At 40.1% G+C, this 144,179-nt stretch overlaps 6 protein-coding genes and 1 long non-coding RNA gene across 13 annotated transcripts in view; 4 read left to right on the forward strand and 3 right to left on the reverse strand.

The window, feature by feature from the left end:
* Positions 1-8,506, reverse strand: part of LOC309692259 (desmoglein-2.1-like) — an 18,365-nt gene extending 9,859 nt beyond the window's left edge. The window contains exons 1-9 of one of the 2 annotated variants that reach the window (XM_082510584.1): positions 8,363-8,506; positions 4,857-4,982; positions 4,443-4,601; positions 4,188-4,329; positions 3,639-3,796; positions 1,771-1,905; positions 1,474-1,659; positions 506-951; positions 255-397 (exon numbers count right to left, since the gene is read on the reverse strand). In XM_082510584.1, the coding sequence (XP_082366710.1) occupies positions 255-397; positions 506-951; positions 1,474-1,659; positions 1,771-1,905; positions 3,639-3,796; positions 4,188-4,329; positions 4,443-4,601; positions 4,857-4,982; positions 8,363-8,491 (1,624 nt within the window). In that variant the 5' untranslated portion in view covers positions 8,492-8,506. Of the gene's footprint in view, positions 1-254; positions 398-505; positions 952-1,473; positions 1,660-1,770; positions 1,906-3,638; positions 3,797-4,187; positions 4,330-4,442; positions 4,602-4,856; positions 4,983-7,937; positions 8,176-8,362 lie in introns of those variants that run through there. The other variant, XM_082510585.1, reaches the window with a different exon arrangement.
* Positions 8,507-13,394: 4,888 nt separating this feature from the next.
* On the reverse strand, positions 13,395-28,611 carry LOC309692260 (desmoglein-2.1-like). Of its 4 annotated transcripts, none has more exons than XM_082510588.1 (15): positions 28,460-28,610; positions 25,840-25,968; positions 24,819-24,974; positions 23,038-23,179; positions 22,384-22,547; positions 20,204-20,338; positions 19,476-19,661; positions 18,571-18,718; positions 18,288-18,525; positions 18,063-18,205; positions 17,738-17,959; positions 17,232-17,474; positions 16,540-16,673; positions 16,134-16,397; positions 13,395-15,887 (listed from the first exon to the last, which is right to left on the reverse strand). In XM_082510588.1, exons 1-15 carry the CDS (start codon positions 28,502-28,504, stop codon positions 14,874-14,876), a joined length of 3,363 nt encoding a protein of 1,120 aa, XP_082366714.1. In that variant the 5' UTR covers positions 28,505-28,610; the 3' UTR covers positions 13,395-14,873. The 4 variants fall into 4 exon arrangements, with proteins under 4 accessions (XP_082366714.1, XP_082366715.1, XP_082366713.1 ...); XM_082510589.1 differs by having other exon boundaries at positions 18,288-18,486; positions 18,550-18,718; XM_082510587.1 differs by having other exon boundaries at positions 13,395-15,884; positions 18,288-18,718; positions 28,460-28,611.
* Positions 28,612-41,857: 13,246 nt separating this feature from the next.
* LOC309692727 (ephrin-A2-like) lies at positions 41,858-99,011 on the forward strand. The gene is made up of 4 exons (XM_082511509.1): positions 41,858-42,190; positions 94,004-94,296; positions 96,992-97,057; positions 98,587-99,011. Exons 1-4 carry the CDS (start codon positions 42,030-42,032, stop codon positions 98,709-98,711), a joined length of 645 nt encoding a protein of 214 aa, XP_082367635.1. The 5' UTR covers positions 41,858-42,029; the 3' UTR covers positions 98,712-99,011.
* Positions 99,012-114,421: 15,410 nt separating this feature from the next.
* Positions 114,422-121,383, forward strand: LOC309692878. The gene is made up of 2 exons (XR_014272510.1): positions 114,422-121,081; positions 121,207-121,383. It is a non-coding gene; the product is annotated as an uncharacterized lncRNA (long non-coding RNA).
* Positions 121,384-133,360: 11,977 nt separating this feature from the next.
* Positions 133,361-136,840, forward strand: calua (calumenin a). 2 transcript variants are annotated; one of them, XM_082511140.1, is made up of 7 exons: positions 133,361-133,468; positions 133,718-133,949; positions 134,411-134,604; positions 134,697-134,863; positions 134,937-134,997; positions 135,662-135,861; positions 135,942-136,840. In XM_082511140.1, the coding sequence occupies exons 2-7, from the start codon at positions 133,729-133,731 to the stop codon at positions 136,044-136,046; spliced, it is 948 nt and encodes a 315-aa protein (XP_082367266.1). In that variant the 5' UTR covers positions 133,361-133,468; positions 133,718-133,728; the 3' UTR covers positions 136,047-136,840. The 2 variants fall into 2 exon arrangements, with proteins under 2 accessions (XP_082367266.1, XP_082367267.1); XM_082511141.1 differs by having other exon boundaries at positions 133,378-133,483.
* Positions 136,841-137,100: 260 nt separating this feature from the next.
* opn1sw1 (opsin 1 (cone pigments), short-wave-sensitive 1) lies at positions 137,101-138,519 on the reverse strand (the record flags this gene model as incomplete). Its single annotated transcript, XM_082510031.1, has 5 exons — positions 138,174-138,519; positions 137,929-138,097; positions 137,693-137,858; positions 137,314-137,553; positions 137,101-137,193 (listed from the first exon to the last, which is right to left on the reverse strand). The coding sequence occupies exons 1-5, from the start codon at positions 138,511-138,513 to the stop codon at positions 137,101-137,103; spliced, it is 1,008 nt and encodes a 335-aa protein (XP_082366157.1). The 5' UTR covers positions 138,514-138,519.
* A 4,407-nt stretch (positions 138,520-142,926) lies between these two features.
* tnpo3 (transportin 3) overlaps positions 142,927-144,179 on the forward strand; it is a 10,662-nt gene continuing 9,409 nt past the window's right edge. For both annotated transcript variants that reach the window (XM_082511502.1, XM_082511503.1), the window contains exon 1: positions 142,927-143,213. In XM_082511502.1, coding sequence (XP_082367628.1) covers positions 143,094-143,213 — 120 coding nt within the window. In that variant the 5' untranslated portion in view covers positions 142,927-143,093. The remainder of the gene's footprint in view (positions 143,214-144,179) is intronic.

Genomic DNA, 144,179 nt, shown 5'->3' on the forward strand with positions numbered 1-144,179 from the left:
ATCAATACCCTGACAGTAAATAATAATTTTTTCGTCTACAAAATATCAGGCAATTTGTTTACAATATTATGTTTAGTAAAAACTATCACCGGTTGTGTTACATTTATGTTTTTTAATTTCACAGTAAAGGAAGTTGGCTTGACTAATAAGTGAGAAATTCCCAGGGGTTGCAATTCCAAAGCTACTTTTCAAGGGTACTCCCCTTACGTAAATAATTTTTGAAGTGTCGGCATTTATACAGTAAAGCAGCATACCTTCTGAAACGCAGAGTATCTTGGCAAAATATGTCCCATTGACCAAGTATGGAGATTCCCTGTCAGGCATCTTGTTCAGTTTGATCTCAGCTGTGACTGGGTCAATAGTTAGCCAGTTGTTAGGGTCGAATCCCTTAATATACCTACAGCAGAAATAAGCTATATTGTTATTACGGTGAATGAAAGGTGAAATTGACACTGTAGTTTAGTTTTAGTGGCTTTAATGTGCACTTATTTGTATATGCACTGACCTGACATTTTGAGCGGGTTTCCTAGTGTCTCCATCTATTGCAGGGTAGCTGGCAATAACATCTTTAATGTTGAAGGAGGTGCTTCCCTCTGAGACATGAATGGCTTTAACTTTGGGATCAAACTTTGCCCCTTCAGGCTGGTTCTTCACATTGATTTTGATAGGATAGGTTTTAAAGGGTGTCCCACCAGAAATCCCAGCAGCTCCAGTTGCACCCCCTGCTCCTCCACCACCCCCTCCTCCTCCCCCTGCTCCTCCTCCTCCTCCCCCTGCTCCTCCCCCTGCTCCTCCTCCTCCTCCCCCTGCTCCTCCTCCTCCTCCTCCCCCTGCTCCTCCCCCCCCTCCTCCAATAGTTATTCCAGCACTTGTCCCAGATCCATATGGCTGAGCCTTGTTCCTCACAGATAGTCCAAGTTCAATGTCTTTTACATCTTCATAGTCCACAGCCTACACAGATGACAGACAGAAACAAAGATTATCTGTTACAATTCATCATAATAATGACAGATGTTTGCATTTATTAATGGTCTTCCTGAGTTAAATGAAAACAATTAATCATTAATAATTCACAAACTTACTGCCAATTAGTACATGAGGTTAAAGAAAATGTCAAAGATATACAGAAATTCTATTCATAATTATATGGACAAAATTTTAGGCAGACCCAAGAACAGTCAGATAAGAGATGATGATCTCATGGGCATGCACTACTTAACTAACCGAAAAAATTTAACTATTTCACAATATAAAACATGTATTTGTTTTTCTGGACAGTACAGTTTGCCGGACAATTTGATCAAACGGACACTGGACTATTCCACCAGATTTGGTGTTTAAAATGCATATGCTCTGAGATATCAAGATTTCTATTTGCATTGTTTTTATGCTGTATTAAAGACTAGGATTAATAATAATAATAATAATAATAATAACAACAACAACAACATGTTTCATTTCAAACTGCAGTACCTTATCAAGCATTAGGATTCCCTCGTTGGTGTTGGGATCTGTTTTAATGCTAAAATACCCAGCCTCGTTGCCCTTGACAATATCAAATACAGCTTCCCAGTTGTCAGTGCCTTGCAGGTCCAGGTCCTGTGCTTTGATCCTCATCACCTCCACACCTTCTGTGTTCTCCTCAATGCTACCTTCATACTATAGGTGGAGAATATAAAAAAAAATCATAGGGGTTATTTCAGCAATATGTTGCATATATTTGTAAATAACTACACAGTTGATTTAAAAGAGAGCAAGAAAGAAAACTACCTGCTCTTTTTCCAGAGTTGGTAGGTTGTCATTCACATCACCAACAGCTATAGTAACAGTGGTAGTTCCAGTGTTCCCCTCTGGTTTACCATTTAGGTCCTGACCTTTTACTGTCAGGATATACTGATCACATTTCTGAAATCACAGACCAATAAGTTACTAATTTCTTAGAGAGACTGCATCACACTTTACTGTAGCAATATTTCTGGTTAGCTATCCATTAGGTAGGTAGGCAAAATAGCTAACCAGGAACACTTTCAGTGATCAAAGGGAAAAAAACAAAAACTGTCCACTGATATAAATTTGGTGACTAGTATAGTCCATGAATTTGCCTTTGCCTCATGTTCTCCAGTGCAGGATTAGAGAAGGATCATAGGAGCTCGTACTAAAAAGACTGTTTCTCTAACTCCAAGTCTCTTTGTTCTGGTCACAAAGACCAGAACAAAGTTTCATGACTTTTCCCCCCAGCTTCCACACAGATTGAAGTTTCATTAGTCACTTTGTTCTAAAACTTCCCATTTACAAGTATAAGTCAGTTTAAGTTATTGGTGTTTGTTCTGTTTCCCCTATTGTATGTAAATATTATGGCCAAACCACTATAAAGGTAACCCTGCAGCGTCTTTGTGGTTAGGTCAGTTTGTGCTACGTCCACACTAGCCCGGATAGATTTAAAAATGGCATTTTTGTCTGAAAACGCTCCACATCCACACTAGCGTTTTCAGTCGTATTCACAGAGTTGTGCGTCCACATTGAAACGGCTGAAAGCGCTTATGTTCCAGTATTGCGCATGCGTGAAAAGCAAGAAGATTCGGCCTGCCTCATTTCTGTCTGCCGTTTATTTACTTTCCATCTCTTTGAAACGTCACGGCAAAATGTCGAGGAAAAGCACAGAGTTTTTTTAAATGGACTAACAATGAGGTGGAGTTGTTGCTGCGAGTAACACAAAAGTACAAAGTTGCAAAAGTGAGTGAGAATTAAAGAATTTGAAGAAAAGCTATCTGGAGCATGTACATACTGAGAGCGTTTTGAGTTTTGAGAGCGTTTTGAAAACGCCATCTCAGTGTGGACGGGAGGCCAAAATGTAGAGAAAACGATGCGTTTTCAAACGAAAATGCATTAGTGTGGACGTAGCTTGTGAGTTAAGGTGGATATACTTTGTTTGGTTAGATACGGTTTTTTCCAGTAGAATTTATATTTAGTAGACATCTTTGAAGGGCCCATAAATTATATTTTGAACTTTGTCCTTTTGAACTTTTTTTTAGGGTAAAATAAAAATAACACACACACAGAGACACACACTTTGAAATCCAGAGTTTTCATTAAGCACCAAATATATTACATATCATGTTTTAACTGTTTAAAACGTTTAATGTTTGCAAACTTTCTCATATTTTCTCCGTACTCACGGTCAGGTGTTCTGTAAAAATGCTGTTCTAAGCAGTTTACTGAATATATAGATAACCAAGTTGTTTGTTGAGATTAGGGAAAGCCATATGTATAAAAACAGAATTCCAGAGTGTGGAATTTAACAACAACAACAAAAAACAAATTACCTGAGCTGCAATAAAATGGTTAATAACCAAGATGATAATTATTTTTGGCAAATAATAGAAATATCAGTTGATTAACATCACTGCTCATTACTCTAATAAACATTATGTATTTACTGAACTTTACCGTCTGAAAAAATGTCTTAAACTAGATTTTCATTGGACTTTAAAATTCAGATGCTAGAATAATTACTCTAACATCTGATTGTATTATTAATAATCATATTATGATTATGATTATTATTATCATTAAATATCAAAATTCAAATAAAAAATTAACTACATAGCTCTGAAACTGGTGTGGGGTTTAGTTCATACCTCTCTGTCTAATTTGTTTTTGATGAAGATGGACCCGTCACTGTTCATGTAAAACATGTCATGAGGTGGTGTCTGGTCTATGATGGTATGAAAAACCTGGGAATTGGGATTGTCTGGTTCATCGGCATCCGTTGCCGCGACTTTCATAACAAAAGTCCCTGTAAGCATATCAAGGAATGACATTTTAATTTCTCAAAAAACAAAAACAAACAAACAAAACCTCTCTGTGGCATCTTCAAAAGTTGAGACTACGACGACCTGGATGATGGAGAATCTACACAGACAACATCAAGAGTTCTAGTATCGCCTAATACCTTCAACACAACCCATCTCACAGCTGATGTACATTAAAAAAAACACCCTGTTCCATAATACATTGTTTAGTTTGAGTATAACATTACATTTAAGTAAGTTCAACCTGTAAGCAATGTAACAAAAACAAAAACTTTGTTTTCATTTATTAATTGAATATTAGTCATATGGGAATATGGAGTCATCACATGCCGGATAGTGATTAGTGAGGAATTTTCATAAAAACGAAGCACTAACCTCTCGGTGTAAGCTCATCCACACGCCCAGTATAGACGTCTTCAAACACTGGTGCATTGTCATTCTGATCAGTAACCTTGAATCGTACGTCGATGTTTTCCTCTGCCAGAGTGCCATCATTGTACCTAGCAACACCAGAAAGCTAAAATTGGAAACCTCGTTAGGTTTAATTAAGACGTTACAAATATTTATGTAAACTGTTGATACGGAATGCACTGAAGTCATGATGGAAAATAACCGTTTTGTCTCACTCACATTGTACATACTGATTAACTCTCTGTCAAGTAATTGGGTCACACGAATAAATCCAGTTCTTTCGTGAACTACAAACACATGGAAGGGATCTTGGTTTGCGCCACGGCCTTTCAGGAAGTATTTGAGATTTCCTTTACCATCATCTAAATCTGAATGAATCTGAAAATGAGATGAAAAGCTAAGCATAGCATAATTCACAAATATGTCATAATCATAGGACAATAACAACAACAAAGACAACACAGATTCCTTATAGATTCCTCATATCTTAGTATGTTAATGCTAAAAACCTTAATATATTGTATATCATGATTTTCTAACCCTAATAAAAATTATTTTAATCAATTTAATTAAAATAAAAAATTAAAAGATCATCAAAATAAAAAGGAATAAAAAACTAAATCAATGACTCACCCTGGCAACAGAAGTCTTTTTTGTGTGGTCCACATTTTCCTCCAATTTCACTGGTGGGGGAAGCCAGGCTCTTTTTCTTCTTATTAGACTGTCTCCAGATTTGGCTTTCGTCACAACAGCCTGGACCTGAAATACAACACATACGCTTAAACATGTTTGGAGAAATCACCAGCCATTTAAAGAAAACAAGAACACCCATTTTTAATCCTTGTCAAGCATTTCTTGGAATTACTGTCTGTAATTTAAAACCTAGAGAGATGCTTAAAGATCAGGTTTTTGTTATATATCAGTTTGAAAAACCTTAAAAGCAACAGTCTGCAATTGTTTGTCAATCTTCTTGTCTTTAGCAGGTAAAATATGACTTGGCGAATAATTCACTCACAGCAGGAAAGTTTCAGGTCTTTACTTTCAAAAATTCTTGCTCTGGCTGAGTTGTCACACATACATGCTCGCCGCACACACACACACACACACACACACACACACACACACACACACACACACACACACACACACATATTTACATACGTGTGTGTGTATGCATGCATGTGTGGCGTCTCAGCCAGCCAACAAACTCTGCAGGCTACATTGTGAACTAATCATAAATCAAGATGCTATTAAACTGTGCATGTAAAAACACACACCTTGCAGGGGCTATAAAGCTGCTAGCTTTCCCACACACAAAAGCTGACACATCTCTTGCCACTACTGGAAAGGTTCAGTTGAAGCATGTAAGGTAATAATGAGAAGAAAAGTAAGGAGTGGTTGTATACTTTTACTGCCATCAAATAACTCATTCAGAGCACTTAAAAACAACTCTCTATTCACTTGAAGAAATCTCTCTGAGGTCAGAACCTTATTTCCCACACTTTTATAACTATGAAACCAAATGTATTTATTATAGTGACCTAATGGTTTTTCAGAATGTAAAGTGAAGAATCAACAGTTATAGATAATAATAACATTCAGTTATGAACAACAGAATTTTTCCTGAGAGTTTTTTACTTTTGAGTTTGCGGTCTGAATGCCAATAGCTATTCCATCCGAATCACATCTTGATTCAAGCAACACCAAACAACTTTAGTTCGGTAAAAAGGTAAAATAGTACAAAGGGGGGAAAAAAGCTCAGGCGTGTCCAAGCTGGCCTAGTTAATGCAGAGGCTGAACTAGAGTGTAAGCCAGTGTTGTGCCAAAAAGCGACTGAAAAAAAGTGATTTCAGAGTTTTCTGTGTGTGTTTTGTAGTCTACAATGCTTACTTATACTGTTAAACAGACCTTAGTGAACAGGATTTATGAATGGGTTAGATTCAGGGGTCTCAAACTTAATGAGCTGTAGGCCACTGCTTGCGCAGTCTTCTTATTGGAGGGCTGCTTACGTGTTCAAATAGTAAGAAAAAACCCCCAAGAATACACCCACAAATATGTCTAAAAATGCAGTGGTTTGTTTTTTTAAACTTTAAATATTGTATAACAAGAGAAAACTGCAAACATGAGTGCAAATCTTTTTTTCCCCCTCACTCTTAACTGAAGCCTTTCAGTGAATTACCAAATACACAAACTGATACTCTCTTTCTGCCTAGACACGGTCCAGCACTTCTGCTATGATTTTGTTCGTATTTAACAAAATACAAATGCAGACATAAGAGTACACATTAGGTTTTGACTGTTAGTGAGAATTGTTTTCTTTACAAATAACTGTCACTGAACTAACACACCCGGTCCTTCAAGATGTTTGTACTCTCTGCTCATATTGCCTTCATATAAAATATATACTTTTTGCTTTTTACAGAACTTATTTTAACATTGCACTCAGCAACAAACAAATCCTCCCAAAGAAAAAACACCTAAAGGGCCAAATCGCATTATATTTTTTCACAGCAATATACAGTAGGGGTGACACAGTCGTAAGTGGTCCCTGGGCCGCGAGTTTGAGACCCCTGGGTTAGATATAAAATAGAAGAACTATTCCTTTTTGAAGTATCTTTATGACTGCATCATTTTAACCATATTATAATCAATCCAGTCCTCCTTGGTAACCTATCACATCACAGTTCTGCTCTATTTGTTACAACTTCTGCTAGCCAGCTCTCTCCCGAAAAATACATTTTTAATGTCAATGGCACTTTTTGCCGGGATAAATAACAGGATAAGTAACAGTCACTTTCCAAAAATTGATTAGAGCTTCTGATAGGGATGCTCCCTCTACCTCAAAATTACTTGATATATTTTAGGAGAGATGTGTTTGATCTATTTTTTGACAGATTATAGATCAAGCAAGTCATTTATAACAGTTTAAATGTGAGCAATCATTTTATGGCAAACACCGGGGTCTTGCCAGTGAAGCTGCCCCGACACAATCTGTTTCCCCTTCTGGAGCGCGCCCTGGGCAAGGACAGCGGATCCAGTCGACTCCGCCTCAATTCCAACCAACAGTCGTGGCTGATATTTTACTTTAGTAAAAAAAGTTAAAGACGAATGTCATTACATTGCCGTTCATTTGTTTGGGTCACGACAGAAAATTATACATTTATTGTTGTCACGTTGTGCCGGAGGGGATTATTTCAGCAAACTGAGGACGTTTTGCCTGATAAGCGCATAATCACGTCTGCGGGAAGTCGACTTTTCTAAACTAACGCTCAATATACCAGATTCTCAAACCACATTTGTCAATGATTTGGACAGGGGGAGGAAATTGCGGCAGGTTCAGCTTGATATTATTTATAACACATATTTGATTTTATTTATTACAAATTATCTCCGGGATAACTACCTTGACACGGCATCACGTTTTAGCAGACGATCGCTTTTTAGCACCGGTTTTGCTTCATATTGCCTACTGAAATCACGATGATGCTAATTTTACTATTCCTAATTGTGATTAGATTTAAAAATGCTTGACTATAATTTGTTGTCTTTAATCTATTATACATTTTGATTGATTTATGTTTTAAAAAGATGAAAAACCTAAATAATAAAAGCAACAAAAGAATCACATTATGAATTAAGCTTGTTTCATAGAAAAAAAACTACTTTCCATATGAAAGTCTTTTCTAATCGACACAAAAGTCTTTCTGGACTCACCACAAAAAGTAGCAACACAAACACGGGCCAACAAATCCGAATCATGACTGAAGAAACGTCTCAGGGGAGTCTCCCAGCGGCATGGAGAGTTTCTTACTGTCTGGATAAAAGCTGTCAAACGACTATCAATTTCACTGGCATCTACTTAAGACTTGGAAAAGAAAAACATCACGCCAACGCCAACAACTTTTACTGCGATACAAAAGACACGTGGGCGTTACACACACTCAACAAAGGCAACACCCTGGCTGTTTCGTGCAGGTGTGGCATTCACTGAGCGCATGCGTGTAACCTGCCAAGTGCAAAGTAAGCCACACCCAATTGTTCTTATAAGCTCATAAACATAAAAAACGCATAGTAACACAGGATACCTTACAATTTTAAAGATAATTTAAACATGTGAAATTATTTACTCCTGCACTAACCTCACCAGGCGGATGGATAACACTTCCCTTCCTTTTCTTGTTTGTTTTTGTGTTTTTTGTTGGCTCCCCTCCCGGGCCCCTGTTTCCTCCTTTATGTGCGTGCGTGCGTGCGTGCGTGTGTTCATTCATGCGTGCCAGTTTATGGGCATCATCAGGCCAAAAGGTATTTCCCACGCTGAAGCCAGCCACACCCGTCTTCCATCAACACTCACCAGCTGCCACTGAGTACCCTCGTTAGTGGCAACTATTTAATTGTGTTGATGCTGGATTGTTGAGTGGAAATTATCTTTACGTGTTGTGACTGAGTACACTAAACTAACCTCTACAGTACATCTTGTGTTGTTAGGAACCTAGAGAGGAGTGTGTCATGGTGGGAGTGGAGCGTTTGTAATTATCCAAGGTTGGAGCCATGTCTTTGAAAGTGTTTCACTATTGTTCACATTCTCACTGTAAATAAATGTATTGTCTTGGATCAGAAATTCCTGCATTTGGGCCCCGTTCTTGCCAACTGCATCTCCATGAGAAAATGTTTAGAGTTTTAAGGTGTGTTTCAGACCCAGTGCTCCAATGTTGGAATTTGTTCACCTCCACCATCAACGCTACATGTTGCTGCCTCCTGTCCTCTTCCTCCCTCTCCTCCCCCTGTTCCGTGGTAGCAGCAACTGCAGACACCAGATAAGTTTTCGGTAGAGTTGGAGAAAAGTGGGGGATTTCTCACCCAACGTGCGCTTGTTTTTAGGCAGCAGAATCGCACCTTTTCCTCAGACAGTGCCAAGGTTTCATTCATGGTGGAGCTGCTGATGGGACAAGCGCTAAAATGGGCTCAGGTGGTACTCAAAACTGACGGGGAGGAGCAGGCGATGCAGCTCGGACCAGCTACGCTATCCCATTCCAACCGGGGGAGAAGACTGCTGGCGGGTGAGTGTTTCTGTTGTGGGAAAAGAGGACACTAAATTGATACTTGCCCGTCGCAGCCAAAAGAGTCTGCCTGTCAGTAACTGTGGGGATACTAGGGTTCACCACTCAAGATGTTTCCCTGCCTGGTCTTACCTGCCAAGAAAAATTACTGTATATGACCCACACTCACTCGTGCGCTGTGCTGATCAAAGGCTCTGAGACTCTTGCTCAGAGCCTGTGTCCTTCAATCATGTGGAGGAGGTCAACCTGTTTTTGTTCCATGCCCCTGGTACTCCATTGGTTCTCGGCTGTCCCTGGCTTAGCCATCATAATCTGCAAATCGATTGGGCTAAGAATTGCGTTTCTGGTTGCAGTACCTGGTGTTACAAAACCTGTCTGCGGTCCACTATGCCCAGTATTTCCATTACTGAATCTTTCTCCTCTGCCTCACCGTCCCAATGACTGCAGTATTAACTTATTTCCTGGTGCTCTATTGCCCACCAGTCGGCTGTATAGACTTTCTAAAGCCTGAGAGAGAGGCAATAGAGAGCTACATCACTGACTCACTAGCTGCAGGAATCATTTGGTCATCCAAACGTCCACCTTCATCTCCACAGTCTTGAACTGGTTCAGCTCTATGTAGTTCTGCCTGCACCAGTGCAACATCTGGTCCACCTCCTGTCTGTATGCGGACTGTCATCATTCTGGATCAAACCAATGAGAGTGATATCATCCACCAACTTTCGGAGTTGATGTGTTTCATCTGCGTTCGTCCTGCTGTTGTTCCCTCCAGGTTTCAGGTTTTTCCTAGATCTTTGTCTCTGGTTGCATCTTTTTGTTAGCATTCCTAGTTTAGGTTTTTCTTAGTTTAAGTTATGGCCATTCTCTTCTCTTGTTTGTATGTTGCCTCCTACTGTAAATAAAGCTCTCTCTCAGTAAGTCAGTCTTCAGTGTCTGCTCTTGGGTCCACACTCTCTTCTCTACATAATCTGCCTTGCAGGACGTAACAAAAGTACGAATTTTAGTAATTACACATTAATAAATAAATTCGATGAATAGACCACAAAAAACAAATGTTAATTTCTCACATATGCATTGAGAAATGAACATTTTTCCCAAACCAATTGGATGGAAAGCTTCAACGCTTCATTAGCCTTCATCCGGCTGGAATGTTGGGAGGCTGTTCTGCTCCAGGTTGCCACTATATTGGAGGTACAGAGCGTCAAACATGAAGTGGCAAATTCCAAGTCTTTCTATATTAGGGTGGAACTGAAAGCTTACCAAGTACTTAAAAAACAAAGGAGAGTTTGACAGTCTTTTGTTTGGTATTTTTATCATTGTGAACTAACTTCTATATTTGAATAAAATCATTAGAAGTAGTAAATAGAATATCTTTGTCATGATAATAGAAATATCGATTAAGGTTAGATGATTGATGCATGTATGGTTTGTTCTGGGGAGGGGGCTTAAGCTTTAACCTGTCTTCAACCTGGCAAGGTGGCACTGTAGGATTCAAGTTTTGACTAGTAAGGTTATTATCATTAATGAAAAACAACAAAATAACTAGAACTAAATAAACATTTTTTTTAACTCAAATAAATACAAACAAGGGTTTGTGAAAAAAGGAAAACTAACTGAAACTGTATTGAGCGTTCCCGAAACGAATTAAAATCAACTAAAATAATCGAGAAAACGTGCTTAGTTTTTTTTAGTTCTTTGTTTTTGTGTGCGTCAAACAATAGTCCACGGTTAATGTGAAGTCTAGTTTCTATTTTTTTTTTCTTGTTGTGTTGCATTATGCCAGCAGATGGCAAGTGCATCATCATGTCAGGAAACATTGGGAGAAAGTGCAAGAGTCTAATTTGAGATTACTTTGAATATGACTGTTTTTTTGTTTGTAGAAAACAAAACAAAAAACAAAACACACAGTGCTTTTCTCTTTTTTTTATTTTTTACATTTTATTTTATTTCTTCTTTAATGCAGTGCTTCTAACAGCAACCTGATGGCTACTGGTCAGTTCGTAGGAGCATCACAAACAAGCGGAAGCATTGCGGAATATGTTTATTGAGACTGGGATATCAACATAACTATGTGAGTCAGTTGCTTTCAAAAAGTTCAAAAAGCACTTCACTTGAATCAAAAAATCACAACACTTAATGCTGCAAGAATCAATGGTCTCATAGGGACTAACACTGATATAGCAAAGCAGAAAAAAAACTAATAAAAGAGGCAAGAAAGCAAACCCTTTGTGTAGCTGGCTGAAGCATAAGTGTGATGATTCTGGGTCTTTGACCCAGTGGTTTGTGTTTCAACCAGACCTAAACTAGTATCAGTATTTTGTAAACAAATTGTATGTGGGATGAAAAAAATTCCTGTGTGCAAGTGTGCCTCCTCCATCGCGTCCACCTGCGACGGCTCCCGGGCCTGGCAGATCCCAATGTACTAAATAGAAATGAGGAAGTTAAAGAACTGAGAACAAGGAGGGAGGGAGGGTGGGGCACGTAAACGAGAATGAACAGCTTACAGAACTGGGGGAACCTATATAGATGACAACTGGAGGGAGCGTGTTTGGAGACGTGGTCCCGCTCCTGAAATTCCGATACATAATCTCTAATAAAAAAAGAAATCCCCCACTCGCCCTTGCTAGGTTAATAATGAGAAGGAAGACAAAGATGCCAAGTTTTCACAATTTTATATCAACCTGTTACAATTTCAATTTCACTTTTTTCCGTGGTGCCATGGACTTCAGTCTCTCTGGCTCAGAGTGTCTCTCTGGTCTCTGGTCACTCAGGAGACCCAAACGAACAAGGAGCACCACAGCCAGGCAGCAAACACCTTTACTGCGGGCCACAAAAACAAAATGTTAACATAGTTTGATGAGGTTTAAGTCTGGAGACTGTGCTGGCCACTCTTTGTTTTCAAGCTTACCTTGTTCTTTTTTCCTGAAGTAGTTCTGGCATAGCTTGGACTTATGTTCTGGGTTATTACCTTCCTGTAGGATGAACCCTTGACCAACTTGGTACATGCCAGAGGTATTGCATGGAGCTGGTTCAGGGTGCCTATCACTCTGTACAAGTCACCGACCCTGGATCCAGCAAAACAGGCCCAGACCATCACACTTCCTCCTCCATGTTTTACATTTTGCTCCATCAGTCCATAATAACATCTTCCAGTCCATGGCGGTGTTTCATCGCCCAGGCAAGCCTCTGTGTCTTATTCTGATGTCTTAGTAATGGCTTTCTTGCAGCAACAAGTCTTATCAGACCTGCATCTCTCAGCTAGTGTGGACAGAGTATTCTTACAACTCTTTGACTTCATCACCCACTGGACACCCATGCTTCAAATCATCCTGGGGCTCTTAGCCACCCCTGTTTTCTTCTATTGAAAGTAAGTGCTCTGTGTCATCAGTTCAGCACCATCTCAGCTGGTGTCAGCAACTCTAAGGGTGACACGGGCTGCTCAGACCGAGGAGCGAAATAAACAATGTGCAGACCATCGTTGGACTCCTGAACCCCGTTATTAACCTGATCACAAAGTATGGCTCTCTATCAAGTATGTTCCCTTACACACTGAATCATGCAAACTCTCACCTAACCTTATTAGACCTTTTAAAATAGAGGCTCTGATCAACCCTGACTCTGTGCAGCTGAATCTGTCATGCAAGATGTGCATTCAAAGTGTTTTTCATGTATCTCAGTTAAAACTCACCCTTTCCAGTCTCCTGTGCCGCCATCTCACCTCACCTGACCTGCCCAGCTCATTGGTAGCCCCCCAGTGTACATCGTAAGGAGGACTGTGGACAAGAGAAGATTCCTGGAGTCCACAGGCAGCTGCTCTGGACAAGGCCATGCTCTGGGCCTTTCACCGCCTCCACATTGATAAACATGGTTGGTTTCCAGCATGTTCCCATTAGGAGAAGGGGGTTCTGTCATAGCCCACCAGTCCTCCTGTGTGTTTGTGTGTGTGCACGTGTGCACATTAGTTAACCACACTTTACTTTTACTCCACCTTTTTCCCATGCATACCTGTGGTAATCAACCCACCTGCTTGTCGCCTGGTGATCGGCTGGATCACCACATCCAGCAGAAAGGTGGCATAATTCCCTGTAAAGTATACGCTCTACAACACTGGTCATAATTTAGAATTTTATATGTTTTTATTGGCAAAAATATTCTTCACAATCACATAACACCCCAGGTTTTACATATCAACGCAGCCACAAATCCTTACCAATGTAATAGAAAACCCCAAAGATTTAAAAATAATTCTCTGACTGGGGGGTCAGCCCAGAAATACCTATATCACCAGAAGCAAACCTATTTTATTAAGCCTTGCATGAATGTTTGAAAGCTCTTGTAATCACAGTGTATTGTTGCCTGCATTGACATGATGGTATATATATGACCACACATGATTGTATCTGTCAAAGGTCTATTTGACCTTTGATAGGTCAAGGTCACCAAATTATTCAAGTTCACTGTTAGTAGATATGCCTATGGTATCATAACTTTTCTTGAGTTATAGCATGCACCAGATTTTCAGAAATGAAATCTGCGAGTTTTAACAGATGCAACTTATGGTATCAATTTGAAACTTATAGATGACGTCTTTATCAAATTGTTAAATTCGCAAGATTTTCAGAAAACTTGACCTCTGTCGGCAAGATATGAACTTGTCTGAGACTTTTAGTAGACGCACCTATGGTTTTCTAAATGCCACATCACATCATTCTTGAGTTATTGTGTTCACAAAATTGGGTTGTTCATTCTGCAGTACCCATCAGTCTAGGCTGAGCAATAACAATCAAATTCAATGAGCTAAAAGACTAATGTTTTTATTTTATTAGTGTAAAAACACACAGATTGTATATAGGTATAAAAATAAAACAAGACAATGAGAGCAGTGATGACCTAAAATATAACATGAGAATGTAACAATTGATACCAATTATACCCACACACATAATACAGTGTTAACTTGAGAACAAAGAAGAGCAGGTAAAGTTGATAGTTACATGAGAAGATGATGTCCTGATATTGTAGTGAGCATTTTGTTGTCATGATTTGAGTCCACTTGTCTTCTTAGAGGCAAAGTTCATTCCAATTGGAAAAACACATTCTGATTTATCAGCTTTATGATGTGATGAGTAATGTGAAAGTGATCTCTTCAATGACATAAATGCACCATCCAAAGGAGATTATGGATTACTGAATGGTTTGATTATTCCCACAGGTCTAAGTTTTGCTTGATAGTAGCAACATTTCAAAGTGCAACATCTACTAAAATGTAATAAGGGTATCCTTTAATCTGTGAAATGATTACATTTCATCCAGGAAAAGCTGCACAAGCTGCATATCCCTCCACACACACACACACACACACACACACACACACACACACACACACACACACACACACACACACACACACGCCACCACCCTTCACCACCACCATTTGCTCTTACAGGCTTCCCATGAAAATACTGAAAGCATAAGAGTAATGCACTATTTTGAAACTAAAAAGGGTCGTCTGTTGTCCAGGAATTCATCTGCCATTTAATGATTTTCTCTTGTCACCTTAAAAACCAGTAGGTGGGTCACTACAGTGAATGCTCTACTGATTTGCCTTTAAGGCAGTAGATTGGCTGCTCCTGCTGTAGATGACCTTTTCAGAGCCAAAGACCTCACTCTTCTTTGAAAGACCTCCCTCTTGAACCAGCTGCTCTTTGGTCATAGTTGGCACTCCAACTGTCAGCACTTTCTTAGATCCTGAGACCCCTTCTGACAGTAGAGTACTTCCCTGAACAAGACGACCCTGGCTCCCCTTTAGCACTTTCGTTGACCCTGAAGGGGCCTTGCCTTTGACAACCATCATGGTCTGGGAGCCAGACAAGCTCCCAGCTTGGATCAGGCCATCACTCCAACTATGGGTGTCACCATTCTCCACCAGCACCATTGCAGGGCCCTGGGCTTGTCCACTGGACATTAGTGTCTGCCCTTGAACGAATACTCCTTGGGCAGGTCCAGACTGTGTGTTGTTAACCAGTACCATGCCTTGAAGGTTGGTGGTTGGTGCCTCAGCCAGCAGCACAGTGTTGTGGACCTGTGGCTGGACTACATAATGCATTGGCTGCAACACAGGAGTGGTGGTGTAGTACACAGGCTGCTGCTGCTGCTGCATTAGGAGCATCTGGCCTTGATTTGCTAACCCTGTTTTCATTGTGTTCATCTCTTCCTTCACCTTGGCTGTACTTTCCTTTACAATTTCAGAGTGCTCCGTTGTCTTCCTGACCACACTCTGCTCCACTTTGGAGATGGCAGGCTCCAGTTTGGGTGGAGGGGAGAGCTTTTGTGCACTCATCAAACTTGATACTGAGGTTTGAGTATTGATGTAGGCATTAGGGGTAATGGGTAGCGCTTGTTTGTCATCACAAGAAATTGTCTTGCCACTGCACACCTCTGCGAGAGTCTTAAACTTTGGTCCAAGGTCATCAAGAAACTGAAGGTCATTGTCTGACTCCAAAAGGCTACAGCAGCCTACTGAGCCAGCAGAGGACCCTTGGCCCTCATAATCATACACCAACAAACCATCCTTCACGCCAAGGTTGTCCTCTCCGCTGACTGTCTTCTGTATAAAAAAAAAATCAATCAATAAAAAAATCAATACACTTTAAAAATAACGAAAGACATATTTATTGACGACAGTGACAGCCAATAAAAAGTGAATAATATCCACATAAACATTATTAGTTGCAACATTAACACGTGTGTTCACCTAACATCATTAGTAAAGCTACTACATATCACATTTAGTGTTAAAACTTTCCATTTAATTGGATTTAGTTGTCCATTTAGTTGTCAGCTAATTTCTCACCTGAGAGTAATACTGTGCCAGGAAGTGACGTGGCAGGGCAATGCTATCAAAAAATCCACCTTGCCTTGATTCTCTGGTCTCAAACTCTGAATGGAAATCAGTGAAACCCCTCATTTCTTGTCTGTAGTCAGTTGAAAAACCACCTTGATAGGTGCCAAATTTCATCCCATCAATGTCAGTGAGAGATGCCTCATAACCAAAACCTCCCGCTGGTGCCATTGCTCCATTTTTAACTGTGCCAATAGTCACAAGTAGTGGCCCTTCCTATAAAAGTCATACAATTGTTAGAACAGTGAACAGTTTTTTATTGTGATTAAAAATCACTTTGAAGGAGCTTTCACAAAGACATCATCATCGATGCCGAGATTATTCCCGTTTTCAACACTTAAGGTAGTTGCAGTCTCACCGTGTTTTCTCCCGGCCCTTCGGTGCGGTAGTCAATAAGGTGTGACTTGGTCTCAAAGTCAGGCATGTCACTAAAGAGGTCTGGAAACTTTACAGCAGATCCACATAAGCAGAATAACAGTAGCAGAGGAATGACTGTAAAAAAAAAAAGTTTTATTTAAAGTTAAAGCTACAAATGTGGTGTGAGGTCAAAAGAAGGTGAAACAGTTTTTCAGAATGTGTAAAATCCCTAAAATAGATGTAATTACTGGGATTCCTTTAAGCTTTGGTAAGCTTTGGGGGATTTTAAATTGTTACAAAAGTCTAATCTGTTTAATTTTTGTAGTTATTGGTAGCAAGTGTAGAATAGTTTGGTCTGTAATTACTTTTGGCTATGTATTTCCTATTGGGAGAGACACAGGGTTTATTAGGTAAACCCTGCTAGTACCAGTTTATGCCTCTTTTCCTAACCTGCCTTTATTCTCCATAGATTCCCTATAGATGGTGTTGTGATGTGATTGGCTGATTATATATTTATATAATTAAAAGCTGACCAAGTCTACCTATAAAGTAGTCAGTAAGTGTTTTATTTAAATTTCTAGGTAAGAGAGTTACATTTTGTTATGGTTCGAGTATCAGTATAATTCTTTCATTGTCCTTTTTTATCTTATCAAAATTCTCAAATAAAAAAAAAAAAAATCACATAATGCTTACTCAAGAGCAGTAGTAGGCCCGCTAGTATTAGCCCAATGCCCGCAGGTCCTAATGATGTTGTTTTTCTACCACGACCATTGCTGCCTTGGTTTCCACACACAACTCCATTCTCGCAGGTACAAACTTGGACCGTCATTCTCTGAGGTTCAGGGCAGGCGTGTCCCTGCTGATCCTTCACCACAAATTCCACTTCATAAACACCAGGCCAAAAAGCCTCCTGAGACCGCAAGATAGCTGTAGTGTCTGTCAGAAACCAGAAAAATGTGAAATAAGTATGTATATGCATTACTCATAGATTTAGTCTTAGAGTGTATATGACAGATTGTAATCCACATTTTTATCTCAAAATAAAATTTTAAAATTTGTAAAACAAACAAAGCAAACAACAGCAACAACAACACTTTAGTATATTGACCTTTTTTTGTCTTTTGTCATTGTTTTCTTTATTTAACTACTACATCTAAAAAAAAAAAAACACCCCAAAAAAACTGAAATCATCATCTCACCATTTAGATGCTCCACGTTCCATTTCCCTTTTGTGTTTTCTGGGATAATCTCAAAGTGAAAAGGGGGGCCATTAGGATATGCGTCTTGATCACTGGCATTCACAATTACAGCATTTGCTGTGGTGCACAGAGTCTGGAAATTGCTGGTCAGGGTGGGGCAGTGGTCATTAGAATCTTCCACTTGGATGGCTATCGTACCAGTGGCTGTTTTACCAAGCATGTCTGTGGTGTAAAACCAGAAACAAACATATATAATCCAGTATTTATTTATTTTTTTTTTTGCGTTGATATTTCTCCAGAGAGTTCTTCAACATTCATGCCGTACCATCTGAAATGCAGAGTATTTTGGCAGTATATGTCCCATTGACCAGGTATGGAGATTCCCTGTCAGGCATCTTGTTCAGTTTGATCTCAGCTGTCTCTGGGTCAATCGTTAGCCAGTTGTCAGGGTCTGAGCCTTTGGCATATCTACAGCAGAAATAGACCAGTTATGAGTATCACTATTATTGTGCACAGAAAGAGAAGCTGACACATATGTATGTGGACTGACTTGACTGCCTTAGCTGGTTGTCCAGTATCCCCATCTTTTGCAGGGTAGCTTGCAATAACATTTTTAATGTTAAAGGATTTCCCTTCCTCTGAGACAGGAATAGCTTTGATTTTAGGATCAAATCGTGGCCCCTCCGGCTGGTTCTTCACATTGATTTTGATAGGATAGGTTTTAAATCTTCCACTGCTTCCGCCACTTGCTCCACTGGCACCACTGGCACCACCACCTCCACCACCGCCTCCACCACCGCCTCCACCACCGCCTCCACTTGCTCCACTGGCACCACTGGCACCACTGGCACCAGTGGCACCACCTCCACCACCGCCTCCAAATGCTGCACTTGCTCCACTGCCTCCACTTCCAACTAATGGATTCTTGTTCCTGACGGCTAAGCCTAGTTCAAGGTTCTTTACATCCTCATAATCCACAGCCTGTAAATGACGGATACAAGAACATATCTTTTAGCTCAAAAAATAATTAAAATGATTGATGACACATAAGAAACAATACAGTGTTTTATATGCATCTATAATTGGAGTGTTGCTATTGTTGATGCATTTTTGCTTTTTGTAAAACAAAAGGTATTATGGATTTTATATAAACTAACCTGCAAAATTATGCTCCTGTGCTATGTGTTATGAATGTTCTGAAAAAAATTGTTAAAGTAATGGGCAGTAGTCATATAGCAATGGCCAGTAAACCTCATACAGTGGTAATAGTTTTGTCTTCCAGCCAAGTACTACAGGGTAGTACAACAGGGACTTGACGCAAGCTGAATAAGCAAGTCAATGACAGCTTAAAATATTGGAAGGCAAAATTTAACGACTCCGAGCTTTATCGATAAGAGACACTTATCAAATTTTGGAATACTATGAGTCTAAGTTCACATTGTAGGGTGTAATGCGTTCCAAAGTAACATATTATTGGAATGACATTATATAACTCTGTAACAAAGTAATGAAATGTGAAACCAAAGTAAAAACAAATCTTCATATATGTGAATAGCACTCTTGTGAATGGCAGCATAGTCAACCATAGGAAACAATCATCACCCTGCAGTGATCAAGGTTCTGATCCTTACCTCATTCATAAGAGGGCCATTTGCCACAGAGTTTGACTTTGCATTTGCCAGATAGTAAAAAAGCTGAGTAACAGCACATAATTTCTTCTTAATTAAAAAGGTTGTACCTTGTCAAGCATTAAGATGCCTTCATTGGTGTTGGGGTCTGTTTTAATGCTGAAATACCCAGCCTCATTGCCTTTGACAATTTCAAACACAGCTTCCCAGTTGTCTGTGCCTTTTAGATCCAGGTCCTCTGTTTTGATTCTCATCACCTCCACTTGTTCTGTGTTCTCCTCAATGCTTCCTTCATACTGTAAGTGAAATGCATAACATGAAATTAGAGTTCAGCTGTGTCCGGATGTGTTCACTTTGCCCTAATCTCCTCCTATGTATATACTGTCTGTGCCACTCTGTTCTTGGTCACATCCTCACTCGTGTTGTGTGAGCCTCCTCAGTCTGTTCTGTCAGTCCTATCCTGCACATTATTTGTTTTCTGTGCCATTTGAAATAACTTTTTGATTTCAGCCAACGAAATAGTTATTTCACGCAATGACATGCAATTGGCTATTGTTCACGTGTTATTGTAAGGTGACCTTGAGGGTCTGAAAGGCGCCTATAAATAAAATGTATTATTATTATTATTATTATTATTATAAATCAATTCATAATTCTATGTAATGTTCTTTTTTTCTGGATTTTTGGTTGATATTTTGCCTCTCCCATTAAAATGAAACCACGTTAAAAATGAATACTTTTCTCTCTATGTGGCAAAATCACAAATTCAGCAGGTGGTCAAATAAATATTTCCCCTGCTGTATATGTTAATATAGAGAAATGTAAGGAAGAGAGGTACCTGATCTTTTTCCAGTCTGGGAGGATTGTCATTTACATCAAGGATATTTATGGTAATAGTGGTAGTTCCGGTGTTTCCCTCTGGATGTCCATTTCGATCTTGACCTTTTATCGTCAGAATGTAGTTACTACATGTCTGAAATTAAAAGACATCAAAATAGTCATTAAACAAATACGTTTGTACTAGAGATGGCACGATACCACTTTTTTATGTCCGATACCGATACCGATATCATAAATTTGGATATCTGCCGATACCGATATGAATCCGATATAGTGTTTTTTAATCAACAAAACTGTTTTTTTTTTAAATATCTTGCTGCATTTTGTATAAGTTCATACTCAAGTTTAAAACAACAACTACACTAAAGCTATTCTGTTATACCTGTATGCAAAAAAAAATGTTTCATAGTTCAGCAATACTGATCAATCTAATAAACTCAAACCTACACCATCCTCCCTATTCTGGTATTTTAAAGAGTACTTAGCATAAATATTAAGCAACCTAACTAATAGGGTTCCAACTCCCAGCAACAACAAAAATAAATAAATAAAAAATAGGGAACCACCCCTCACGCTCCACCTCATGATGCTTAATCGACGTAATCAACCTTAATTTGATGCAGTGTGGAAAAAAATGCACAGAAATCAATTATTTTTCAAGAAATATTAAATAGATTCAACATCTTTCTTCAACAGAATTGCAGACTGCACAGATGGTACCTTCCCAAAGGAAAAAGTACTATAGCTTACTAGGGTATATATATTAGACTTAATAGTTACTATATACAGTAATTGACTTCTATTCATTTTACATCAAATTAAAACTTTGGGTGTCAGATAATTATTTATTAAAAGCTCGACATTTTAAATGAGAATAAGAAAGAAAAGTATGTCTTTGTGCCCCCTTTTCCTTGTTAATGCCCTATCGGCCCCCCTGGCTAAACTTTGCTAGATCCGCCCCTGCACAGTTACCAGCGTCAGCTACATAGAAAAAGATCCTGGTGTAGAAAGTAATAATAAATAAATTCTAACAACAGCTGATCAAGCTTAAACGTGCTGCTGTTGTTCAGCCGCTGGTTTCCTCTTTCTGGTGCAAAGTGGACCAAAAGCAAACTAGAGACACGGACTCGCGACAGAAAAGCCGATCAGCTGATCATTAAGCAGTTTCATGATTGAAGTAGCAGCAGGAGAGGCAGTCGCTTGTTAAGCTTAACGCAGGAATGCTTTACAAACAGTTAGAGATGGACTTACACACTTGCTTTACTTCTCTCGGGAAAACTTTGTCGGAGATGAAATGCCAAGTTGCTAGCGAAGCTCCAAATGCTATCCAGACCACCCACAGGTCCCGCATGCCACAGCCGCTCTATCACGTGATGCATACTGCTCCGACTGCTAACCTGAGGTGAGTTACGGTGTGTTGCAAGTTTTGTGAGGTGCTTTCGTGATATTTAATGGATCGGATTACATTTTTTATTTTTCTCCGATATCCGATCCAGTAATTTAGGTCAGTATCGGACCGATACCGATACGTAATATCGGATCGGTCCATCTCTAGTTTGTACAATACTGGAGTTAGAACAGAGACTTGGGATGTTATCAAGATGTTTCATTCATCATTTTTGTCATAGTATCTAACTGAATGGACTGAATGAAAATAATCATTGTTATCTTGTAATTACTTAAAGGATTTGAGTTTCATTAACACAAACACAATAGAGACTTTTATTTATGGAATGGTCAAAAGGTTGACAGATTTGTTAAATAGGGTAACAAGGACCCTCTGCCTTTACTGTATCCAGAATATTTGCCCTTGGATGTTTGCTCTGGCTTGGTAAGCTTGTTCCATAATAATGTCTCTAAAGGCCCTTTCTGAGGACACAGAGATCGAGGAATGAATATGACAGGCCATCGAAACACAAAATAAAAAACAAGCTCAATTGTGTCGACGACTGTGGTTTACTGATAAAACCTGCCCCTTCAGCTGCCACTGATTTTACTATATGCTCTTTTACTATATGCTCCAGTGTATAAACAAATTTTTTTTTCTGATAAATAGTTATTCCCCCCCCTCCCCCTCCCCTATATATAGCCATATATAGTGGTTATATATCTCACCACTATCCCATGTTATTAAAAGAACTTTCTTGAATCATATAGTCAAACATACATAGTTCATACCTCTCTGTCCAGAACAGGCCTTTTAACAAAGATGGATCCACTTTGTCTGTCTATGTAGAACACATCTTCCGCTGGATTCTGAACTATGATGCTATAAGCAATCTGAGAATTGAGATTTCCTGGTTCATCAGCATCAAATGCAGTGACTGTCGTAACCAAGGTATCTGTAGCATTAAATGAAAAAACAAAACAAAACTCAATTTAATTTGAATTTTAAATTTTAAACAAAACTTAATTTCACATTCATTGACACTGTACATGAGAAAAACAGACATTCTGTTCTCCATATTGATATTGTGCAGTGTCCTGCCCTGGTTTTAAAACAATGATACAAACTTGTCAAGAAGAGCTCCTAACTGTTGTGTGCCAAATAATGCTTTTTACATAATGAGCAAATGTTAACAGAAAATTGTTATTTACAAGATCAGACAATAAATAAATATAAAATAATAATAATAGTGAAATAACATGAACTGCAGAACGCAGGCTGTCTGTAACCTCCAGCAGCTCATTGGAAAGACTTTAGCAATTTGATCACTCAATTACACAAACACTAGAAAAATCAAAATCCTTTTTGTTTAATTTATAATTCAATCATTTCGTTTTACACCGCTCACTACCATTACAAATTTGAATGAGATTCACACCACTGACCTTTAGGACTGAGCTCATCTACTTCAACAGGTTCAACATCTGGAAATACTGGAGAGTTGTCATTCTCATCTACAACCTTGATTCGTAAGTCAATTTTTTTTTCTGCAATTGTGCCATTCTTGTACATAGCAACACCAGACAACTGAAAGAGTAGTAGATAGAAATGTAACCATTGTTGTTCGTTATTTAGCTTGACATAAACTACAACGCCTTGCAGTATGGATTTACCACCAGTAAAGGTGCATTTTACAAGTTTAGGTGACAAAGGTTAGTGAAACCAATTTAATATCAGAGCAAATACTATATATTACAGTGAGCAACAGAAAAAATATCTTTGTAGAACGTTATATTATCATGGCAAAATTGGTCTTTCTTCTTTTCTATAAAATGCCATCACTTCATCTTTCTTTACACAACTATGACTGAAATGGTATCCTGTAACCTTTAACATGTTTCTAATTGGCCATTGATATGGTCGACAGCTGTGGTCACATGTTTACATGCATTCATCATAGGCATGAGTGCCATGGTCGTTTGGAACTTTTAATTATTTCTTTGAAGTGGTCCCAATTATATATACAGGCTTTTAAGCACAGTCCACATTCATTTGTGCAATGTATCAGCAGCACTGGGAGCAAATAGTTCCAGAACATGGTGCAATCATCACCATGCTGAAAAGCTGGTACAGGGTTTTCTGGGCTTGAAAGACCGAATAGCCTAATCTTTGTCTCGTCTGCGGCAATAAAGCGCAATTTTGGCTTGATCATGTGGGCAGATATAAATCTGTGTCAAACTTTGAAGTCGTAGATTTTGGAGCAGGAGCTTCATTCTTGGTCAGCACCCTCTCAGTCCATGGTGATGTAAAACTCACTTCACTGTGCACAGTGACTCTGGTGTTCCAGCAGTTTCCAGTTTATGGCAGGCTTGAGTGTTAGAGGTTCCTGGATTGTTCCTGAACATCTGAACCAATGTCCTCTCATCTGAGGGTAACAGCTTGGATCTTCTTCCAGAACTTGGCAAAGTGGTGGCATATCCAAAAACTTGTACTTGTATATAATTATTTTGATGATGACCTTGGAATCTGTAGTTGTTTAAGAGTGGTGAGAGGTGACCTTCCTAACTTTTGTAGATCTGCAATTCTCCTCCTTAGTTATTCATTAAGTTCCTTGGACTTTACCATTGTTCTGAGTTCTTAGTGAATCCAGTGAGTGGTTCAAAAAAATCCTTTTTATGCTGTTAAAGAGAAACTACCTGTTGTAGTCAATCATGACTAACTCACTAACGAGAAGTTAATGAGTCAGTCAGCCTGTACAATGACTGTGCAGCCGAAATGCTGTACAATCATTTGGAAAAATGATTGACATTGGATTTTTTTTTTAGTCCTTTATTTAACCAGGTAAAAAAAAAAAAAATCTCATTGAGATTAAAAATCTAATTTCCAAGAGAGACCTGGCATCATGGCAGCAAAAGTCAAAAATACATGTACCACATGAGTACATAAAAAGAAAAGGTCAAAGAAATGGCCCAAAATTACCATGACATTCATTCCGATGATGAGTATTTGTAAACGTCCACCACAGCTGTAGATAATTCTTAAACTATGTAGACTAAAGCACTGTATGAATGTATTGCTTAATGTTTTTTATAGTCTGAGGTGGTCATTAAGACGAGGAAAGGCGTATATAAATGGCAGTCCATTTTGAATTATCTTAATATTTAATGTATTGAGGACAGCTGTTGAATCTTATTCCATACCAAAGAAGAACTACAGGAGGACTCACGGTGTAAGTATCGATCACTTCCCTGTCAAGCAATTTAGTGACACGAACATCACCAGAATGTTGGTCAACCACAAAGACATGGAAAGGAAATTGGTTTGTCCCAACACCTTCCAGGGAGTAGAGAAGATTTGAGTCAAACTGAAGATCGGATCGAATCTGAAACACAAGGTGGAAGACTTCATTATTTCACCACATATGCACCAAAAAACTGAAGTTGTCTATTTCTTTAAATAATTTGTTTTTAACATGAATTCTTATTATGTGTGAAACTGATTTATTCTTATTCTTACAGCTGGTGGTGTTAAATTGTCAAATAATAAAACATTTTTTAAACAGTATGCTAATAGTCAAAATCAAAATATTTCAATACATAAAGGAAATTAGGGGGTCACAGGTGCTCCAAGACAGTAACTAACTAAACTAAATTAAATAATACAATAAGGAAATAAAAGAAAGAAAGTAAAGAAAGTAAGAAAGAGAGGTTAAAGTATGGAAAACTAAAGCAGGCTGCATGATGGCTGACACATGCACACTAATTATAGGTAATAAGTTTATTACAATTCTTCAGTGTTCTCTTCTATATGTTTTTGGTTGCATAACTTTCAAATAATAATCTGAATGCATTTGAAATCACTGTCAGCAAGCAAGAAAATAATGGGGGTTTAAAGATCCCTTCACAAACAATTAGACAGTCTTTATATTTCATGAAAGCCCTCTTACAATTGGCACAACCAAATCCAATAGGATCCCTATTTTGAGCCAGCACCTAGAAATGCTAATGCTATTGTTCAGAGGACTGATTGCCCAGTGGTTTCTTACAGTCGATGGTTTATCTATAACATAAAATGTTTCAGAAAAGGTTAGGCGATACCTGAAGAAAAACCATCTTGGTGGCACTAAAAAGTCATGGTTAAACATTGAATTACTTCACTGATACATGGGTATTTTTTGTTTATGACAGGCATTTATGCTTAATAATCAGGAGACAGAATTAAAGTGAAATTAAGTATCAGTGACTTACCTTAGCAATCGCCTTCTCTTTAGTGTAATCGAAATTTTCCTTAAGAAGCTTTGGAGGAAGAACCCAGTCTCTCTTTTTTCTTACCAAACTGGATCCAGAGTTGTGATTCTGTACAGCAAGAGCTTGGAGCTATAACACAACAGACACAACACAACAAACTTCAATACTCTTACATAATAGCTTTAGTGTCTGTGATCCAGAGTTTATGTTTTGGGCATTTTTGACCTTGTTTACTTTTATTGGAGTGATCTGTCATCCTATTTGCTGGTGCTTCCTCGCTTCCTGATATGAATAGTTCTTAGTTTCTTGTTCGTTTAGTCTCATTCTTTTGTGTTTCCTGTTTTATTTTGTCTGGTTAAGTCTGATTGGTTCCTCGTTCCACAGCTGCCTCCACTTCCCTGATCATCCTGCTGTGTATTTATTGGGTGAGTTTCCCTTTGTCCCTCGTCGGATCATCAGTTCATCTGCTCATGTTTAGTTTTGCCCCGGTTAGTTTTAATTTGGGTCCACTCTCTTTCCACTTCACACGATCTGCCACCGCAGACCGTGACAATAACATTTAGGGCAAAATTAGAGTTTGTTTGATTCTAACAATCAAATTAATATTTAGTATGACCACCTTTATTCTTTAACTTTGTTAGGCAAACTTTCTTGTAATTTAAGTAGTTTTCAAGAACAATGCTTGTCTCTTTTGCCTGTTAACTGCGTTTTGTCTCATTCTCTGTCAAGATGATGTTGAAGTCTCTAACCTCTTAATACCTAGTGTGACATATTTGATACATACAGTTTTTGTGAGTTTCAAAACTTCTACATTATCAGTTTGATTTCCCCCTCCTGAAAAACCTAAAAAAAAGTGGCACAACACACTTTAAGTAATTTTAAAAAATGCCAGATGTAGCAAATACAATACAAATTAAAAGTCATATATGGAAGTTAAAATCTTATTAATATTTAAACAGTTTTGTCAGATGGTTCAATAAACTCTCCATTTCTCCAACTTTCCAAAAAAGTTGACTTTTCTGGCAATTATTTCATCATTCACTGTGGGTTTTTCTATCCATGTATCCTTTTAGTGTACTGACAGTACACTAAAATTATACAATATAACTGTCATACAGAAAAATGAAGCCACTCAGATGGTCCTGGCTATACTTCTGTTCTGTTTTCATAGTTCCATCAATTTTGACAAGAATTTCCACCGTGTTTAACCATGGCTGTAGACACTCGCTGTTGGAATATCTCAGCCTTTTCTCCCTGTTTTCCTATTTTAAGAATGCCTTGTTAACAGCCACCCTTCCACTAGGACCATTTCTGAAAAGGCTTCAGTGACCAATAGATGGACCAAATGGAGTGTGAGATTCTTCTCCTAAGCCTTGCGTCAGTTTTTCCCACTTCTTTAGACATAGCTTTAAGATGCTGTCCATGTACAGCACATATTTTTTTAGGCTGGCCGCATTCTTTTTTGTCCTTCACTTTTCTAGCTCCTCAAATTTGTCAGGGACATATTAATGATAATATATGTCAGCACTCTTAGGACCCAGTTTTATATTGATATAGTTTATTTTTGCTCTCACGTTTACACAGACTTGTTCTTTATTAGTCAGGATCAACGTTAGAAAGCCTTGCCAGACTGTTTGTCTTTGAAAACATATAGAGGACTTCTGCCCTGTTTTAATCATCCTGATGTCAATGATGCGTTCAGTATCACTTGTATTGCCTTCGATATGTGCAAAACTACACAATTAACAATATGAGTGTCAAAAGTGTCAAAACATTAAAGTAATGTTAAATGGTTAAACAGAGAGACAGACAAGGAAACCTGAACAGACATCAAAAAGATAATGAAACCAAAACTAGAAAAAAAAAAACATTTTAAGTGTATCTGATGTCTGATATCCTCGTGTTTGTGTTGTTCCTGTGATATGAAAATAATGCTAATTCAGGCTTGTCATTGCATTGTATGTCGTATGTTATTAATGTTGGTTTATTAGTGATAGTTTTTAAAAACTATATTGTCATTATAATACTGGTCCAGGATCAGCATCACAACTGACCAATGGCAGTAAATAATAGGAACAACACCAGCACACTTCATCACATACACCCCTGTATGTCATACCTCTCATTAATCTAAGTGGAAAGGAGCTGAAAGTAACTTTAATGTAAATGGCTCGACCTTTACATTTTCTAATCTAATGTTTTGAAATTAGAATCACCAGTTAATCTAACGTAAGTCGGTAAACAGCTTTCTAGCTGGTAAAGTATTGGCATCACAGGAGAAACACACCCAATCACTCCATCTAGAGAAAATTTTCACATGGAATACTTCAAGCTTCCAGAGAAGGGAGTGCTAAGTAGAAGATGCACGGCCAAGTATGCAATGACGGCTAAACATTTTCAATTACACCTAGTTATAACTACTATCAGTGAGTTGGATGAGAAAATTATGTTGTGTTTCTATATAATAGCAACAACTCATTTGCTGAAACATCTTCCAGAATTCAGATAACAAAAAATAAACAAAGACATTTCAAAACCAGTTTTGTTAAGTGGTGAAATAGCTTTTTCTTTTTTGTCTTCTTCTTTACTTTTTAAATAAAAAAAAAAGCACTGAACTCACCGCAAACACCAGCAACACAAACACGGGAAAAGAAGCCCGAGTCATGATCGGGGAAAACTCCAAACGAATGTTATCCGATCAAGTGAACCGACAGAGTTCTGGAGGCTATGCTTCCGGAATGTGACAGCTGAAGTGAGATGAGGTGGCTTATCACAGAGCTTATCAAGGAGGAGGGACTCTTTCTCCCTCTCTCTAGCTCAAGTACACAATGACCCCCCCCCCCACAGCATCAAATTCAAGAGAAACATAGATAGTCGATCTTTTACATGACTGTTCATGTAAAGACTCCTGTGTAAGTGTGTGAAGTGAGGGCAAAGCCAGGGCCTTGTAAGGTGAAGCATGTAAAGGTAACTCAAGGTAACTTTAATGCCAGTGTTATCTGGATTCACTTATCACAACATCAGCAATCAACTGTTTCATGTAGCTGAATAACAACATGCTAAGTTAACCCAGGTTTTATTCTAAGCATTTACATGACAGAGTTGGCGTTGGCAGCATGTGGCCATCCGTAACTATAAATAAGTGTTGTGCCAGCAGAAAGACTGATTTTACAAGGGCAGATAAAACTTTGTAGCCGTATAAATGTCTGTAATAAATAATAAAATTATTAATAATAAAAAAGTTGGACAGTAGTTTAGTATTAAAAACCTGTTCGAATGTTTGCGTGCTATGTTTAAGAACAGAAAAGAGCTACTATATTTGGCCTATGTGTAAGTTAACAGACTTATCAATATGACACTGATATAGTCGACACCTTCATAACTTATTACTATCATAGGTTTGAGGAGTCTTTCAGCAATGATGGCACTTTTTTCCAAAGAGACTGGTCAGTTGTCCGAGATCAATAGATGTAATTCTATACCTGCTCCAGAGCAGGTGAAGTTTGAGAAGGAGATTGAACGGAGGGAGACGGACAAAAAGGACGAGACAAACAAACCTAAAGACAGGACTGACTTAACTGGGAGACATAAACTAGAAATACTGATAAACTCAAGAGCACAAGCAAACTGAACTAGAAAATAGAAGACACACACAGAGAAGATAATAATGAATAAAATAGACTCAAAATTGTGTAAACAGAAAACACTGGGTCAGTAATCCAGGTAATTTTCACTTCAGCCACAGTTTATTAATTTAAGTATTTATTTGTATTATATGTTGTTTTCCTTAATATGTCAATATAGTGAACTTGGAAAGTGTTAACTGAGGTTCCATGCAGTCTGATTTTTAAAAATGTGTTTATTTTTTTCTCCATGAGAAGTCAGACCCTTCTGAAAGATTAAATTCACTGTCCACACTTACATTAATTATTCATGATTTCTTAGACTTTTCCCATTCAAATTTGAAAGAGTTTTTTCTGTGGGTTTACCAGTCAAAATGTGAAATTCTTTTTGAAAATAATATCCTCTCTAAAGACAGGGACTGTCCATACTATGAACTATTTGTTTTTAAATAAATGGTAAATGGTCTGGTTCAGCAGCACTTTTCTACAACTTTCCTATTTTTTAATCTATGCTTAAGTGCTCTGACAGTCCCACACATGCATCCTTCGATTGACGCATCACAGAAGGAGCAGCCAGGATCAGTAGATGACCTGCTCTACTACCAAGTCATTACTGCTTATCCAGGTCCAAATGAATGAATGTGTCGAAAAGATTAGAACAAAATACATGATTTTAGAGCAACCCTGAATTTGTTGGATGAAAATATTAAGCAAAGAACAACAGTGCTCACTGTTGGGTTTGATAATATGTGCCACACCCAGACAAGTCATATAGTCTAAACATGTATGTCATTGTTTTTGGTTAGGGTTTTTTTCTTTTAGGTATATACCTTATTTTTGGCACTCAGATATATATATCCTTATATGCTGCCATGATTATTTCCCGCTCATGATTTGGATTTCTTCTGTTAGTGTATACTGGCCTTTGTTGAATATGAACCTTGTTAATCCTTGTTTTTATTTTAAGCCTGTGTTCTATTGTCATATATTCACCATAGATATGGTTTGTTTGTGTAAAGTGCTACAGCCTGAAGATAACCTCCTGGCTTCTTCCAACAGGAAGAGGTGTGCTGATATATTCACACAATGTATAGAATCATCTATAGCTCAGGTAATAGCATTTTTCTAGTCTTAGTAATCACCCAAAGCACTCCAGACTACAAGCCAGATTTTACCCATCTTCATCTAGCTCATATGATTAACTAATTCGGAATCACCAGTTAACTCAAAACATGGCTTAAGACAAGGGAGGGAGGGAGCAAATCCCATACAAGTGCAGGGAGATCATGCAAATGTTTTACTTCTGATATTTATCTAACGGAAAAAGCAACTGAAATGTGAGAGCAATTCTGTGGAACTCCATAATCAACTTAAGTGTTTGGAACCGCCCAAGACTTTCATAGTCAGGAAAGTTGTGGTGTTTTTCCACTTCAAAACAGGTGTGTCTCTATGAGTCATCATGCTACAAAACCAGTTTTTAATAGCACTGAGTTCCTACCTTAGGGCAGATACTGCCGTTGGAAATTTGGATTGGTTTAGCTAGGGAAAAAAAAAGAATGTTGGCTGCAGAATACAGAAATAAAAGCAGCTGAAGAAGAGTTTTTGGCATGGTTAGATTGTTTTTGTCAAAACACAGGGAGGGGCCAGTCAACCAGGTTCAGTGTTCTCACGTCCTGTTCCAGGAAGTTTCACAGTGTTTGTAGATTGTCAGTGAATAGATTTGTAGTTTATTGTATGTTCATGTTAAAGCTTTTACAGTTTTGCCAGAAGGTTGTAATTTTGACAAAAGGAACAAGATGACTAGGTACAAATTTCAACCAGCGAGTATTGAGATATAGGTATTTGGCTATGCAGAGTAAAGCACTCTCAAGTAAAGGAGTATGCATATATGAAATTTTCTACACTGTGATAAACCCTTGCATGCAATACGTTTGTTCCTGTTCCTGTATTTTCCTGGTATAAGTGCAGTAGAAAAACTGGGTACAAAAGTGCTGTATAGGAACCAGTCCATTCAATAATTCAGTAATTCATCTGGCAAAATAAAATCAGTTTACACTATTAACACTGTATAGGAAACCCTTCTAGGTGTGCAATCAAGGGGAGATTCGAGAACTGAAATCGGGACCAGTTTAACAACAAAAAGGTGGGAAGCAGCAACCTATGCAAATCAGTGACAGAGAAATGAACAACTGAAATACCACCTCTCACCCCCTTACCCACCCCAGTTGCTTATCATGTGGTTTATGGTGTTGTGATGTGGATATGTGTGTGCTCTCTTTGTTTTCTGTTCTCATGCTGACCTCCCATAAGGAGCCCAGCAGAAATAAAAGCAATTAATTATTTGATTAATTAATTGATCGATAAATACACTCACATCTATTAATTTTAAACTAAACAACAATACACAATAAAATAACAACCACAAGCTACAAAACTTGATGGCACAAGGATGGACAGCAATGAGAAAGGCATGGTTAGCAACAATACTGAGCTATAATACTCAGGCCTAGAACGTATCCCCTACACCAGTATCACCAGTCTTGTGCTGTCCAGTTTTGGTGAGCACATATTGCTTGTAGCCTCAGATTCTTGTTTTTAGCTGACAGGAGCATTACCCCGTATGATCTTCCACTGCTATAGCACATCTGCTTCAAAGTTTGATCTTTTGTGTATTCAGAGAAGTGATTATTTAACTACTGTTGCCTCTCTATAAGCTTAAAGTGGATGAGCATGTCTGGCAAAACAACCACACATTCAAAGTCCAGTAAAATCTCCTTTCTTCGTCCTTTGTACCAGGTTAGATCATTACATGCATGTTAGCTGGCTGAAGCAATTATAAGTATGCATGAGGATTCTGGCAGTGAATTGTTGTGTTCTGTACAGGGGCTGGTTGAAGTGGGTCAGAAATCATAGGATAGAGTCATATGTTTCAGACTGGTTGAGAAAATAGTGCTTCAGTTGACTAGGTTTAAAGTGTTTCACCTACCAGTTAGCGAAGAGCTGTTTACTGTCATCAAGGGATAGTACCACAAACAACAGGCTGGTGAGCTACTTATGCTTGTGCTGTGGTGGCTCCCTCTGTGAGTTCCGGAGAAGACAATAGTTATAAGATACAAAAAGCTAAAGTGAAACTAAGTGTTAAAGTAAAGTTAAAAGATGCCGCTGCATTTTTTTGAAGACTGCACACATACACATTTGCGTAGGTTGCACACTCCCTCATTTCAGAGTGCTTCACTCTGCATAGCCAAATACCTTTGCAAATGACACAGTCACAGACAGAGACGGGGTGGTGTTTTCTTTCACTTGAAAACAGGTGTGTCTGTATGAGTCATGGTCCCAGAAAATAAAAGTGTCTATAACGTCAGTTAATGTCTATCTTAAACATCTACTTTCATGAATTCTGCATGAAAAACAATTAACAAAAGACTATCAATGGGAATAAAAAACACTTTTCACTGACCTATAACAGGATGGTAAACGTATTAGAAAGTCAACTAGGCAGCCAGAGTCTGGAATGTCTGCTGGTGACTACCCATCAAAGCAATATGCAAAAGTGAATTCCTTCCTGTATGGACATGCTTTTAGACATTCACTGTTAAATGAATGACTAAGTTAAAGGAGGGGTGGGGGTGGGGTGGGGGGGTTCTTGCTGCCAAAAAGTCCGCTGAATCTTTGGGAGGACATAAACAAAAGGTTTTTGTGCCAAATGCTGATCACACACTGAGTCAAACAGTCAAAATTAAGGTAAAAAAAATTGTCTCAGAATCAGTTTCCTCACCAAATCCAGATTTTGTGCCTCCATTAACTACACTAAGATTGCTGTTGCTCTTTTGTAACCTATGGCCATTGGTATTTGTAATTTATAAATATTATATCATTATTATTTATTATTCATAATGGTCATGATCAGAAGAAGAAGAATTTATTAATTATAATACATTGGGAATCTGCTTTATCACAGTAGCTAAAATATGAAAAAAATGAAATAAAAATAAAACGACTGACTGAATAAAATCATGTATAATTAAGTGCATGGCCAAAAACAAACACATGCTGAATTTCTCAGTAAGTCGTCAAGTAATGTTGGGAAATTTTTAATGGAACCAGAATGGTTCCACAACAAACATGAAAACACAGGGTGTAAGGACGGAGAGGTGTGTCTGTCTGGTTTTTCAGGTTAGGCTTCTCTGTTATGTCCCTGATCTTCTTCCTTTGTCCTCTAAGCTCCCTCCCCACTCGAGCTTTTACAACATTGCCTCTATAGTTTAAAGAAACCTGTTGTAGATTACAATGAGAAATTACATGAGCCATTCAAACAAAGACGATGTCTTTCACAGAAGACTAGAGAACCTGTAAATTTTGTGTCGTTTTGGTAGTTTTACAACATTATTTGAAAACAATGAAGTGATGATTCATGTAGAAATATACTTTACTGTAGCTAAATTATAAAACACTTAGTTCTGCTAGACCACATTATCAATAAAAGTGCCAAGTATTTTATAAATGAACTATAATGGCAAAAAGACTAAAATATCTGTGTATGTATATAAAACATTATAAATAAATGCATATGTTAGAATTTTTAAAAAAAAAAGCAAGCACACTGTATTATTAATTAATTAATTATTAATCCTTATGATTAATTGCAGAACCCACAACATGTTTCTGTGTCACGTTACCAGCTTTATAGTTGTGTGGACTGAATTAATGTGATGTTTAGTTACACAACCACACAAAGGGGCGACCGTGGCTCAGTGGGTTGGGAAGCGCATCTGTAACTGGAAGGTCGCTGCATTTTGCAAAAACAAACCAAGAGTTTCTCACAGCAGAGGAACGGGATAAAAAAAGACCTTACATGACTGAACATGTATTACTTGTTTGGAAACCATTCAGATGCCATGTTAAGAGTTCACTGGAATTCTCTTCTGTGGGAAAGAACAAAGCTGTGACAGGTTGGTTGTTAAGTCTTGTTGTTTTTATGTAACATAACACTCATTTCCAAGAAGGAAGTGGCTCAGCAGTCAATTCCATTTAATTATATCTCTTCTGTAGAAGCCACACCACAAACTGCATCAGCTAATAAAATTTAAAAAAAAACACACAAAAATATCAACACTGTCTGGGTGCAGCGGAATCATGCTTAACCAGCATGTATGTGTCATCAATGGAAGTCCCCCAGTGTATGATAGTGCCCTGGTTTAACCTCCTAAGACCCGAACTCTTCCACGGCATGCATTCTTAATTTCTCTTTGATATTTGGGCTGATTGGGACCTGATGAATGTAAAAACAAAGAATTACCAGATTTTTTTTTTTACCTAATTTTTGTTTCTAAGAAAAATGAGAGCCACCTGTGAGGATATTCATTTAAAATTGTGATAGAACAGTTGCAGTATAATGTCCTCGTAAGTGGATATCAGGCCCTTGTAGAGCAAGATTTAGTATTTTGGTCTAATTAACCCAAAAGGTGATGTCGCCAGGTCCTAGGAGGATAATGATGAAATAATATGGGAAATGAATATTAAGTCTTATCTGTACAACTATATATATTTTTAAATGTATGTGCAAAAATCTTTATGCATGTTATTCTTTTCAGCTCCATGTCTACTGTATAAATGCATATATGATTACATACATATATACACAAGAGTGTGTCTGTGTGTAGTGTATATGGCTGAGTCTGAGGTTTGCTGTGTCTTGACTCCTGTGGGACATTGTCATGGAGGATGGAGGGTTGCCACTCCGTACCAAGCTTAACTGGTTGTTGGTGCTCTCCAGTTTCTTTGTCTTCTCCTCTCTTATTACGAGTATGAGTTTTTTATAATCTGGTAGGACATTGCTAATGACTTTAATTTCTGTATTTTTAAAAGCCAGCTGTCAATAAGCTTGAGTGGGATCTTTAGTTCAGGTCAAAACGTCATTCATATTTTTAAAACAAATGTAGAAATGAAAAAGATTTTCACTTTGGTTCTGAATGCTGAAATGAACAAGGGAGTTGAGGGAGTGAAAATAAACCCTACATATATTAAGTGAAAGTTTTTAGTGCGTGTATAGCACCATCTTGTGCCAGTACAAAATGCGACGTCACTGGATTCATTTGGTGCACCAGTAGTACACTGGACTGGCAAGCTGGAATCAGACAGTGTTTGATTTTTCAGCAGAAAACTGACTGAATTTTTGATTGGTAAATTTACATATTCCTTCATTTTTCTACTCATTTATTCACTGAGGTTGTCAACCTGCAAATTGCTCTTTAAATCTATTTTCTAAATCATTGTCCTCAATAGGATCAGATATGAGAATTAAGCAGGAGATACTCATTCCCTGACCACAAGCAAGTGCCTTCCCGGAGAATTCTAAAGAAAGACATCAATCCCATAGTGCCGACTGACATTGATATTTTACATTACTGCCATCTTGTGATTGTCTCTTGAAGTCAGCTAGACCAACAGCTATTGAACTTGCTGCTCTATCATTTTTGTGGGTGTGTTTCCTGTTGAAGGCTGGAACAAAGGCAAGGTGAGAGGGTGGCTGCTTTTTATGTCTACTAGCATATGCCCATTATAAATAAACCTGTCCTCTTTAACAAGAGACTGAAAAGACCCCGGTGTGTTAGAAGTTGCCCCTGTCTCTGCTTTCACTGCTTTGACATCAGTTACTATTTGTGCATTATCGTGTACATGCACAGATGTGTATGTGCAAATGCAAGTAGAGAGGCAAATTACTCTGTATTTTTTCATCTCAAGTAATGCAAACATGTCAACATGCTTAAGAACAGTGTTTAAAAAAACACATAAGAAATTACAGGCAGGCATAGATTTTGCAGTCAACAACTGTTCATGGTAAATGACATAGTAAAAAACAGATACAGCCAAACCAAGACGCATGGTTAAACTTTAAGTTTTTACATTTACATAGTCTCTCTAAAAACATACTTAACTGATCCAGCTGCGTGTCCAATATGCAGATAAATAAGTGGTGAGGTTTTGTTTAAAACACCATGCCTGCATGTCTACATCAATATGAAGAATAATTCATGGGAGAATAAAGAAACATGACAAAAACTAGCCACTTGCCAAGGAACAACTGGAAGAACTGACCCAAGCAGTCCTTCTTCCAAAGACGGTGGCTGTCATGAAATGCAAGAGACACCAATGAAACTCAGCATGTGTGGCTAAAGGAAACAAAGCAGCTGACCAGGCAGAAAAAAATGGAGGTCTTGATGGAAGAATAGTGGCACCAGCAAAACTCTGCCAGCTTTTAATCAAGCAAGTGCGTGTCAATAAAAAGCTAACTCAAAGAAATATGGAGGAGTTGTGGTAGCACATTGTGAGTAACCACGAAGCTGAGTGTGTCACCTGTAATGACCACAACTCGAAACAGGTGTTCCATGGGAAGATTTTTGGTCCCAGATGCCCCATTCAAGGACATTGCCACTGATTTTACTGACATGAGAACACAGAACAAAGGGATACCAATATCTACTGGTAATGGTGGACAGATTTACCGAATGAGTGGAAGCAATTCCCTGCGAGAAAGAAGATGCAAAGACTGTAATAAAGTGGCTGAGGAATGAATCAATAGCCAGATATGGAGCGCCAAGAATCAACAGGTAATGCATCACATTTCAATAATAAGCATCTATCAAAGTTGAGAGAGCACTAGGCATAACAGACCGATTTGGGGCAGTATATCATCCGGCATCTCAGGCCATTGTAAGAAAACCAAACCCTGAAAAGACAAAATGCCAAAATACGTATGCCACTACACTACAATGACACGGGTAGATGCATTACCATTGGCATTAATGTTTTTGGGATTCACACCACATAAGTAGACAAATTTGACAACACATTAACTGATGACATTGGTGTGAATTTTAAGAGACTGTGAGGCCTGTGTTTGAAAAACACGGAAAGGATTTCAGCGAGACATCTGCAACAGTCTAGTTCATCCACTAGCTGTACAAGGGATTTGTTATAATTGTCTTGTAATATTGTCCAAATTTATAATCTATGGTGTTCTAATTATTTTATACGTTAATTTCAAATGCACAAGACTATAAGGTTATTCCTCTAGGATCTCCAAAGCGGGAGGTTACTTTTAAATGACTGAAGTGCCTAAAGCATTTGCGTTTTATGTTTGTAGTTTTCACAGTGTTAAAAAAAATTAATTAAAAAAGCAAAGCGCCTTTCTTGAAGAAGCAGTGCTGTGTTGTCATTTTGGAGATACAGTAAAAACTCGCCCTAGCCCGCACTGGTGAGAAGCTGCTGGTAGAAGCTGCAGCAGTGAGTGGCAGTACAGCGGTGAGACGCAAGAGGGCGCCATCACACAAGCTCACTGTTCACAAACAGCCAAGCACAGCAGCAGCAACGCTGGGTAACTGGATTAATGTGAAAATTAACAAACGGTAGTGTTTAAAGTAGAATAAGAGTGGTTAAATTCAAGTTTAAAGATCCACAATAAGTTTCTATAACACATTTGTCAAAGGTTACTTAATTTCTACAGTGTTTCAAAGTGATGCTTTGTAGTTTAGGAAAGAGTTTTGTGTGTTTGCTTAAGGTCAAACTATATGTGAAGTTTACAAAGTTCTTTAAGTTAAAGTACATCTGTATTAAGAGTGAAGCTCATTACAGCTAAAGTATACAGTAACAGTAATCCCAAAGTAATACTTGAGATACATATAATAAGTTACAAATTTAAAGAAGTATTTTGAAATTTAAACATAATGCATTGACTGACATTTAACTAGACTAACAAGATGGTTGACAATGATCATGAAGAGCACTGTGCTGTTCCACCTACTGACTGAAGCAGAAGAAAATGATGCTGAGCAACTTATAAAACGGCAGACCGTTAGTTACTCTTTCGCTTTTACAAACTGAAAAGGGTAAAAAGCTTCAAGAGAAGAAACTTGAAAATCTCCAATACATATATGCAGTTGTTTTTGGAAAACGGAGATATGAAGCAAAGTAATATTAAGAAAAGAAGTTTCAGAGAATGAACTGAATGAGCTGATTAACAACGCAAATGTCACCTGCGAAGATGTACAAACCATTTATGAACAAATACACCAAATACGAACCCCTGCTGCAGACGCAAGGCACAAAATAGATGCATGTACATCACTTTCCTCATTCATTGTTAAAAGAGCTGAAAAACAGCCAAAGGCCCGATGCTGGGCTGTGCTTAGGATCTGAAAGTATTAAAGCAAGGTCAAAATCGCGAAGGTCTAAAAGTGGTTCAGGTCAGTCATACTCACAAACAAGCGATGGAAGCAGAGGTTGAAGTAGCTGCATTTCAAGAAATATTAGCAGTCATGGAGGAGCAAGAAAGGGAAGCAGCTGAACTACAAAAACTGGAACATGAAAACTTGGAAAGGCAGCAAGCAATGGAAACGCAGTGCAGAGAGATCGAACGCTTGGAAGAGGTTAAAAAATTGAATGCTACAAGAGCTAAAGCAAAAGTTTATGAGGAAGGGGAAAGAACAGGCATGTTCAGCAACAAAAGTCCCCTTAAGCTCCTTAATAAACAATTTAAGGAGTGGACTAAACTCGCTTTATACACACGACTGCACCCCCGCCCACCAGAGCAACACCATTGTAAAGTTCGCAGATGACACTACTGTGGTGGGGCTCATATCTGGGGGAGATGAGTCTGCCTACAGAGATGAGGTGGAGCGGCTGTCTTCATGGTGCAAGGATAACAACCTTCTCCTAAACACGAAAAAGACCAAAGAACTCATAATTGACTACAGAAGACACAAGACAGAAATCCAACCACTAATCATCAGCGACGACTATGTGGAGAGGGTGGCAGACTTCCGCTTCTTGGGAGTCAGCATAGAGGGAAACTTATCCTGGAGTGTGAATACCTCTGAGCTACTGAAAAAGACACAACAGAGACTGTACTTTCTGAGAGTGCTTAGGAAGAACAACATCACACAGAGACTGCTGGTGTCTTTCTACAGAGGACAATCGGCTGCCCTCTCCTCAAACTGAAAGACCTACACAGTTCCCGCTGCCTCAAAAGAGCCCATAACATCATAAAGGACACCTCACACCCTGGACACTCCATGTTCGAACTGCTGCCTTCAGGTAAACGGTATAGAACAACATACACAAGGACTAACAGACTCAAACACAGTTTCTACCCAATTGCAATATCATGTCTCAATGCTACTAAAAGTAGATGACTTTCATTGCCCCTGTTGTCATTTGTGCCCTTGATGTTGGAATGCTTTCAGACATGTTTTGTTGGATGTGCTAACAAATTGACTGAGTGATTGATTGTTTGAGTGATATATCAACTAGGTCGTATGTTGAGTGTCTGTATGGGGCCTTAGGCCTGGATTGCTTGGGTGTATTTACTGTATGAGAATACTGTATTTTATATGTATTTCTATCTTTTATATCCTATCTATTATAGTTTTTAAGTATTTATCTTTCGTGATGTTGCACTGACCGGAGACATCTTTCAATTTCATTGTACTTGTGACAATGACAATAAAGAATATTCATTCATATTCATTCATTCATATTCATTCAATTCGTAGGAACACACAGGAATTGGCTGAGACAGTAAATAAGCTTCTCTCCATGTCAAAGCAGAAACCCTCCGCAACAACAGTCCTCTCCTGAAAATGCTTTCAACATAGGGGACACAGTATCACAGAAAGCAGCCCCCATAAAAGTCAGGGCAGCCGGCACCACCCCTCTGAGCTCGGCAGGAGAGGACAGTGGATAATTTTGACTTAATCGATTCAACTACCTGAGCAAAAACAGTCGAGCCTCTGAGTCATGAGCACATCTTGGGCTCCAACGAATTGCAGGGCAGCTGTGTGTTCTCTTAAAAGGCACCCCTGCTTATCCAGTGCTGTTCCGACCAGGTCTGCTGACATGGTGGATAGATTATATAGTCAAGTTTTAGCAAACAACATGTGTAGGACTCAAGTGCCAGACACAGGCAGGACAGAGAGCAGTGGAGTGCATCTTGAGATTCTTCATTCACTTCGAGAACTTGAACATGAATTAACTTAGGTGAGCTCTACTCACTTTAAAGAAAAGCAAACATAGAAACTAATTTTACTTAAACACAAGGCTGAGCTCAACTGAATCCAATTAAAATGGAGAGAGACACACATGAGGAGCGGAGGATGGTAACGAGAGACCAGGAGAGATCTGTGAGAGGAGATTACAAGTTAGACTGGGCAGAGAATCCAGGAGATGAGTTAGGTAATATTATCCAGAGGATTATCAAGAGAACACCTTTACTTGAGATCCAAGCTAGTGGGGAAGGGGGAGGATGCCAGAAAACCTTGAATCCATGAGGCGGCTGGTGGTGGGTGGACAGGCAGGTGAGCATGGGCATGCACTGAAGAGCAGCGACAATATTCACTTGGCCTGGATCTTCTGACCCTCCAGAGCAAGCCTTGCCATCGCTTGAGCCATTCACAGGTGAGCTAGGGCACATGTCCACAATGTATGCATGTTTTTAAGCAGTGACAGAAAACAAATGCCACTGACTTTGGACATACATCAGATTTTTATCGTTAATAGTTTTTTAGAGCATCATGTTCAAACACTGTCTCAGATATCAATGCAGCATTTTATGACCGAACCAATGAAAGAGTGAGCTGTGAGTAGGAGAACGCTGTGAAGCAGAAGCTCCGCCCTCTGGGAGTCATTCCGAATAACAGTTAGTAGTTGAGCCCCGGTAACCAAACCGAACGCTCCTCCTGCTGGTTCGTCTAAATTTTCGCTGCTTTGTTCTTTTTGTGTCTGGTCCAAACCGTTCGACACGGCTCACTGTGGAGAGAGCGAAAGAAGAGCGCTTACCTCGAAAAGTTTTCTTTGACGAGAAAGAGCGGGTCCAGTTCTACTGCGGATTGACGGCGAGGTCTTTAACTTAAAGCAGCTCCAAACAAACCTAGAAAACTAGTGAGGTCTTTGCAAAGGGAAAAGTGGATGAGCAGCTCCTCTGTCATATTTCAAAGTTTGTTAGACAGCAGCAGACTGTAAAAGTATTCAGCATTACATAAAAGACGCAAAAAAGGCATGAATCCTTAATGAGAACTCCGGGGAGTGAGCAGACTCTCCAGACTTGTGCACTGCGCAATAAAGTGGGACTGAGTTCCAGGCAGAAAGCTGGAGAGCAAGACGTATATGGACTGATTGGCTGTGTGGACGCTGCCCTGGTGTGATGCTCATTTGGTTCTGTTTGAGTGAAAATGAAACTTTGGGACAGTTTGTCCCATTGGACCCGAATTTGGGACAGTTTAACGGCTTTTGCGGTCAAGCTTTAGCCGTGGACATTTTTTTTTCTTCCTCAAACAAGAGGCAGTTGATGTCGTCGCATATCAATATGAAATGGATTATTATCAGTTTGTTTTCTTGGAAATAAATTCAGTTAAAGCTTTGAGAGCGGGAATATGCAGCCAGTGAATATTGAGTATTGATCTTACGTGGATATAAAGTGCACAAATTCTCTTTGCTTTTCCTTGAAAACCCTGGTTCGGGGAATTCTCTCTGCGGGTCTCAGTGCGCTCAGAGCTCAAAGAAGAGACGCGGATGTTCGCTTGGGCGCAGCGTGCAGCGCCGCTGCACATGGAGCGCTCGGGGCGGCCGCCGCTGATGTTGCTCGGTCTGCTACTCCAAATCTGTTCCGCCGTTACCACTGATCGCATGAACTCCGACCGGTACGCGGTCTACTGGAACAGCTCCAACCCTAGGTAAGACCCAGACTGGGCTTTTACACAGAGTGGGTATTGAGTAGAACACGGGAAGTGCCAGAAATCATCATTAAAGGAGGGGAAATAAATGGGACTCAATATTATAATGATCCTTTGCGCAGTCGGTGGACATAGTTTGTAAAAAGCAAACAAAACAAAACGCTTATGTTAACAAAGCTAACAAATGTTAGCTTTGTTAATGAAAGCGAGTAGCAGCAGCATGGCAGGGCTGCATGTTGAACTGTCCGAGGTCACACAGCCAGAAAGTGAGTCCATTATCCGCATCTGAAAACTTTCTGGGGCTGTAACAGAAACGTTTGTCAAAAGGGAGCAAAACGGTTAGAATCGTAAAATTTGTCTCAAACAAATGACACTGTTCAGTAGATCAAGATTTTTAATAAATAAACCGCAGGTGCGCTTTCAACATCCATACTACCGTCATCCAACATCCATTCTCCTAGTCTTCTGACAGAGAGCACAATGCCAAATGAGCTACATAAAATATATATCAAATAATTCGTGTATGCCGAGAGTGAAGGCTGAGCTGATAAACTAAAGGAATTTTGTAGAATGTGCACATGTAATTTCTAACGACTGTCCATGGAGCTTAATATAAATTTTGTTGCCGCAATGTCAGCAACCTCAAAGAAAAAAACGTAATAAAATAAAATGCCAGTGAAAGCTATTCTCGGTTCAAGGGGTCTCTAAATTTCTTTGTTTTGGTTTTTTCAATATTTAGTTTACAGAGGAATCAAACCATTTGACTCTGCAATAACAAGATGTGTTCTGTGTTCTGCTGTGTAATCAGCAGCTGTTTTGTTAGATGTGATCTTTTCTTCTGCAGGATTATACAGACCTCCTTAGATCTCTTTCGCTTTTCAGCAGTTGGTTGGACAAAATATCTGAACATATGAAATGCTTTAAACATTTTCTGACATTTATTAACAACATGATTCATGATAATTGTTGTCAGTATAACTTTTTTTTTTTTCAATCAGTCATTCCTCAATGAAAAACAAGACAAGAGAAACAAGAGAATCCACTGCAGCTTTGCGGTTGACAAGTTAAAGTTGACACCTTGTAATCCAAATATTGGATTACAGTAAACACGATAATCAAAAAACTGAAATTTTGGTCACAATTTTGTTTTAAAGATGTGAGTAATGATAGGGGTATTATAAAAGTCTGCCTGTGTCAAAAACAATTTTGATCTAAATACAAGTCTAAATAATCACAGTTTCTATTTTCATCTCCTTTGATGTTTTTGCTTTCACACACGAAATTACATGTGAACTCAAATCTTAATGTGCTTTTCACTGATGGTTGTACAAATATTACGTTTGGGGAAAGTAAATTTGTTATATAATTTAAAGTTTTGAAAAAAATATATGGACTGAATAACTTAAAATGAAAGTTGCAGACAGTGAAATGTCTTTCTCTGAGAAAGGTCACATAACCTTAATGTTAGAAATAACTGCAGTTACCACAAAATACAGACAAAGAAAAGAAACAGACATCCTAAATGAATGTGTTAAATGTCCAGAGTGGTAAAACTGACCCTGATTTGACTAACTGTGGAATAATTTCTCAAGTTGTTTTTCAGTAACATTTTCAAGACTTAGGTGTATTATGTGCCTGGCAGCAGAGCATTGATGACTGTCCATTCTGTCTTCTGATTGGCTAAATGGTATCTGAACAAAGCAATAGCAACGTGCAGTGTTCGCAAATCATTGTAATATTTTAGGGATTTATTTTCATTTTGAGGTGTAAGAGAAAGAAAAATGTTCAGATTTTACTTTTGTAAATTAAAAAATGAAGAGTTTAAGAGATGCTGAACAGAAATGTTATTGAAGAAGAAACATGTCTCACATTTCAGTTCTCAAAGAGAGCCTGTAGCAGGAAAAGCTCTTAGATTCCAGCCTCATAACATGTTTCCATATGCACATGCTGTTTGCATCTGGAGGACCATATCTCAGGTTTCCAAGTGCATGATCTGCGCTTTAGTGTCCTTATAATATTCCTCTAATAATTGAGGAGTAATATTCCAGTTTGGCCAGTTTATTATAATTTATGCTTTCACTTGAATACCAAAATATTTTAAGTGATTCCTTTAATTTGAAAGGTCTCAAAGTGTACAGTTCTGTGAATTTAACTTTGATCTAAATATCACTTAAACAGTTGAGGTGTAACAGTAAACATGACATCTAGGAGACAAGGTTGGCCAATGACAATATGGCGTGTTCACACTGCAGAGAAAGATTTCAGTGACGATGGAAAATTACAGAACAAAACGCCTTCACTTCTTTCTTTGTAGAAGGGAATTTATTACATGTACAAATATGTGCACTTTTCCCACATGTTCCAGATGTGATTGAAATTTTGCCAGAGTTCATATTCTGGCATGTTTTGGGGAATCGCAGCTTTGCTGAGCCAAGAATGACATCAAGGCTTTTGTTCAGTTTTTTTGAAAAGACATCCCCAAAAGTTCCACATCTTGGGGGGCAAGAATCTGAAAATGTTTGAGAAATTTCCACAATTTTATAGGAAAAAATAAGAAAATATTCCTCAGCATTTCCTCTCTTGGCTCTTTTGGTTATTGATAACGAAGTGTTTTCATCTCCAAATATCATTCGTTATCAAACTTTTAGTTTTTTAGAAGATTAAGTCATATTTTCTGTCCTTCCAGAAAATCTGACATTCATTTGCTAAGGTAATCAGAGGAACATGTGTGCTAACATTTGTACTAGTAATTTATTAACAGTTCACGTTATTAATCTCCGTTTTGGTTTTTCTTTCAATTTTTTGTAAATTAAACATCAAAACAATAAATGTCCAGTGCAACCTTGTTGATGTCTTTTCATCCATTCACAATTCCAAAATCACAAATATTCAGTTTACAATTACATGACACAAAGACAGGAGAACAAAGAAAAACAGGAAATTGTGTCATCTGAGAGGCTGGAATACTGCAATATTCAGTCTTTACTGGCTAAAAACTGATCGAAATAATCAAATGCTTTTTTGTCAACTGATAAGTAAAAATTTTTCATCAAATAACACTTGCCGAACGTCCCGTGGTGTAATTAGTATGCAACACGAACGCTAAAACAAAAGTGGACGTCGAGGCGACGACATACCTGCTGCTCAGTCTGTGACTTTTTGTCAGACTTGGGGACAACTGTGGGCTTTTTGTAGCCATTTCCCTCAATGCCGGGTTTCAAAAATGTCCTTTCACTTCAGCTCTCATGACTCATCGAGTGACGCTACTGATTAGTCAGTTGGTGGCATGCAGTCTGACGACGTCACATTTATTATCTACCTTAAGACCTGGATGACCTCAAATTCCCTGCTTCTAAAATCAGAAAAAACTGAGAATATTGTACTTGGGCCTTAAACATGGTATCTAACTAGGTATCTAACTAGATACTGACTTTAAGTGAGATTACTTTGGCCTCCAGTAACACTGAGGAATCTCGAGCATTTCATGTATTATCATGAAGATATGTCCTCTAGCTGACCAAGCGACTATTTTTTTTTAACCACTCACAACCAGCCAAGGGAATGTTCATTTTTCTTTGGCAAGCAACAGTTGCCAGGCAGTCGCCAATTGGCCTCTATGCCTGTGTGACAGAGGCCTAAGTTCAGAATCAGAAATGGAGCATGTGGAGTGAATGGGCGACCAACTCTGACAGGGGGGGCTCAGATCAAACACAAAAAAAACCAAAAAACAAAAAAAAACCCACATATGTGACCTTCTTGAATAAACCTGTACACTGTGCAACCTTTACAGGCTACATAACAAATTTAAGAATAAAGAACCTGCTTTAAATGGCATCATGATACAGTTTGCATAATTACAACCATACACTCACAATGGAATTAGTAAGTGAGGGAAGCTATGAAGAGAAGTGGAAAGACAGTTGGTCCAGATGACATACCTGTGATGTGAAGAGCTCTAGGAAAGAGGGCAGTTGGCTTTTTAACTAGATTAAGACAGTCCAGGAGATTGAGAGGATCCCTGACGAATGTACTGCTATAGAGTTTGAGAACAAGGATGATGTGAAGAGCTATAGTAACTACAGATGCATAAAGCAACTTGGAGTTAGTATCTTTTCCAAGGATATTTGGCATGCAGGGATCGAACCACCAACCTTCCTGGTAGTAGATGACCTGTTCTACCTCAGTTACAGAGAGGTGACTGTCGTATAGTTTCATGTGGAGAGAGAACAAGAACTGTGGCCAACTACTTGTGTTTAAATAGTGTCTATATGACATGAGGGGTACTTCTGAAAGTCTGACCTGTGAAGGATCATAAGCTCCAAAAATAATGTCATTGTCAATCATGCTAGTTACCTCGATTGCTGTAGAAGCACTAAAATACTGAACCATTAACTTGAGCTGCAGTAACTTATTGGCAATGTTGGTCTTTAAACATTTCTTTAACAAATGTAAAAATGTATCAGTACACGCTTTTTCAACAACAGTATTCAGCTGATGAGGTGCAGTCACCAGGATCCCCAAAGCTCATCAATAACACAAATGCTGCCTATGTTTATTATTATAAAAATATTATAAATAAAGGCAATTATTATTAATATGAGGTGTTTAGTACAATCAGTATTATAAATTAAGATATGTTAAAAGAGGAAAAATGAATAATCTAAAGATTAATCCATTAACGTTGTTGCTGGATAAGACGAGAGACAAGCTCCTCTTGTTAAACATAGAATATAACTGCTATGAAACTTTAGATGCTAGTTCAACCTGACTTAATAGTTGTAATTTTTGGTCTGTTGTGTTCTCAGCTCACTGAATCCTTTTGTGTAGATTTGCTGCAGTTTTCTGTAACCACACTCTCTCCTCATACTGATGTGAATAGGCGATATGGCCTAAAATCCATATCACGGTATAATTTGAAGCATGTGCGGTAACGATATATTTGCGATATATTTTCTTCTGTATAACGTACTTTACACAATATAAGGCACACTTAAAATCCTATAATTTTCTCAAAAATCGACAGTGTGCCTTATGTATGAATTCTGGTTGTGCTTTCTGACCTCGAACCAATTTTATGTAGTAAACGTAATAAGTAATCTGGGTCCTAAACACTGTCTTCTTCAGGTCCCAAAGTCAAACGAACACTGCAGCATCACTGAGAGTGAAAAACTGTCTTAATTCTTTCATCTTTAATAAAATAATCAGCGTTGCTGCTCTACCAGGTGTAACAATTAAGTTTAACATCCAGGCATCCATGAAAACAGAATTTATTAAATTCAACGCAGTTAGAAGTTAACAGGAAGTTAGCTCGCTAGTTTCCACCTAAACATGATATAGCATGTTCTGACTGAGAAATTTCTGAAAAAATAACATAAATGAAGACAGAAAACTAAACAGCGGTGACTTTTGTAGGATTACTGAAGTCGGACTAGCTGGTATATAATGTTGTGCTACGTGATTGCTAGCAAAACAGCTACATTAGCATAACATTAGCACAGTGAAGCTGAAGGATGAATGCTAACTTTTTTCCACGTGATAAAAGTTCACGTGAGGGTTTCTGGTGGTTAGGGACAAATGCAATTGCATGGCAGGATGCTATAAACGGACCAAACTTTGACCAAAACAGGCGCAGCTTGATGACGCCATCAACATGCGCTATCGCGGTAGAGCGGTATAGTGAAAATCTCTACCGTTGGCCAAATTTATATCGTTTCTAGCCTATACCGTTTATACCGCCCACCCTTAGTGGAAAGCACTTTCAGTGCTCAATTAGAGTAAAAAAAGGCATAGATTATCTGAGCACCAAGGTTCTTCTTTCCTTAATTCACATGAATACTCCCTCATATATTTTTTCATGTTAGGTTGTTGCCTGTTAGTCCTTCTCTCTGCCTGGTGGAGGAGAAAGGGGAGGTTTTGTTCAGTGAAACAGAAATTTATTTCTGCAGCAGCCATTTTCTTTTGTCACTTAAGTCTAGGCTCAGCCCCTTGTCGTCTCCTTGTCTCCCCTAACCCCTAGCTGTTGCCTTTACCTAGGGTTGCCAACCGTCCCTTAAAATACGGAATCGTCCCGTATTTCGAAACAAAAGCACACGTCCCGTATTGAGCTAATAAGGGACGCACTTTGTCCCGTAATACAGTGAGAATCAAAAGTAGTCTATAAATGTTTATGGAATTAACACTTTGTTTGAAAACATAATTCCCAGCCCCTCTCCTGCTTTGTGACCAATGAGCTGACAGCACACTTATGACAATTCGAGTATAACAATTCAGATTACCGCTCATCTCATTGGTCGAGGAAAGGTCGCTTGCGGAGAAAATACCGGAAGACAACAGATGACCACAACAAGAAGCATGGCCAACAGGGGAACAAACGCCGACACTGCGGTGCAAGTCTCGGATGACAGTACACCTAAAGCTGGGCAAACACTGTGCGATTTTTTTCAGTCACGTTATTCAGCTCCTGCTCAAACTGCACGATTGACTCGCAGGGGTTAGAAGTTCGTATGTCACGATGTACTCTCACACTATACGGCCCGATGCTCTGATGCGACCTGAGAGCTCACACTGTGCCTCCATAACATGAAGGTTATAACAGAAAATCTGTCGCTCGCTCTCTCTGTCTTTCACTCACACAGACACGCACACCACCACCATCAACTTTGCTAAATTGCTAATGAAAAACATTGATCAGGCAGCTGTGATTGAGCAGCGATGTAGATCCAACTATTTTCACGGTTGTTGTGGTCGTGATCATTTTGTGATGCCACATCGAAAAGGCTCGGATGAGCTTTCCAAAGTTCTACAAGTTGTGCCTCCATCGCTTGTGTCCAGATCACACGCTGCACTGCCGTGCTGCTCCGTCTTTTTCACCAACGTTTACGTTTGCGCGTGAGCAGTGTGAGCCCCTGTGGTGAGACCCTCACGAGCGATTGATGATCGGGAGCTGGTCGTGAGGTGTTAATCACTTCTCTTTACCCCACGTATACTACACGACACACGATGAAGGCCAAAATCGGTCCGATCACTCAAAAATCGGCTCAAAATGGGCCAAAAATCGCACAGTGTGAGCCCAACATTAGAGCAGCAATGTTTGTTCCCCTCAGAGAAAGGGAAGAATGGGAAAAGGAAAACACCTGGCTGGAAAAAGTTAATATGGGCATGTGCAGTGAATATCAGCGCTATGTGGCCAGAAGTGTGATAATATAACTTATTTTGTGTAATAAACAACTGCAAGGATAGATGATTACAACAAATTGATGACTAATACATAAAAGTAATACATAGATGAATAATGATGATGAGTTAAGATGCTTAATCATGGGAACAAGCGGGTTTACAAACAGGAGCAGCTGATTAGCATTAGAAAAGCTGAAATAATACCTCAACTGAAGCCAATTGTACTAAATGCACTAAATGTGCACTGTTACAAGAATATTTTTCTTTCTATTGTTTTCTATTATTTTAAGTTAAGCAGGACAGAGTTCTTTTAAAGAAAGATTTACTTATATTCTCAAAAGTTAAGCATGACAGGCTTCTGTTTAAGAAAGAGACCTGTTTTACTGTGTTAATGTTGTCATTTTGAGCTAAAAATAAATGGCTAAATGATCATTTGTTTCACATGTGTTCATATCACAAAGAATAGAATATGCATCTACTTAAATCAACTTCAAGTCAAATGGTTAAAAAAATAATTTCACACACAAAAAAAGAGCTAGAAAATTCACCACACTGGGAAGGGTGAAGACAACTGGGTCGCCCGGCCCTGGCCACGAGGTGTCCCTTATTTATTTTTCAGGGAGTTGGCAACCCTACCTTTACCCCAGTGTCCAGGAGGGGGGCGGCGGCAGAAATATATTTTCCATAATGAGTAAAACTGCAAACTTCCCCAAACTACATTCTTAATCAGTAGTAAGCTCATCATATTTTACAAATTCAGTAAAATAGAACCGGGGAATCTGCAGATCATGTTTTGGTTTTCAGTTTTTGACAATTCCCTCAAAATTCAGCCGGACACACAGGTGGGGGTCATGTTACTTGGAACACTAGAAAATTAGTGTAGGTTTAAAAAGGTTTAGAATTAACAAAATAAAATCCCAAAACTTCAGAATACTGGAATATGTGGACATATTCAATATGCTACCAAAGGTACCAAGCTTCGTATTCTGTTCTCTGCATAAATCAAGGCTCTGAAATGGAGACTGTAATTGTAAAATATTTTAAAATTTGACAGATTTTATTTACACATATACATTCAGAGTCTAGGATGCTTAAACTTTAAGTCTGGTCTTCTGTGTTTCAGCTTGCAGAAACATTTAATGTTACAACAGAGACTGACAAATTGATAGTACAGGTTTATTTAGAATTCTATCTTTGCAAAGTGCTTTGCTAATTCAAATTAAGTGAAAAAAGTGGCGTCCGTGAAGAAAAAGTAATGTAAATACACTGAAAAGGTCAGTATTGAAGCCACGGTGCTGTCTAAAGTATGTCACATAATGAGATGGTGTCGGTACAATGGGTCTCATTTGGCGCTTTATAGATACTCTATTTTTTTCATCTTCAGTAAAGGTTGGGGTTGAGTTGCTGTTTGTCAGACAGATGTGTATTTTACCTCAAAAATCATTTGTTGTACTTAAACATTTTAGTTACACTCAGTTTATAATTTCATCAGTGGACACTAGTTAGACCCAGCCTACGTCGGGGTCTAACTAGACCATTGCAACATGAAAGATTAAAGCCTGGTGTTTGGAGCCCTAATAATAAAAACATTATCGTTTGTTTTGTATGCCAGGAAATTGGCATACTTCTTCCAGGTTAATGTTGAGGTCTGTCAGCAGTGATGAGAGCGTTGCCAACTGTCCATGCAGCAGGAAACATGCCTCAATTTTTTTTTTCTCTCTTTTGGTTGGTTGGTTGTGTGGACCAATGGCATGGTAGTGTGGCGTCAGCAGGGAGAGGCTTCTGTCAACTGCTCCTCCAGTTATTTTTACATTCTATCCTCTTTGTGTCTCAGCACTTCATCATGCTTTCTGCTCCCAGCTCATGCATTTTAATGTCTGACCCATATTTCATAGGATCTGTGCACACACACACACACACACACACACACACACACACACACACACGCACCAGGGTAACTTTGAAGTCCTGGCTTGGGAAAAAAAGAAACAAGGTTGTGGGTGAAGAGCTGCAACCTTTCACTGTTGCTGATTAAATTTACACTGAAAAGCAGCAGAAAAACTGTGGATCAGGTTCAGATCAGGAGACGAGCAACCAAAACTGAAGATTTTGGCTTTAATTGCATCATTACTTAACAGCAAATGGGTTGTAGAAAATTTTTTTTAAGAAGCAGATGAGTTTCATCTCTGTTTCTGGAGGATGACTCGGTGGATGAGAGTCCTATCCTGTAACATGATTTACACATTCTGTCTTTGTGTATGAGCATTTACAAGAGAAGAAAATCCAATCTTGTGTTTTTTACCAGTCAGGATACCAAAAAAGTTCTTATTTTAAACAAATGAAAAATCATCAGGTAGCATAGGATTGTTTCTTACTGAAGGAAGAATTCCTTGGCATCAGTCTCTCATTCGGCTCGTTGAGGATTATCTACTTTTATATTGTACTGTGTTTCATTTTAGTGAAAGAACAGGCCGCCGCTTGATATCTGTTGGATAGGAAAATCTAATCACTACTACCATTAAAAATAATCTTAAAAAATATTTCTATAAAATCAAATGAAACATGAATGACTACTCCAAAGAGAGAAAATCTGGCATTTGTATAGACTTGGATAGGGGTCTGCGGTGTAATGCAGAAATTGTTTCTGTAAATCCAATAGTACAAAATATTTTTGAGCTGAAGAATTTCTCTAAATATTTCCAAATAAATAGTTCAAATGATTTTCCCTAGCCTGGCAGATGCTCATAAATTCAAAAATAAAACTACATTTGATTTTGATAAAGTAAAAAATAAATCCTCCTTTAAAACGTCAGTTGAGAATTCAAGTTATTGCAATAGCTTTCATTTGTATTTATCTCCATGTCAGGTTTGGCTATGTTGCAAGTATGATATGACCCAATAGCACAACTAAGAGTCAAAAGAATTAACTAAAGTAGGCGGTTTTATTGCTTATTTTGCTGACTCAAAAAATCCAGGCCAGGGGAAAAGAAGTAAAAGAAAATTACAAGTAAAACACGAGAACACACAGTGTGAGGGAAGGACATGCGCCTCACGAGGAAGGCTGAGGGCGCGCTTTAATAGTCAGTTTTGCTTAGGAAGGTTGAGAGACATGACCCAGATGTATCTGTGTGCCGGCCATAATAAGAGCTCTTCTCCAAATGCTAAGGAAAGGAGCTTCAGTGCTTCCTTTAGCATAGGATACACTGGACCATCCTTTATGAAAGAGGAGGACAACACGCCGTCCCATAATTCATTGCAACAGACTATGTGACCATACGTGAAAACAATAGACATAATAAACAAAGATGCATTGATCAAGTAAATTTTGAATTGTAACTGCATTTTCTATTTCGTGCCATAACCTGTTGACATATTTAGAATTTTTAACAAAAGTTTGTTAAACTCACAGCTGAATTCTGAACAACACATTGCTGGAATAAAAACTGCTTGTTGTTTGCCTTGCATGAAGAATGCATGAATGCTATATGAGCTCAAGATTATCATCTATATTAACTGATAAAAAATGTAAAGGTGCAGTAAAATCAATGTTCATTAGTAATAGTTGCTGTGTTCCAGTCTTTAAGATTAATTTGTACTTCAGGACAGCTGGGATAAGTGATTTCTGTTACTGCAGTCATAGAAATCCTAAACAGGGAGGAGGAAAGGAGTTGCACTGGATCTCAGCAGTAAAATATAACAAGTGGATTTAGATGGCTGACATTTTGTAGGTTGTTTTATAGGCTAGATTTGATATTGTGATTCTGTAATTTCACTTTATTATATTTATATAATTTATATTTATTTATAATTATACTTTACTAACAATGCATTTTAATTTGTTTGCAAAAAGGCAGCTAGTTCACTTCAATAAAGAGAGAGTGTGAAGTAGGCTACGTTCACACTGCAGGCGAAAGCGCATCAAATCCGACTTTTTTGACCCTATGCGACCCATATCCGATCATGGTATGACAGTGTGAACGGCACAAATCTGATATTTTCAAGTCCGATCTGGGTCACTTTCGTATGTGGTACTGAATCTGATACATATCTGATGTTTTAGAAAGCGACTGCTGTTTGAACAGTCATGTCGCATTAAATCCGTCTTTTACGTCACTGACTACAAGACAGACGCCAATTAACAGCACCGGAGAAGCGCCCGAGGACGCTTACTGGCCATCCCGTGTAGATGTTAGTGAAACTGTTGGGAAGACAACGTTGGACAAACGTGAACATTTTATTTGTACTGTATAATCTGCAGATTCTGACAGAAATCTGCAACTATCCTTTGAAGCAGCGCTCCTCTAAAACAGCAATAAGCATCATTATTAGGCCATTTGTAAATAACAAAATAACTTTATAACTTAAAGCAAAATTTGGAAACGTAAAGTCCGAAACAAGTCTTTATATTAAGGGCCATCAGTCAAACAATACTGTTTGGTCTGGGTCTATACAGAGCGCGTTGTGTGTGACGTCTTCTTTTGCGCATGTGGGCCGCTTTGAGCGTTCACACTAGAACGCGTTTGCTGTCACATTTTATTTGTAGTGTGAACAAGCAGACAAAAAAATCGGATTTGATCAAAAAATCGGAATTGAGCATTAAGACCTGCAGTGTGAACGTAGCCTATGTAGCTCAAAAATCAGCAGACTCCAAGAGAAGCATGAGGCTGCAGTCTTGCTAACCAAAATAATGCAGCGCAAACCCCAGTTTCATGCAAGTGTTAATTTCAAGTGTTAATTGCCCTGTAAGACATTAGTGCAACATTCCCCACTGTTGACCAAAATATTTTATTACAGAGATTAGAGCATGCTGTGGGTATTAATGGTACTGCAAAGATGTGATTCAAATTATACTGTATCTGTCAAATAGATGGCAATTTGTTAGTGTGTAAAGAGGACCCCCTATTTACACAGTGCACACAGTGCTATGACCAGTTCTGTTAAGATCATACATGCTTCCCTTGGGCAGCATTAGAAGGTATAGCATACAATTTCACCAATATGCAGATGACACAACTTTATCCATCCATGAAGCCAGATAACACACACCAACTGGTTAAAATGCAGTAATGTCTTAAAGACATAAAGACCTGGATGACCTGTAATTTCTTGCTTCTACATTCAGATAAAACTGAGGTTATTGTACTTGGCCCTAAAAATCTTAGAAACATGGTGTAAAACCTGATAATTACTCTTGATGGCATTATGTTGGCCTCCAGTAACACTGTGAGAAATCTTGGAGTTGTTTTTGACCAAAATATATCTTCAGTGTACATATTAAACAAATAGTAGAACTGCTTTTTTCATTTGCACAAAATCCCTAAAGTTAAAAACATCTTGTATCAGAGTGATGCTGAAAAAGCTAGTTCATGTATTTATTTTTTGGTTGTAATTCATTATCATCAGGCTGCCGTAAAAACTCCTTGAAAAGCCATTAGTTGATTCAAAGTGACTCAGCAAGCGTAATGACAGAAATCGCTCCCTGTAAAATCTAGTATCAAATTTAAAATCCTTCTCATCAGAGCTCACCCTAATTTGGCCCGAGGGTGAGCTCTTGGGGTTTTTTTTTTTCTTCTGGAGTAATATCCATCACCCCGCAGTCAAAGCCAGATATTAGGATATGTTTTTGTTTTAAAAAGCAGCAGCACAAATTAAGTACAAATTAATCAAAAGCTTGCTCCAAATGTATTAAAAATGTAATGGTTTTTTTTTAAATTATTGAGCTCTGACTAGATCTGACTTGCTGGTCATGACTGTTGCAGAGGTTGCAAAGAAAACTGTGTAAAACCAGCGTGATCACTTGGTGTAAAATCAAGTGACCAGTGAATTTAATTTCACTGCATGTCTTTTGTCTTGTTTCTCTCTCCCCCCCCCCCCCCCCGAACTGGTCGTGGTAGATAGCTGCTCCTCCCTGAGCCTGGTTCTGCCAAAGGCTTCTTGCCATTTAAAGGAGGTTTCTCCCAGTATTATTGTAAGCGTTTATCTTGCAGTCTAAAGAGTCATATGGTGACTGTTGTGATTTTGCACTAAATAAAAGTCAATTGAAAATTGAGTTAAATTTTGCTTGATCAAAAATAATGCAATATATGTTGAACAAACAGTCAAGTGTGTTGTTTTCACATTTATCTTAGAAAATCAAATTTATTTATTTTTTATAGGATAGGATATATTTAGGATATAGTTTGATAATGAAGGGAAGCCAAATGCACCCTCTTTCCAGTCCCTGTCAGTAGTCGTGCTGCAGCATTTTGGATTAACTGGAGGCTTTTCAGGGAGTTTTGGGACATCCTGATAATAACAGTAGTCCAGCCTAGAAGTAATAAGTGCATGAACTAGTTTTTCAGCGTCACTCTGAGACAAGATATTTCTGATTTTAGAGATGTTGTGCAAATGTAAGAAAGCAGTCCTACATATTTTTTGAATATGTGCATTGCAGGACATATCCTGTAATCCAGATCTTTATATCTTGAAGACATTCCTGCAGTATAACTAACTGGTGTGTGTTATCTGGCTTCATGGATGGATTAAGTTGTGTGTCATCTGCATACCAATGAAAATGTATGCTGTGCCTTCTGATGATACTGCCTAAGGAAAGCATGTATAATGTAAACACAATTTGTCCTAGCACAGAACCCTGTGGAACATGTACTCCATTTACATGAACAAATTAGAGCCTATTACATAGATATGAATCAAACCACTGCAGCGCAGTACCTGTAATACCTACAGCATGCTCTAATCGCTCTAATAGAATATTATGGTCCACAATATAATAGTGGGGCACAAGATACTAGCTGGCTGGGCATCCATGGAGTAATATAACTAAGTGGCTGGCATAGAATACAGGAACATTTGTTCTGAGTGTGACCTGGAAGTCCCAAGGTCCTTACGGTTTCGATGAAGGGAATGCCACGCATCGCAAAGTCCAAAATCGCTCATGTGCTGTTTAACTATATTTGTGGACTGCCAACTGCTGTATCGAGCTTGTCGATTTCTTCATCCAGTTCAAAGTGAGCAATCTAGGTCTTCAGAGAGTCACTAAAAAAGCATGAAAGAATGAGGGGCCATATACACTTACAATACAGAACTCTTTGTTAAGTATACATAATTTAATGTATTCTTAAATTATGTAAGTATAGTTAACGAGGAAGCGTGTATGCACTTTTGCGCATGTGTCCTACATGTCTGTGTGCGCTGTGAGGCTGTAGTGGATGTGCTGACGCTGAGCGCCTATGTGTGTGATCGTGTAGATGTGGTTCTGATCTAGCATAGCTGTTTGCCGGTGGAGCCTGTGGGCTCGTTGCTGCGGCCCCCTCTGGCCTTATGGCTGCTGGGTAACCGTCCGGGGGCTCTCAGATGTCTGGGAGCTGGGTGTCTACCATGCCTGCTTCATGTCCTGGGAGGCTATGGTCCACCCACTATTAGTTATTTACACACAAGCGCACTCACAGACACAGGTGTGCACACAAGTGTTCACACAGGTGTACAAACAGGTGCATCTGTGCATGATGCACATGTCATGTATTATTAGTACTGTGTGCTACTCAGTAACATTTAATATTTATTATTCACTGTTACTTTTGCATATGTTGGTTGTTTCTGTGGTTTCCCTACTGTTTCCCTTCATTTTTCTTTCTCTTTACAGTCCCCAGTCCTGTCTATTCTGGTTGTAATAACTGAAAAAACCTTATAAAAATCTAATAAACTATGACTACTAAGGGGACCAGTATAGCAAAAACCATAATGGTCCACTTGGGGAAAGTAAATCCAAACAGGACCCGCCCCCTAGGGTGGTTGACAATGACCAAGCTAAGATCCTGTGTGACTTTCAGATACAGACAGACAAACTGTGATGGCTAACCAGCCAAACATAGTCATGGTGGACAAGTAGAGGAAGCCATATTGATAGATGTAGCGATACCAAGTGATAGCAACATCAGGAAAAGGTAAAACGAGAAGCTCGAGAAGTACCAGGGGCTGAGGGAAGATGCTGTGAAGATGTGTAGGGTGAAGGCATCACTCGTCTCAGTGATAATTGGAGCACTCGGCGTAGAAACCCCAACCTAGGTGAGTGACTCCAGCAGCTCCCAAGAACAACATCTGAGATCCCTGTCTGGAAAAATGCAGTCTTAGGAACATCAAAGATACTGAGCAGGACCCTTAATCTCCCAGGCCTCTGGTAGAGGACCTGAGCTTGAATGATAACGACTGCCCGCAGTGCGAGTAAGGAGTGTTTTTTTTTTTTTTTTTTTTTTTTAAATATATAGATATATATCCTTATATCATATATCCTAGTGCAAGATGTATCCATCAGAGCATAAATGTCTGTGGATGTTAGATAGAAAGCACGTAGAAAAAGTACTCGTGTGAATGGTTGAACCAGGCAAGTTGTAAAAAGCGCTTTGAGTCCTTAGAGTAGAAAAGCACTTTATAAGAACCAGTCCATTTACCATTTTAGCAAATTGTCACTTTTCAAATTTATTGACTTTCACATTGACGAACATGATTTCCAAGTATGGTTCTTTTCTATTTCACATTAAAAGCTCAAACATCGATTTTAATTTCAGATTTTTTAAAGGACCACATTCAATTCAGAAAGTACTGTAATCGAAAACCTCTGCAACAGTGGGAACCAGCATAGAGCAGATATGTTTTACTTTCTTGATCTCTGTTTGACATGGATCCAAAGGTGGATTTTAATGAGGAGCATTTGAATTTTAACAGCAGGGTGGGTAGAATGAAGGCGGTAGGTTGGGGGATGGGGAGATATCTAAATCGGGTTTTTTTTGTTTTGTTGTTTTGTTTTTACACAGAATTTCTCTTAATTTTCATGTATAACTTTCCATCCTTCTCCTTCTATATCTTTTAGCTGTCTTGAACGTTAATTAATGTCTTTGAGTTTATCTCTGGCCAGTCTGGATCCAGCCTCCTCCAACTCTTCATTTTTATTATTTTCCACTGACACCATTTAGCATTGCCGCAAACAACTTGTTCAGTGAAAAAAGTTTTACGAATAAGCATATTTCATTTAGCTTCAGGATTCAGTTCCTATATTTACATTTTAGAAGGAACTCTGGCAGAAAGTCAGAAGAACTGAAACTTAAGTAAGAAATCACAATTACAAGTTAAAAATTAGGGGAATTACTTAAGGGAATCCCCAACATCGTGTGTAGCAGTGCAGTGGGGGGAAATGGCTTGTCTCAAAATTACTCCCAAATTCCCTTGTATTCTTTTTTTGGGCAGGTTGAAATCAGCTAATGTGCTACTGTTTATGGATTTTGCCAAGTGAATTCTTCAAGATCTGTAATGTTATCTTATCTTACTTACAGCATGAAGGTGGAGTTTTAGAAGAGATACTGAAGAGCACCTAAAGCTTAAATTCCACTTGATGACAAACTGATCAAACTAACTTAATGGTGAGCATAAAGACAACTGTCTGTGCCCATTACTGTAACCTCTACCAGAAAACTGCAAATTACCTCCACAAGACAGTTATTTAAATCTATTCACTACTCTTGCAAATCATTTGTATTATCCCCGAATGACTTCACTTTATAACATCTGAAAATGGTAATAACTGTAATATCCTCTAAAAAAAATCTGAATTGTATTATTTATTTAAACTTTAAATTTTGTATAGTTTTTAACCCCTAAAATAAATCTTTTTTTCATTTCCTTCTTATTTTGAGTCCTTCTCCATGTTGCAAACAATAAATGCAAATTAACATCAGGGTTTCAGCCAATGCAAAATAATCCCAGTGTCCCATTTAAGGATGTTTTAAATACAAACGCTTTTCTATGACCTAGATGTTCAAATCACAATAACACAAACTATGGAGAAAATTCAGGATTTTTATTAGTCTTCCTAAGAATGAGCATCCTGGTCATCACACCAAGAGAGGTACAGTCCCAAATATTCCCATAAATCAAAGCTTTGCTTTACTGTATTTTAGCCTACGTGTGCTCTGATACAGAAATGATCTGTGCACACACAACATCGTTAACCAGGGGAAATCACCATAGTAACTAGGTTAAATTAACCTATTTTAGACCAGGTGATCTGAGGAAGAGATCACAACAATGTGTTTTTATATCAGTAGGATGGTTTTATGTTGTTTCACTCTTATGCGTCTTTTTGTCGATGCGTGTTCATGCACGCAGCTGGCTGGACTCAACTGATTCTGTGTAGTTGTAATCAGTGTTAGTGCGGTGTTTACATATCAGAGTAAACAAATGATGCATTGTTGAGTTGTCCTCTTTTCTAAGGCTATGTAACCACAATAACAAGTTTATATGCTGTAATTAAACATGATCAATTGTTGGACTGATTTTATGAATAGTCTAAGGAGCTTGGAAAGAAAGCGTCTGTACTCCTTTAAATTAAAGAAATCCATTCGCTTTTTCCAAGCTCCTTAAACTACCGTGACTTGGATGACTGAGAACCTATACAGACAATTTTATGAATAGTTCATAAGTAGTCTATCTCTTGAGGTATATCTCTGTCAACCATATTTCTTGCTGCACTCCCTTGCTGTGTCCCATTATTTATTTTTTTCTTTCCATGAGTTGTCACAAGCATGATCCACAGTGGACTCTCTCCAGTGATATTTGATACAGGAAATGTTAGTTGCATGTTAGCTATCATTTTAACAGAGCAGATGCTTATATAAAAAAGAGAAATTGAAATACTAATCTTGGTTTTAGTTAAGATTTACTATTTTGATGATAAAAAAAAAACACTATTCAAAAAACCCTATTATAAAAACTATTTTCTGTATTTTCTATTTAATAGATACACTAGGAAAAAAAGAAAAACGTTCTCAACCAATGCTAGCAATAGCTACCACTACACACTGGTTCTGTGTAGTAGAATCAGTGTAACGAGTTTTGATTGGCTCTATGTAGTTTTATCTATTGGTCTACTCACTGTCCAGTTTACTCAGTCAAACAAATTGGTTTAATTGGTTGCAGCCAAACAGTCTGAGCTCTCCTTTTCTCCCAGTGTTTTCTTGCAACATGTTCTTTGGTCTCTCAGGTCACTATTTGTGTTATTTTAGTATTTCTTCAGAGCTTTGTGAGTTCGAGACAGAGCAGAAACCTTCTTTAATGTTTGCTGTTATTCATTATGAATGATCTGGAATTCCTGCTCAGAGATGACTCATGAATCATTGAAAGCAGACCAATCAGAGCAGGAAACATTCTGAGTGTGCATGTGTGTGTGAGTGTGTGTGTGTGTGTGTGTGTCCATGTGAGTGAGAGAGAGAGAGAGAGAGAGAGAGAGAGCGAGTGTGAGGCTGTGTTTTCTACATGTCATCGGGACTCAAGGCATATGTTCTATGAAACGAGTTCAACATGGCCAGGCTTTCTTTGTGTTGTCCGACTTGACAGAACCTAAAACCCCAGTCATAAGTAATGAGTATCACAAGAGTAATTATCAACTTTCTCAACCTTATATGAGCTCTATTAATTGCAATTCCACCAATGTTCAATTCAATTCAATTTTATTTATATAGTGCCAAATCACAACAAAAGTTGCCTCAAGGCGCTTTATATTGTACAATGCTGAAGACCTATTTAGATCATGTATAAAAACATTTATACATTTTCTGTGACACAAAATGTATTTCTTTAATAGAAAGTTAAAGTTTACTTGTCTGTTCTGTTGGTCCATGCTCTGCCACTTATATGGGGCCCTGTCATAGAGGCAGCAGCCTAAGCAAAGAAGCCCAGACCTCCCTCCAGTTCATCCAGGGAGCACCGAGGCATTTCCAGGCCATCTGAGAGATGTAATTCTCTTCAGCATGTTTTGGGTGAAATGCCCGAACCTGTGTCACCGAGATGTGGAGGATCTGTGGCTCTATTCTGAGTGCCTCCTGAATGACCCTGTCTCAAACAGAGAGGTAAATCAACAGCTTCACTTTTATGCTCAGCTCTCTGTTCAGCACAATGGACCTATGCAGCATCTGTATCACTGCAGGTAAAAAGGAAAAAGAGCTGCCTTCACCTTCATGACACTGAAAACTCAGCATACAGTCAAATGAAAGTGATAAAGAGAAAGTTCACTCTCTTTAAATGATGTATCAGGACATGATAAAATAATCTGGTCCTAAGCAGGTTTAAATTAAATAAAATTAGGTAAATATAACCTCAGATGAACAACAAAACTTGACATCATCAGAGCTGATCACAAAAAGAGACATTTACAAAGTGATTCACATTTTGAATGAAAGCCACATTGTAAAGATAAGTATACATGTTCCAGCATACAGACACATAGTCAACCACAGGGTCTTAGATTTATCACAACCTACACACTTCCATAAATGCATTAGAAATAAACTAGAGCAGACATTAATGTGAGAAATATTAATGAAAAGCTAACCTACAGAAGGGTAAATTGCAGCCGGGTCCTGCTAATCAAATACACCTGAATAACTGATTATCAGCAGAAGATCTGGCAATTTGCTGGTCTGGAGCATTCAAGTGTTTAACACAATGTCAGGAAGAAAGACATCAGCAATAACCTTAAATTAGGGAATTGTTGTTGCCTATCAGTCCGGGAAAGGTTACAATGCTATTTGCCAAACACAGAAGATAAAATCATAAAAACCTATGCAGGTTTACAATGCCTTGAGGCAGTGAGGGCAACCAAAAAAAGAATTATTAAACAGAACCTAAGTGTAAGCTTAGGTAAATATAATGGCTTTGACTCTGTTTTTGAATCTATGCACAGATGTAATTGATCTCAGGTCAGCAAGCAGCTTGTTCCAAAGAACAGGAAAGGTCAAAGATCTGCAGGTCTGGTTGGATATGATTCTTTATAACGGTACCGATTAGGAGGATGACGACAAGGTTAAAGAGGAATGGACCAAACCTCACCTGTTAAACCCAGTGTTGGGGCGTAACGGAATACATGAACCACCGTTACGTATTTAAAATACAAAATATGAGTAACCGTATTCCGTTACAGTTACCGTTTTAAAAGGTGGTATTCAGAATACGGTTACTTTGTTGAAATGAATGGATTGCACGGCGGTATTTTCCTGTTTCATAAGGCTATGAATTCTATATTTTTGGTGTCCACGCCAGTGGCTGTACTCCTTTAAATTAAAGAAGCATGTAAATATATAATATATATATGTACAAAGTTGACCCAGACAAAGTAAAGTTAGTTTTCGGCTACGAGCCCGACACGGAACCCGACGTATTAGCCAGAGGTCTCTTTACGGTTTTATGCCTTTACGGTTCGGAGCCGCGGACCTGTTTTATATTTGCGTGGAATAGTTTTCTATATGAGATCGCTGCAAAAAGTGCAGCCTTACCTAATGTCCACCCTACTGTTACTCACTTTATATTAAGATTTAAAAATCTAGTTGGTATTGGTATGGTGAATAACCTTCAGTAAAAGAAATAAATAACACAGCAATAGCACATTCATGTAGTTGTACAAAGCATGATAATATATTAAGTAACCCAAAGTATTCAGAATACATTACTCTCACTGAGGAACGTAACGGTTACGTATACGTTACATGGCCCAAAATGTATTTTGTACTCTGTAATCTGTAGTGGAATACATTTTAAAAGTAACCTTCCCAACACTGGTTAAACCAGCTGAGTCACTAAGCTTACGATGAATGTCTCGATCAGAAGTGTTGAGTGCAATGAGACCAAGAAGAACTAAAACTGAAACTCTGCGAGTCAATGTTGATCTTAAGGACTTGAGTAAAAGCTCTTTCTGTGCTATGGCCAGTTCTAAATCCTGATTGGTACTTATCAGGAAGACTGTGGGATCAAAGATGTTCTTTCATTTGTTTGTAAACATGTTTTTTTTTTCTAATCATTTTTGAGGAATGAAAGATTAGGAATTGTTTTAGAAATATTAGTTAACAAGGGGTCTAAGTTATTTTTATTATTTTTTTGAGTAGTGGTGTGATTACAGTACATCAGGGAGAAACAGAGTAATATTTACTAAATAAGTTCTAAAACGGTGAGATGCATGTTTGAACAGTTTGGTCATAATGGGATTTGAGTAAAGAGGTACAAAGCTTTAACTGATTAATAATTTTTTGCAGATCTTTAGAATTTTTGGGTGAGAATGAGGTAATTGAGCTTTTTTTTCCATTTCAATTTTATTTATATAACATCAAATCACAACAAAAGTTTGTAGTTGTGTATTGTCTATAAAACAAAACTATTGTATTTATTTATTCTCATTCTTTTCCATTTCTTATTCTATTTTTATTCAAGTGATTTGGGAAAGTTATGTAGTTATGTGTTAGTATGCAAGAGTATAAAAACAATCCAAAAATATTCAAGACTGACTGAATTTTCCAAGTCACTCATGATGAAAAGAGACCTGCTAAAAGTGATGTCAGTTTCTTGATCATTTATATCCAAATTGTCATGACTACTGATCAATGGCCATGGGTACTGTTCACAGAGAGTTGGGGAATGGCTGCTATCACAGCATTGTAAGATGGTGAAAGATGTAACCTTCGGCCCCCTCCTCGATTCTGACATGGTCTTTCCCTTTTGACCTCACAGCCCACTGATCGCCAGTGGTAGTAGTGTCAGTCATTATGCAAATGTATGCTTAAAAGGTTGGGGAAACTTGCAGTCAGCTGAGATTTGGATGAGTGACTCAATGTTTCTCCCACTGAAAACGCTAAGTTTAGATGAACAGACTCAACTTTTTGGGATTTACTTAGCTGGAAGATTGAGCATGCATCAAGAAGTTATGAAAAGGTTGAAATAAATATGGTGCAGCACACCTCGTGCCCCCCTGTAGACTCGTCCCTGCTTGCTGCAGGTATGCTTTCATGTATGGCTGTTAACAGTTAACAGTTCGTCTGCATATTTTCATGATTCTGAAGGGCTACTGCAGATTTTTTTTGCTGTGTAAAACAATTGGTGGTGGATGGAGCTGCGCAGTTTTGTTGATCAGGTGGTTTGATGAACAACTCTGTGTTTTTTGGGGTTTTTTGTTTGTTTGTTTGTTTGTTTGTTTGTATGGGTTTCCATTAAAGGTTTTAATGGTGGTTACAGGAACAGCGCTGCTCTTTTTTTCTAGCATCCAAAGCTTACCGTCTTGCTCAACATCTTGGTAACGGCATCGCCTCTTCGCTCTTTGCAGTGTCTAAACCGACTCCGGCTCCATGTTAAACTGTGCTAGCCTCATCATCACTGCTGCTCTTCTCTTAACACGGTTTTTGTTTAAAACTGTGTGGGTCTAAACAATGTTTCGGCTGAAACGTTCAGGTTTGTGTTTTCATGGTGACAGAACCGTGCATTAAATGAAGCATCAAAGGCATCATTTTGTGTCGACAATTTTTTGTAATCGAATTATTCTAAATACTAGATGAGTCGTTGCAGCCCTATTACACATGCAAGCAGCACAAATTCGCTTTCTTCTCAGGGTGGCCTCTCTCGTAGTGATAGTATTTCTTTTTCCTTACATGCATTTTTGTGTAAATTCTGAACATCTTTTGGTTTATGGTGTTTTGGAAAACCATAAATATAATAAAGACAATATAATATAATAATTATAATAATAATAACAGCAACAACAACAACAACAGTAGTGGTAGCTGTAGTAGGAGTAGGCCTATTCATTTTATAAACTTGTGTTTTTAATTTCTTAAGGCAGCCTGACTTACATTTGTTTGTAATAATGGTCAGAGAGGCCTTTAAATTTGTTATTAAAGTATGAACAAATTCAGGTATAAAAATACATAAATCAGGGAATTTTGTGTGAAATGTTTATATACACAATTTATACAAAACATTTTTGTTTACATACTGTTAGTAAATGAGGCCCAGTGTCCCTAGAACAGATGATGCCAAAGTGGGGGTGTTTGGCCATAATGCACAGCATCATCTTTACAAAAACAACCACTGCTTCAACCATGGTAGAAGATAACAGAGTAACAGCCATCTGCAATAACAGATGTATGTACTGAGGTGATGATGAAGATTGTGACCAGAATGAAGCAGGGAGAACATTTTATCTTCTCTCTCTGGTTTTTAGCACTATGTCTTGAAACAGTCTGTGGCACAAATAAAGAAATGTCAAATGAGAATCTGACTTTTTAGCGCTTGTAATCCCATTACAGTGGAGATCACACTGCATGGGCAGGATGACCGTGATCAGAGTGAAAATTGTGTCAAATTATATATTAAAAAAAAATGCTAGAAATACTCTATACCTACAGAGGTGAGTTGTTCCACCATCTTATTAAATTGCTATGCATCAGAGCTGGTGTCTGCCACGTGCTGCAAAAGTTAAATGCATGGTTTGTTGACTTTGTCTGATGGTAAACCTGCTGTGATAGGCTGATAGGGAGGAGATAGGGTTATTGGCTGTAACCCCCCCCCCCTCCCCCCCCCTCCCCACACATACACACCCACCACCACCATTTGCATATATTGCCGATTAACCTCACCCCATGCATGCCTTTGCATGTCCTGCAGATGTCTGTGTGGGTTCAAACTGCACACAGAAAATCTCCGCCTACCCAGTGAATTCCAACTGAGGGTCTTTTTATCATGAATTAGCACTAATCACCACACAACCGTCCTGCTGCCATATGTATTGTTTTGTATGGTTTACTTCATGACTCAGCATAATAGCTATTTTATTTATTGTAATAATGGATATTAATAGATTTTTGTGATGAAGTTATAAAGTTTCAATGGAGGCAGTTTTGTATTGATTTAAGAGAATATTTATTTATTTATTTATTTCAATTCAGTGTTATGCACAAACTGCCAGTTACACCAGCAGATGTTTTAAGGTGCTTTATGAAACCAGTTAATGTAAAACTTTGAATATAGTGTCTGCTTCTAGATGCACAGCAGGAACACTTAGTATTTATAATCTGAGAAAAAGTTTTAATGTTTAAACAAAAAGTCTGGATTTTTTTTTTAGACACTATAGAGATACGTGGATGCATCCCATAATTATCTATTAGTGGTAAATGCAACAAACATGTTTTAATAGTTTTTTGTTGATAGTTGGAAGTTTTTCTAGAGTGTGTGAAGTTGTTTCCTGAAAAAAAAGTCATATATTTAAAAAAAAGAAAGGCAGTACTTGACGTATTATTGACTTCTGTTAAACTTAAGAAGCTGCAAAAAGAACTAGTTATTTTTGATCAGTGTGGTTCATTAGTGTTTCCTCTGGATGCATCTGTGGTTTATTAATCACTAAACCACTTTGCGACTTTTCGTCAACCTTTTGATCTGTGATAGATGATTTATTTTGTTTGTTTCTGGGCGCTCAGGCCTCTCCAGGATCTTTACCCTCTGCTGTCTTTTGGAGAAAACGTTAAACTTATTTTGGCTTTGTTGACAGGTCAGGGTTTTGTTTTGTTTTTTTGTTTGTTTGTTTGTTTTTTCCTTTTCAGATTTGCTCGGACTCCAGTGGAGTTGTTTGATCAGACAGGTTTTTGTTTGTTTGTTTGTTTTAATGGGTGTCAGTACAGCTGTGAAACACCCAGATTTTAGTCCGAATTAAATCTGACCTATTTTCCTTGTCATCAGAAACTGAATCTGTTTTTCCTTCTCATTCATCAGAGTAGGTGAGAAAGCAGAGATAGGAAACTGTGTAAGTGGACTTTTCCCTAGACAGAGGGGGAGCACCAACGGATTTACATCAGGATGAGGTTTTCCGATTAAAAAGATTTTTATTTTGTCTCCTTTGAGCAGATTTGGCTCAGCCTCCATTGCCGCCTTAAACTGTCAGGCTTCTCCTTTGCTTGTCTTTTATTCATTCAAAAACCTGACACTAACTAAATCTGCCTTTTTTTCCTTCCACCTGAGCTGGAGCTCCTACTGGCTGCAGTGGCGTTGTCTTGGCTGTGGTGCTGCAGCTCCAGAGTTAATGGGATTATGCAGATGGCAGCGCTCTTAAAGCACCGATTTGAAGTGTTTAATGGAGATTATGGAAATGGTTGAGCAGCTCAGACCTTCTCTTACTGAATGAAAAGAGGACACAATGACAAGAAAGGAGCAGATGAACAGCTGTTGAGAGTCCACCCAGAGAAGTCGGGGTGAAGGGTCAGCCTGGTGATTGACAACTCAGTGGCTGTTTCTAAAGCCTGGCAAAACACACGCATGAGTTTTTGGACTTTCTAATTTGGTTTATTTAAATCAGGGGTGTCAAACTCAAATACACAGTGGGCCGAAATTCAAAACTGGAACAAAGTCGCGGGCTAACATTAATATTTATTGAAAAAAAAAATCTTCCTCCAGATATAAGAATGAATCTTTTCTTATGGACTCAAATAAGTTTTGCTGGAAAACTGAATATGGAACAAGCAAAGCTTAATACTAAACAATATATATATTAGCTGTATAATACCAGTAGGCCAGCTCTAATAGTAATTTGGTATGGCTTCGCGGGCCAAATGTAATTAGGCTGCGGGCCAAATTTGACATCTATGATTTAAATAGTCTATGATTTTCCAGGTTTGCGTAATGCTTATATTACTTCTTGTATTCGCATTTTTTAGTCTATTCAGTCTTGTTCGAACTTTTAAATTACTGTAGAGTTTAATTCCCACCCTAGTGTTCCTTCCTCCTGTGTCAAGTCCGTTGTATTAAGTTCATTCATTTCTGTGTCTGTCTTCCCTGTTTGTTATCACACTCACTCTTTTACCTAGAAAGTCAGTGTTTTTGTGCTTTTCTTTTAGTCTTGCTGCCTTTATGTCGTACCCTGTGCTTTACTTGAACGGTTTCATTCACCCCAGCTGTCTCCACTTCCCAAAATTACCCTTCTGTGTATATACATTATCACTGCCTCCCCTTGTCCTTTCACTGTTCTCCTCATCCCACTGTTTTTGTGTTAGTATGTTGTCCAGTTTTTATGTTTTCTTTCTCAGTTTATACTTTTCGGTTTTGTATTTTTCTGCCTCCCTTTGCATCCTGCATTTGGATGCTTGCTCCTTACCCTCTAAACTCATGACAAAAGAACCCTTGCATTCCTGTAAGTAATCCAGGTTGGTTTTGATATTATAGAGGGTACTTCCTTTTCAGTAACCTGCAGCCAACCTTGGGAAGAGTGTGTCCTAACTTAGCCGTTCGCATTCTTAAATATGAAAAATGTGCTATTATCTGATTGGACAAAAAGCAGTTGGGGACGGCCATGGTTTAGACTTAGCCCTGCTTATAGGCGCTCAAGCTTGTCCCAAATTCTTGGCGCTCTTCTTCTCCTCCATCTTGGGTGCAGCTTCACCTAGGGATGGAAACCTGCCTTCTCCTATCGCTGCCTGACTATCTCCTCTCACACACAAACACACACACACTGGGGGTGGAGAATTTTCTTTAGTTAGTGCTGTAATGAGTAATCAATTAATGATTATCAATTAATAAATTAATTCTAATGCAGGGTATACAGCAAAGAAAGCCATAGAAATCATTATAATCATGACTAACTCCTTATACTTTCCAAAATAACTCTGCATCCAATCAGTCGTTTCTCCCAGAATTCTCTGCCAATTCTTCCGACAGCAAGGCCAGACCGGCAAGAGCTTTTGTTATGCTTCCATTGGCTGCAGTGTTATTTGGAATGTATGTGCAACAGTAATCCTCAAAAGCCCCCCCTTTCAGCTGAAAGCATGTCTAAAGCCATTCTATTTTGCCACGCCATCAGTGAGGTGGGCTGGAACAGCTCAAAGAGCCCCTTCAGGTCATCCCTTGTGCAATTTAAGAATCTCTGCTGATTATAGTACGAGTAATTAAGCCAATCTACGTTTTTTTTTATTTATTTTTTTTATTGTTACCAGAAAAGTGATTCAAACCCGGCAACTATATGATTTCTTGCTTTAAACTCATCAGGCATCCCACTGGGTACTCCAATACTATCTACACTGCGGGATCAAATGACCCCTCTAATCCATTGCTTCTCTTTGCTTGCACCAAACCCACTGTGAGTGTTCCCCCAAACCCTCACCCTAACCCTTTGTACACCACAACCTAGCTAGGCATGTCAGTGCGCTCGATTGCAGGGTACAATAGACTTAAAGTTTTACAGAGTCCCTCCCTCAGATTTGGGTTCGTCCCAAATACGTCAATTACACAAACCAACCCAACTGCATCAGTGGTTTTGTTTGTTGTTTGGTCCCCAGAGTTGGGTGTTCTATACAATCAAATTTACCTGTTTCTATTGCCTGTGCTTCTTCAGTGGTTAGGCTGGCTAAATAAGTGACCTGTGGTCCTTCCTGCCCCTGTTTCTCTTTCTGAACTTCCTATGATGCCAGTGTTGGGGAGTAACGGAATACATGTACCGCCGTTACGTATTTAGAATACAAAATATGAGTAACTGTATTCCGTTACAGTTACCGTTTAAAAAGGTGGTATTCAGAATACAGTTACTTTGTTGAAATAAATGGAATACACTGGGGTACTTTCCTGTTTCATTTTGTCGCGGGTCAGGACTGTTTGGGTTTTGTTTGACAGCTACGTTCTGTTGTTCCAGGCGGCAGCGTTACGGTTGCCATGGTTACAGGGCGACGCTCTCTCTCTCTGCGACTGTGTGTTTCCTGGGTGAGAGAGCGCCTTTTCGTTGTTGTTGTTGTTGTGCTAAGCTAACAGGCAGAATGCTACAAGCATAGCTCTAAAGAATGTAGCATCATGGGCAGTGTAGTCCGTGCTGCTGGGAGAATGGACTGCCATACACATTATGGGTCTGTGAGCGCTAGGAGGGAGAAAAAGGGGAGTGGAAAGGTACGAGCAGTCATCGAGCAAAAACGGGAGCTGGAAGCATGTAAATATAATAATAACCACTGCAGCCAAGAAGAGTGCCTGACGAGCCCAGTTGTAAGTAAGCTATTAAGACTCGACTGTACACTGTGTTCGTGTTTTCCTCCGAAAACAACAAGTTCCGTTGGAGCAGCCTTTCAACGCCTCTCTCTGTCTGTCGCAAGAAAAGTTGACCCACACAACAAAGTAGAGCTATTTTTCGGCTACCAGCCGACAGGGACCCCGCCGTATTATGCTGGGCTTACACTGTGCGATTTTTTTTCAGTCGCGCGATTCAGCTCCTGCTCAAACTGTACGATTGACTCGCAGGGGTTAGAAGTTCATAGGTCACGATGCAGGGTCTCACACTATACAGCCCGATGCTCTGATGCGACCTGAGTGCTCACACTGTGCGTCCATAAAAATGAAGGTTATAACAGAAATTCTGTCGCTCGCTCTCCCTCTCCGTCTTTCACTCACACAGACACACCACCACCATCAACTTTGCTAAATTGCTAATGAAAAACATTGGTCAGGCAGCTGTGATTGAGCAGCAGTGTCGATCCAACTATTTTCACGGTTGTTGTGGTCGTGATAATTTTGTGAGGCCACATCGAAAGGGCTCGGATGGTTCTACAGGTTGTGCCTCCATCGCTTGTGTCCAGATCACACGCTGCACTGCCGTGCTACGCCGTCTTTTTCGCTGACATTTGTGTTTGCGCGTGCGCAGTGTGGCAAACTGCGGTGACACCCTCACGACCAAGCGATTGATGATCGGGAGCTGGTCGTGAGGTGTCAATCGCTTCTCGTTACCCCACGTATACTACACGATGCACGACGCACGATGAAGGCCCAAATCGGGCCGATCGCCAAAACGATCGCACGACTCAAAAATCGGCTCAAAATGGGCCAAAAATCGCACAGTGTGAGCCCAGCATTAGTCAAAGGTCCCTTTACTACAGTTCGGAGTCGCGGACCTTCAGTAATAGTAATAAATCACACAGCAATAGTACATTCACGTTGTTGTAAAAAGCATGATAATATTGTAGCGGGTCAGGGCTGTTCGGGGTTCTGCTTGTACAGTTATGTTTTGTGTATGTTGCCATGGTGACGGGTGACGCCCTCTCGCTGCGACGGTGTGTCCTTCCGGGGTCAGAGGGCGCCCTATGTGTGTTGTGGTTGCCGCGCTGAGCAGTTAGCTAGTGGCAGTGTGTTCTTCTGCAAATGTAATAAACGGCTGTGCTCCCTGGCTAGCTCACGGGAAGCAAGACCAAACGATACCTCCATCTCCTCTTTGTCTGAACTCGCCACAATATATTAAGTAATCCAAAGTATTCAGAATACGTTACTGTCATTGAGTAACGTAACGGAATAGGTTACAGAATACATTTTGGGGCATGTATTCTGTATTCTGTAATGGAATACATTTTAAAAGTAACCTTCCCAACACTGTATGATGCATGTTTTATGTAGGGCTGGGTATTGTCACTGATTTCTAGAATGTATTCAATTCCAACCGAATGCGCTGTAAACAATGGTGGGTAATAAGCAAACGAATAATGCCAAAAACTGAGATTTGAGATGGGGAAACTGTTCTGGAAGTACACACTAAAAGAGAAAGAAAGAGCTGTGCAGGAAATGTGATTTTTATTGTGGTGAAAGCAAAACAGCAAAAGTAAGGGAATTAATGACTATGTTTATGTGAAGCAAAATGTGAAGTGTAGTTTTGATCTTCTTTTGCTGCTGGTTTTGGTTTGGAGGGTGATGAAACCTGCAGCAAGAGAATCTGTGAGTTGTCGGCTTTGAGCCCCGACGGCGTGTCTGTGTACGTCCCGTCAGCAGAGATGGGCAGTAACGCGTTACTGTAATCAGATTACTTTTTTCAAGTAATGAGTAAAGTAAGGGATTACTATTGCAAAAACAGCAATTAGATTACCTTTACTTTCCCGTAGGAACGCTGCGTTACTGCATTACTAAAACCGTGATTTTTGTGAGAATGTCTCATGACAGTGACATAAGCAAGTGCGATGTTCATGACAACAGCTGTGTGCAGATCAACAATGGATAATATATCGAGTAAGGGAGAGAATATGAGCTTGCAGCGTTTAAAGTGTGGAAGTACTGACCTTACTTTAAGTTTGATTCCATAAAAAGTGACAAAAACATTAGTGTCCGCCGTGCGTGGGAAGAAAACTTCTTTTTACAGCGAAAAAACCCCCCTAAACTTCCGAGCAAGCACCGAGTGCGCAACGACGTAATGGGAAACTCACAGAAAAACTCGCGGATTCTTCCACTGACTGCCGCGGCACACCTGCACCAGAGTAAACCTCCGCCTACCCTGCTCCTGCGTTACAGGTGAAAATAGAGCAAAAGGACCGCTAGTCTTTGACTTTATTTATTTTCTGCTGTGTTTTACTTGCATCTATTTGAAAGAGTGAGTGTAAACACAAAAAATATTTTATTTTATGTGCTGGAATGTGTAGAAAATAGGTTTAAATATTAAACAAATTTCTTCCAGTCAGAGAATGTTGCATATAATTAAATTTTTGCTTGATGCATAAAGTTAAAAGATTAAAACTAATAAAACAAGTTTTAAAAAGGGACTTTTCCATTTGATTACATTTTGTATGATGGATTATGTAGAAAAAGTAGAATTGGGCTGAAAGATCTATCGCTTTATCACCTATTCAGGTTGTAAATCGTGTTTTTAAAAACTAACTAAGTAACTAAGTAATTAATTACTTTTGAAAATAACAATCAGTAAAGTAACGGGATTACTTTTTGGGGAAGTAATCAGTAATTAGTTACTAATTACTTTTTTAAGTAACTTGACCAACACTGCCCGTCAGTTGAGAAAAAACGAAATCTCACAGATTACGATGCGTCGGGTTAGTGCTTTGTGTTTACGTTTTTTTGCGGAATCTGTTTACCTGCTCTCATTTACTCTTTTAACTGTTTGTTGGTTGTTGAATTCATGAGGGTTTAACCTGAGATTCTGGCGTTTCTGGCAAAATACATTTATATTTGAAAATCAATTCAGGACTTAATGAATCGATATTGCTTTATTCAAGCTAAAATCGATTTTAATTGGAAAATCGATTATCAAAACCCACCCCTAGTTTTATGTCTGTTATGATAAACTGCCCCAACACATATGCTACCAGTCAAAAACTCTAGAACGCCCCAATTTCTCCACTTATTTATTGCAATTCAAGTTGTTCAATTCCAGTGAATAGCTTAAATGGGTGCAAACATAAGTAGTGAAGGCCTGAAACAAGCAAGGAGTGCCAGAGCTTCTTTTATGAATAAAACAGAAGAGAAACAGACTCAGAAATACTAGCATATTTTTAAAAATGTGAATATTGTGAAAAATCTTTTTTTTTCTTCATTTAAATAGAAAGTCATTTTGCAACCTTCTTCCACTGACCTGTTTTTGTTTTCTTCTGCGAAACTCCTGTAATCTGTCTAATCTTCAGACTTTATTATGAATGCCAGATTGTCAATTTACAAATGCTTCAGACTAAATACAATTCACTGGCAAGGATATCAAACCCAAATATGAATGACAGAGGTTTTTTGATAATGACTCAACAAGTTAGGCCAGAGGATGCAGTTTGGGGAATGCCCCATCGAATATTGGTGGTGGCTTCTGGACCCAGCAGATGCGCAAGTTGCCTTTTGAGAGAAGTTGGCAAACAAAAATAGAGAAGGGGCGGTTTTGGCACAGAAACAAGAACAAACTAGTGTGTGGCATAAACAGGTATTTGCAGATCTGTGACGAGGAGGGGAGTAAAGTTTTTGGAAGAGAGTTTTGGCACTGTGCTCAAAGCTTTGACTCATCCAAAGTACCGATTACTCAATTTATCTGATCTTCCCCTCCTAAAAACAGTTCTTTTACTTCTTCTTCAGTTCTGATTTCTTTCCATTTTCAGTAAATTGCATGGCAGAAACCTTTCAAATCACATTTAGATCACTGATTTAAATTCTTCTCCTGAAAGCAAAATACACACAAATTAAAATTCCAAACTTTTTCATGAAGGGATATTTTTTAAAAAGGCTGTTCCTGTTTAACAACCTGCATAAAACAAGTCTGGAACATGTCATGAATTAAGACGTGTGTTTTTGTCCATTGTAGTTTCAATATGGTAGGCAGCCGGTGTCACAATGTTAAGGAGACTACAGGGAGTGCAGAATTATTAGGCAAATGAGTATTTTGTCCACATCATCCTCTTCATGCATGTTGTCTTACTCCAAGCTGTATAGGCTCGAAAGCCTACTACCAATTAAGCATATTAGGTGATGTGCATCTCTGTAATGAGAAGGGGTGTGGTCTAATGACATCAACACCCTATATCAGGTGTGCATAATTATTAGGCAACGTCCTTTCCTTTGGCAAAATGGGTCAAAAGAAGGACTTGACAGGCTCAGAAAAGTCAAAAATAGTGAGATATCTTGCAGAGGGATGCAGCAGTCTCAAAATTGCAAAGCTTCTGAAGCGTGATCATCGAACAATCAAGCGTTTCATTCAAAATAGTCAACAGGGTCGCAAGAAGCGTGTGGAACAACCAAGGCGCAAAATAACTGCCCATGAACTGAGAAAAGTCAAGCGTGCAGCTGCCAAGATGCCACTTGCCACCAGTTTGGCCATATTTCAGAGCTGCAACATCACTGGAGTGCCCAAAAGCACAAGGTGTGCAGTACTCAGACACATGGCCAAGGTAAGAAAGGCTGAAAGACGACCACCACTGAACAAGACACACAAGCTGAAACGTCAAGACTGGGCCAAGAAATATCTCAAGACTGATTTTTCTAAGGTTTTATGGACTGATGAAATGAGAGTGAGTCTTGATGGGCCAGATGGATGGGCCCGTGGCTGGATTGGTAAAGGGCAGAGAGCTCCAGTCCGACTCAGATGCCAGCAAGGTGGAGGTGGAGTACTGGTTTGGGCTGGTATCATCAAAGATGAGCTTGTGGGGCCTTTTCGGGTTGAGGATGGAGTCAAGCTCAACTCCCAGTCCTACTGCCAGTTTCTGGAAGACACCTTCTTCAAGCAGTGGTACAGGAAGAAAACAAGAAAAACATGATTTTCATGCAGGACATCACACGCGTCCAAGTACTCCACAGCGTGGCTGGCAAGAAAGGGTATAAAAGAAGAAAAACTAATGACATGGCCTCCTTGTTCACCTGATCTGAACCCCATTGAGAACCTGTGGTCCATCATCAAATGTGAGATTTACAAGGAGGGAAAACAGTACACCTCTCTGAACAGTGTCTGGGAGGCTGTGGTTGCTGCTGCACGCAATGTTGATGGTGAACAGATCAAAACACTGACAGAATCCATGGATGGCAGGCTTTTGAGTGTCCTTTCAAAGAAAGGTGGCTATATTGGTCGCTGATTTGTTTTTGTTTTGTTTTTGAATGTCAGAAATGTATATTTGTGAATGTGGAGATGTTATATTGGTTTCACTGGTAAAAATAAATAATTGAAATGGGTATATATTTGTTTTTTGTTAAGTTGCCTAATAATTATGCACAGTAATAGTCACCTGCACATACAGATATCCCCCTAAAATAGCTAAAACTAAAAACTACTTCCACAAACATTCAGCTTTGATATTAATGAGTGTTTTGGGTTCATTGAGAACATGGTTGTTGTTCAATAATAAAATTATTCCTCAAAAATACAACTTGCCTAATAATTCTGCACTCCCTGTAGTGTAACGTTGTTCCATTTCTGAATGCATAACTGTCCTGTTTGCCTTCTCTTCTCTTTTACTCTATCAACTTTCCCATCTTACAAACAGGAGATAAGAGGTACTTTTCGAAGACACCAATTGTCTCAAGTCGGAGAAACTGGCAACACAAACCGATTTAAGGGTTTTGTCCAGCTAATCATTGCACCCCGGTTCGATGCTGAATAAATTACCTGCTGTTTTTAGCTGCTGTTACAGCTAAGTGTAGAAAGTTTTAACCAAGTTCAGCTTTATGGAAACATCATAAACCCCAAAAACAGTACATCACTCTAACCATTTGCAAAGTGATCGAATAATCTTCACAAAAACTTTATAAGCTAGACAAACAGCACAGGCTCTTCCGTAACTGGATGTGAGTTGAGTGCACAGAGATTTTCTAGCGCACCACCCAGAAAAAACTGAGACAATACAAAAATATAAAGTTATGATTGTGCAGTGTCACAAAAATAATTCCACAAATCACTGGTTTCCTGTTGGCTATCCTACTAACTTGGTTCTTGTGTATTTAAATTTGTTAGGAAAATATTTACAACCTCACACACCTGTGGTCTATTAAATATGATCCAAAAACTAAATTGTCTTAGGTCAGGTGGGTTGGATGGATAATTTAAATTCTTCTCCCTATAAGATATTTAGCAAAACATTTGGTTGTACTTTTGACACTGAGTGTCAAAGTCACTGGATGAAATCACGAAGAGCTCTAAAATGTCCCAGTAAACAACTGGGTTGACTTTGGACCTGATAAAACACAATGAGCAAACACCTCCATGTGCAGCAGATGGCACCTTAAATCATCAACAGACTGCAAAAACGTCACACTGAACTTCAACTATCTAGTAAGTCAAGATTGTTCCTTTACTCTAAATGGCAGGTTCAGCTCATTTGATGCAGCAGAAGAAATGCTGCATTAGATTGGCCAGTCAGTGGGCCAAACAATGACAATGGTGGCTTCAACCAATCAAGATGCAGTGCAGAAAGAGATGATCTCTAGCGTCTCAGAATTAATTCTCTGTTATTGTGTCCCCTGGCAGAATTTTTGTTAAATGTTAATGAGTAGTCAGATTAGCAGAACTCCCAGCAGCCACTGGGCAATATAATCCAGGCTGTGTTGGGGTGATGATAAGACCATGGCAAGTGACCGTGGAGGACCCATTGAGGAGCTGACGAGGTGTTTGCTGGCCCCCTCGGAAGTCATTAGTAGTTTGAAGAACTGTGTTTGCAGAGGCAGCATTTATAAGAAATGTTTTAGGACAAAGACTTTTGGCACTGCACTTACAGCCTTGAACCATCAACAATACTGGTTACCATGGGCCCGCTTTACAAGTGCTCTTTAAACGACTGTAACTCCGTCATCGATTGCGCTAGAGTGAAAATGGGAACGGTTTTGAAAAGAAGAGAAGCTGCACTTTACAGGGATATTTGGTGTATTACGGTAGCACAAAGGGTTCACAAGATACTGCTATCTCTTTTTTTTTTTTTTTTGGCCTGTCCCGTTTGGCTCTTTAGACAACAATTCTGATGGCAAAAGGCAAAGAAAGATGCCCAACGGATTTACTTTACCAAACTGACCATCCCAGCCTTGCCGTAATGGTCCATTTGATTCACCTTTTATTGTTTATTTTATTTTCACTTACTGAATACGGGACAGACTTGACTGGGGGAAAGAAGGGGAGAAAGAAAGAGGGAAAGAGAAACAGCTGAGAAGAGGGACGGGGGAGAAGGGCAAAAGACAAAAACCAACAGAACGGGCAGAGAAAAAAAAATGCATATATCAATCACCTGGATCACCTGCTGAGAAAGAAAAAAAGAAAACAAGCAGAAGAGAACAAGAGTAATAGAATAAACAACATCACAATGATATATGGGAATATGACAGTAAATACTAAATGTTAAACATTATTGTGCAGCACATAAGATCAACAGAACACAGTGTGCTTTGAGGTAGGAGCCAAAAAGGGTGTAGTTTGTGGGTGTGATCACCCGTGTGTACACCTGTGAGCATGGACGCGCTTGTTTTTTTGTTTTTTAAAAGGTTCCTTCATGTAATAATCTGCTAGAGGGTGTGGGGGGGCCACAGCCCCGTCCTCCAGGGCATGAAGCAGGTGTGGAGGAGATCAAAACTCCAGACATCCAGAGGCCCCCAGAACACAAGAGACCAAGGAAGACCAACAGAGGGGCAGCTGCGCCACTGTCCCGGAAAGAGCTGAGGAGAGTCCCAGATGAGGGCTCACTCAGCTGCCGCGGAGCAGAAGCCAGGGGGAGTTGCAGTGACGCGCCCGTGAGCTCCGCCGGCAGCCAGCTGTGCCTGAGTGACCGAGCCCCAGGCCGAGAGGCCGGGGGCACCCCACCTCCGAAGTGGCCCGAGCGAGCCCAGCGGCCGCCAAGGAGTGAGCCGGTGTGTACCTGGACGCCCATCCCCGGACACAAAGAACCACCAACGCACCGATGTCTGAGGGGGTCCGCCACTGGCAGGGGAAGTGGTGGTAGGGGGAGATAGGCCTCCAAACCTTGGAGGGCCTGAGATGTCCCCAGAGAGGTGGCGCCTGACACCCAACCTGACATATAGACACAGACATACAGGCACACACAGATACAAACATCCATTCCCACCCTCATGCTCTCATATGCACTTACTCCACACTCAACCAACGTGGAGACAGACATAAAGAGAGGTTGTACACACGATCACACTCCCCAAGCGTACTCTACAAACCGGGTCTAGGTGCCCCCGCCCCTGGAGGGGGGAACTGCACCCAGACCTAGGTGGTGTTTCCCTTTTCCCTGTGGTGGGGGGAGGCAGACCGCCCCGACTCCGCAGCAGCAGGAAGGCTCCACACTCCAGACCGCAGTCGGACGGCCAACTCCTCCTCCTAGTCCTAGCCCCCCTGCTCCAGCAGGTCGCAGAGAATGGGGGTGAGAGAAGACTCCAAACCTCCCTCCACCCGCTCATTGTAGTGTTGATGCATGTGTGTTCTAAGGTGCATTTAAAACCCAGGAGGGCTTGGAGCTACCTGCCAGAGAGCAGCAGGTAAGCGCATGGTCCCTCCTGCTAGCCCTCAATGTCTACGTGTATTTAAAATTGAGAGGTGGGCAACGATGCCAGGGGTGGGGTGTACACCCTGATGGTACTTTGGACTCCGTGTATCGTGCCCACCCCCAAGATCCTATATGTATGTGTAATGAGAGTGTGAGTAATGTGAATGTCTAAGTTGTGGGATAAAATTGAGGCAGAGGCAGCCAGAAGGGGACAGAGGGGGGGGGTAGCCTCCTCTGCACCCTGGTGACATACCCCTACTCCAAGGCCCTGCATGTGTGGGTGGTTGTGGTGGAGTGGGAAGAGGGAGGCAGCTGGAGATGGGGAGGGAAGGAAGGGAGGGGCAAGTGACCCCTCCCTGGGGCCAGCTCCCCCGCTGACCCCAGTAGGCACCCCCATACTCCGCGACCCGCCAGGGAAAGGGGGCCCAGGCCCATCCAGACCGGGGCCCAGTGCAGCAGCGCCGCCCGGCCCCACAGAGCTCGGGACAGTCCACCCAACCCCACCACAGAGAAAACTGCACCCACCCCACCATCCACTCATCTTCCAGACTACATAAGACAATAAACACCCAGGCTGAGATCTTCCTCCACCTCTCCTGTATCTCCCCCTCCTGCAGAGGGAGCTCCTGAGGAGAGGAAAGCTCCTGCAAGATGTGACAATCTCCCCCACCAGTTGAAGAGCCCCCCAGGTGGCTCGACGCACCGGCGGCACCCTGCTCCAGGGCTGGGCCCCCATGCACCCACCCGCCCACAACCCCGGCAACACACCAACCAGGACCCAAGCCCCCGAGGCCCGGTCCGGGTCCCAGCCCAGAGACGGAGCGCCCCCAGAACCTCACGCCCATCCCGGACCCACCCAGGGGCAGCCAGGCTACCAGGTCAGTAACTCACGTCCGTCAGCACAGACCCTCTCCTAGCCCCGCTGCACGCAGCCGCGAGGAAACAGTCACCTGAGAGCCAACAGAGCCCCTAACCGGACATGACCGCTACCCCGGGTTGAGCCCCCCAAGGAAGATTCCTCCGGGGAACCCCCCGACGCCCTAAGCCTGTCCCTACCCCCACACCAATCACAACAGATACTGCTATCTCAACACAGAAGGAAAACCTGACTCCGCCTAGGTTTGACCATGTGCGCTTCGAACTACCGTAACTCCTCGACCATTTGGGCAAGAGAGACATTTCAAACGGTGACTAAAAGACGAGAAAACGAGCTTTATGAAACTTTACGGTGCATCATTAGGAAGCACGAGCTGCGACGGTCCAATCACATGTAAGAATTGATGACTCACGGAGCAGAGTGACGAGTGTGGCGAAGTGGCAATGCCCCCAAAAGGCCTGGATATTTAAAAAACTGAGTGACCTAGGCCCAAAAACTTTATTGTACATATTTAGTATAGTTCATATTTAAAGTTGATGTTGTGTTACATTTTGTTCCTGTTGAATATCAGTTTCCACTTAGCTATAAATCTGAAAAAACAGAGTCAGATTTTTATTTTTTTCCACTTTTAACTGTTGTTCCATTGTCACAACAATACAATAATGTAAAATGACTGCCAGATATTGAAAGCTGAGGTTATTCTGAAAAAAGGGGCAAAAGAATTCACTTATAATATGATTTTTGGCCCTTTTACAGCCAAAATTACCAAATATGTCCAGACGGCCTAAATGATGCTTGGTCAATAAAAGGTTAAATTATTATGCACAGCTTTTCATAAATTGCTTGGGTTAAGACTTATTCGCTTTTATTTTCATAATGCACTTCGATCGCTAAATTTTAGTGTAATCTAGGGACATGTGAGATGATGATGAAGTAAACTGGCTCAGATAATTTATACATATTTAAATAGTTTTACAGTAAAAAGTAAAATAATTCCAAAAACCAAAACATTCATTACTTCCTTTCATTCTGATGTCAGGGTCCTGGCATCAGCTTGTTTCCATATACAAAAGGTTGTTCATGATCTATATAACACAAATATAGTGGTCAGAATTATTGGCTAGTTTATAAGCCAATAACATTTAAAATTAGAAGATTACAAGGTATTCTGTTACTTTTCAATGAGGACCTTAACTGTTCATTTGCTTCTTAATTTTTTTTCTTTGTCTTCTGGCTGCTCCCTTTAAGGGGTTGCCTGTTTCAGGCTAGGTTTTTTGCTGTATTTTTAAATGGATCAGAGAGAATAATAAACACCTAAATATATGGACTAATAATCCTAGCTATAATAAAAGGACTCACAGATATCACTAAATTCTTGGAGGGAGACTGCAGAAACTATTGCAATGGACTTTATGAAATCACATGTATAAAGAAGCGGACAAACTTGAGTTTGCCTCTAAAGCACAAAGGCAGAAAGAAAGATACACAATATTGTGGCTGGTAACATACAGGGGTGCCACCAGAGACTTGGGGCCTCATGAAAAAAAATATCACTTTGGGTCCCACCAACTTAACATTACAAAACACGCCAGCCTTAAAAATATAACACTGCACTGGAAGCCGGAAGCCAGAAGCTGCACAACATGGCAGCGAGGTGGCTGTGGCCCGTACCGTTGGAAGGAGGTGCACGGATGCTGGCTCTGGTGGCCCTAGCGCAGTTCGTGGAAAGGCTGCACAGAGAGACTGGACGATGGGCCTGGGAAATTATTTTTCAGGTGGCTCATTATAACTTGATGGCAGGGCATATGGGATATGATAAGACTCTGGAAAGTATAATGTCCGTTTGAGCACATTGGCATGGACCTCATTGGGCCATATCACTTCGTATTAGTTCTGGTGGATTATGCAACACAATATCCCAAAGCAGTGCTGCTGTGCAACATTTCTGCAGAGTGTGGCGCAGGCACTGTTTTAGGTCATCTCTTGAGTCGGTATCTTGAAAGAGACTTAGGCTACGTTCACACTGCAGGCGAAAGCGCATCAAATCCGACTTTTTTGACCCTATGCGACCCATATCCGATCATGGTATGACAGTGTGAACGGCACAAATCTGATATTTTCAAATCCGATCTGGGTCACTTTCGTATGTGGTACTGAATCCGATACATATCCGATGTTTTAGAAAGCGACTGCTGTTTGAACGGTCATGTTGCATTAAATCCGTCTTTTACGTCACTGACACAAGACAGACGCCAATTATCAGCTCCGGAGAAGCGCCCGAGAAGACATCGTGAACGCTTCCTGGCCATCCCGTGTAGATGTCAGTGAAACTGTTGGGAAGACAACGTTGGAGAAACGTGAACATTTTATTTGTACTGTATAATCTGCAGATCCTGACAGAAATCTGCAACTATCCTTTGAAGCACCGCTCCTCTAAAAGAACAATAAGGATAATTATTAGGTTATTTACATTATTATGTAAATAATAAAATAACTTAAAGCAAAAATTGGGAAACGTAAAGTCCGAAGTCTTTATATTAAGGGCCATCAGTCAAACAATACTGTTTGCTCTGGGTCTATACAGAGCGCGTTGTGTGTGACGCCTTGTTTTGCGCATGCGGGCCGCTTTGAGCGTTCACACTAGAGAGCGTTTGCTGTCACATTTTATTTGTAGTGTGAACAAGCAGACAAAAAAATCGGATTTAATCAAAAAATCGGAATTGAGCATTAAGACCTGCAGTGTGAACGTAGCCTAACTGACCAGGGCACATTGTCTCGCACACTTAAAGAGCTGAAGGAATTATTGGGCATTAAATCGGTTTGGATCAGCTTCTACCACCTGTTGGACCTAATTAAGGAAAACTGGGACGAAGGTCCAAAAAATGAGATTCACTACATCCTGGATCTGCGAGCAAAGCTTCACACATTGGGGAAGTTGTCATGTTAGAATTTGCTCCAGGCCCAGGAACGTCAGCAGTCCTGTACAACAGATGGACTAGACTCAGGCAATTTTCACTGGGACATAAAGTGTTTGTATTACTCACTTGTACAGGCTCAAAATTACTTGCCAAATGGCAAGGGCCCTTTGTGGTCACACGGTGAGATTTATCACCTCAACCTCCTAAAAGCATTGCAAGAGGCTAAAACCACTTCTCTGGTGAGCCTGGTTAAGGAGAGAGATAAGTTGGGGCTGGAGGTGCGAAATTCCACCATTCTTGCCTCCCTCAATTGTGATAACCATCTCACACAGGCCCAGAGAGCGGATGTTGCTGCATTGCAACAGCGTTTTGCCCAGCTGTAGGAATCTCACAGAGCACCATTTCGAAAGCCAGCCTGGTCTGGTGGGTAGTTCACTGCCCTACAGGTTACCTGGACATAAAAGACCATTTTTTTTCAGAGAGAATTGACCAAAATGCTGAAAATGGGGGTGATAGAAATGAACCACGTCATGTGGTGTAGCCCCATAGTTCATGTAGTTAAGACAGATGGATCTATACGGTTCTGTGTCAACTAATGCAAGGTGAATGAGGTGTCACAGTTTGATGCCTACCCCATGCCTTGGATTAATGAACTCCTGGAGTGGTTGGGCACAGGACAGTTTTTTACGAAACTGGATTTAATCAAAGGCTACTGGCAGATTCCCTTGACTGACCTCACCCAAAAGGGTGCCCCAAATCTGGTCCAGTGGACAGAGAAATCCCATGCGGTGTTTGTGTGGGTGAAAAAGGCCCTCTGCTGGGAGCTGCTGCTCCACACTCTTAACTTTTCCCTCCCTTTTATCCTGCCTCGAACAGAGGGCTGGGGGCCGTTTTTTCCTGGCAGGTAAGGGGGGGTCGATCACCCTATCCTGTACATTAGCTGGAAACTGACGGAGCGATAGAGCAAATAGAGCACAGTGGAGAAAGAATGCCTGGCAATCCGGTGGGCGGTCGACTCCCTTCACTATTACCTCCTGAAACACTCGTTCACCCTCTGCTCAGATCATGCCCCACTGCAGTGGCTCGACCGCATGAAAGATGCCAAGCCCAGATCACCCAGTGTTTTCTGGCGTTACAGCCCTTTGAAATCAAGACAATCCACAGGCCGAGACAAAAAAAAAAAAAAACGAAAAAAGTGTGGCAGTTTAAATAAATATTAAATATCTGATATGAGCCAAGTCAATAGTACAAATAAAATTAACCTTATTTGCAGCCCAAAAGTGAAACAGATCAAAAACAATCTGAAAGAGTAATTGTAATTTTGCTAAGGTACAGATTTTGTACCTGTCTTCCAGAAAGATAATGATAATAATCAATAAAAGGTTTCAGGATCAATATTGTTAAAGAATAAATGTAAAAAAAAAAGGTTATGATAAAAATTGGCACATAATGTTTTTACACCTTTTTTGTTGTTTTGTTGTTTTGTTTGTCTTGTTGTAAAGTAAAGACACACACACACACACACACACACACACACACACACACACACACACACACACACACACACACACAGATTAAGGAAACGACAAAATATTTATTTCATTATATTCCATACGCTGTCTGATGTCCTGCAGCATCAAATTGAACCAGAGCCACTCTGTGCTGTTTGGTGCGGTCCAGAATTTGAATCTGTCCAACTCCAGACTCAGAACATTAAACTTTTCATTACTGCTGGCCAGGCGAGCTATATTGCTGAAGTGGAAAGACTCTTCTCCCCCCTCACACACACTATGGCTAAAAGATATAATGTCCTGTATGGATTTGGAAAAAATTAGATATACAGTTTGTGGGTCTAAAAATAAATTTTATAAACTGTGGTCCCCCTTTCTGGACTTCTTTGAAAGGCCCACAACTACTGTTACTGAGTAGTCCAAGGAACCCCCCCCCCCCCCCCCCTTCTTATTATTTTTTCTTTCTTTTCTTTTATGAGTCTGTGTTTGTTTGTTTGTTTGTTTGTTTGTTTGTTTGTTTTGTTTTGGGGGTTTTTGTTTTTTTTCTGGTTTGGTTTGGTTGGGCAGCAGGCTGCCAATTATTTGTTGTTTTAAGGGTCAGGGTGGGAACAAGATTGAAATTTTGAAAATTCTGAAGCATTTTGTGTTATTGTATACATTGCATTGAAACCTTTTGTCTAATAAAAAGACTTTTGAAGAAGAAAATGTTATTTTTAAATTTTACTATTTACTATTTTAAACTATAATTAGCAAAGTTGTAGATGTTGAAACTATATAAAAGATGTACTTCTGTTAAGCCCACACCATTTATTGACACATACTTTGACAATTGATGATTTATATAATTTAACATTTAAACAAGAAAAAGTAAGATAATAGTGAGAAAAGTAAGAAAATATGGAACAGTTCCTTTTTTCTTCCTACAAAGACGCACATAATCACAGGTCAAAGAGTAAAACCAGACTTATAAAGTTTGTTATTATTTTAAAAACTCTTGAAAAAGTGAGGGTACTATGAAATAAATTGCACTTTTTAAAAGCTACTAAAACCAGAAAGCAATAAATACACTAATAAAACTAATTAAAGTAAATTAATAAAATATCAGATTCTAAATGTTGTATTTAATGTATTGTTCAGATTTCATTTTATTTAGCTGACATTCAGGCTCAGCCAGACAGGATTTTTTGTTTCTAACCTGGAAAAGTTGGGGTTGAGAAAATGGCTGGGCAATGGTCCACTTTGAACAACCCCTCCCACCCACTGTCTTTGTGCCAGCTGTCAGCAGTTGACATGCTCCACCAATCACACTCTGCATTCAACAATAGCACCATCATTCCCCAAAATCCCAGAGATGAAGGAAAACTGGACGACTGTCACTCCTCATCAGATCTCAGGTTCGATTTATGCACAGAGGGCTGTGGTCATTTACTTTTTGTGTGAAAACAGTGAGAATGTTTTTCGGAATTACCCAAATTATCTGTTTGTGTTCGCAAAGTCCAAGTTAATCAAATAAAAGTGCAATAAATTATTGACGTTTATGCGACCCTAATTCCAGTGAGCGAAAAAATGAAATAAATTTTATGGACTTCATGACAGACTGTTACTTAATAGGAGTCCTCGCAATTAATAAAAGTAATTAAAAACAAAATTTGAAATAATGAAATGAATTATTGCATTAACAGTCTAAACTTTTTTATTATTATTAAATGTTATTTTTTCAATACTTGGAAAGAATTCAAATTCAAATTCAAATTTTTATTTGTCACGTACACAGTCATACACAGTACGATATGTAGTGAAATGCTTGGACAACTGCTCGTGACCTAAAGAAAACAAAAAAGGAAAAGGCTATGAATAAGATAGGAAATAAATATGAAAAATTAAAAAGGGTAAATTTAACTAGGAAGGAATAAAATATAAATTAAGGTTAAAAATGAAATAATTGTACAACACAAATTAGAATGAAGGGTAAATTTAACTGGGAAGAATAAGATAAAGATAAATATATAAATTAAAGTTGAAAATAAAATAACTGTACAACAAAATACACAATACACAATATAGAACTATATAAGAATGTATGAAGAAATCTAAATATAAATAAATATATACACAATAACAGCAGCTGTACAAGTATTAACCGGAAATGAAGAATATAGTGACCAGTGTTGTGCAAAACCAAAGTCCAGAAAGTCCAGTGTGTGTGTAAGAACCATATGTGTGGGTCAGTACTGTGTGGTGGTGTGATTGAGAGACCGTATCGCCTGCGGGAAGAAGCTCCTCCTCAGTCTCTCTGTGTTGGTCTTCAGGGAGCGGAATCGCTTTCCTGACCTCAACAGAGAGAACAGTCTGTTGTTGGGATGGCTGAGGTCCTTCACGATCTTCCTGGCCTTGGTCCAGCACCGCCTGCTGTAGATTGAGTGCAGGTCAGGGAGCTCGGAGCGGATGGTGCGCTCAGCTGACCGCACAACCCTCTGTAGAGCTCGTCTGTCCTGCATGGTGCTGTTCCCGAACCAGGTTAAGATGGATAAGAAAATGGAGAGCTTACGTTCATATTTTTAAGGGAATAACTTGAATGTCTAAAACCTCAAAGGAAGAGATTTATTTGAGCTAAAATCACAGTTAAAATAAAAAAATTTTCAAATAGTTTATTTCAAATTATTCTAAATAGTGTATCTAGTCAGCTTTCAAACTTAATTTTTTTTTTAAATTCTATAACTCTTAATATATTTTGGATTTGAAATATGATCTCAGAAATATTATTAATAAAAAGGAGAAAATCTTGAAGCTGTTGTCTAATGTCAAAGTTACTGAAAATTTTGATCATTAATTATTCCGATTATTAATATGTTCGTAAAAAGTAATTAAACCAGAAGCTAAACAGAGCTATAAAAAATAAAAACAATTGTTCTAATCATTTTACATTCAACATGTCAGGTTTTGTATATATTTGTGGTTTGGAGATTTATAGCAATTGATTCTGCAGAAAGTTATTGTCATTCCCAGTCACATCCACTATGTAATAATTCTACTAAGAGCTGACTGTGGAATATTTAGTAGTGAGGAAATTTCATGACTGGTGGCATCCCATCACAGGACCACTCAGTCCATTCAAACCCATTCTTTCATAAATGTTTATGGAAGCAGTCTGCACGCCTGGGTGCTTGATGTTATACACCTGTGGCCACAGAAATGATTAGAACACCTGAATTATTTGGATGGGTGAATATTTTTGGCAATATATATAAAAGAAAATACCAGGAAAGTTAAAATGACTAAATATGCCTCAATCTGTGATTTAACCCTGACTCGCTTTCTGCATCACCTGCTTTGGGTCTGTTTCCACTTTCTTCAATTTAATCACATGAAAACATCACAAAATTTGATTCTCAAATGAAAAACTATAACACATGCATGCTTGGTTTATAGAATTATGTTATTAAATATATAACATTTAATAACTTCAAGACTTTTTTAATTTCATGAATATAAGTAGCCAATAAATCTCAGACATTTGTTTGCAGCTTTCAATTTTGTTTCATGAGCAACTTTTTTCACATGTAAATTAACTGTAAGACTCTAGAATTTATTTTAATCGACTATAATAATGACACCATAGCATTGCTCCATTCACACCTCCACACTCCTATTATTATGTTACAAATGCCGGCATCATAAATTCTAAGATGAGTAGACAAATACAGGCACGTGGAGGCAGGATAAATAAATGAAAAGCGAGTCTCTATTTTTGTTGGTAAAAGTCTACTCAGACAGACCAGGTCCATCTACCAGGAAAGCAAACAACTTACAATATTATTTATATTTTTAACCAGTTTATGGAAGCGTTTGTTGATGAGTGCCTCCTTTTTATGAAACCAGTCTGGTCAGGGTTCTTATAATGAATATTGGACAGTAGCTGGTGGTGAAATATGGGGTCTTTGCATGGTTTTTGAAGGAGACTAATGTTAGACTTCAAATGTGGTGCCATTTTCCTTGATTTCCTGCAGCATTCTGTGGAATACTGGTGCCAGAAATGTCCAGAATTCTTTGTAGGATCCTGCTAGAATCCATCTGGACCTGGAGCCTTGTGATTGGGCGTACTTTTCAGGACTTCCTGGATTTCACCTGATGTCAGCGCTGTGGCCAGTGCTATTGCTTGACTTTCTGATAATTTATTTATTCGTCTGTTATCAAGAAAAAGATCAATTTTGCCTGTAGATGGGTTCATCTGTAGTAAATATAAAGTTTTTTAAAAGTCCCTGAAGGTGATGTTTATTCTTTCAGGGTCATATAGTGCGTTCCCAGATAAGTCTTTAACAGCTCCTAAAGTCATTTTTTCTTTCTTTATTTTTAACTGGTTGGCTAGATATTGACCTGATTTGTTACCATGTTCAAAATTTTACAACTGAAGTGATTTTACTAAGATTGAGGAAGGGGGGGTATTGATAATGTCATTTCATTCTAGTTGTGTTTTATGTATTTTATGTTTTATGTATTTTGTTCAGCATTTCCTGTTCCCAGGAGGACACATCGTCTTCTTCTATGATTTGATTATTTCTTCTAATTCCTGAATATGGTTGTTTTCTCTTTTCTTCTTCTGTGATGTGAATTAAATTATTTTACATCTTATCACAGCTTTTCCTGCTTCTCAGAGAACAGATGCTGATGTTCCAGGCAGGTCATTAGTCTAAATATAAAGCTCACTCTTTTTTAAAATATTTAATAAAATCTTCATTTTTAAGTAATGATCTATTAAATTTCCCGTTTTTAATTGGCGGAGTGACCTTCTTATTTACTAAAGTTAAAGACACATGATCGCTGACAGCTATCGAGTGTATCTCAGTGTCTGAAATGTCACTCAACAGTGAGCTGCTGACTAGGAAAAAATCCAGAGTAAGAGTGATGGATATGTGAGAAGAAAGTATATTGCCTATGGTTGGGGTGAAGAGAACGGCACGCGCCATTCGCTCATGTATTGTTTAACTATATTTGCGGACTGACAATTGTGCTGAGCTCCTGCTGTATTGAGCCTGTCCATTTCTTAATTTAGCCCAAACTTGAGGTCTCCCCATGTCTATGTGTGCCGTGAGGCCGTAGTGGATGTGCTGGCACTGAGTGCAAATGTACCTGATCATGCCGTGCAGACGTGTAAAGGTCAAGGGTGCTCTGTGTGTAACTGACTAGGAAAACAGCCGATCGGTGCAGTGAGAGAAGGGAGAAGAAAGAAAAACATGCAAAAGCGATGCAGGAGGGATGAAAGGGAACAGGACTTTGTGTCGCTCCATGATCTCTCTGGGAAACTGGTCGTTTACACTAAAGTCCATTCCTTGTAGCTCCCTGCTGTAACTCGCCAACGGCTCCTTCTGCTGAAATGTTACCGAATTTGGCCACAAAAGGACGCAGATTCCAGACACCAGGCCCATGTTCTTCACGGTGTCCTCCGGAAGTTTCGGGTGGGTCTTATAGTAACTTCTGTGTCCTCTCAAGCAGACTCTGGGATACCTGAAAACACCAGGTTATCTCTCATGCTACGGGTCTGAAGACCGATGGCAGTCTTTTTAATTTTTAATTTTCTTAACTGAGCTGGGTGACTTTCTCACTTAGAGACTTGACCGAGTCTGTAGCATGGTGTTTTCAGTGACATTTCCACCTGCTGCTGGCTGAATTCTAAAGATTCCCTCAGGGATTGGAATTCACGGTTTAGAATCTCGATCAGAGACATGCTCATGTAGAAGCTGGACAGTCGCTTATCGGTTGAATCCAGGACGTCTGCAAAGTCCTTTACCGGTCGACGACGTTGTTCCGGGGCAATCTGCGACTTCTTTGGATAGATATCTTTTCTGCTTTTACTCCTATGTTTTTGGCCTTTTTTTTAAAATTAAGAAACGAGTGTTGTTTTTTTTCTCTTTTCACTACACTTTTAAAAATGCATAGAAGCTTCTAAGCGAAATATGGTGGGTGACTCGACAGTGAGCAATGCCAGCTAACACAGAAATGAACTTTAGTAATCACTAACTTCAATGAGCGATTAGCAGCACAGATTCAACAAAAACTTCTCATGAGAACAGCAAAGCAAACACCGTCATAGTGCTTTGAAACTTGATGTGATGTGCAAGGGGCGGAGCTTACTGAGAAACCAAGGGCATGCATACTAACTGTTTAATGACTTTTAATTAAAAAATATAGCTCTAAAGTGCTTTATCTAGTCGGTAAAAATTGAAAACTGCTATATAAACATCAGTACATTATTATTTATTATGACCTGAAATTAGTTCATCTGGGGAAAGAAACTGGTTGAATACCTCACGACACAAGAGACGTTTCTTTCTCTATCCAGGTGGACTACTTTACCTTCCCGATGGTCATTACACACATATTTACTGCATAGTAATTCATTATTACATAACCTCGATATAAAACAGACATGAGGCCAGCAATACCAAACAAATAAAGATGCAATGAAGCAGTTTATTGGCTTCAGCATTGACCGGTGCCAAAACAACAAACAAACATCTTGTGTTCCTTATTCCCACCTAACCTAAAATAAAAGGCAAAAAAAGAGACAAATCTCTAACCTATGCTCCTAACTAATAAATAGGAGAAAAAGGATTTCAACAATTCCTCACAATTGCACACTTTTCCTGTAATGACAGCAATCTATGCTAGGATCTGCTGGGAACTACTGATTAATCTTTACAGCTTTGGTAATAATTAGGGATCCAACCAAACAGAATTGCTGTTTAGTTAAATTCTAGTGGGATTACTGGGGATAAAAGGTTTTGGATTCATTTACGTGACAATTTCCATATTCTTTTGTCTTGCATATTGAGATGAAGTAATTTTTCAAAAATCATCATCTTGGAGAAAAAATCACATCACATCTCTCATCACAAAATATCCTGATTTGAGAGTTAAGCAGTCTCAGACTGCCAGCTCTTATTCATTTTGTAATTATGGAACTTATAAAACAAAACTGTCAGAGTTAGAAATATCAAGTTGTAAAGGTTGACTTTACAAAGACATCTGGCAGGAAAACCAGCCATTTTCCCCACTATTCTTAAAGTTGCTGTAATGTTTTTTTCCTAATAATTTCTGATGATTTTTCTATTGGTTTTCGAACCAATTAATCCACTAATCATTGTGGCTTTTAAGATAATGCTGATTATTGTGGTAGTGACCCCAGTGATCACATTGGGACAGACCAAGAACCTTACTCCATTAGAGAGATAAGTGATGATGTGAGAGCTGCAGGGGCACAGTTCGGCGAATGAATTTCCTGCTCTGTGAGCTGTTGGCGTCACCTGATCCTTCAGCTAAATGAGTTAAGCTGCACTTTGCTAATAGTGTTAGAAAAGACAAAGAGGGTGAGGCAGAGGAAAGTTGCCTTCCTCTCTGCAACAATAGCTGCTTTTATGCGCCTCCCAAATTTAATCAGGATTACATTTTGTTGCTACTTTCAGGTGATATTGGAATAATCAGTGCTATGATTCAACTTAAGTCACTGAACTCTGAAGTGGCCCCCTAAAGTGCCTTAAATAATTATAATGCCATGTGTTACAGGTTTGTGAAATGTAGTCCCTAGGTAAGAGATTTTTGCCATTGAAAAGTCTACTTATTTCCCCTTAAATGGTGGCACGTTTGTAAAGAAAACGCATTTTGGGGTTGAACAGCAGAGTTGAGTATGTGGATTGCACCCTTGAAAAAATTGCCAAATCTTCTTTGCCAATGCCAAACAGCTTATTCTGCTATTTACTTTTGTTCTGTCTCCATTGTGTGTCTGCATTTAAATAAACCATACAAGTAACAGATTAAAAAAGCAGTCGTGTTTGTGGTAATGAATCATTTCAGTTCAATTCAATTTTTTTATATAGCACTAAATCACAGCAACAGTTCCCTCAACGCACTTTATATTGCAAGCTCCACAATAATACAAGATCTGTGATCATCAATATGTGATTTGTGACGGCTTGGGGTTTTTTTGCAGCACAGTAGCTCTACATTGAATCATTAGTTTCTTTTAGTGATAAAGAAGAAGCAGTGTCTCTAGACTTTCCTTCAGTCTGCATAGATCCTATTCACTAAAAGCAAGAAAAGCCTGTAGCCTGAAATGCAAAACTAAGATCAACTGAAGGCTTTTCAGGACGTTTTTAGGACACCCTGATAGTAATAAACTACAGTAGTCCAGCCTAGAAGTAATAAATGCATGAGCTAGTTTTTAAGACAGGATGTTTCTAATTCTTGAGATGTTGACAAATTCAAGAAAGCAGTCTTACATATTTGTTTAATACATGTATATAAAGGACATATCCTGGTCAAAAACAATTCCAAGATTCCTCACAGTGTTACTGGAGGCCAGGGTAATGCTATCCACGGTAAGCATCTGACTAGAAACTACATTTCTAAGATTTTTGGGGCAGAGTACAATAATCTCAGTTTTATCTTAATATAAAAGCAGAAAGTTAGAGGTTATTCAGGTCTTTATGTCTTTAAGACATTCATTCAGTTTAACTAGGTGCTGTTTTAATCTGGCTTCATGGATAGATAAAGTTAGGTGTCATCTGGTGTGTGAATGTGTGTGTGAATGGGTGGATGACTGGATATGTAAAGCGCTTTGGGGTCCTTAGGGACTAGTAAAGCGCTATATAAATACAGGCCATTTACCATTTATATTTACCATCTGCATAGCAGTGAAAATCATATGATCATATCGTATCATATGCCCTAGGGGAGCATGTATAATGTAGACAGAGTAGACAAGGCGGAAGAATTAAATCTCCTCCTTGCATCACTGAATCCAACAACAGTTTTTGGTGGATTTGCCATAAAACTGATCACCTGTGAAAAACCACAAAAAAAACCCTGAGGTCTCCACACTTCACTTGTCTCTTGTCTATCTTTAATGGCATGGCAAAAAATGCATTGAGCCTTGTATTTCTCTAAACTACTTGCAGTAGGAAAAATTAATCCTAAGGCTCTCTTTGATACAGTCAACAACATAATTTCTCCTCGAGAGTGCCTTGGGTGTCTCCCAGGACACTGATAGGGACCTAAACCTGGATGTTTTTTGGGGGTTTTTTTCAAGTTTTTATATTGGATACTGAAATAATGAAGCGTGAATGATTAGCAAATTAATTGGTTTGTTATTTGTTTAACAAAATATTTAATTTAAAAATGAAATATTACCTTTTTTTTTTTTAAATTATTAATTAAAAAAAACTTGTTTGCTCACTGTTTAATAACAAAATGTTCTGATACAGTTATTAAAACTTTACTTTTAAATCCTCAGTAAAAGTATTTCGAGTATTCAAAATACTGTCCCTAAATATGTTGATTTTGAAATCTTCAGACTGTCCCCATTGTGTTACAGATTAAAGTTCGAAAACGCAAAGACTAAAAAAGAGTGGTCTGTTTTGTTTGTTGACTTGTTTATGGCAAATTTTACAAAAAAAAATCACTTAACTATAACTCACAGTTTACTGAGCCTGATTTAGACAACCATTTCAATGTTTTTTTTATGTGTGTATGGAACAAACATTTGTAACTATTTAATACTGAACATCTAAAAGAATGTTCAGATTTTAAAATGCAAGCCCACAAAACAATCTCCAAAAGTTGATTAAATCAGTAAATAAACAAATAAAGTTTGCTGTCTAACTGAACGCTTAAATGAGGCTTGCAGGTTGTAGTTTCACCGTTACAGCTCTGTAAGTCACGTATTATTCATGTCACATAAACATGTATTCTGGATTCTGTGTTCTTATCTTCTTAAATAAAAAAGAAATGACCAAATGTATTCTCTTCCTCAGGTTTTTTCAGGGTGATTACACAGTGGAGGTGGCAATCAATGACTACCTGGATATCTACTGTCCTCACTACGAGGCGGCGGAGTCAGCCGTGCACATGGAGCATTATGTGTTGTACATGGTGAACTATGACGGATACATGTCCTGCGACCACCACAGAAAAGGTTTTAAACGCTGGGAATGTAACAGACCACAGAGCCCCAATGGGCCACTCAAGTTCTCTGAGAAGTTTCAGCTCTTTACACCCTTTAGCCTGGGCTTCGAGTTCAGGCCAGGACATGAGTACTACTATATCTGTGAGTACATAGCAGTGTACATACTGTCTGTTTTATATTGCTAAACTGAATATTACTACTTACCGTGTTATTAGGGTCAGGCTCGCTGTGCAAGCTAGATTGATTCCTGCTTGAAGTTGCCAATTTGAAACTATTTTGGAGTCTGAATTATTATTTTTCTGGTCAGATCAGCTGGAATGATTTACTATCAGTGACAGGAAGAATCAGCTGTTAGCTTTGGGGGAAAAAGGCAACTCTCAAAAATATTAATGTAGACACAGATTTTCCTTCCTGTCACACAAAGAATCATACATCCAGTCTTAGTCATGTAACAGACTGGTTGCTACACTGAGTAAATCAGAGCTTCCCAAAGTGTGGGGCCCGCCCCCTAGGGGGGGCACAGAGCCATTGCAGGGGGGGCGAGGTATGAAAAGGGGAAGGGAAAAAAAAAAGGCTTGGACACTGCTAGCACGGGGCGCCCACACAAACGCAAAGCAGCAGATGAAGCATCGCTGAATATGTTTGCAAACCAACTTCATTCTAAGCCAAAGACTAGAAAATATGGTGAAGCATGTCTGCCCTTTGGCTTCACCTGCACAAGTGCCGAGGTAGGTCTCCTCATCAGAACTGGTTTTCCCTTCGTCAGGAGCACGCGCTGGGCTCTCCAAATCACGGGACAACCGTATCCCACATTCTTGATCTTTAGTTCACAAACACTTGTTGTAATGACTAACTACTCCTGACATTTTGGAGATGTTAGCTCTTTATACAGTAAAGTTACAGCAGGATACAAATAACATCAGGCTCATCCTGCCACAATTTGTTCCCCCTGTCTAAATCACAGACAAACAGTATCCCACAGTTTTTCATGTTTTTGAACCTATTTTGCACAGAGAGGCATTTTTTTTGATTTGATAGCAATGTTGAAAATTATTACACAGGAAAAAAACAACTACACGCAAAATAATCACACCGTGACGCCTCTGCCTTTCTAAATAGAGGGACAGTAACTGCGTGTGTATATGTAAGGTGTAAAACCTGAAGATAGTCATATTAACAGTATTTTGTCTCTATCTGCCATTCTGCAATTCATCTCATGTAAACAATAACGTAGCGCACAGCGTAATGTGAAAAAAAGGCACATACCTTTGACGTTGCGTGACGAACTCTGTGTTCCTCGTCCACACATAAACGCAAAAAAGGAGTTTTAAGAAATCTCAGTTTTCGGTGATTCGAAATGCCGTTTACGTGTGGACGAAACAGCTGCGTTTTCAAAAATACCCGTGTAGGTGTGGACGTAGCATAAAAGAGTAGTTTATTTTATTACTACCTGTAATTTATTGCAGATTACTTTTATTTGCTTAATTATTTACTAAATGTTTGAGGTGTGAAATAAACACCTTTAGCTCTTCATTAAACAAGAGCTCAGGAACATGTAACAATCTAGGCCAACATTTCCTTTAGCTGGATAAGATGGAGGTCTCAGAGATAGTCTAGAGATACAGTGGGGTTATTCTTAATTGCCAGTGTTGGTGTCGATACTATCAATGTTTGGATTGATCTGCCCACCTCTACTTTGTAGTGGCTGAGGCAACATGCTAGTAATGTTACTGCTGACACACTTCCAACAGTGCAGCCACACTAATAGTAATAAAAATACTATTTTTTTTATTTTTTATTTTTTATTTTTAGAAAAGAATAAAACTAAATCTATAGCAGAGTAAATATCCTAAACATATGACCTTACCTAAAAATAAATTGCCTTTATGTTGTGGCAGCAGACCAATGTCAACAAGCTAGTTTTTTCCCACATGTTGCATTACCTTGTGTAATTGCACTACCACTTACTACAGACATTGGTGAAAGTTTGTAATGGTCTGTTAATTTAGGTTTGAAACTATACAAACAATCTTAACTGACATTATATTTGATTATAAATAATTTGATTATGACATCATTTGATGTTAGCTAACATTAGCTAACTGAGCCTTACGTATGTTTCATGTTGCTCGATAACCAGCCGACATACCAGTAAAAAAAAGTTTAGTTTTCAGATTGAAAAAAGCAAAATCCCTCCATGGAAAGGTTGTTGTCACACTACACCACACACACACCATTAGCTCTATGACGCCTCCATATTCAACATTAGGAAAACTCAGCGGATACAATTTCCACTACTGGGCAGGGTTACAACAATGCAAATAAATAATCCACACAAGCACTTTGAAAATAGTTCAACAATCTTAGAACAATTTTTGTGATGTATTGCTTCTGCTTGTGGGATTGCTCAAAAGCCAAATAAAACCCAGAATGACAACAGAAAAGCTTTAAAAAGGAATTAATATACTCTGGAATGGTGGTGCTCTGCTCTCCAGTGCTGCAACACTTGTAACCAGAATATCATGGAAAGGTCATCTTAAGAAAACCTTTTCTCTATTGTCACTGGAGAATTCAGCATGAGAGGTTTGCAAATAAACATCTAAACAAAGCAGTTTCCTTTGGAAACAAGTACTTCAAAGTTAAAATATCAAAAGTATTTAGAATCTGCACATGCCAACGAGATTGACCAAAAACGTTTTCATGACCTATGACTGGAGAAGCCCCTGGGGGATTTGGAGCAGTCTTCTTACTAACCAAATCTGGGGTAAAATGTTTGTAGTTTACCTCATGACCATAAATTCTCCATGATTTTCTATGGCCTTTGTTTCCTTTGTAGCATCACCGCATCCAAACTTGGGTAGGAAGCCTTGTCTGAAGCTAAAAATCTACGTCAAGCCAACAAGTAAGTTTCTTTCCTTTTTTCTATTTCATATTGTTGTATAATTTTACACCTCTTCTCCCTGATTTGACTATGAAAGTAAAGAGATTTCTCGATTACAATCACAACACACCATTGAGTTATTAGAAAATATTACTGAAGTACTACTTGAACTCAGTGGAATATTAACCGAACTCAAGTTTCATATTTAAAATGCAACATGTACACAAGCTCACTAAGCTGCTATTCTTTCCTCTAAAGCTCAAGATGTGAAACAATTAAAAGTGCTTTAAATTCTGAACTTGTGGGGGGTAGGGGTCGTAACAGGGACTACGCTACGTCGGACTGGACCAGCTACAGGGGCCTGGCTAGCTACGGGTTTTTCAAGGGTGCAAAGCCTGCTCTCCAACTTATTGATCCTGGCCTCCAGAGCTGCAAACAGACTACATTTATTACAAGTATCGTTGTCACTAAGTATCGTTGTCAGAGAAGTAACGAAATATCTGACACAATGAGCAGGGAAGTGCAGGAGGGACAGGTGAAGAGGCACAGGGAGTAAATACTGTCAATATAATTAGTGAGTGAATCAATAGTGAGTGAGTGAGCACTTTGGATATTGCATATGAAGATTACACTATGAAATAAGACCTTATGTATAAATTTTTAATCAAATTGGCTACACAGATAAGCTACACAAAAACAGCACTGTGCTTTGTAACAGGAACAGAAAGTGATACTCTACCAACACCAAGGCATATAGAGCCGAAACCAAACAAGGAAGTGCTTAACTACCTGGTATAACTCAAATGTGCATCTTAAAGCAAATAATCTGTAAGGTGGAGAGGAAAGGCCATCTCACTAATTAGGAAAATCTTGATTTGGAAAAAGCGTTAATTTCTCTGTTTTTGAAAATGCCCTCCATAAAACTACAGCATCTTACCATTCATCAGTGGAAAACAAATAAGAGCCCCAGGTTTCTCTTCAAAGTGAGAGCTCTGATGAGCCAAACATTCCTTTGATCTGAACTAGTAATGACTTTATGAATTTCTTCACAAAAAATGTAATTATTAGAGAAAAAAAATCAGGGCCATCTCATATATATATTATTATATACAGTAACTTTCAAACCTACTGATTTATTTTTTTCAGTATTTACTTTATCCAAACAATCAGTGTGTCTATTACACTCCAGTCCTACAAAACCACTCAAAGACGCCCTAATTAAGGCTTTGATCTTAAATATAATCAGTCTTTTGCTATCAATGGGCTGAACACAGCAGGCCTTTAATGTGCCAGTAATTAACCCCTTACTTAAAAAGCTATCACTTCACCTAGCTTCTCTAAGCTAATTATAGGCTAATCTCTAACATTTCTTTTAACTAAAAATAATTGAAAGAGTAATTGTACAACAGCTAGACTGGACAGGCCCCATCCCCACCCTGATGTACAAAAATTGGATGGATGGAGGTCTGTGAATAAATTAAAACATTTTGTGATATGTTTACTTGCAGCTCATATTAATTAATGTTGTTCTGATGTTAACTCATTTTCAGATGATTCAGTGTACGACTCTGCGGAGCCCTTCCTGACTGACGATACCACTGGTGGCTGCAGCCTTGCTTTGCCGTCTGCCATGTTGCTCACCCTCCTTCTCATACTCCTCATCTCCTATTCATAGCAGCTTTCTGAGTCAGACCAAGCACCGCCCCATCGCCGCTACCACTCTGAAGAAAACTTGATGAAGGAAACTAATGTAGCTTCCTCTTACTGAACTTTGGCCTTTACCTCAATAATACTCAAAGGCTCGAACAATCAGAGGAGGCAAGAACAGTGGTGGGGGGAGCTTGAGGCTGCATATCAACTCTGTGTGGAATTTCTGGGATCATCCCTGCTCTTCTTTTAATGTTTCTGTCAAGCTGTCATATAAAATTGTGTTACAGATCCACAAGTCAAGACATTAAAGGATCTCATGTTAACATTTCCAGGTTCCATCTCTGAATATTGGTGCATAATGCTTTATTTTTAAAAACTGTGAGGATGATTTATTGTATTTACATCCAACAGCCGCTTCCTGAGTTTTAGACATTGACTGAGATTTATATCCTGCTTAAGACACTAGAGATCTTGTCCTGGTGCATGGTCAATAGTCCAAGTAAATACAAGGTCATAATGACCAAAACTAGCAATATTGCCTTACAATGAGCCATGACCTCAGTTTCACAATCAACCATTGATCAGTGGCATAAGTATCAATCACAGCTAGCTAGGAAAAGGCTGCAAAGAGAGCAATACAAGATGGTGAAAGATGTGCTCTTAGGTCTCTTCCTCAGTTGAGCAATGGTCGCTCACTTTTCACTTTTCAATGTCCTTGACTACCTGCTCAAGTCTTCCTCTTTGTCCAGGATGTGCTTATCCTAGTCTGTCTAGTTCAATGAAACTGTGCACCTACCCTTGTTGCCACAATGGTGATTCTATCTTTACAGAATAACACGTGTGTCTTCCTCTTCTTCATGCTTGTATTGGATGTTGGGGGCTTTGCATTTCTGAGGCAGGCTGCAACTTTCATCTGAAGTTGCCAACCACAAAAATTGTTTCACGATGCATATTTTATCCCTGTTATTAGTTACACTAGCTGGATTTGTCTTGCCGTGAAAGCTCAACTCTTTCTTAAGAATGGCTTTCCCTGCTTGAGAGAGTTGTCTGTCAGATACATTCATCACCCACTAGTCAAAGTGCTTGGTGTGAATTTAGCATACATCTGTCCGTTTCCACCATGCAGCAAGTAGCTCAGACTTCTGCTGTCTCATCTGTGACTATTCATGCTGTTCTCATCTAGAAGCTATCGGTTCCTGGGTTTTTGCCTATTGTGCCTAACTTTTATATGAATGAAATGGAGAAGAGCTCTGATATCCTATCTTGGAACACCGCTGAGCCTTTGGTCCAGATATAAATGACAATCTGGTGGACAAACACATCAAGTTCATCAGTCTAGATATAAAAACGTTACAGGCAATCATTGTCAGACTGTGAAATTACTAATCCATACCCATGCATACCGATCAGTAGTACAAGTTTGACTTTGTTTATCCGCATGACCACAATGTGGGTGTCATCAGGACAGTACAACAGAGCAAACATTTTCCCATACACACAGTGGCCAGGGAAGCTGAAGAACATCATAACAAAGAGACCCTGCATAGATTTGTTTTTTGTGATTTGGTGCTATGGAATAAAATATAACTGAATTGATTGTCCCAGTGGAGCATTTGTCAAAGCTGGCAACATGCTGACCAAACAAAAACCACTGATGAACTGGTGTTTGTTAGGATTGGACAGCTTTTCTTCTTATTTATTTATTTATTTATTTTCACCATTGTGAAATCAAACTCTAAAACATAATACACCAAAAACGAAACAACCATTGCTGAACCAAGGAGGGGGCATAAGAGTATGTCTTTCACCATGTTAAAACGCTGTGATTGCAGCAATTTCCCAGCTCTGTGATAGTACTCGTCTGCTTTGATCAGTGGTAATGGCAGTTTTCATATTAATGGTGGTACTTGTTTTTGTCATGTAACTGCACTGTTTAAAGGTTGGGGAAGCCTACAGTTAGCGCAGACTGAAGAAGTCATTTGTGTTGCAAGGTTTCTTCCACTGAAAACCATGTGTAGAGATCAAAAGAATAAAGTTCCTGGCACTAAATATCTTAATATCTTGCTGTGCAAGTGGTTTCAAGCTAAAGTTGATAATTGAAGGATTTTAGACAAGACACTGGATAAAAATCTTGGCAATATAGGTAACTTTCTTATTATTTAAATGAATACTTTCATCTGTAATTAAAGTCATGGTATTGGTTACAGACAGGCCCCTTATTTTCCCAGTAAACTCCCAAAAACCAAGCTATTAACTTAGCTGTAAATTATTAGTGTATTTGCAACAATGACCCAGACAATTACTAACTACAAACTGTAAAAGAAATTGTTTAAGTGGTGATAACTACACTGTGAAGTATTGGCTTGTTATATTTAATGCAATTACATTTTTTTTTGTTGGGACAGTATGCAATTTTACCTTCCCTGCGAGCAGCACCATGTGACAGCAGGGAAGACAGAATCCCTTTAAAGTAGAAGAGCAGTCTTGCAAAAGCTAGATATAGGGAGGGGCAGCTTTCTGCCATAACTTTATCTTTCAAGAAAAGTGTACATTTATTATGAAAACTTACTGTGAAGTAACGTTAGATAGGGACTCATTTTCAGGAACGTATATGAGCAAAATAAGTTACCTTAAAATCAACCAAAATGTTATTGTATTTTTTCTACTGTTCTAGGCAGCTGTTGGTTTCTGCACTTGTTGGTAACAAAATTAAACATATTATGTAACAGATTTACACATTTTAATTTCTGTGTTAAAATGTACAACTGCAGGTACAGTATGGAACATTTCCAAAATAAAATGCTCAAGAAATTACTAGACTAGTGGTACATATCTAAAATTAGAAACATCCTTTCTCAGAGTGATGCTGAAAGTCACGTTTATCACTTCTGTGCTGGACTACTGTAATTATCAGCATTTCCTAAAAACTCCCTGAGGAGCTTTTAGTTGATCCAAAATGCTACAGCAAGAGTACTGACAGGGACTAGACAGAGAGGGTATTTCGCCCATACTGGCTGCTCTTCATTGGCTCCCTGTTAAATCCAGAATCAAATTTAAAATCCTTCTCATCACATACAAGGTCTTGTAAAATTAGTCCCCATTTTATTTTAAAGAGCTTTACAGGACTATATCACCCCAGCAGAGCACTTCACTCTCAGACTGTGGGCTTATTTGTAGTTCCCAGGTGCTTGCTCATAGGCGGTTGACTGATTGTTGGGTTTATTCTGGGGTTGGTTATTGTTATTCTAGGGCAGGGGTGTCGAACTCCAGGCCTCGAGGGCCGGTGTCCCGCAGGTTTTAGATATCACCCCGTTTCAACACACCTGAATCAAATTATTAGTTCATTAACAGGCTTCTGGAGAACTTCAAGACATGTTGAGGTGATAATTTAGCCATTTAAATCAGCTGTGTTGGATCAAGGACACATCTAAAACATGCAGGACACCGGCCCTCGAGGCCTGGAGTTCGACACCTGTGTTCTAGGGTCTTTACCTTACAGTATATTACAACAAATTTATTAAAGACATATATACACTACCAGTCAAAAGTTTGGACACACCTTGTCATTTAATGGTTTTTCTTTATTTTTGCAAACACATACTGAAGACATCTATTATATGAGTCAAGCTATATGGAATTATGCAGCAACGAAAAAAGGATAAATAACTTTATACATATCTTATGTTTTAGAATTCTGAAAGTAGCTACCATTTGCTTTGCTGACAGGGCTGCGATAACCTGAAATGGTTGAAATGAAATGGACCATCAGTTGTGCTGTGCAGAAGTCAGGTTGGCACAGAGCTGACAGCCCTAATTTGACAACTGTTAGAATTCATATGGCAAGGACTAGTAAAGAGAAACAACAGTTCATCATTACTTTAAGAACTGACAGTCCGTCAGTCTGGAAAATTTTGAATGTGTTCCCAAGTGCAGTCACAAAAACCATCAAGCACTATGATGAAACTGGCTCACATGTGGACCGCCTCAGGAAAGGAAGACAAAGAGTCACCTCTGCTGCTGAGGATAAATATATCCAAGTCACCAGCTTCAAAAATCACAAGTTAACAGCACCTCAGATTAGAGCCCAGATAAATGCCACACAGAGTTCGAGTACCAGACACATCTCTACATCAACTGTTCAGAGGAGACTGCATGAATCTGCTATTTGCCCTTTATGGTCAAATAGCTGCTAAAAAGCCACTACTAAGGAAAAGCACCAAGCAAAAGAGAGTTGTTTGGGCCAATACAAGGAATGGACATTAGACCAGTGGAAATCTCTGCTTTGGTCTGATGAGTCCAAATTTGAGATGTTTGGTTCCACCCTCCCTATCTTTGTGCAATGCAGAAAAGGTGAACTGATGGTCTCTACATGCATGGTTCCCACCATGAAGCATGGAGGAGGAGGTGTGGTGGTGTAGGAGTGCTTTGCTGGTTGAGGATTTATTCAAAACTGAAGGCACACTGAACCAGTATGGCTACCACAGCATCCTCCAGTGACATACCATCCCATCCAGTTTTTGTTTAGTTGGACCATCATTTATTTTTCAACATGACAGTGACCCCAAACACACCTCCAGGCTGTGTAAGGCCTCTCTGACCAAGAAGGAGAGTGATGGAGTGCTGCGCCAGATGGCCTGGCCTCCGCAGTCACCTGACCTAAACGCAGTTGAGATGGTTTGTGATAAGATGGACCGCAGAGTGAGGGCAAAGGGGCTAACAAGTGCTCAGCATCTCTGTGAACTCCTTCAAGACTGTTGGAAAACCATTTCAGGTGACTTCCTCATGAAGAGTGGCTATTTTTAAGAATCTAAAATATAAAACATGTTTTGAGTTATTTCACACTTTTTTGTTTACTACATAATTTCATGTATTCACTGATAGTTTTGATGCCTTCAGTGAGAATCTACAAAGTAAATAAACATGATAATAAAGAAAAAACATTAAATGTGAAGATGTGTCTAAACTTTTGACTGGTAGTTTATTTACACATACTTGTATATAGTCCCATAGTTTTCAGTGAATGTAAACTGACATCCACTGTGAACTAATAGACAAACCAGGCTAAGCCATGAAGTCCAAAGAATTGTCTGTAGATCTCTGAGACAGGATTGTATTGACAAACAGATCAGGGAAGGGTACAGAAAAACGTCTGCAGCATTGAAGGTCACCAGGACTCTTCCCAGAGCTGGCTGCTCAGCCAATCTGAACAGTATTATTGCCAAAAGGCACTATCCAGGTAACTCTCAGAGCATGATAAACAAAATTCTCTGCTCTGATGAAACAAAGATTGAAATCTTTGGCTTGAATGCAAAGTGTCGTGTCTTATGTAAACCTGGAACTGCTCATCACCTGGTCAGTATAATTACTACAGTGAAGCATGGTGGTGGCAGCATCATACTGTCAGGATGCTTTTTTTGCCAGCAGGAGTCAGGGTGGAAAACTGTAAGGCCTAGTTTAGGGTTAAGGGAAAGATTAATACAGAAATCTACATGGAAATCTTTGATGATAACCTTTTAGAGCACTTTGAACCTAAAGGATCAAGACTCTAAGCACACAGCCCAGATAACAAAGGAGTGGGAGTGGCTTTGGGACCAATTTGTGAATGTCCTGAACCAGAGGCTAGACTTGAAGCTGACTGAATATCTGAAAGGATCTGAAAATGGCTGTTCACCAGTTCTCCACATCCAACCTGATGAAGCTTGAAAGATTCAGCAAAGAAGAATGGGAGAAATTGTAAGTAGGTATGTCAAGCTTGGCGCATCATACTAAAAAAAAAATCTGAGGCTGTAATTGCTGCCAAAAGTGATTCAACAAAGTATTCACCAAATACTTATGTACGTTATATTTTTGTTTTTTCTTGTCTTGTATAATATATTTTGCATAAAGTTGCACGAGATATTGTACAAGTAGATGATTATCCCACAAAAGCCTTTAAAGTATGTTTTTCAGCAACAAAGTTTGAATAGTGAGATCAATAGGACCTAAGGAATTATATCTTGTTAGAATACTTGTGTTGTTTTTAGTACAGCATCTTACACACTTACACAGACAAATGCTGACATACACTGTTAGGATTTTGTTAGGGTTGGGTTTAGACCTTTGTCTGTACAGTTTCTGATTCTTATAATCTTGAGGTCACTTGAATGTATGTTTGACTTAGCATGACCTTTGTCTATGGCTGCTGAAAGCAAGCAGACAACGTGAGGTAAGCGTAGACTTTATTAAAAGTTTACAAAGCTCCCATGTATGAAAACAGAGGCTAATGTGGAAGTGCCTTGAACCTTCTTTTTCATGGCTAGCACGGTGTAACGCCATTAACCGAAAGAAATGAGATGTGTATATGGTCTCGATAAATATTTTCCCAATTAGGTTATTAGTCAATCACTATCTTGAAGTTGCCTTCAGTAACACATTATGTTTGTCAAATAAACTGTAGTCCAATTTAGAGTCAAAAGAAAAAGCATGTTATGCTTTGTCAACCAGTGAAAACAGGATCTCATGTAGAACTATTGTGTGCCCTTCAGCTCAGTCTCTCATTCAAATTGATAACTTTGGTTTCACAAAGCAAGATGATAATTACTTAAACCAACACTTGACTTGACAGTATATGTACTCCTTTTATATACTCTATGAAGTTTCATGAACTCACAGCTAACATTGTGTCACAAGTAAAGTAATTTAAAGTAGCTTCACTAACTGACAAATCAAACTATTACATGTATCTATAAAACCAAATACCTTCACAGGTGTGAAATTGTGTTAGTTATTGTATTTCATAGTAAGTAGTCACTTTTGTAAAAGTGTTATTCTGAATTAACAACATAATTAGTTCAGAAATTCATACTTTTTCAATAATGTAATAAAAGCTCTCTGTAATCACGCTCTCAGTTATAAACCCCAAGAACTTGATTTTGTTTGTCTGGATGTAGCGTTTTCAGAGGGAGAAATGCTTCGTCAGTCGTGGTCTCACGGCCAATGATGGATGGTCTTTGATCATAATAATTATCAAAAGCTGACCTCACAGCCCATTCTTCACCAGTGGTGCTAGTTTCAGTCATTATGCAAATGTGCTGTTTATAAGGTTGGGGAAACCTGCAGTGAGCTGAGACTGAAGAAGTTACTTGGATGAGTGACGAAAAATTTCTCTCTCTCACTGAAAACGCTACGTCCAGATGAACAGAATCAACTCTTTGAGATTTCTTTACCTGGATGATTGAGCATGCATCAAGATATCAGTTATATAGAAAAGAGTAAAGTGGAATAATGTGGCTGATTTCACTCTCACATTATAAGTGTTAAGAAGAAAATGATAGGGAAGCCTATCTATGATTCTTACTGTTCTAGTCAATGGCCTTTTGTTTCTGCCAAAGACTCTTGTGAAATATGTCTAATGGATAAATCTTTAGGGTCAGGGTCAGTTAAAGGGGAGGAGTGTGTTTTATTATTTTCTGAACTGTGATGTTTTGTTGTTTAAAAAATGTCGTGTGCAAAACACAAATGAAGAAATAGAAAAATGGCCTTTTACCTCACTGGTGCTGGATTTTTCATAACTGATAAACAGCGACACAGTGTGGTTTTAGATCTAGTCTTTTTTTTTGTTCTTCCCATCTCTTCATACCATCCCCCTTTTTTTCCTGATGGCTGGACAGTGTGTCCTTGGAAGTAAATAAGCAGGGACTTGTTGAGAAATGCAGTATATCCAATGAACACACTGAGATAGATTCTGATGATGACAAACCACTTGTACTCCAATGAAGAACTAACAAAACAAGAGGATGTAGATGCTAATGTCTGTATCAACAACACGTTGTTTTTTAAATTTGTATTTTATTTTTTTCCATCTTTCTGTTTATGAATTTATTGGTAGAACTGAGAAGTGATCTGTCTGATGTTTGTAACTGTTTGTTGTTGTTGTTGTTGTTGTTGTTGTTTTACATGCATTGCAATGGTCTCTTGTTGCTTGGTAAGTAATAGATTTGATTTCTTTGTTGAGTTCAGTCTTTATGTAGCATAAGATGATGTGATGGAGGGGAGGAAAGAAATCTACAGGAAATTAGTTCTGATTGTGGTTTTTGTGAGTGGGAGTGAGAGCGAGCTCTCCCTGTCATCTGGTTTACAGCGTCTGAGAAAAAGTTTTTCTACACTCGAGTGTCTGAATATTTTATTCCTTTTAAGAAAAAAGTAATAAAAGTTCTTGTATATTTTCATATTGAATGCAAATGAAATCCTGTTGTAAAACAGGTATTTTTCAGATTAGATAAAGAGCTATGGAAAAGTTAGATGTCATCAGGACTTGTGCTAGCACTGCAGGAAGAATAAAACTTCAAAATGCATTTATTTAATTTAAGTAATCTCAGAGAGAAAATGTGTGAATCTTTGATAAACTTACCACAGAAACAAATAAAAATAAAATCCACTAAAGGTGCATCTTCCTTCATTGTTGCATTTGACCAATTTTTGACAGGTTCCACTGGCATACAGGGGCCCGTGTGCTGTCGCGTATCACACGCCCTGTATAAATGCGTAATTAAAGGGAACCCCCCTCAAATATTCACTGTTCTTCCTCCAGACAAATTATTTACTGTTATTTCTGTACATATGATAGTGAACTTATCTCTATTTACAAATAAAGACGTGTTTGCATGCAACACACTACCCCTCCCTCTCCCATAATGATAATGAACAGTTCTCAAACTGAATTCACCTTTATTACTTATGGATCAAGTACTTAAAAGCAGAAGGTAAGAATACTCAGGTAAGTATGAACCCATTTGTATTCATTTTACTTAATTTTTGTGTGGGGCAAAAATTACACAAATAATGCAGTAAAGTCTATTCTCTCCTCCCTGCAAAACAAGCAAGAAGTACAGAAAAAAAGAGACTGGATTATGCTAAAGATCATATCAGTGAACCGGGAATATGAAACCCTGAGAGAAGTTGCCTAATCACAAGTTTAACTGAAAGAGGCAGCCTTAAGTGTGCTGTGAAAACTCAAATACTAGATACGAGGAACAAAACATAATAACAAAGAAAACATAGCAAAACTGAAAACATTCAGCAGGGGACGCAAGAGTGTCAAAGTAAAACAGGAACCAAGAAACATTCACAAAGACGTAGACTTGACACTGGGACGTGGAGACATAACTGACTGGGGAGACAGAAGGAACATGGAGACAAGGGTGACTAGACATGAAACGTGGAACTCTGGGAAGGCAAAGGCAAAAACAATAAAGAGAGCCAAAACCACGAAGAACAACCAATCCAAGAATAAAACTTAAACTTCAATAAAACCCAGTACCATGACACTCCTACATATTGTGTTCCACACTTCTTACAAGTTATTGATTAAACATAGTTCTTAGAACGCTGATTACCCTTACATTGTGAAAGGAAAACACTGTCATTTTAAAAACTGTGCAACTATTTACGGTGCTGAAAAATTTGCCTCTGAGGTCTGGGTCTAGCCTCAGAGAGTGGTCCGATTTTGGCCTTTATAAGATCATCTCTTGGGTTTTTATTTCTCCTAAAGGCTGCAATTAACTTATAATCTCAAAACATTTTGGTGTCCTGAACAAGTTTCTGAAAGTGGTTCCTAACAAACGTGGTAACCACTGGGAGAAGAGGAGAGACATCAATGGGCCTGATCTGTAACATGGATTTGAAACACTTCCTTAAGGAAAAGCGACAGTACCCTCTTGTGGACAATGCCGAGAATCGAATTTTAGTAGCTTTCCTGAAATCAGTCTGCTGAGTTCAGATCCTGTGAAATCTCAATAATTGGGACGTAATTAGTCCAGCAAATGTATGCTTTGGATGAAAGCTTGTCTTAAACAAGAGGACATGTGTATCTGTTTGTTTGAAAAATACTGTTACATCCAGTCCATGGTTATTCAGAAAATTTGGCCCCTTAAATGTGGTTGTATCCAAGGAATCAATTGAGTTTTTTTAAATAATGGATTTAAGCTTAATCGAGGCATTATGGTTGTTCAGAGTCCTTAAAAACACCTCAAAATCTTGTTCAGAATGTTACCACATTCCCCAAATATCATCAGGAAACCGATAATAATGTAATGTTTTTTTCTCATATTTTTTTAAGACAGAGGTCTCCCACTCTGCCATGATGTATGGCGTATGCAGGGGCAAACATTTCACCATCACCACCCCTTTTATTTGCAAATAGAAGTCCCTGTTGAATTCACAATCATTTTTCATTAGGATGACTTCCAACAGTTCCAGTAATAATTTGTCTGGTCTTCTCTTGTGAGAATTTCTGAAAAATTCTCCTTACTGCATTTATTCCTTCTTTAATGTCTATATTTGTATAGAGGCTATCAATGTCAATTGTAAACAGAAAGGATTCAATGGGGGCTTCTAGTTATAGAAGAGCCCTGTCCTTGGCTCAATAAATACTTCTTGTGCTTCTTCTGATACAAGTTATTAATTACCTTTTCAACTATTGGTATTGTGTCTAAATAAACTGGTTTCTTTAACTTGAAGTAGTACGTTTTGTCATTCAGCTGCCTGTAGCCTCTCTCCTTCTCTTTGTCCAAAATCACTTCAGCACTCGCCTTGTCTGCTGGTTTTAGAATAATTTGTTTTCCTAGATTTTTTTAAAGCTTTTGTTTCTGCTGTAGTTAAGTTAGGTTTGATGCAACTTATTCGAAAATAGTTTTGGAAATAATCCCAGTACAGCTCTCACCAGGTGCGGATGCTGACCTATGTGGCGAGACCAGTCAGATTTTAGGGTAAAAGGCTGAAGTTCCGAATCGTTTTTATTCCAATAATATATAGCCAATTTGACCCTTCTATGATATTGTTGGATATCATATTTACATTGGAACCATAGATTTTTATTGTAGCCCTTTGTGGGAATTAAATTGCGACCCCTATTCAGCTGAGGAGTGGAAGGGTGAAATTCTTTAGAAAGGTTTACTACACCATTCTCCCCCTCCCACTGCTTCGAGCTTATGGGGATGTTTGATTTACATATTCATTCTAATACTGAAACACAAACATTGCATTTATTTTTTAATCCAATTAATACTGTCTCAGTGCAAAAGTTAAAAGCAGGATATACAGGAATGTGTTCCTCCAAACCTTAAAAGTGTTCTTTGTGGGGAAGGGCATTGGAGAAACTGATGACCGGGATAAAGATTTCAGCTTCCGGAAATCTCTTTTGGGCTGTCTTCAGTGCCCCTTTCAGCTCAGTCACCGGCATTTTTTTTTTAATCCTTCTGTGACCTGTTGTTCCGGCCAAAGGATAAGACAAATTTATCCACCATCATGCTGCAGGTTGCTTTCTCCAGCACGGCTTCTGCTTGGCACTATTTTGCTCCTGCAAAGCTATCAATCTGCACTCCCTTTTTTGCAAAAGGTGGGAGTCTGGCAACATTGGAGTCTCAGATGAAGGTTTTGGTGAGGGCGGTGAAGCAGGAGGAGAATTCTCTGCTGGTTTTGTTTGGAGGCGGGTCTGCACACTGGACCTCAGTATATTTAGGTTTATGGGGGTCAGTCTGTAGTGTGCTACAGTGTGTGGTATGGATACTTTGGTTGTTTTGCCTCCACTGGTTTCTGAGGGGTTGGATTCTGTCTTTGCGAGATCAACCACATTGCTACTCAGCTCCACAAGAGGTTGGGGTGGCTGGGCAGGGGGAGGTGATCCCTCTCCGCCAGGGGCCTTCCGCTCCCAGATTGGAGATCGTTTTAATCCTCTGGTCCCTTGGCACTGATTGGCCGGGGTCAGTCTCCTGTAAGTTAGTAGGAGGGGTGTTCATCAGACTGTTCTCTCTCCCTTCCTCTCTGTCTACAAAGGGTGATGGGATCGGTCATAGTTGAGGGTGTGTTTTTGGATGAAGTACACATTGCAGGTTTGTAATCAAACCTTCATCAGGCTGGCTTGCTTGTTTTCAGTCTGTATACAGGTGCAGATTTGTTGAAGATCACACATGTGTGTTCGATCACATGTCATAATGCTTAGGCTTTTCAGTGTCCACAGCCAATCAGAGAAAATTACAGAATGACTGTAGAAAACATGGCAGATATGTCTCTATCGCCCCCTGGTGTCTGGCAGCAGTATAGGTCATAAACCCCGCCTCCTCCATGTTGGCGGATAGGACTGGGGTCGGTCTAAAATAAATTAATTCTCCTCAGATACATTTTTTCCAAAGATTCTTTCTTTTGTTATCAATAGTTCTCATCACGCTGATTTATGTCCAAGGGGTCTCCTTTCCCATAAGTTTGATTCTAATTCCTACTATGTTAAATTGGGTTGTAACGCCATCATGAGAGCTTTGACTGGCAGCTGCAGTCACGGAGAAACTTCCGTATCTCTGTTCGGGAATAGCAGATAGAGCGTAGGCTCTGAGAGGAGGGCCAGTGTTTATGTTACGAAAACACGACCGACTGTTTTAACCTGACAGCCTGAGGTGTTCTTCAGTAAACTGGACTAATTTCAATTACTGCAGAAAACTGTTTTCTACAGTCATGGAAATTACACGGGTCAAAGATCTTTGTATTAAGAGGGACCTGATTGGTCACTCACCTGCATTCAGGGACCTCATGAACACAAATTTACAATATCAGATGTGATTCAGAAACATAACTGAAAATTGCCCTGACAAATGGCTCTACACAGTCCTATTTACATATGAACAAGCAAGCAAACAATTTATTTACATAGCACTTTCAGAACAACTCCGAGCTGAAAACAAAGTGCTGTACACTTAACATGCCCCAAAATGATACATTGAATAAAAATAGAAATAAAAAATAAAATTTATGATAATTAGCACGGTGGCACGGTGGTTAGCACTGTTGCCGCACAGCAAGAAGGTCCTGAGTTCAATTCCACCATCAGGCCGGGGTCTTTCTGTGTGGAGTTTGCATGTTCTCCCCGTGTTTGCGTGGGTTCTCTCCGGGTACTCCGGCTTCCTCCCACCGTCCAAAGACATGCAGCTTGTGGGGATAGGTTAATTGATTAATCCAAATTGTCACTAGGTGTGAATGTGAGTGTGAATGGTTGTCTGTCCCTGTGTGTTGGCCCTGCGACAGACTGGCGACCTGTCCAGGGTGTACCCTGCCTTTCGCCCTATGACAGCTGGGATAGGCTCCCGCGACCCTGAAAAGGATAAGCGGAAGCGAATGGATGGATGGATAGAATAAAATTTAAAACAATAAAATCAGGGTCATACATATTCCAAGAAGTAAAAATGGATTTTAAGAGGTGTTTTAAATCCATTTCCATCCATTTTCTTCCACTTACAACACATTGTACAGGATATTGCAATTTGGGCATCTCACAACCTTTCCTTATTGTTGTTTTTCCACAGGAAGTAGGCGCAGTGAGACAAATTGCACCAATAAAATATGTAAAATTAAGCAAATTATAGGTTTCAAATTGCCCCCCCCCCTCCCCCCAAAATGGATTGTGTACATTTTTTTGTAACATCCTAATGATACAAGGATTATGAAACACCATACAAGTCAGAGAAAGCAGAATCATATTCCTATCACATTCAATTTGTTATGTTGATTCATCAATTTTCCAGTTCAGGCTCCTACGATAAAGATTACCTTATGTCATCATAGATGAAGGTATGCACAACTGCATCTGAACTTCCTGCTGAACTACATGACTGGATCACATCCAGACTGGAGACAGCAACTCCATGTTGGACTTCTGGAGGCTGGAGCTGGTTCTGCTTTGGACCGGAGAAAACCTCCAGTTGTTCAACAATCAGTTCATCACAGGTATGTTGTCACTGGCGCTGTTGAGCTATGTTTGAGCCTCTGATGAGATCTTTGTTTTCTCACGATGAGACATTGAACTCTTTTATTATCCAGTATGATCATGAAGGGTCCTGACAGAAAACATTCACCTCTTCATGCAGCTGTGGCTGCAGATGTTTGCCTTGTGTCAGCTGACCTGTGCTTTCTGTGTGAAGAGGGGTGGAGGGCCTCTACCCGGAGGGGGTCACACAGCAGCTGAAGTATAGTAAGTAGGTGAGCAGAAGGAGAACTGGAAAAATTGTTTTGAGCACATGAGGTACAGACAGACATTGTCCTTCATTAAAATTGGTTACCAAAACAAACTCTGAAGGAGAGTGATGTTGGAAGAAATTCAAATCAGAAATTAATTGTTGGTTGTGATTATCTAACCCATGGCAGTGGTGCTCCACAAGAACAAATGTTACATGCTGAAAATAAGGGGGCGTTAGGGGATGTAAGTGAAGAAAATGGTGAAAGTTGTCTTTGTGAGTTAGAAAACAGCTACAGCACAATTTAATATCTCTTCTGTTAGAGAAGCAAGCTGTTCTGCACATACCAGAGAGTGCCGTGGCAGAAGTAATCATATAGCTTTGTCAAATCAGTAAGCTGTCAGAGTCACTTCCACAAAACTGAGTGAGGGCCGCATTAGAAACAATATGAAAGAAGCAGTGCTAAAAGTCACAAACTGACTTGATGATAGTTTGTGCCAAAGATCTACAGAGCTGTGGAGAAAGCTTAGTTGAACTGAGCAGAGAGCCCAGAGGGTGGAGAACCAATTGGAACAATAAACAGAAATCTGGAGCAGAGTAGACAAATAGGAGTCTCAGGCCTAAAGAGCAGAGCTCAGGAGGTGAAGCTAAGAGTGAAAGACTGGCAGGGGAGGGAGGCTGTTCTCCAGCTGTTACGATAAATAACGTTTTTGGGGGGCTAAATAAAGTTTTTTTTTTACTTTGACTTGACTTGACTTGATAAAGTTTAACATTGAGATGTTAATGAAAGTGAATCTACAAGGTCCAAGCCCAGTGAAAAATAAAATTGAATTCATTCTGGAACTAACAGCAAAGCTAACTAACAGCAACCTGTCCACACAGTGGGCAGGTTGTCACAATAGAATTTGCTCCAGGCCCATCAACGTCAGCAGCCATCAGAGAGAGAGACCAGCAATGTTCCTTCTAAGCTGCGCGCGTGCGCAGTTGCGCACTGCTGGCACGGTCTCTGCGCACAGAAAATCTGCGTTGCGCACAAAAAAAAATCTAACGTGAATTGAAATTAAAATGAGTACGTTAACAATTCTGTTTTGCAGTGTTAGTCAGTAAGTGACTGGCTGCTCCCGTATGGGATTAGAACGATGCCACCTTATCCGATAGTCCAGCCAATAATGCAATTCACATTCGTATATAAGCAGCTAATCAACGTCGCTGACAGGCTATGACAGCGTCCTTATGTGCCAACACCGGTGTTTTAGCTAGCAAAGCGCCGTGGCTGATGTGGAGTGAAACCACGTTAATGACAACATGGACAACCTTTGGAGCTGTGAGCAGGACAGACGGAACAATTGATGGAAAAAGTGTGGACTTTATACCAGTTTTTAAATTGTGTTGATAGGCCACGTAAAACCAGAGTTATGATTAAAAATATTTGCAATGTTTGGTTTTCTTCCTGAGCACTATCCTTGTTTATATTTACTGCGGGAAGAAACGGTAAAAAACGGCGTTTTATAAGGAAAACGCTCAAAAGCACTCTCCGCCTGTGAGCAAACACGACACCAAAAACCCCCCACACTTTCCTATTGGTCACAAAATGTACCATGTCGACCAATCAAAAAATGATATGGCAACATGGCCATGACCACTTGTTTAGGAAGGGGGAAGTTTTAGGAGTGAGATGTGAGAGATTTGCGACATTTGGCGCAAATCTTGTGTAGTTAGTGTGTAGTGTAGTCAATAGTTTTGTTGTGTGTGTCAGAACTGAAGGAAATTGCCTTCCCGGGTTTCCTCCGTGGCGTGAGCGATAAGCAGAGTTCTGTCCTTTCCTTCTAAGATTCCTAATTATTTAAAGTAACACTCAGGTATGCCATTCAGCTGGGTTAGTTACGACGTCGGGAGCAGCTTGGGAGAACAAGGAAACACAGACTGCTTCAGGTTGTCTTCCCAAATCGACTCAAAGGTTTATTTGATACACAGCAGTTTATATAGATGAAAAAAAAGGTTCGTGTGTCAGCTTTCCCAGTTCAAACCGGTACAGACCAAATAAGGAAACGTCTTCCTGCCTTGTGAACAAAGAAGTATCCTGTGTGTAGTTTATCAGCTCAGCTACAATTTATGATCATCCCAGCAAAATACACTCCTAGACATAAAATACAGAGTTCTTTCATTAGTGAATTCTGAAACAAACCACCTAGCCTTTAACGAGCCTTTTCCAGGAGATAAAGAAAAAGGGAGGATGGGAGTAAGGAAGTGGTCTCATCTCTGTGGTGTTTTCGACCTTGGGGTACCAGCTTGTGAGTCCTACACATTAATTCTTGGGTCAGAGAGAAAAATAACTAAAACAAAGGGGCCTTATTGAATGACAGAGTTTTCCTGTATAAAACAATATCCTGTAAATGCTACTATGGTATCAAAATACCTAACAGTTCCCCTCTTTTATTATTTTTAAAAATAATAACTCAAATAGAAAGGAAAAATCACAAATGTAATAACATAATATAAAAAGCAAATCATAAAATGTAATAGTTCACAACCTAATGTTCAATATACACATCAGGAACATCATTGGTAACATCTGACACATAATCTGGGTCAATTTGTGCCAATTGCAAATACATTGAAGTAGCTGTACTAGTAGCTATACGGGTTATCATTGAACGTACACAGGGTACCACACAACAGACAATAATCATCAAAAACATGCTGCAACGGTTACAAAGGCTACAATTAGTTCCTTCCATCTTCCAAACGTGTCCTGTAGCCACTTATGTAGCCACTGACCGTGACCTGCATTGGCAATTAGTTCTATCTGCAATGCTTCAAGTTTATTCATAGCTTGTGTGAATGAACCGTTAGGAGCGGTATTATTGGGAATGAAAGTACAGCATACATCAACGGTTACTAGACCACAGGTACCGGTCCAATCAACAGGTAAAGCTAATCTAAGGGTATTATTGCACAACCAATAAGCATGTGGGATTGGTCTGGTCAGGCGCGTGACCATGTGTGATTTAACTAACTCCCCCCAGTCAGTATCATTTAAGACACCGTCTGGGGGAACAATGATCGATTCTCTGCTCGAACTTGAACTGTGTGTGTGTTCCTCCAGATATGATACAACTTCAGCCACAGAGACAGCTAGCCATGTCTCATTACAGCGTGCACCTGGGGAGTCAGAGAAGAATGTATAGTTATCCTTTGTATAATCTATGTGTGTGTCTGGGCCAGTTAACTTTAGTCTGCGCAGACATATCATACTAGTATTAAAATGGAGAGGGATCTGTCCTAAGGGCAGTGAGGGCTTTAACCTATTCTTAGGGCGTTTCATTGGGGCGCAGGTCCCTGCGGTGTCATTAGATAACTTCAATAATTCGCCTAATGGAGTCTCAGGGTTAGTTGGTGTGTGTGCGTGTCTAAGTAGGCAGTCGAGAGGGCTCAGAGTCAACTGTAAAGCGTCTTTAAAGAGAGCATTATTTCCACTGATTTTCTCTAGTCCCTCAGTGAGGGGGAAACCGGATATGGGGTATCCTACTATTACCTGTTCTGGATTAGCCTTTGAACAGACATAACAGTTACTGTTTCCTAAATCACGAGCGGCTGTTCTGGCATTTTCATACCAGGCGATAGCTCCTGTTCTAGAGGGTGCATAAAATGGTTTATTAGTGGCGTCTATGTTGCTATTTACTGATTTTAGGGAACGTGAGGAGTGCATTAAGTAGGTGTCTTGCAAAATGGAGCATGAGGTATAGTCAGCAAAATATGACCTGCAGAAATGTGAACATGGTTGCAGTTTACAATACAAAATAGCAAAGAGAAATCCTAAGGTTAATGCGATAGATATGATAAATAACCTAAATATATAAGAAAGTATATAAGAAAAACAGTTCTTCAGTCGTCTCCTGGCCTGGTCCCAGGTTCGAGAGACATTGAATAAGCGTCGTATGATGACAATGGGCATTTCATTTTCTCCATTATCAGGATGAAATGAGTCTGGCTTTATCAGGTTAGACATCATGTGGTACTTTTGGCTTTCTGTTCCTGCTGGATGTTTGAGTACCTTGTCGTTGTTCTTTCAGACGTTGTGTGTTAATCAGTGATTGCGTGTGTGCACTGGATCCGGGCGCTGGCTCGCCGGAGATGTCGTCTGCTTGATCCGACGCCTGAGATGGTCCGATTGGGCTGGTCTTAACCCTGCTGGCATGAATCCACTGAGGTTGTCCGTCTGTGAGGATGCTGGTTCTTCGTCACTGCCAGTACAGTCTGGGGCTGGAACACGCGCGGCCTCCCAGAGAGTCCTTGGTTTTAGTGGCTTCTCCAACATGCGTCTCCTTGTCTCCACTGGTGGAACTGTGGAGGGGAAAGGCTGAGAGAGACAAACTTTCTGATAGTTATTATTCAGTTTTTCTATCAGGTTGTGAACATCAGTGGACAATGCAATATACATCACCTTCTACTAGCGGTGCCCCTCTGGAAGCTGACCATGGTGTTGGAAATAATCTTATTTCAAATGGAGATAATTTGGTTACTGCAGATTGAGTCATTCCAATCTCACAGAGGACTTGAGGAAGTAATTTGACCCAGGTCATTAAAGTTTTAGCACACTTTTGAATTACTTCTAATGTGAATGAAGATCCTCTATCACTGTTAATCTGGTGAGGTATTCCGAATCTGGGTATTATTTCATTGCTCAACTTTTGATAGACTACTTCTGCAGTTTCTTTTGAGGTTGGATAAGCTTCTACCCATTTACTAAATTGATCCACTATTACCAGTAAGTACTTGATGCTTCCTTGTGCTGGCATATGTGTAAAATCAATTTGTAATGTATGAAATGGAAAATCTGGTTGTGGTAAATGCTGATGTTTCGCTTTTGTTTTTCCTACATTAGTTCGTGCACATGTTAGACAGGTTGCTAATATGCGTTTTACTGCGTGTGATGTTTTCTCAATTACAAATCTTGATTTTATTGCCCCTATTACCCCTCTTTGTCCGACATGACTCACACAGTGAAAATGTCGGGCAAGGACTGGCATCAGGGAATATGGGAGGGCAATCAAACCCTTAAGATTTTGTATAAGCCATCTCTGTCATCTAAGGTACAGTCATTATTCTCCCAATAGGTGTAATCACATGCAGAGGCTTGCTCTTGTATGAATTTTAAATCAACATTTGTTCCTAAATAGTCTGGGAGTTTAAGTGGCAGCTGTAGGGGCACAGATAATACTTCCTGCGGAGGTGGGAGCTGTGATGCAGCTGCAGCCTTGGCTGTCACGTCTGCTAAGGCATTACCTGTTGCTTCGTCTGTGTCAGCTGTACTGTGTCCTTTCGTTTTTACAACTGCAACGGCCGATGGCAGCTGTATAGCCTGAAAAAGTCTTTGAACAAAATCACAATTTAGCAATTTATTTTCCATCAGCAGATCTAAATCCTCTCTGTCTCCACAATGTGCCAAAGTCATGCACAACGCCAAATGCATAGCGACTGTCTGTGTAAATCGTCACATGCTTATCCAAATGTAGCTCACAGGCGCGTATTAAAGCCATGAGCTCTGCTTTTTGTGCTGAGTGAAATGGTAATGAGTGAGCCTCTAGTATGATGTCAGGCACTGTTACCACTGAATAGCCACAAAGAAATGAGTTGTCATTCGGCCTTGAACAGGACCCGTCCACATAAACCGTGGCTGAGTCTGAGATAGGTGTTTGCTCTAAATCTGGACGTGGTGCTGTGGATTCCTGTATACGTGTCATGCAGTCATGAACGTCAAGCCTGTCTGAGCCATCCTGTCGGTCAGAAGAACACAGCATAGGATCAATAAATGTGCTGGCGAATCAGGTGTGCTGCTCGCTTTTATAGTGAGATTTGCATATGCTGTTTAGTTATGTTTGCTAGAATGGTCGTGACCTGGTGATTGGTGTATAGAATAGTGTCATGTTAGAGTGTGAGCTTCTCGCAGTCCCTTATCATGATAGAGCAAGCTACTACTGCCCTCAGGCAGGCCGGCATTCCTGAACAATTCAGGCAGCACCTTTGAGTGGCGGAGGTCAGCACTCCCTTTAATGCATTGAAAGAGACAGTCATTTCTGTGGATCACAGTATTCGAGGAGGCTTGTCTTTTTTGCAGCATTCACGCAGAATGTGGTCATGAAAAGAACAGTCTGGTATCCACTGTCTGCAATAGTTCACCATGCCTAAGAAGGACGACATTTCCTTCTGTGTAGTGGGACGAGGGACGGAGGTCACAGCTTTGACCCTGTCTGCAGTCATGGAACGTTTTCCGTGAGACAGTGTGAATCCCAAATATTGAACAGAAGTCTGACAGTACTGCATTTTCTTTGCAGATGCTTTGTGGCCAGTCTTTTGGAGGTGCTGGAGAAGCATGTGTGTAGCAGTTTGACACAGTTTTTTCACTTTCAGCACAGAGGAGGAGGTCATCCACATGTGGATCAGGGTGCAGCCCTGGAGGAGTGGAGCACCATTGAGAAAGCAGCAGAGCTGTCTATCATGCCTTGGGGCAAACGAGTCCAAGTGTACTGCTTATTTCTATGTGTGAATGCAAATAACGGCTGTGTGTCACAGGTACTGAGAAAAAGGAGCGGAGCATAAATCCACCACGGTAAAATGTGTATGCAATGCATGTCAATATGCTGTGAACATCTGAAACGAGAGGTGGCAGAGGAATGTTGACTGCATTAATTTGCCTTAAGTCTTGTATGAAACGCCATACGCCAGGTTTGTTAGGCTTTGGCACAGGATTGACAGGAGTGTGGGCTTTATTACTCCTGTAGTCAATAAATCTCCTATCATGACATCTAGGACTGCGGCTTTTTCCGTGGAAATGGGATGCTGCTTGACATATACTGCTTGTTGTGTTTTAATAGGTGTACGTGATAAAGTGTACAGTCAATAAATCCTATATCATTCTCACTTTTTGACCATAATGTCATATTCTGGTATTCAGCTGGCAATGTAACTGCAGAAATAGTACAGTCGATAGGGTAGGTTAGATCTATGTGACGACATGGTGTAGTTATATCATAACCTATGTCTGAGTTATGTGACAAAATCACTGTTTGACCTTCACTTGTGTGAGCAGTTATCATGTTGTTGAACAGTGTGAGAGAAACAACAGTGTGGCTCCCAGTCATGGGATTACCTGGTAGTGGCGTCTGTACACGTTTTTTTTGGCACAGTGTGTGACATAGAGTACCGGACAAAAAGGATGTTGAGTTCATTCTCTGCTGAGGGTCCAGCTGACACAGAGTCTGTTCCTTCTCCATCATGTCGGTACATAGGGCAGAGAAAACATAAGCTGTTATCAGTGTCAGCAAACATTTCACCCTTTATGTTAAATGAAATACACAAATTCATTTTTGCTTTGGGTGTCTGCGGCTGCTGGAAAACTGAGCTAAATTTGCACCTCTAGCTTGTCCAACAGTGCATAAAGCGTTTTATGAATACTAGGATGGATTCATCAGGCTTCTGTTTACACATAGTTACTGCATTTAAGTCAATTTTGTCTCTGGACATTGTTAGCAGGAATTTCTTTAGATTCTTAAAGAAATCGGCGACTTTGTCATTATTTACCCTCCTTTTGTCCATAGCGGTAACATTTGATGCATCACGTCGCGGCATTCTATCATATATTTTCTACAGGACTTTTTAAGCAGACTACTTTTCTTATCACAAATGATATTCAACATTTCTACTGACCTGTTTTCTGGCGATAATCGTTCGGGATAAGGCTCCGGAAATAAATTAGAATGCATTGAACTTCTTAAGTTGTAAACAAAGTCAGTCACATAAGCACTCCCGCATGTTCTGGATACGTGATCATGGACGTCTTCACCGATTCGCGGACGTAGGTTACACGTAACCGGAAATGGGAGTTATACTGAGCCGTTATTTGAGACTTTATTTTGTATTTTATTAATTTTTGGTTTTACAGGTACTTTAGATTTTTTATCGGACCTGTCTGTGGTCTTTGAATAATTCTGACCCATGTTCAGTGATTTCCAGAGGGGTTTACACGCTAGGAGGATTTAGGTTAGTATTTTCGCTGCGGCACAGCTGAGGTCACTTTAAATTTATTGCTAGCAATTTTTTGTTTGTGTGAGCAACTCTCACTTAGCGAGCAACTTCTCGCTTAACGAGCAACTTCTCGTAAAACAACAGGCAACTTCCTGTGTCTTTCTGCTTTTAATTTACTGCTTTTAACCCTTGTATGGTAATCGGGTCTGTGAGACCCGTTTTCAGTTTTCTTTCGTTTTTTTTTTTTTAACAAAATTAAATTTAATTATTTACTAGCTTTCTGTGAGTGAGCAACTTCTCACTTTTTAACGTACGTTTCAAGATAACAGGCAACTCCCTGTGTCACTCTTTGATGAGCAACTTCTCACTTAACGAGAAGTATTTAAGACAACAGGCAACTTTCTGTGTCACTTTTTCTGAGTGAGCAACTTCTCACTTTTTAACGTACGTTTAATTAAACAATTAATTATTATTATTATTATTATTTTTTAAACAAAATTAAAATATTCAAGACAACAGGCAACTTCCTGTGTCCACCAACACCACACAAGGGTTAATTTACTTTATTCGGGGACTGAGGAAGTCAGTCAGTGTATCTCTCTGGATCACTAAGTGAAACTTCGTCAGCATATCCCGTTTTTTTATGGATCGATCACTGAGAGAGGTATAATATGGTCTCTATATAAATATGAAAGACGCATATTTACCTTCTGTCAGTAATCCCACTTCTGACACCAAAATTGAAGGAAATTGCCTTCCCGGGTTTCCTCCGTGGCGTGAGCGATAAGCAGAGTTCTGTCCTTTCCTTCTAAGATTCCTAATTATTTAAAGTAACACTCAGGTATGCCATTCAGCTGGGTTAGTTACGACGTCGGGAGCAGCTTGGGAGAACAAGGAAACACAGACTGCTTCAGGTTGTCTTCCCAAATCGACTCAAAGGTTTATTTGATACACAGCAGTTTATATAGATGAAAAAAAAGGTTCGTGTGTCAGCTTTCCCAGTTCAAACCGGTACAGACCAAATAAGGAAACGTCTTCCTGCCTTGTGAACAAAGAAGTATCCTGTGTGTAGTTTATCAGCTCAGCTACAATTTATGATCATCCCAGCAAAATACACTCCTAGACATAAAATACAGAGTTCTTTCATTAGTGAATTCTGAAACAAACCACCTAGCCTTTAACGAGCCTTTTCCAGGAGATAAAGAAAAAGGGAGGATGGGAGTAAGGAAGTGGTCTCATCTCTGTGGTGTTTTCGACCTTGGGGTACCAGCTTGTGAGTCCTACACATTAATTCTTGGGTCAGAGAGGAAAATAACTAAAACAAAGGGGCCTTATTGAATGACAGAGTTTTCCTGTATAAAACAATATCCTGTAAATGCTACTATGGTATCAAAATACCTAACAAGAACAATTAGGCGACTACTGAATAGTACAGGTGTTACAGGAGTGATACATCTCCTGTTGTCAGGCCTGCAGGTATCAGGCTGTTGTTCTCCTTTATCTCATAGTGGACAGAAATTATTCTTTGGAGTGGCACAAATTTGATGCAGAACAGCTGATTGTTCTGTAAATAGTTTGAAATGTTTGTTTAAAAAAACACCTTGGCAGCATTTTTAGGTAAACAGCTGCAAAAAACTTTGTTTGCATTACTCTGTGACTTTTTTGAAGAAGTAACTATATAATTATTGCCCAACATTGGTCATTATATACTGTATTTTGCAGACAGAGTTACAGGACTCGCTCCCAGACCACAGACTCATAATAATGCATAATACAAGTCAGAGCTTATACATACACACACACACACACATATATGTATATATTAGGGGTGCAACGATATTCGTATCGATATTGAACCGTTCGATACAGTGCTTTCGGTATGTATCGAACAATACAACATTTGTAATTTATTTTATCAACTTTCCTTCTGACGATGCTGTCTGTGTTGAGCGCTCAGTGAATCTGCGTTCGACTACTCCGCCTAGGCTGCACTGTCGAGCGCAGATCCACTGAGCGCTCAACACAGACAGCATAGTCAGAAGGAAGAGCGCAGGGCAAGCTAGCAAGACAGAAGTTAAGCTATCCTTGCAACATGGACCTCCCCCACCCTCATTCAGATCTGGCGTTTGGAATTATTTTGGTTTTCATGTGACGTATGACCCTGAAGGTAAGCGAGTCATGGACTAAAGTAAAACAGTATGTTGGATGTGCCATGCAATGCTCAATTACATGGGTGGGAGCTAGTGTGTTAGCGCAGTTAGCTCGTTAACGTGTTGGCCGTCTAGCCCCATGCACGGGGCGATCGGCGGTAGCTCGTTAACGGAGATTTGCCGTGTTGTGGCGTTAAGGTCATTTCAACGAGATTAACCTGAAAGCACTAGTGGGAACACAACGAATATGACTGCACATTTACGCCGACATCATCCTAGTGCAAAGACAAAAACAACAAGCATGCTACTAACTTTACCCGAGTCATTTAGACAGCTGTTAGCACATGATTCTCCTTATGCTGCTGAGAATATAGCCCAGAAGAAGCGTATAGTATAGGTTTTATTTTGGAAAGAGCCATTTCTCTGTAATAAACTCTCTTTTCCAAAGATGAGTGATTCCTCAATCAGATACAGGGCTTGCAATATCGCTAGCCCGACGTCCCGGGGCTAGCGATTTTTTTCAGTCGGGCTACCAAAATCTATCTCTTCCCTGCCCGTCGGGCTATTGTAGGAAGGAAAAATATATGTCAATGCTTTTGCATTCTTTCAGAAATGTAGCTGGGTAATTATGTCATTGGCATCGGTGAGCCACTGTCAATATGTGACATATTGAAATCGCGTTTGAATTTGCGCTTGTTTTTTTGCTTTCACTTTGCAATCGTGCGAACTGTGTATAGAGAGCGACAGCACTGATTGGTGAGTGATGATAATTTGCGCACCAATTCCTCTGACATCGTCTTATTAATCGTTAGCTTACTATGCAAACATGACAAGTGAAATCTCCCGCAGCAAGCTTAAACATGTGAGAGGTTGATCGCGCAGAGAATCGCTGAGCTTATGTGAGTGCATGTGTAAAAGCAGCAGGATATATATTTTAGTTCTGCTGAGCCAAATAAGACAGGTCAGGGTGAAGAAGTGACAGCCAAAGAAAAGCTTACCACAAAACGGAGAAGTTATGACAAATCAGACTATAAGGCAAAAAGAAAGTGCAGCTTTATGGTTTCATGGACAAAATAATTTCTGTGGCTGCAATATGACGAGCTAAATAACCAGGGCTGCACATAAGTGGTCCGCAGGTGCGCATTCGCTGTCAAAATAAAAAACACGCACAAGGGTTAGGGTTAAATTTAAAAACTGTACTTTTGAGTTAAAATATATATTTATAATTTTAATAAATGACAAATTAAAAAGGCATGAACATTTTTTTTGTATCGAAAAAATATCGAACCGTGACACCAAAGTATCGAACCGAACCGAACCGTGAATTTTGTGTATCGTTGCACCCCTAGTATATATGTATATATATATTAAAAAAAAAACACCCAGCACGCCCCTGCGGGCGGTTTGTCCTTCAAGCTCGGGTCCTCTACCAGAGGCCTGGGAGCTTGAGGGTCCTGCGCAGTATCTTAGCTGTTCCCAGGACTGCACTCTTCTGGACAGAGATCTCCGATGTTATTCCCGGGATCTGCTGGAGCCACTCGCCTAGCTTGGGAGTCACCGCACCTAGTGCTCAGATTACCACGGGGACCACCGTTACCTTCACCCTTCACATCCTCTCGAGCTCTTTTCTGAGCCCTTGGTATTTCTCCAGCTTCTCGTGTTCCTTCTTCCTGATATTGCTGTCATTCGGAACCGCTACATCAATCACTACGCCCGTCTTCTTCTGTTTGTCTACCACCACTATGTCCGGTTGGTTAGCCACCACCATTTTGTCCGTCTGTATCTGGAAGTCCCACAGGATCTTAGCTCGGTCATTCTCCACCACCCTTGGGGGCATCTCCCATTTTGACCTCGGGACTTCCAGGTTATACTCAGCACAGATGTTCCTGTACACTATGCCGGCCACTTGGTTATGGCGTTCCATGTATGCCTTGCCTGCTAGCATCTTGCACCCTGCTGTTATGTGCTGGATTGCCTCTGGGGCATCTTTACACAGCCTGCACCTCGGGTCTTGCCTGGTGTGATAGACCCCAGCCTCTATGGATCTTGTACTCAGAGCTTGTTCTTGTGCTGCCATGATTAGTGCCTCTGTGCTGTCTTTCAGTCCAGCTTTGTCCAGCCACTGGTAGGATTTCTGGATATCAGCCACCTCCTCTATCTGCCGGTGGTACATACCGTGCAGGGGCCTGTCCTTCCATGATGGTTCCTCGTCTCCCTCCTCTTTCTTGGGTTTCTGCTGCCTGAGGTATTCACTGAGCACTCGGTCAGTTGGGGCCATCTTCCCAATGTATTCTTGGATGTTCGTTGTCTCATCCTGGACTGTGGTGCTGACACTCACCAGTCCCCGGCCCCCTTCCTTCCGCTTAGCGTACAGCCTCAGGGTGCTGGACTTGGGGTGAAACCCTCCATGCATGGTAAGGAGCTTTCTTGTCTTTATGTCAGTGGCTTCTATCTCCTCCTTTGGCCAGCCTATTACCCCAGCAGGGTACCTGATCACGGGCAGGGCATACATGTTGATGGCCCGGATCTTGTTCTTACCATTCAGCTGACTCCTCAGGACTTGCCTGACCCTCTGCAGGTACTTGGTGGTTGCAGCTTTTCTAGCGGCCTCTTCATGGTTCCCATTCGCCTGCGGGATCCCCAGGTACTTGTAACTGTCCTCTATGTCTGCAATGTTGCCTCCCCTCAGTTCTGACTACCTTCCCTCTCTTTGTTACCATCCGACTACACTTCTCCAGTCCGAACGACATTCCAATGTCATTGCTGTATAGCCTGGTAGTGTGGATCAGTGAATCGATGTCTCGTTCACTCTTGGCATACAGCTTGATGTCATCCATGTACAGGAGGTGGCTGACAACTGCTCCGTTCCGTAGTCGGTATCCGTAGCCAGTCTTGTTAATGATCTCACTGAGGGGGTTCAGGCCTATGCAGAACAGCAGTGGGGACAGAGCATCTCCTTGGTAGATCCCGCACTTGATGGTGACTTGTGCTATGGGCTTGGAGTTGGCCTCTAGTGTTGTACACCACTTCCCCATTGAGTTCCTGATGAAGGCTCTTAGGGTCCTATTGATCTTGTACAATTCTAGGCATTCCAGTATCCAGCTGTGGGGCATTGAGTCATAGGCCTTCTTGTAATCAATCCAGGCAGTGCACAGGTTGGTCAGTCTGGCCTTGCGGTCTCGGCTGACTGTTCTGTCTACCAGTAGCTGGTGTTTTGCGCCTCTGGTATTCTTGCCAATTCCTTTCTGTGTCCCGCTCATGTATTGACCCATGTGGCTGTTCATCTTAGCCGATATGATGCCTGACAGGAGCTTCCATGTAGTACTGAGGCAGGGTCGGTAGTTGGAGGGGACCGGTCCCTTCTTGGGGTCCTTGGGGATCAGGACCGTCCGACCTTCGGTTAGCCATTCCGGGTGTCTCTCGTTAACTAGCAGCTGGTTCATTTGTGCTGCCAGACACTCGTGGAGTGCAGTCAGCTTCTTTAGCCAGTAGCCGTGAACCATGTCGGGCCCTGGTGCTGTCCAACTCTTCATACTGGAGACCCTTTCTTGGATATCTGCCACTGTGATGGTTACTGGACCCTGTTCAGGGAGGTCGCTGTGGTCTGCCCTCAGATCCACTAGCCACTGAGCATTGCCGTTATGGGTTGCGTCCTTCTCCCATATGCTCTTCCAGTATTGCTCCGTCTCCAGCCTTGGTGGTGCTGTTCTCTTATTATTATTGTTCCCTTGCCACTGAGAGTACACCTTTGCTGGTTCTGTGGAGAACAGCTGGTTTATTCTCCTGCCTTCTGTCTCTCTGGTGTACCTCCTCAAGCGGCTGGCCAAGGCTGTGAGTCTTTGCTTGGCAGTTTCCAAGGCCTCAGGTATGGACAGCTTGCTGTATTTCTTATGCACCTTCTTTGTCGCACCTTTCTGCAACTCCGTTAGTTGGCTAACCTCCCTCCGTGCTACTTTGATCTTGCCCTCTAGCCTCCTTCTCCATGGAGGGTACTGCCCCTTGTGGCTGTTCAACTTGTAGCCAAGCATCTCACTGATCACTGCTGCCGTATTGTAGATAAGCTTGTTAGTGTCGGTAATCGTGGTTGTAGGTATCGTCCGTAGTGCTGCATTAACATCATCTAGCAGACCTTCTGAGGGTACTTCACGTAATCTTGGTAACCGGCTACGGGGGATCCAGGTTTCAAGCTTGGCCATGATTCTATTTTTCAGGTTAGTTCCTCTCGCACTCAACGATCCTTCTCCTATCGCACTTGGGGCTATGTACCCAATCTCGGGTGGGGGTGATGATATCGCCCCCCTGACCTGGCGTCCTGACTCCTCCTTGCCATAGCATTTGTGTTGTACCTCGTCAATCTCTAGCTGTGAGAGCAGTCCCTTCTTTCGAATGTTGGAACACTGAGCTACTAGTTGTTTCGCCGTCATTGCGGATGTTGGGTATCGAAAAATCCATAGGTCCTATTCGTGTAGCCCCTTCCGCCGGGGTTACTTGCGTAGTAGCATTCCAACAACGCCCTGTTTTCGTCTCTTGCCCACCGATGCCTTCTTGTTCCAGTAGCCCACTTGTCGTCAGGGTGCCCTGGTTCCTCAACACCTGACGCGGACCTTGTTGATCCGGGCGACGACGTATATATATATATATATATATATATATATATATATATATATATATATATATATATATATATATATACATAAAAACACCCAGCCCGCCCCTTTGGGCGGTTTATCCTTCAAGCTCGGGTCCTCTACCAGAGGCCTGGGAGCTTGAGGGTCCTGCGCAGTATCTTAGCTGTTCCCAGGACTGCGCTCTTCTGGACAGAGATCTCCGATGTTATTCCCGGGATCTGCTGGAGCCACTCGCCTAGTTTGGGAGTCACCGCACCTAGCGCTCCGATTACCACGGGGACCACCGTCACCTTCACCCTCCACATCCTCTCGAGCCCTTCTCTGAGCCCTTGGTATTTCTTGGCGACGAGGATGGGATATATATATATATATATATATATATATATATATATATATATATACACACACACATATATATATATATATATAATAATAATGGATACTTTATTGATCCCCATGGGGAAATTACTTGTTTTTCTCTGCATTTGACCCATTCACTCAGTGAAGCAGTGGGCAGCCCACTAAGCAGGCGCCCGGGGAGCAGTGTGTAGGGACGGTACCTTGCTCAGGGGTACCTCAGGGTAGCCGTTAAGTGGATTCGAACCGCCGACCTTCCGATCATGGGGCGACCACTTTACCTACTGAGCTATCCCTGCCCCAGGGATATATATATATATATATATATATATATTTTTTTTTTTTTTTTTTTTTTTTTAGGGGTGCAACGATACACAAAATTCACGGTTCGGTTCGATACTTTGGTGTCACGGTTCGATACTTTTTCGATACAAAAATTGTTCATGCCTTTTTAATTTGTCATTTATTAAGATTGTAAATATATATTTTAACTCAAAAGTAGAGTTTTTACATTTAATGTTGCTGAAACAACAAAGTAATAAAAAAATAAATCTATCTGATCCAGAAATCACTCATCTTTGGAAAAGAGAGTTTATTACAGAGAAATGGCTCTTTCCAAAATAAAACCTATACTATACGCTTCTTCTGGGCTATATTCTCAGCAGCATATTAAACATATCAGGTCCCCATAAGGAGAATCATGTGCTAACAGCTGTCTAAATGACTCGGGTAAAGTTTGTAGCATGCCTGCTTGTTGTTCTTGTCTGCTTCCACTTGTCTTTGCACTAGGATGATGTCGGCGTAAATGTGCAGTCATATTCGTTGTGTTCCCACTAGTGCTGTCAGCGTTAATCTCGTTGAAATGACGTTAACGCCACAACACCGCAAATCTCCGTTAACGAGCTACCACGGATTGCCCGTGCGTGGGGCTGGACGGCCAACACGTTAACGAGCTAACTGTGCTAACGCACTACTTCCCACCCATGTAACTGAGCATTGCGTGGCACATCCAACATACTGTTTTACTTTAGTCCATGACGCGCTTACCTTCAGGGTCATACGTCACATGAAAACCAAAATAGTCCCAAACGCCAGATCTGAATGAGGGTGGGGGAGGTTCAATTTGCCATGTTGCAACTTCTGTCTCGCTAGCTTACCTTTAAAAATTTGTATTGTTCGATACATACGCGTACCGAACCGAAAGCACTGTATCGAACGGTTCAATATCGATACGAGTATTGTTGCACCCCATGTATATATATATATATATATATATATATATATATATATATATATATATATATATATATATATATATATATATATAAAATTTTCATTGTAAGTGGGCTGAAGAAGTTAATTAACAGTAGTCTAACATAAATGTAAATGCTGTAATTTGCTTATTTTAATAAACCATGTAACTTGGATGGATTTGATGCTGGCGTGACCACAGTGCACACGCCTGCTGTTGCTCACAGTGGTCCAAGGGATCGCTCAGGGAGTTTGTGTGTTCGCTCAGACACATGAAAATTTAGAGGGAACATTGGAGACCAGCATGGTGGAGAAAAAGTGTTTGGCCATCCGGTGGGGAGCACCAGTTTATGAGAGAGATTATAGTATTAAATGTAAAGCTGAAATCAACAAATACGGAGGGCCTTGAGTGCCCAAACAAATTAATTAAATCATTAAATATGTCATTTATGTATCATTATTTCAAATTGGAAACAAATATATAAATTAAATATTAATTAATTTCATTTAAAACATTTAATTATCTCCAGTTTTAATTATTTACCATTATTTAATGACATCATATTGGCACTCCTGGCCCTGCTGCACAACTTTGGATTTGTGTAGAATTACTTGTGCTAGGACAAATGAGCATACTTCCCAAAGACAAGCGGTAGGGTATGATGTTCCGCACTGCAAAACTTTACCTATGTCACTCATTAGAAGAATTGCTGCAATTAAAATCAATCTGTTCTCGCCAATTCCTTAGAAATCCTCTTTTGCTCGGTTGAAGTCACCAGTTTCAAACATCTCAAGATTTTTATGGATAGACGAACAATCCAAAATACGTTTAAAAACTCACCAGAAGCTAACACACAATAGTTGTTTAGAGCTACCAAAGTCAAATCACTACTGCTTAGCTAAAGAGAACAATATCGCTTTTTAATTGACACATCACTACAGTGGTATGAAAGTTTTTGCACCCTTCCTGATATCCTATTTTTTGCATGTTTGTCAAACTGAACTATTTCAGATCATCAAAGAATTATAAATATAAGACAAACACAACATAAGTAAACACAAAGTTTCTAAGTGAAGGTGTTTATGATTAAGGGGGGAAAAAATCCAAACCTACATGGCAGAGTGTGAAAAAGTGTTTGGCCCCTAAAACTAATAACCAGTATTATACAAACTTCACTGAGCTTACAGCCAGTATGAAAGGTGGCTGGCACTGAAAGAATATTGAATATTGATGACATGTATTTAAAGACACACACACGTTCTTCAGCTATGCCGTTGTTGTTAGCTTGGCCTTGGTGAGCCTCAGCAGATATTCCTGAACTTTGTTCCTCAGAAATTTTGTAATCTCGCAAGATTTTCAATTTTACCTTGGCAGTTCTTTTCCAGTGCTAAGACATGATTGTAGATGTCAGCAAAGTCCCTGAGCATGGGACAACATTCCTCCTCTCACATTATTGGTTACTGCAATTTGGAGATGATTTTGTTCAAAATGCACCCATCTGAACCCTCGTCCCCCTCACCATCCCTAGTCCGAGGTGGCTGTGATTGTGGAAGGCTGTGGTTCCAAGAACTGGAGGTTCTTGGATAGGTCTTCGCTGTGTGTCTTCTTTAAATTACTCCACCTAGAGTTCACAGCTGGTGTGGGTGGAGAATGCCCACAACTCAATGACATCTTCAGCCACTGGAGTGTCTCCCTTCGAGGCCTCCCTGGGATACCAATCCCCGTTGCTGTCTGTCTCGGAAGGGGAACTCCCTTCCCTTCAATCCAGAATCACGTGCGTCGTTGTTGCCACCTCTGGAGATCCAGATCCTCAGGTCAGTGGAACAAAATAAACGTTTGGCAGATTGTCATGTTTCAGCTCCCACATATCAGGCTGATAAGAAGGTCTGGCTCTCCACCAAAAATGTACCTCTGAGGACCAAATCTAAGAAGTAGGAAATTTGGTTCATTGGCACATTTGAGGTGCTGTTAAATATTAACCCAGTGACTGAGCGTTTTTACAGTGGAGCATTTGTAAATATTGAGTGTTGGAGTTGTTTACCTGTCACACCACTGACCACAAGAACTGAGCGGGAGTCAGGAGCACATTTACAGAAGCCACGTCTGTGGAAAGTCTTTCAGTATTGTTCACATTCCCACTGTGAATAACAGTGAGAATTTACAAAATCCTCCATTTTGGTCCCGTTCTTGCCATGCACTCTCAATGTAGGATGTTTCTAAAATGTAAAATGTAGCATGTTTTGGATTTAGAACATCGGTTCGACTACATGTGTAGAGAGTCATTTAGCAGCATCACCTAAAGAACACCACTACACCTGTCTCAGCAGCATCAATAAGGGTTTAGACCTCTGCTCCATTATTAACATATAATAACTCCAGCGTCTTCTTGCTGTTGGGTAATTAAAAAATAATAATTACCTATGAAAGAGAAAAAATGTGATGTAATCTTCATGTACATAAAGTTCAGAATCTCAGGTTTCCAGAAATTTTTACTTTAAATTATTTGGACTCATTCTAATCATTGTTGAGCTTTTGATTTTGTTTAAGTATATGCCAAAGGTCTAATTATGATGTATATGGAGGTAAAAGGTGAGGTAAGATGAGTTAGTTCCCCTTCCAAGTTACTCAACAGTGAAGCTTGGGAACAATCCCACAGCTGAAAACATGGGGTGGTTCTATTGATTTATCCTCTGAGCAGTGCGGAAGATGGCAGTGTTGAGGGCATGGTGATGAATAATCAGTAAAGCCATCACAATTTACTTTTGCCAACACCTTTATTCCAAGACACTGACATTGTTTTAAGATGTGTGGATAAAGTTTGGCATTCCAGGAAAACCAGCTCTCTGATGCAGCGCAGAATCAGCACAGAGCTGTGTGTCTCCTTTTGCAGGGCTGATAACATGAAGGGTTAGTGGCTAATTCTGCAACACTGTTGTAATGTTGTGAAATGACAGTGAAAGGGGAAGTATAATGATTGTGTTGCTCCAAGGTGGTTTGACAATAGCGAGCAGTTTACTGCAGGCTGGAAGAAATTTCAGACATGGGGTTCATCCAGAGTGCAGTGCCTGAGCACGGCCACGAGGTGGTGATAGAAGTTGAGGTGGGTCAGGGTTAGGGTCTGATGAGGGCTTTGATGGGTGACCTTCAGTCCAGTTGGTGTTGTTTGCCTCTCCTCAGACCTGGCTGCAGTCTGCTGATTATGGAAGAATCTGCAGTACAGAAAAGCAAGAACAAGCAGACCCCAGACCCACTGCAAACACTAAATAACGAGACGACTCCATGTGGGTGCCAGACTTAAGGAAATCTTTGTGCAGAAACGAATCGTGTTTCTCTCCAGAGATTCGTGGGATGATGTTTGCATGCTTCAGCTCCACCCTGAAGCTCTGAGTCTGCCATTGGATTTTACCATTCAAAGTGAACTCCGATGGAGGGCGTTCTTAAATGCAACACGGCGCCACCTTTTGATTACAGTCTCTCACAGAGGGCCTCACCTATTACTGCTGCACTTTGCTTAAGTTTAAAACAACTTACAATATCAGATCACAGCTCATCATTTTCGTACGAAACTTGGAAAAAAAGAAAGTATACTTTATTGATCCCCTTGGGGAAATTCCTCTCTGCATTTAACCCATTCACTCAGTGAAGCAGTGGGCAACCATTGGGCGCCCGAGGAGCAGTGTGTATAGACAGTACCTTGCTCAGGGGTACCGCAGGGTAGCTGTTCAGTGGATTTGAATCACCGGCCTTTCAATCATGGGGCCACCACTCTACCTACTGAGCTATCCCTGCCCTAAAAAACAGGATGCTATGTCAGAAATTGACTGTGGTCAAAGAACAAATTTTGATTTTAATGAACCAAATAAAAAGAATCACATAAATTAAAAAGTCAGCGACAAACAGGTCATAAGACATTTTTACTATTAGTAGCCTACTTTTACTTTATTTAAATGTTGCTGTTTGTACGTGAGATTATAGATAAAGTTTTATTGGAGATAACCACAGTGGGGGTCACGTGTTAAAGTTGCAGTTAAATAAACGTGAATGAAAGAATCTGCAGGAAATAAAGTTTCATCTTTTTTAAACTTCATGATTTTTCCGCCCCGCCCCCTGTATGTCAGCGCGCGGGTCTGCGGACGTGGCATGCGTGCTTCCTTCTTTCCTCTCGTGAAGAAGGACCAATGAGAAAAGAGTCCGCGGACAGCAACCCTCTGACATCACCGAGGGAGCATGACGTATAACTGAGGTGGACCAATCAGGTCGAGGGAAAAGTCTGACGCGGGCTCTGATTGGCTGCGGAGGCCCAGAGGCGGCTCCCCGGGGTCGCAGACAGCGGGGCTCGGTGTGAGGAACGAGCAGAGCAGCGGTCGCCAGGTGTAAGAGTAGCACGCGCACAGGTGAGAGGAGAGCAGGTGAGCTGATGCTCCAACAGCTGTAGCGAGTTTGAGGCAATCAGCAGTTTTATGAATATTAAACAGAAACTGTGATGTTTGTAAAACCAGAGTTTATTATCATGTGACTGACGTTTGCGAGAGAAGCTGACTGTGAGTGAAAATATTCAAAGAGGAATTTAAAGCTTAAAACGTAAACTTTGTTTCTGTGTGCGTGCGTGTGCGTATGTCTGTGTCTTTGTATGTGTGTCACAGTGTGTGTCAGGATGGTGCGTCCAGTGCTTGTGTTCCTCATCCTTGCTGTGGTGGTCAGCAGCAGCAGTAAGCCCACAGAGAGGAAAAGTCGGGTCCATCATGAGGAGCCTCTGAGCGCCCTTGAGCATGACGACCAGAAAAACTTCGACTACGACCACGAAGCATTTTTGGGTCAAGAGGAGGCCAAAACCTTTGAGCAACTTCCTCCAGAGGAGAGCCAACGCAGACTCGGGTGAGTTCAGGTCATCTGAAGCTTCGCCTGGTTTTTCTGAGTGATGAAGAGAAGCAGGCCGGCCTCGGCTCTCCACATTGAAGTACAGCCCGATCAGACTGTGGCTGAGCGCTGTGCAGGGACAGGGTCCACAGGGCATAATGAGAAATTCAGACAATCACTTCCTGTAGCTGTGTCATGCTGACCGTGAGGAAATAGACGTCCTCACTGGTCGAATCGTCTCCACCTCCAGCTGCTGCAGACGCAGGAGAAACTTTACAATTTCAACTCACATACTCAGCTCAGCTGTGTTCACAGAAAACTCAATACAATTAAAATAAAGTCCAGTGTATTTCCTGGACCTGTGAGCTCAGTTTGGGTTCAGTTAGGTTAGATATTTCTCAAGTCTAGTCTTTATTTTTGTTGCATCTCATAAAGATGTTGTTTTTGGCTTTGCGCTCTGGTAATTCGTGTCTCTGCAGCATCATCGTGGATAAAATTGACACTAACCGCGATGGTTTCGTCTCTGAGGAGGAGCTGAAGGCCTGGATCAGAAATGCTCAGAGGAAGCACATCTATGACAGCGTGGAGCATCAGTGGAAAGACTTCGACTTGAACGGCGACGGCCGCATCAGCTGGGACGAGTACAGGAACGTGACATACGGCAGTTATCTGGGTCAGGACTCCATCTGAGGTTATTAGGTCTTCTTTGATAAATGTTATTGTGCTGTAATCAATCTGATCAGGTCTCTCATTGCTTGGTTCCAGATGACCCTCCAAAGGAACCAGAGTACAACTACACCTACATGATGTCGAGGGACGAGCGGAGGTTCCGGGTCGCAGACAGGAATGGAGACCTCATCGCAGACAAACAGGAGTTTACCGCTTTTCTTCATCCTGAAGAACACGAGTACATGAAGGACGTCGTGGTGCAGGTGAGACTGATGTCGTGGGGTCATGTGACCCACTGTTTCGTTTCAAATATTTAACTTTCTTTTTTTGTCACAGGAAACGATCGAAGACATCGACAAGAATGGAGACGGGTTTATCGACCTGAAGGAGTATATCGGTGAGGTTTTATCGATCAGGTGGAGCATTAGAGGAAACAGGAAGCAGCTGATCTGAAGGTCAGGAGGTCAGGCCTTTACCTTCTCCTGACAGACGGACTAGACAGTGATGGTCTCATGGAGCCTATGCATGCTTTTTGTGATGTCAGGCAGCAGGGGGCAGCACTGTGACGAGCTCGCTGCTGAATACCACAAAATTTACCTGCGGCTGAATTTATTCTGTGTGCTGCAGCTTTCCTTTTTATGATTAGCCAATCAGAGTGCTTGTTAGGTGGAAGTGTGTGTGTGTGTGTGTGTGTGTGTGTGTGTGTGTGTGTGTGTGTGTGTGTGTGTGTGTGTGTGTGTGTGTGTGTGTGTGTGTGTGTGTGTGTGTGTGTGCGTGCGTGCGTGCGTGCGTGAACAGACTGTAACCAAACAGATAACAGATTTAAGTTCCTCTTCTAAGTTTGGTCACTTCTTGTCACGTCCAATTGCCCCTCCCTGAGCCTGGTTCTGCTGCAGGTTTCTTCCTTTTAAAAGGGTGTTTTTCCTTCCCACTGTCACCAAAGTGCTTGCTCATAGGGCGTCGTATGATTGTTGGAGTTTCTCTGTATTATTGTATTGCCTTGAGGAAAATGTTGTTGTGATTTGTGCTATATATAAACAAACTGAATTGAATTGTCGTAGGTGACATGTACATGTCTCAGGACGGCGAGGAGGAGCCTGAGTGGGTGGCGACAGAGCGTCAGCAGTTCTCGGAGTTCAGAGACAAAAACAAGGATGGGAAGATGGACAAAGAGGAGACGATGGACTGGATCCTTCCCTCTGACTATGACCATGCCGAGGCCGAAGCCCAACATCTGCTGCATGAGTCTGATGCCGACCAGGTGAGGCTGAACCAAATGCGCCCCTCGCAGCTTTCGGTTTACCTGCTTGCATGTGTAACAGCTGATTTTTGTGTCTTCAGGATGGAAAACTGAGCAAGAAAGAGATTCTGGACAAGCATGAGGTGTTTGTCGGAAGTCAGGTGACAGACTTTGGAGAGGCGCTACTGCGACACGACGAGTTCTAGAAGGTCACATGATTGAAGCGTCGCTGGAACAAACTGCTTCTGAATTTTGGTGGAAACTTTATGGAGATAATTTATTTTTAGAGCCAAAGAAGAAAAAACAGTTTTGATGTTCAACAGTTACTGCCAGGTTGTTAGGCCAGACTTTTTTATTTTTCGTATGTGTTTTTGCTCCTCACGAGTTTCTGCAGTACAGAAGCGTAAAACACTGACCCGCCATTTTCACTAAAATCCACTTTTATTTCATTTAGCGTTGAAGAAAATTATGTCATTGGGACACAGTTGGACTAAAAGGAGTGCTCATGTGATTTCAGGTGAGAGCGCCTTACTGTCGTAGCTGTGTTGGTCATTTGGAAAAAAATCTCACGTAAACGTTTTACGCTTCGTCCTTCAGAGCGTTGCCACTTTGGAGCAAATAACAAATGGTTTTTATAAAGATTTAAAGATGCCTTAAAGCATAGGTGTCAAACTCTGGCCCGCTGGCCTACTGGTATTATACAACTACCATAATATATATATTGTTTAGTATTAAGCTTTGCTTGTTCCATATTCAGTTTTTCAGCAAAACTTGTTTGAGTCCATAAATCTGGAGGAAGATTTTTTTTTTTTTTTTTTTTTTTTTCAGTAAATATTAATGTTAGCCCGCGACCTTGTTACAGTTTTGAATTTTGGCCCACTGTGTATTTGAGTTTGACACCCCTGCCTTAAAGCTTAAAAAAATCTACAGACAAAGTCTGAGTTTTATGTCGCATTTTTACCTGTTTATCAATAAAAAAAAATAAAAAAAGTGAAACTCAGAGTTTGGTTTCGTGAACGTTTTATTCAGAAAGTCTAAAGAAAGACACTTCACTGTTTTTAATGTTTATTTTTGCCTTTTATCTAAACACGTATGTTCTACAGGAACATAGATATCAGCTGATCGTGTGTACGTATAAACTTTATTTACATAACGATGAGAATACAGGAAACATTCGTCCTCCAAACTCTGACCTGTGAAGGTCCTCTTCAGCTCAGTCACGCCCTCTTAAAAGTTCTTTGTGTCACTTTGGTGTGAGCATTAAGAAGCTGTGGACACTTCAGTCTTTGTGGAAACTTCGGAGGATTCGTCCATTGTCTTTCCAAACACCATCTCCATGATACAGCCATTAAACTGAGAACAGAACAGAAGAACTCATCATCACTTCAGTAGCAGGGACAACTCAAACTGTCAGAGAAAAGCTGCGAAAAACTAAACCCTGCGTTCTGCACTGTGTTATCTGAGTGTGCTCACCTGTTTGTTCATGAAGACGTAGATGAGTGGGTTGTAGACGCAGGCGCTCTTAGAGAAAAACGCCGGGATGGTGACAAGTCGATAGTCTTTGTTTTCATCTGTGGAGTAGGCAAAGTAAAGAGCTGCCAGGGCGTACGGGCCATAGCAGGTGACGAAGGACCCCACCATAACGATGATCATTCTTGACACCTCCTTCTCCGCCTTCTGGGTGGAGGCTGACTCAGCCTGCTGGGCTGCAACCTGCAGAGGAAACAACAAGGCTAAGCTTTAATGGAGTGAAGTTCTCAAGCTCCAAACACACTACCAGCACAGAGACTCAGTTAATCACTTAGTGCTGGCTGATTGATTGATTGATTGATTGATTGATTGATTGACTCACTGCTCTCAGAGCACCCAGCAGCTGGGAGTAGCAGAAGATGATGATGGAGAGAGGCATGATGAAGCAGGTGACCATGAGGAAGTGTATGTAGCTGGTCGTGTTGTACTGCTCATTGTGAGTGTACCAGTCGGGTCCACAGGAGCAGCCCAGACCTTCAGGGATGTACCTACCAACACAGACAGTCAGCTCACCTGTGCAGGACACACACGGCCAGAATCACCTGATGCCTACAGTACCTGCTCCAGCCAAAGAAAGGTGGGCAGGCACAGCCGACGCCCATGAACCAGGCGAAGGCCACTGCAGCCAGAGCGTGATTTGAGCCAAACTTAAAGGCTCCGAACGGTTTACAAATGACCAGGTACCTCTCAAAGGAAAGCACCGCCAAAGACCAGGCGGTCACCAGACCTGAGGAGGAGGGAGAAACACACCATTGCACCTGCACACACCTGTACACATCCTGCCGATGGATTGGGTGGTTTACCTGCCACGGAGCCCACAGCACCCTCCAGAGCACACAGCGTGTGACCCAGGAAGAAGTAACCTCGCATGGAGGCTAAGAACACCTGACTGACAGAGAAGGTGACGAAGATGAAGCCGGAGAAGGAGATGTTGACAAGAATGAAGTTGAGTGGGACTCTGAGCTTCTTGTACTTCATCGTCGCCACGAGAACAATGAAGTTTAAAGGAGTGCCAGCAAAAAAAACAAAACCCATAAAGGCGGCCTGCAGGTAAAAGGCCCAGACAGGGGCCAGGTAATACTGGGGCCCCTCAAAGGGACTGACTTTGGAGATGTTCTCGTACAGGTGGAAGTGTTTTCCCATTGTGACCCTGAGCTCTTTGCCGCTGCCGCTGTGTCAGCCTCTTATATACGCTCATAAACCACTTACAGCAAAGATTATGCTGCTGGGATTTTTCTAAACTTTCAGGATTAAGAACTTCTGACTCCTTAATCTGCTTACAGAAGGTTTTCTCTGTGAACACACAGATCCACCCGAGTTCACCTCACTGCTCAAAAAAAACTTTGTGCTTTAAAGGTGACCGCAGTCGCATGCACGTCTTATTTAAATATTTATTTATTATTTTGGTAAATGGCTCTGGGATTAGCCCTTTAACTCCAAGGAATTGAACCTAGAACCATGTGGTCAGTGGATGAGTTTTCCCTCTTTTTCCAAACAAACTTAATTTAATGATTGATTTAATTAATTAAATTGTTAGTGATCAACACATACTTACAACAGCAATCATATTAACAGCCAATAACATGACAGTAAAACTTTAATTATGCTAAATGATTTATCTGTACTCTTTAAGTTTGGTTACACGTAATAACTAGAAACATTAGCATCCCGCCAACCAGCTCACTGTTGTGGAGAGGTCAGTGGGTGAGAAGCGAGGTACACTTGGACAGGTCACAGATTCAAACAAAGATCTCTTTTAGTGAGGCAACAGAGCTGACTGTTGCTCTGCTGCCAACTCTAAAAATCCTTCTTACAGATGAAGAGGTAAGTCCCTGCTGTGTGATATGGTTTGTGATGGGTTTATAAAGTTTTTAGTGTAATAAACACAAGCTGTTGTTGTGAGTCTGTGCTGTAACACTTAAAGGTCACAGTGGCCTCAGGTGTTCATGTATCCTGTATTATTTATTTTCATCTTTAATGTCTGTTAAATAAAAAAGAACCTGCTGATCAATGAAGTAATTTGATTGTGTGAATCATTACTTTACTTCAAACATTTAAATGAAACTCAGAAGCTGTTTTGGTTTAATTATTATTTTTTAATAAAATTCCTTTTTGGAGCATTGAGGCACACTATTATTCATCAGATTTATTATCCTGTTATTACAGTTATAACTTCAGAAATGTTTTTAACTTCCAAACTTCTGATTATTGAAACTGAATCAAACTCCAAGCAGCTCAGTTTTTTTCTGTGAATAAAAATGCCCCACTAAAATGACTTATTGATCAATCAATGCCCTAAATTTTGTTCACAGATGACTTGCCGTGTTTCTTTGGGTTTTAGAGCAGTTAAATTCGACTCGATCATTAGAGCTCCGAGCACGTCATCAGGTCCCTGAACGTCTCTTTATCCAGGATCTCTTTTCCTTATAGGGCTTCATTTATACTAACATCATTAGTCAGGGTCAGAGGTCACAGGAAGTGGGAGATGAATGCGAGAAATGAACCCAAGGTTTGTCAGTCTACCTGAGAGTAGTCGCCACAGCCTGCATCAGGTTTGGTTTAGTTACAAAAAAAATAAATCTGGAAGCATCAGAAACATGTCAGTCATAAGAACTTTAGCTCATATCATCAGCTGTTGTTGATCTGTCTGTAACTTCCAAGCCTGAACAGCTTCATTAAAATCAGAAATGAAGCTGAGCAGATGTTGCCACTGGTAAAACTCTTTAACATTGATGTCAGTGATGAAACTAACATTGTACCTGCTACTTGTTCATGTTCCCCTAATAAACGAAATGATCAAAAGTGTATTTGTATTCACTCAGATTATCTTTGATATTAAAGTTTGTTTGATCTGAAACAGTGTGACTGCACACGCACACACACTCAGGGTAAATGTGATGATTTTAAATGTGTGTAGGTTCTTCAATATCCAGGTTCAGCATGTTAATTTAGTAATTACAAACATTTCAAGTGTAAATGTTTGTGAACATATTTATTTTTATTTGTACTCCTCCGTGTACGATCCCCTCCGTAAATCGCCTTGCTGTAGTGGAGGACTTTTGTGTCCCAAGTATCCATGGAGCTCTGTTGGCTTGGGGGGCCCGGTGGTAGGGCTGCTCAATCTGCTCAACATTTGGCAATAAACCCTATTCGGATTCTTCTGAAGTGTGGCTGGCCTCTCTGTCACAGACAGGGTGAGGAGTTTAGTCTTTTGAGAGGGGCTCAGAGTAGAGCTGCTACTCCTCCACATTAAAAGGAGCCGGTGCGGTTTTAGATACAGGCGACACGGGCGGTTGCCCGGGGCGGCATCGTGGTGGGGGGCGGCATCACGGGCATCGTAGTACTCATGCTGCCCCGACGTCAGCCAGCGCATATTGGGAATGGCATAGGCACCGATCGGTTTTCCCTCGCCCATTTGCTGGGAGTAAGGGCGCCCTCCGTTTGCCAGGTGCGCCTGCTGCTTGCGGCGCAGAGAGGAGAGGGCGGGGCGGCGGGGGATTCACTGGCTGGCTGGAGCAGCATCTAATAACCAACTCGCAAAATAAAACAAAATTAAAACAAACCAGCAAACATGAAAACACCAGACATTATGATACAGACTTATAATTTGCACCGATGTTTTTTCTAAATTCTATACACAAAAAGTGAGCGCGAGAGCCTTCGGTGCGCCTGCTCGCTGCTGAAGTCAAAGTAAACTTTATTGTCATCTCCGCTACATACAGTCCAGTATATAGAGAGACGAGGCTCCAGTTACAGCAGTGCAAGTAAACAAACACTATATATAAGAAGAGTAAGAAAATAAATACACACTTTAGGACCAGGGGTAAAGGGATCAATAACATCCATCCATTCGCTTCCGCTTATCCTTTTCAGGGTCGCGGGGGGGGGGGGCGCTGGAGCCTATCCCAGCTGTCATAGGGCGAGAGGCAGGGTACACCCTGGACAGGTCGCCAGTCTGTCGCAGGGCCAACACACAGGGACAGACAATCATTCGCACTCTCATTCACTCGCACATTCACACCTAGTGGCAATTTGGATTATCCAATTAACCTATCCCCACAAGCTGCATGTCTTTGGACGGTGAGAGTAAGCCGGAGTACCCGGAGGGAACCCACACAAACACGGGGAGAACATGCAAACTCCACACAGAAAGACCCCGGCCTGATGGTGGAATTGATAACAATTTAAAATTTACAGTTTGATGATTTAAAGCATAGGTGTCAAACTCTGGCCCGCGGGCCAAATTTGACCCGCAGCCTAATTACATTTGGCCCGCGAAGCCATACCAAATTACTATTAGAGCTGGCCTACTGGTATTATACAGCTAATATATATATTGTTTAGTATTAAGCTTTGCTTGTTCCATATTCAGTTTTCCAGCAAAACTTATTTGAGTCCATAAGAAAAGATTCATTCTTATATCTGGAGGAAGATTTTTTTTTCCAATAAATATTAATGTTAGCCCGCGACTTTGTTCCAGTTTTGAATTTTGGCCCACTGTGTATTTGAGTTTGACACCCCTGATTTAAAGTCTCACACACATAAGCCATCAAAAGGGGAGGGGGGCCGGCTGCTTCCAAATAGAGCACATTTCATTCATAATGATGTAAATCCAAGCCCATTATGTATTCATGATTTGAATCCTGGGTTGTGTAAAATCTCAGAAATAAACCCTAGACAAAGTGAATCTGTGAACTAAGGTGTAGGTGTGTTAGATCATGTTGTGGTGATCCTCGAGCTGGGGGATATGTGTTCATACTGGAGTGCAAAATTAAAACCAATGGAAGATGGACAAGAAAAGTTCAATAATGGCAGGTCATCCTGAAACAATCAGAATCAGTATACTTTATTACTCCCTAAGGAAATTATGTGCGTTACAGCTGCTCCAAGAAGAAATGGTAAAAATAGCAACAGTAACAGACTAAACTCCAAACAATACATTATGTTACAGATTATAATATTAATTAGTCATTGTCAGTTGTTGATTCGTCCTGTTCTCATTGTATGACGAATTATGATTGCTGATTGGTAGCCGTTTGCATACTATGCATACTCTCTCTCTCTCTTCATATGTGTGTGTGTGTGTGTACAACAGTTTTATGTTAATGTACAATCCTTAATATGTTGTGTGTGTGTGTGTGTGTGTGGGGGGGGGGGGGGGGGGGGGGGGGCGCCAGAGGGACTGTTCGCCCAGGCTAGGACCGCCACTGTTAGGGATGCTCTCACTTCAGAGATAAAATCTCTCAGCTGAAATGGGATCATCTCGGTGTTCCCCCTGGATGAGCTGGTGAAGGTGACTGGGGTCAAGGAGGTCTGGGTTTTTTCGCTCAGGCTACTGCCCTCACCACCCAAACCCAGGTGTGAAGCAGAAGATGGATGGTTATGATAAGTTGTCATTAAATTCAAATTAATTTTTATTGTACTCCATTGTAATTTATTGTATCGTATTATTATTGTGTCCCTAGTTTTGTTTTATTTTAATATGCTGCATTTTATTTCATCATTTTATTTTTTAATTGCCCTCTCACAGAAGTCTTCTTCCGGGAGGACAAAGCGGAACTTCTTTTGGTGCCCGTGTTTCCGGTGGGACCGGGATTGCCGTTGCAGCGGAAAGCCTGTGAGATGGCGGTCGGCTCTCGGAGCGTTTAGGACCCTGAACCCGGATCCGAGCACCCGGACCCCGAGCTGTCTGCCTCACCGCGTCCCTGTGTCTGACCCGAGCTATGGAGGGCGGCAAACCGAGCCTGGCGCTGGTGTACCAGGCGGTCCAGGCCCTGTACCACGACCCGGACCCGGCCGGGAAGGAGCGCGCCTCGCTGTGGCTGGGAGAGCTGCAGAGATCGGTGAGAGGGCGGGGGGGAGAGGCCCGGGCGGGCGGAGGTCGCTTCGTGTTTTTGGGGATCTGTGTGAAGCGGATCTCAGGGTTTTACCTGTGTGAAAACGCACAGGTGAAGTGTAGTGCGCAGTCTCAGAGGAGCCACCGCTTCCGTTAGCATAACAGCTAAGCTAAAGAAAATGAATGGAGGAAAACATGCCGAGCTAGCTGCTATGCTAACTGCTAGCTGTCTGTATGTTACTTTGCCTGCCTGCGCACGTGTGTGTGTGTCTGTTTGTTTCTTTCTGTTTGTGTGTGTGTCTTTGTGTGAGAGAGTGTGTGTGTGAATGAGTGAGTGAGTCACCTTGCTGCAGGTGAGTAAATGAAGCGCTCCCCTGCCTGTGTTTGGACTTCCTGTTTGCGGTTCCGGCTTGTTTGTTTTTATTCAGCTGGTAGCATGTTAGCATGGTCACAGTCAGGTGACCTGGGGTAAAAGGTCAGCCACTGTGCGTGAGGGCTGAAGTTATGCAGGTGAAAGTTTCCCCCTGTAGCAGTCAGCTGATCAGTGAGCATGCTCAGTGGAGTGTTTGTGGAGCCCCAGCTCACAGCCTTCAGTCACGTGAGAACTAATTCGAGCGTCTCAGGTGGACCTGAGGAGAACACCTGAAGAGAACCAGGTTCAGTCAGGTGGTTGGTCTTTTGGGGACAACAGATCAAACGGTTCATTGTAATGTCAACTAGCTGGAAACGTGAGGCTTCTGGTTCTGGTCAGATGTTCTCCCGAGTGGCTGATGGGCATTAATGATAAGGAGCAGAATCAGCAGACAGCCCACGATTCAATCTTATGAAAATAATTCACTGAAGATTTTTTTTTAACATTTTACAGTGTGCGAGTATTAGAGTAATATTCGCAATCACCACCTTTAAACTGTAGATTATGTTGTCAAAGTTAAACTTTGTTAGTACCTGTTTTATACAACAATGTAACATCATC

This window comes from Aulonocara stuartgranti, assembly GCF_965226115.1.
Source record: "Aulonocara stuartgranti genome assembly, chromosome: 17".
In the NCBI taxonomy this organism is placed as follows: domain Eukaryota; kingdom Metazoa; phylum Chordata; class Actinopteri; order Cichliformes; family Cichlidae; genus Aulonocara; species Aulonocara stuartgranti.

Coding starts and splice junctions, on each gene's coding strand:
- LOC309692260 (XM_082510586.1), bottom strand. CDS start 28,504: ATGACTCGGGCTTCTTTTCCCGTGTTTGTGTTGCTGGTGTTTGCG. Junction 18,719..19,475: donor GCATCTTAATGCTTGACAAG/GTACAACCTTTT, acceptor CGTCATTTACAG/GCTGTGGATTATGAGGATGT. Junction 16,674..17,231: donor GGGCCTACTACTGCTCTTGA/GTAAGCATTATG, acceptor TTTTTTTTACAG/TCATTCCTCTGCTACTGTTA.
- LOC309692727 (XM_082511509.1), top strand. CDS start 42,030: ATGTTCGCTTGGGCGCAGCGTGCAGCGCCGCTGCACATGGAGCGCTCG. Junction 42,191..94,003: donor TGGAACAGCTCCAACCCTAG/GTAAGACCCAGA, acceptor TCTCTTCCTCAG/GTTTTTTCAGGGTGATTACA. Junction 97,058..98,586: donor AATCTACGTCAAGCCAACAA/GTAAGTTTCTTT, acceptor ACTCATTTTCAG/ATGATTCAGTGTACGACTCT.
- calua (XM_082511140.1), top strand. CDS start 133,729: ATGGTGCGTCCAGTGCTTGTGTTCCTCATCCTTGCTGTGGTGGTCAGC. Junction 133,950..134,410: donor GAGAGCCAACGCAGACTCGG/GTGAGTTCAGGT, acceptor GTGTCTCTGCAG/CATCATCGTGGATAAAATTG. Junction 134,864..134,936: donor TGAAGGACGTCGTGGTGCAG/GTGAGACTGATG, acceptor TTTTTGTCACAG/GAAACGATCGAAGACATCGA.